The 104,825-nt window shown below is 40.4% G+C and overlaps 2 protein-coding genes and 1 long non-coding RNA gene across 7 annotated transcripts; 2 read left to right on the top strand and 1 right to left on the bottom strand.

Moving 5' to 3' along the window:
• Positions 1-8,103: 8,103 nt before the first annotated feature.
• Positions 8,104-10,432, top strand: LOC307211912 (prolyl-tRNA synthetase associated domain-containing protein 1-like). Its single transcript, XM_079969070.1, has 2 exons — positions 8,104-8,256; positions 9,929-10,432. The coding sequence occupies exons 1-2, from the start codon at positions 8,158-8,160 to the stop codon at positions 10,364-10,366; spliced, it is 537 nt and encodes a 178-aa protein (XP_079825196.1). The 5' UTR covers positions 8,104-8,157; the 3' UTR covers positions 10,367-10,432.
• A 1,052-nt stretch (positions 10,433-11,484) lies between these two features.
• Positions 11,485-91,068, bottom strand: CCDC88A (coiled-coil domain containing 88A). Of its 4 annotated transcripts, XM_079968380.1 has the most exons (33): positions 90,340-91,065; positions 90,121-90,221; positions 70,989-71,097; positions 68,011-68,080; positions 67,367-67,425; positions 66,796-66,879; positions 65,671-65,811; positions 64,336-64,505; positions 57,881-57,962; positions 56,762-56,920; positions 54,786-54,932; positions 53,655-53,799; positions 52,675-52,859; positions 50,844-50,981; positions 48,478-49,548; positions 46,346-46,473; positions 42,660-42,801; positions 41,192-41,368; positions 40,315-40,476; positions 38,422-38,699; positions 38,100-38,243; positions 37,596-37,782; positions 36,201-36,346; positions 35,076-35,168; positions 34,721-34,935; positions 28,843-28,926; positions 26,901-27,104; positions 26,561-26,632; positions 25,589-25,669; positions 23,850-24,118; positions 21,698-22,178; positions 16,516-16,617; positions 11,485-15,334 (listed from the first exon to the last, which is right to left on the bottom strand). In XM_079968380.1, the coding sequence occupies exons 1-32, from the start codon at positions 90,400-90,402 to the stop codon at positions 16,553-16,555; spliced, it is 5,652 nt and encodes a 1,883-aa protein (XP_079824506.1). In that variant the 5' UTR covers positions 90,403-91,065; the 3' UTR covers positions 11,485-15,334; positions 16,516-16,552. The 4 variants fall into 4 exon arrangements, with proteins under 4 accessions (XP_079824506.1, XP_079824504.1, XP_079824505.1 ...); XM_079968378.1 differs by lacking the exons at positions 11,485-15,334; positions 16,516-16,617 and having other exon boundaries at positions 20,879-22,178; positions 90,340-91,066; XM_079968379.1 differs by lacking the exons at positions 11,485-15,334; positions 16,516-16,617; positions 25,589-25,669 and having other exon boundaries at positions 20,879-22,178; positions 90,340-91,066.
• Positions 91,040-101,153, top strand: LOC307211999. Of its 2 annotated transcripts, XR_013836707.1 has the most exons (4): positions 92,528-93,104; positions 97,353-97,460; positions 98,392-98,489; positions 99,443-101,153. It is a non-coding gene; the product is annotated as an uncharacterized lncRNA (long non-coding RNA). The 2 variants fall into 2 exon arrangements; XR_013836706.1 differs by lacking the exons at positions 92,528-93,104; positions 97,353-97,460 and adding an exon at positions 91,040-91,131.
• The last annotated feature ends 3,672 nt before the right edge of the window (positions 101,154-104,825 follow it).

Here is a 104,825-nt window from a genome sequence, read left to right as displayed (position 1 = left end):
GAGCCGGCGTACAGCTTCCGGGTCGTGTGGCCAGCATGACTAAGCCGCTTCTGGCGAACCAGAGCAGCGCACGGAAACGCCATTTACCTTCCCTCCAGAGTGGTACCTATTTATCTACTTGCACTTTGACGTGCTTTCGAACTGCTAGGTGGGCAACGGGAGCTCACCACGTCTTGGGGATTCGAACCACCGACTTCTGATCGGCAAGTCCTAGGCTCTGTGGTTTAACCCACAGTGCCACCCGCGTCCCTTGATTATTCAATGATACTTGCATCCAAATAAGCAGGGAGAATATTTGCAGCCTTATTTGTGGTGGTGTATTGTACCTTTAATCTGCCCTAGCCTTGATAAATGGTGTTCGTTTTAAAGCAAAAGTAGAGTTTTGCCATTATTGGTTTATGCAGAATTGAGTTGGCATTCCTACATGTACTTACCTCAATGGGACAAACTACTGAGTAGACATGTATACTAGACTTATACTATTAAACTAGGCAGAAGTTCTGTCTTCCATATGCTGGCGAGCGATTGGAATTTTTAGCAGCTGCAAGGATGGGCAGATTGTTAACAGCTGCAAATTTAACAATAAAAAGCATGGATGTAATATAGAAATTTGCGGTGACAAAAGAACCCTACCCCAACCCCCCGATTATGGTTGTGTGTGCTGTTTCTTAAGCAAAACTGGAAGACTGAAACAATATTACTTAGTTCCTCTTTTGATTCTCCATTTTACAGCCCATGTTTAATTCATTTTTTTTTCTCCTTTGGGTAGTCTGACACATTCTTTTGGGGCATTCAAACGTTGTTTAACATGCATTATCAGATATAAAGTTTCTGAAGTATTCAAGCACAGTAATTTTGACATGACACCAGCTGCAATCCCCTTTGCACCTATTTGGGTTCAGTGGCACTTACTTTCGAGTAAATTTGCACAGGGTTGTACTGATAGTCTAAGCTCTAATTTTCTTTCCTGCCAAGGCACTATAATTTACAGCAATCCTCTGCTCCTTCCTCCCAGGCCCAATAAAAAAATCCGCCTTCCTCTCCTCAGGCTAAAGAGCACTTGCTTGCACTGTGTCATTTGGGATTATCCCTGGGGTTTCTCTGCATTGTTAATGTGAGGGGAGGGCAGAAGAAGATTAAGGGTTTTCAAAGGCTTTTAAAAGGACCACTGCTTCTGCCTAGAATTTCTTCTAATCTATGGGACTGATGTCATGTGTGTGCCAGGAAGAATTTCATTGAAAAGACCCAGCCATCTGTAATCTGACTGCAGTGGGGGGTTGGGGGGCGGTGAGAGGAAAACACAGGCAATCAGTGAGCACAGCAGACATATGTTGACTGCTGCCATGTCAGTGAAAGTGCTTTTGACAGGTGCTGTCCTTAAAAGACAAACAGCATTCTGTAGAGTTTTCTTTGGAAAGGACTTGAGAGACTCTGCAAATACATTTTACATATCCAAGTTCAGGTTTATGCTTCCCTGTGCCGGTTGCTAATCATTTGGCAAAAGAGTCTGCCATGCCTTTCACAATGCATTGTACATGGGATGGTTTGGGAGATGACACTGAAACGTCAATGGGTTCAAAATACAGTGGTCAGATTATTGACTGGGATTGGTCAGAACATACCTTGCCATATTTCCATTGTCTCCTTTTTACTAAACCCATAGTGAAAAATCACCTTGAAACTTATACTATTTTCTCCTCTGTTTTTATGTTGTTTTAATTCTGCTATAGTTTCATTACTTTTTAACTATTGTTATTAATAATTTTTTAGCCGCCTGTATTTTATCTGTTGTTTTACGTAATTAACATGAACTGTCTTGGTGTTCAACTATGAAAAAGGCGGGATGTTGTTGTTGTTTAGTCGTTTAGTCGTGTCCGACTCTTCGTGACCCCATGGACCAGAGCACGCCAGGTACTCTTGTCTTCCACTGCCTCCCGCACTTTGATCAAACTCATGTTGGTAGCTTCGAGAACACTGTCCAACCATCTCGTCCTCTGTTGTCCCCTTCTCCTTGTGCCCTCCATCTTGCACGGCATAGTTCATAGCTTCTCTGAGTTATTCAAGCCCCTTCGCCACAGCAAGGCAGTGATCCATGAAGGGGAGGCGGGAGGTAAATAAATACAATAATAACCTAGTGCTATGGGTTTTGTGATGGTAGTAAGTCCTTGGCTACAAAGGAGATTCCAGTTTAACACCAGGAAGAACTTTCTGACAGTAAGGGCTGTTTGGCAGTGGAACAGTCTCCCTTGGGAGGCTGTGGACTCTCCTTCTATGGAGGTTTCCAATCAGAGGTTGGATGGCCATCTGTCATGGATGCTTTAGCTGAGATACCTGGCATTGCAGAGGGTTGGACTACGAGGTGAGCCTTGGGGTCCCTTCTAACCCTACGATTCTGTGATTCTATACAATTAGGGAAAATGCCCCAGTGTAACAGAAGGGCAGGGTGGGATGAGCTCTACTTGCCACTGCTGGAACTGCTTTTTGAGCTTATTACAGTGGTACCTCAGGTTACATACGCTTCAGGTTACAGACTCCGCTAACCCAGAAATAGTACCTCAGGTTAAGAACTTTGCTTCAGGATGAGAACAGAAATCGTGCTCCGGTGGCGTGGCAGCAGCGGGAGGCCCCATTAGCTAAAGTGGTGCTTCAGGTTAAGACTGGACCTCTGGAACAAATTAAGTACTTAACCCAAGGTACTACTGTACTGGAATTTCCTTTTCTACACAACCATTAGAAAATCCCTATGATTCTTTTTTAATGAGAGATGGGAAAATCGTGGAGCGGAATCTTTTTTGACCCTAGGGGAAGCGTCTTAAGAATAAGTACAGATATATAAGTTTTGATGAGAGTTAAGATTGGATAAAGTAAAAGTGGATGGTTATTTGGTGAAAGAAAGAATGGAAAATTATAGTATAATAAGATAAGATATAAGGATAAAAATAAGATGAAGGATTTGCTGAAATATTTATATGAATTAGAATATAAAGAGGGGAATTATAGTATGCTAAGATAAATTATTGGGATTAAAACAAAGTTGGAAGGATTTGCTGGAATATCTAATTGAATTAGAATACAAAAATGGGAGGCGTGAGGAAGTCAAGGAAATAAGTGAATGTAAGTAACTGAGTTAAAGGTTTGACTTGTTTTTTATTTATGTCTTGTTTATGTCTTTTTTGTATATGTACTGTTTTTTCTTTTTTTTCTTCGATTGTTCTCTTTTTATTCTTTTTTTCTGTAACCTTTAAAATCTTAATAAAAATTTATTTAAAAAAAAGAAAAGAAAATCCCTATGATTCTAGCATCAGCAGGGGTTTAGGCCAGATGCCAAAGAATGCTCCAACTATCGCACAATTGCACTAATTTCTCACGCTAGCAAGGTTATGCTTAAAATTCTACAAGGAAGGCTCAAGCAGTATGTGGACCGAGAACTCCCAGAAGTGCAAGCTGGATTTAGAAGAGGCAGAGGAACCAGAGACCAAATTGCAAACATGCGCTGGATTATGGAGAAAGCTAGAGAGTTCCAGAAAGACATTTACTTCTGCTTCATTGACTATGCAAAAGCCTTTGACTGTGTCGACCATGGCAAACTATGGCAAGTTCTTAAAGAAATGGGAGTGCCTGATCACCTCATCTGTCTCCTGAGAAATCTCTATGTGGAACAAGAAGCTACAGTTAGAACTGGATATGGAACAACTGACTGGTTCAAAATTGGGAAAGGAGTACGACAAGGCTGCATTTTGTCTCCCTGCTTATTTAACTTATATGCAGAATTCATCATGCGAAAGGCTGGGCTGGATGAATCCCTAGCCGGAATTAAGATTGCCGGAAGAAATATCAACAACCTCAGATATGCAGATGACACAACCTTGATGGCAGAAAGTGAGGAGGAATTAAAGAACCTTTTATTGAGGGTGAAAGAGGAGAGTGCAAAATATGGTCTGAAGCTCAACATCAAAAAAACGAAGATCATGGCTACTGGTCCCATCACCTCCTGGCAAATAGAAGGGGAAGAAATGGAGGCAGTGAGAGATTTTACTTTCTTGGGCTCCTTGATCACTGCAGATGGTGACAGCAGCCACGAAATTAAAAGACGCCTGCTTCTTGGGAGAAGGGCAATGACAGGCCTAGACAGCATCTTGAGAAGTAGAGACATCACCTTGCCAACAAAGGTCCGTATAGTTAAAGCTATGGTTTTCCCAGTAGTGATGTATGGAAGTGAGAGCTGGACCATAAAGAAGGCTGATCGCCGAAGAATTGATGCTTTTGAATTATGGTGCTGGAGGAGACTCTTGAGAGTCCCATGGACTGCAAGAAGATCAAACCTCTCCATTCTTAAGGAAATCAGCCCTGAGTGCTCACTGGAAGGACAGATTGTGAAGCTGAGGCTCCAGTACTTTGGCCACCTCATGAGAAGAGAAGACTCCTTGGAGAAGACCCTGATGTTGGGAAAGATGGAGGGCACAAGGAGAAGGGGGCGACAGAGGACGAGATGGTTGGATAGTGTTTTCGAGGTTACCAGCATGAGTCTGACCAAGCTGCGGGGGGCAGTGGAGGACAGGAGTGCCTGGCGTTCTCTGGTCCATGGGGTCACGAAGAGTCGGACACGACTAAACGACTAAACAACAACAACACCACTGAGGTAGTTGATTAGACAAGTTCAAGGAAGTAAAGGTTACCTTTGGCTACTAGCCATGAGGACTATGTTCTGCCTCCACAGTCAGAGGCTGTATGCTTCTGAATATCAGCTGCTGGAAACCACAGGAAAGGAGAGTGCTCTTGAACTCGGGTCCTGCTTGCAGACTACCATAGGGATTTGGTTCGCCACTGTGAGAACACGATGCTGGACAAGATAGGCCACTGGCCTGATCCAGCAGGACTCTTCTTATGTTCCAACTCTACAATTCTATCAGATGATACTACGCCTGTTCTGTAGACACTGCCCAACAGTTGGCCAGTGAAACCTAAAGTTGGCAACCCCTGGAATAAGTGGACCATCATGAAACTCAAACACTTTTATTTTTAAAATCATGACATGGCACAGAAGACTTTGATCTAATCAATATCAGAAGTTGTTTCTCAGCTTTAAAAAATTACCTTGTGGGTCCCACCCCTTTCATATTTTGGTAACTAGGCAGAAGCATTTTAACAGGATTAATATTACATCTCGCTTCAGTTGCAAGCAGGATTGTTTAGATAATTGGTTTATTAAATAAAACACACCAAGAGCAGCTGTTTTCATTAAGCAGTTGAATTGCAATGCATTTCACACTCTGCAGTTCACCTATTGCCAAATACGTGTGAATGCACAATTAAAGCCATTCAATTTAATATCCATTTCCCCCAGAATTAATGCTAATTTATTCTCTTTCCAGTTAATGTCTTGCATTAGAACAGATTGTTGTTCTTAACAGCTTAGCAAATCCCTCCTGGCATAGACTAGGAAAGGCTAGCTCACAGCATTCCAAGAGAATCTCAAAATGCTTAAGGCCCAATCCACTGGGTACTTCTCTCTCATTAAACTACATTGAATCAATAGCGCTAAACTACATATTAATTTAAGCAGGAATCTAATGAATATTAAGAGATGGAGCATGGCTCAGTGGCGGCACATTTTCTTTGCAAGCAGAAGGCCCCAGATACAATCCCTGGCTTCTACAGATACAGCTGGCAGAGAAGCCTTCCCTGGAACCCTGGAGAAATGCTGCCGGTCAGTGTAGACAATACTAAGTTAGATGGACAAATGGTCTAACTTGGGAGAAGGCCACTTTCTATGGTTCCTATTGCTTATGCATATGAAATTACTCCTAGATTGTGCTCTTGTTTTAGGCAGGGAAATCACTTCGTAAGCAAAGGAGCATGCATTGCACCAGTTTAGATCCAAATAGTTGTATTTTATTATTATTATTATTATTAAAGATTTTCTTGTTGTGTAATGTCTCGTATTTTTTCCATGTAACATTTTTACAAATCAGTTTCATTTGTTGAGACATTGGGGGGGGGGGAAGGGGGAAGATGGGGGGGGTTGGGTGGTGATGTTTCTATTTTGCTTAATGTATGTAGGGTTTGGTGTCAGCGTTGCTCGTGCTGTTCATTTGTGTTTCTTTGGTGAGGAGAGAGGTTGGGGTTGGCCTAGGGTGTGGCTGTTCATTTGTGGTTGGCTGTGGTGGTCCTTGTTTTCGTGTGTGAGTGGGGTGGGTGGGTGTTTTGGATCAGGGTAGCCATATTGATTTGTATGCTGTTGGTGGATTATTGTCATTGTCTTGTTGGGCTGTGTATGTGATAAAGCGGAGCCATACCGGGGTAAAAGCGTCTTCTTCCGTTTGTCCCCGTGTCAGTTTCAGTTTATTGCTTAATTTTTCTAGTAGGGCTGTCTCCCATACTATTTGGTACCATTGGTCCATACTTACTCCTGACAGGTCTCTCCAGTGTCTGGTTACGGTGTTTCTGGCTGCTGAAAGTAGGTGGGTTATGAGTTCCCAAATAGCTGTAGTTGAGGAATAGATCATGTTAATCATGAATTTTGTTGGCATCCATCTGTCTACAGAGGCAATGGAGTGTGCCTCTGGGAGTGAAGTCAAACCGCTGCCTTAGCAGCACTGAAGTGACCTCCTGGGAGGACAAGCCTGGGCAGTGTCTGTGGAGGTCCAAGATCCCTCTCTTGGCCTCGCTGATGTGGTCCAAAGGAAAGCAGAACAATGCGGTTGGCACCAGCTTGGCTGCAGGAGTTGCTGGAAGCATGCAAGGCACTGTCCAACCGTTTTACGGACTCCACTTGTGTGCAGTTTGCTCCTTAGCCTTTTCTTCTCCAGAATACAGTGGTACCTCGGGTTAAGAACTTAATTCGTTCTAGAGGTCCGTTCTTAACCTGAAATTGTTCTTAACCTGAGGTACCACTTTAGTTAATGGGACCTCCTGCTGCTGCTGTGCTGACGCTTCACGATTTCTGTTCTCATCCTGAAGCAAAGTTCTTAACCCGAGGTGTTATTTCTGGGTTAGCGGAGTCTGTAACCTGAAGCGTCTATAACCTGAAGCATCTGTAACCCAAGGTACCACTGTATATCCTGCAAGACTGCAGAGGTTTAGGACCAGAGTTTTCCTTCTAGATGGGCTACCTTCCCAGGATGAGGAGCCTCATCTGCCCCACATACTATACATAAAGTAACTGCAATCCTATGCACGTTATATATAGGATTGTAGTTACTTTATGTATAGAAGTTGCCTGCTCCTTGGGAGACAGCAGTCACAAAATTAAAAGACGCCTGCTCTTTGGGAGAAAGACGATGACAAACCTAGACAGCATCTTAAAAAGCAGAGACACCACCTTGCCAACAAAGGTCCATATAGTTAAAGCCATGGTTTTTCCAGTAGTGATGTATGGAAGTGAGAGCTGGACCATAAAGAAGGCTGATCGCCAAAGAATTGATGCTTTTGAATTCTGGTGCTGGAGGAGACTCTTGAGAGTCCCATGGACTGCAAAAAGATCAAACCTATCCATTCTGAAGGAAATCAGTCCTGAGTGCTCACCGGAAGGACAGATCCTGAAGCTGAGGCTCCAAGACTTTGGCCACCTCATGAGAAGAGAAGACTCCCTAGAAAAGACCCTGATGTTGGGAAAGATTGAGGACACAAGGAGAAGGGGAGAGATGGTTGGACAGTGTTCTCGAAGCTACCAGCATGAGTTTGACCAAACTGGGGGAGGCAGTGGAAGACAGGAGTGCCTGGCGTGCTCTGGTCCATGGGGTCACGAAGAGTCGGACACGACTAAACAACAACAACTGCAATCCTATGCACGTTACTCAGAGGTCTCAATGAGGATTACTCTCTAGCAATCGGGCTTAAAAGCCTGCAGCCAACGAGTTGCGGATTGCAATTCCACGCACGTTTACCGGAGAGGAAGCGCCCCTGCAATCAGCGGGGATTCACTGCCGAGTGAACGCGAGTTGATGCGGAAATCGAACCGCGCACTTTCACCTGCAAAGCGGATGAAAACGAGCAGCAGAAGTGAAAGCGATCCCTCCTTTCGTTCTGGCTGGCGGAAGACGTTCCCCTCTCCTTGGCCCAAGCGGAAAGGCGGCGCCTCCTCTCCCGCAGCGCCTCGCTCGATCAGCTGACGGCCCCCATCTCCAAAAGGCCCGAAGCGAGGGCGAAGGATCAGCCATGGCCGGGCAGCCGCAAGCGGAGGGGACACTTCGGAAGGCGCTAGAGGATCACCTGCACGGCCTGGGCATCCAAGCGCTGGCCGTGGAGCACCCCGAGGTGAGGGGAGTGCGCGGATCGCGAGCGCACGTGGAGGAGAAAGAGGCAGGGAAGAGGAGTTGCCACGTGGCTGGCTCAGATTAGCCGGCCCCTGGTGCTTATGCGTCCTGGCCAAAGCGGGTGTTTGGAGGAGAGGCGTGGAGAAAATCGGTATAAAGTTTTTCTCCCTGTTTCATAGCGCTAGGACGAGTGGGCACCCAAGGAGCTGAATGTTGGACGATCCAGGGCAGATGAAAGAACAACTTCACGCAACGCATAGTTTTAACTATACAGAACTCACTCCCGCAGGGCCAGCAGGATTCTGGACCGGATGGGTCTTGGCCAGATCCAGTAGGTTATGACTACAGTCTGATGCGGATGCCCTGCTCGGAGCGTTTTTCTTACAATACTCTCCAATATCAAGTTTACAGCTCCAAAGCAATAAAACCAGTGTAGACACATTAGGATAGCAAGTCTTATAATGACAAACAATAAAAGAAACAGCTCTAAGCTCAGAGGGGCTTAATTTCTAATGTGACAGCTGCTATTATTATTATTCCTTTAACAAGAACAAGCTAGGAATTCAGTAGGGTAAAAGTGATTTTGTGTTTCGTTGGCAGGGGAGAAATATTGCAATTAATTATGTTACACTTACTGATGCAATCCTACACATGTTCTACCCCAAAGTAAACTGCACTGAGTTCAATAGGGTTTACTCCCAGGCAAGTGTTTAGTGTTTAATATTAGTTAAGATCGTAATAGCCTGCTGGATCAGGCCTATGGCCTATCTAACCTGGCAGTCCTGTTCTCACTAGGACCAACCAGGTTGAAGACAGGAGTGTGATATTAAGTATTTTACTTATGTGAAAATTGCATTATAACACCTTTGCCATCACACGAGGAAAAACCAGGCAACCCCATAGTCTGAGATACAGAGTTAATAAAACAGGGCGATTTCTGTGCATTATCAAACATGGGTCCAAGAAACGAGGAATCCTACTAGCCACTTGAGAACATTGATCACACTGCAACTACAACGTTAGTTAGAACTAGTTGCAGCTTCTAACATGAAACTGATATAAGGGGAAATTGGGTTGATTGCTCTGGAGCTCTTCACACACACCCTCCCCATCACTCTGATAAACCTGGGTGTGACTAATTGCTGGACAGTGACCCACATGGAACGCATCCTGATATAGTCCCTTCTCCTTGCTGAAAATGACCTCAAGCTCAGGCTCAGAAGGCATATTTCCATATTTAAACTACAGTGGTACCTCAGGTTAAGAACTTAATTTGTTCTGGAGGTCCGTTCTTAACCTGAAACTGTTCTTAACCTGAGGTACCACTTTAGCTAAGGGGGCCTCCCACTGCCGCACGATTTCTGTACTCATCCTGAAGCAAAGTTCTTAACCTGAGGTACTATTTCTGGGTTAGCGGAGTCTGTAACCTGAAGCGTCTGTAACCAGAGGTCAGTCTGTAGTCAGTCTTGTTCCTGTATAGGAAGCCTGTGGAAACATTCCGCTTGGGGGTTCTCCTGTATGCACTATGTTGAAACGAGCAAGATTTTTGCAGTCATTGCATTAGGGTTTTTGCACATGAGTCATTCTGTGAATTGTGGCTTATGTGTAATTTGAAAAACTCGGCCAGTGGATTGTGCAAGGAATAGCCAAACTATTTCAATGATCTCTTTTAGGTGTTCACAGTTGAAGAAATGATGCCTTATGTCCAGCATCTGAAAGGAGCACACAGCAAAAACCTTTTCCTTAAAGATAAGAAGAAAAAAGGGTTTTGGCTGGTGACGGTCCTGAACGACAGGCAAATCAATTTAAATGACTTGGCAAAGAAACTAGGCGTCGGGAGCGGGAATCTTCGTTTTGCTGACGAAGCGGCCATGCTTGAGAAGCTGAAAGTTGGCCAGGGGTGTGCAACGCCCCTAGCTCTTTTCTGTGACCAGGGAGATGTGAAGTTTGTGTTGGATTCTGACTTTCTGGAAGGAGGCCACGACATGTTGTATTTTCACCCAATGACAAATGCAGCAACTATGGGACTACATCCAGATGACTTTCTAAGATTCCTGAAGTCCACAGGACATGAGCCCACAATTGTACATTTTGATGAAAGTGACAAGTAGCTTTACACCACCATTTTATATGTAAAATCATGTCATGAAAATTTAAAGATGCTAGCTATCCGTTAATTTTATTTGTATGGTGTTTTTCAAAATTATAATAGTTTATCTTTAATTAGGAAGTTACTACCGGTTTCATGATGTATTTGATAACGATAATCCACACCACACTTTTAAAGCGCACTTATACAGTCATGGCTATCCCCCCACCAAAGAATATTGTGAACTGTAGTGTACCCCTCTCAAAGCTATAATTGTCAGCACCCTTTGTTGTTGTTGTTTAGTCATTTAGTCGTGTCCGACTCTTCGTGACCCCATGGACCAGAGCACGCCAGGCACTCCTGTCTTCCGCTGCCTCCCGCAGTTTGGTCAAACTCATGCTGGTAGCTTTGAGAACACTGTCCAACCATCTCGTCCTCTGTCGTCCCCTTCTCCTTGTGCCCTCCATTTTTCCCAACATCAGGGTCTTTTCCAGGGAGTCTTCTCTTCTCATGAGGTAGCCAAAGTATTGGAGCCTCAGCTTCAGGATCTGTCCTTCCAGTGAGCACTCAGGGCTGATTTCCTTCAGAATGGATCGGTTTGATCTTCTTGCAGTCCATGGGACTCTCAAGAGTCTCCTCCAGCACCATATTTCAAAAGCATCAATTCTTCGGCGATCAGCCTTCTTTATGGTCCAGCTCTCACTTCAAGCACCCTTAACAAGCCTTAAACACAGATCCCAGGATTCTTGGGAGGCAGAGTTTGGGCAGGTAAGCCATGGCTGTTAAAGTGGTAAAGGAGTGCTTCAAGTTTGTGGTGTGGATGTGACCATTGTTATTTCCAGCCACATCAGTCTCTGTGAGTCGGTGGTAAGGCCACATGTTTGAAATCTAGAATGTCTGATTCAGTACCTAAAATCTCCACCCTTTGTGGCAACCAGTACAATTTACGCAATTCCAAATACAACCACATTTGACTTAATCGTTTGCCGCTCAGGTAGGATGGGTGGTGGCTATAAGCAACAAACATGATTTTATTACCATTTTCCAGATACAGAGTCCTTTAGTTCCAACTCTGTGCTCAGGAAGGACCAAATAAAAGCATCTTTGAAAAAGGCAAATAAAGAGAGAGGGAAAGTTGAGTTATTTGGCTTGGAATTTTAATAACATAATTAAGTCGTGTACAATGGCAAACATTACAAAACTCCTTAATAGGTATAAGAAAGGAAAACTACAGTTTTAAATAACAGCTTCTGTAAAACAGTGTTTAAACAGTTTGTGTCGCACCCAGGTGCTCCCTCCTTTTAAGGCAGTTCCATTCTTAACAATGCTTGAGCTACACACACACACTCACACATACATACACACAACAGTTCACACCATTGCTGGAGCTGCTCAGTCTTTCAGAACACAAAACATTTTAAGAAACAATGCATTCTGGAAAAGGCGATTGTAGCCTTGGCAACTGCAGCAGCAGAGCGGAAATTAAAACATTTCATTGTATTACAACACGTTTCCAGCTTCCACTTTCCAGCTGCTGGATATTGTCTTGTGCAGTGAAAAAGCCCTTGCATTTCGTTTTAAAGGTGCTGGGATTTAAACAGATGGTGAAGTGACACATTAATTTCTGACACTGTCACAGACTTTATAAAGTTTTAAAAAAAGTTAATTATTTTTAGAAACGGGGTAGACGGCAATGAAAATTGAGATTAAGTGGGAGGACCATTTCAATTTTCTTTCCGATTCATAAGTGATGGAATCTAGAGAGATCAGGGAGCCAGGTTATACTCCTCAATGTGCTCTGGGAAGGGAAGCTAAAAATATACAGGGCTTTGGTTCTCCTGCATAAAATCCAGGCACTGTTTTCTGTTAAGCTGTTAGCAGAAAACCATCTGGCTTTATACAAAACAAATTACTAGGCTTGTTGAGAAAGAGCTAGAGAAGCAAAATGATTGCAGCTCGTGAGCCTCTTCCTCTGCAAAATATCAATGAATTAAGTTTTGTTAAGGGAAGATTGTATTTCGGTCTTAAAACTTTGAATTATGCTATTAAAAACAAAAACAACCACCAACAAAACCTTACACATAGTGCTAACTCCAGCCTATTGCCAAAACAGGTAAATCATAAAAGGCATGATCTTGCATTTACTTTGCCTGTGCAAGTGTTGTGAAAATAAAGCAACGCTCTTGCGCAACTCCCTTTGACTTCAAGGGAGGCCTGCATGCACAAGAGAAGTTCCAGGTAGATGAGAGTCAGTCTCTAGCTGATATAATTGCCTGTAGAAAGGTAGAGTGCATGTGAAACAAATCATTAAGCCAAAGCACACAGGAATATGAAACAAGTGCAAAGCTCAAAAAGGTGCAAATCTTAAGAAAATAGGTATGGTCAATCAGCGGGTTGGTAAATGCATGAAAAACATATGATTGTTCCCGAAAGCTTGAGAGTCTATAAACAAAGCAACAGAAGCTTAGGATCAGTTCATAAAAAACAAGCTGATCTACAAAGCTAGCTAATCACCATCTCCATGTACACCCACATTTAGAAACATCAATGTTCCCAGATATTAAAATCATCCTTTTAAAAGATCCCGTATCTTCAGAGGGGAAGAGACTGGTGACACAAGACAGGGTGGCACAACCCGCTACTGAACAAAATTGCTGATGTGTTTTATGTGATTTTCATATGCCTAGTATCCAACCTCTTCTGTTTTCCTCTTCAAGGGAAGTTTACTGTTCACTCATTTAATTTTAATTTTATTTTGACAAAATCATAGTCAAGGATGCATGGTAATATTTGAAAGGCTCAGAAATTACCAATTATGGCCACAATCCTACCATCCCATGCAGAGGGTAGGAAGTACATACAACTTTTAGGCTGAAGAGACTCTCCATACACACTAGCTGTATGCTGCCTGTAATTTATTACTATTTATTACAAGTATTTAAAATATGCATCCCCCTCCAGGGTTGAAAGATGCACAGCCTGAACCAAAATTAAACCGTAAGATTAAAACCGCACAGAACAAAATGAAAAGCCTGGACATCAGATGCCCTGCTTCTTGGTGTGTGTGTGTGTGTGTGTGTGTGTGTGTGTGTGTGTGTGTGTGTTCATCCAGTTACATGCTTATTGTTCAGGAACATGCCTGACACAGCCATGGGGGTGATTCTGAATGTTTGCTGCTTTCAGGACAGGACTGGAATGGTGAACTACTCTGCCTATCTGGCCCCTGCTGTGTTTCATTTGCACCTTGCTGTTTCATTTGCCAGTGGGGGAGACAGAACCTATTCTTACATTACAAATAGCATTAGTAATCATTTGCAAGAAGCCTGATGGCTGTAATAAACGTTTGCAAGGCTGTACAAAATGCTTTCTTTTTAAAAAATGTTTGATATTAACCTAGGGGGCGCTGGTCCCAGCCCAACAGGAGTTTACTAGGTCGTTCTTCACAAACATAGCACCCTCCAGATGTTTTGGATTACAACGCTCCATAGAAACATAGAATTGTAGAGCTGGAAGGGACCACGAGGGTCATCTAGTCCAACGCCCGGCGAAGCAAACTTTTGCCCAACATGGGGCTTGAACCCACAACCCTGAGATGAGGCAAACCCAGCCAGCAGCCATGTTGGCTGGGACTGATAGGAGTTGTAGACCAAAACATCTGGTGGGCCCCAGATTAGCAGGGGCTGGACTTTTAGATATAGTACAACTCCTTGCAAATAGTTTGGCTGAAATAAAAATGAAGCGTGGTGAGGTTTAAGGATGCCCATGTGCATAAATATTAGCAAGGTTGAATGAACCCAATGAGGTTAAATGGTTAAAATGCGATATATTGTCATGGAAATATTAATACATTTAGTGACTCGTAAGAAAATAAACCTTTGAAATTTAATATAAACCAGGATAATTTCATGTACATTTCCCAGGATTAACCAAATCTATTTTCCTGTGCTCTTTGCAAGGGTTTTAAGACAAATGCATACAACAAATATTTTTAAAGTACCAACAGCATTAATAAATCTTAATTCATATACAATTATAAGGAACAAAAAGGTGGAAATATTAGTAAGAGCCTTAATAAAAGGAATGGCTTCAAAATGGTTATCAGAACTTTGTTTACCTTCTCTTCCCCCATAAAGCTTCCTCCTAAACCATAATAAGCTAACAAAATCACAAATTAAAAAACACAAGTAAAAATACAAAATATTTAACTTAAAGACAGTTTTGTTCCAAAATTTGTATTTGTTGAAAACAGAGATTGTTTTATTGGACATAGAAAGTTCCAGGAATATTAATTCCATCGTTTCCCTGCCCCCACCCCACCCCAATTGTATTGTTTTGCAAAATAACTTGTTGCCTTGAAAACTCATGGAACAAAAAAATTCATGTAGAGTGTGGATTAAAGTGTTTCGCTAAGTTTTCAGGTACCTAAACAATTTTTTCTTGCTATTTGCACCAAAATAATCAGCAGTCTCGTTTTACAAAGAGCAACATCATGCAAATTATGCAAACCAATAAAATAAGCTTGAGGGGTTCATTTTTGTACCTGTATTTACAACAAATTCCACAATATACTACAGCCTTCTCCCCCTTCAGATTTACAGAACTAAATATTGCTAATTATTAGCAGAAGCAGTAAGCAGTTGATGACTGGGGTTCATAAAGGAATGAAGAAAAAAAAGCAATTGAGTTCCTGGAGCAATTCTTGAGGCCATACAACCCTTGGTCGTTAGAGAGGTTAAAGCTGTCCTTTATTCAGTAGATCTTAACAGTGCAATGTGCAATAAATTCCTTCTTTAAAAAAATTCAGCAGGAGACACCAGCACAGCTCCTTGATTCAAGGAAAGAAGATGCATATTTCTTGATTGTTCTATTCATGTCGGCCTGTAAAAACTTTCAACTATTTTTAAAAACACAACATGATTCCTATAGCCGGATGCCTTGTTACTTCAGTAATAAAGGCTTCACACTGAGATACTGAAGGACACTTTTCTCTCTGTGTTCAAGTGAAAAGTAGAAAGAGAAGTAAACGTAAGGAAAGCTTAAAAAGATATAGAAGAGATATAAAAAAGTAAAGTGACTACAAGAACTAGGAGGACACAATAGAAATGGTTTAAGCAATGATTAAGAAGAAGGGAGACAGAATGCCAAGAGTAAAATATTATATAATGGCATCTGGGCACCACTGTTGTAACTGCAAGCCTATGCATGATTACCCAGAAACAAGTCCCATTATTTTCAATAGGACTTACTCCCATGTAAATGTGTATAGGATTGCAGCCTTTCAATTTCTGTAGCTATGCTTTTACATGCATACTATACAGGGCTGTGCATATGCTGGAAGTCTCTGTGATTGACAGAGAAGAAAGCACAAGTGGTGCTACTTAGGGTAGAACTCAAGTTTGATAATAATTCATGGTTGCTTTTTAAAGATAGGGTTTCAAGTCCTTAGGACTGCAAAGATATGCTTGAAAACAAGTTTTTCAGGAGCTGGAGGGGTGGGGGCTGAACAGCATTCCCAATGTACACAAAAGGCCATGAATACTTCTGTGCCCTCAACATAACTGAAATAAATCAAGCAAAATAGTAAAAATGACAGTTAAATAAAATAAGAAGCATTGCGCTTAATTTATTTAATTCGCAGAATCCAAACTTAAACTGTTTCTGGGTGTAATTAAAAAAAAAAATCTGTTTCTATAGCGTCTGCATGGCTCTGATCATATATCACATTCTAAAATGGGTATTATTGTAGCCTCAAAATGGATATGCTTGAGAAAATGACCAGTATAAAAATGAGCAGTATAATACAGCTGGCTCTTCAGAGGCAGTTAACATAAAGGTTACACTGGCACAGGATTGCACAGGAGTCCCCAAATGAACAACGCAATGTCATTTTTTGGATAGTGACTTGCTACTATACACTGTGATTTATTATTGGAGACATATATGAGAAAAGCAAGGTGGATTTAGAAGGCTAGACACTCCATGCCTGGGTAGATAAATAAGTGTCACATGCTGGCTTAGCTTGAATACAGTAAGCAAGACAGTGAGCCATTTAATGCAAGCGGTACTGACAACTGTTAATGCAAATTGCGCTTGTTTTCATTTATAAATGTTAGTTTTTTACTCCTCTGTAAATGAAAGCAATCTCATTTACATGTTGGGCAGAAAACTCACCACTTGGCCCACATCTCATGTAGTGGGGGTAATAGAATTAGGAGCTTTGTTGCTCCCTAGACCTGCTTTTTGAATTTCTGTTTTCTGGTTTAGCTTCCACATCTGCAGAAGAAAAGCATTTTGTGTTACTTGTTCAGCAGGGGAGGAAATCACCTGATGTTGCAACATATACTGTTAGGTACTACTGACCAAAAGTTCACAAAAATGGAGAGGAACAAAAAGGGAAGGTAGGAACACAACTGGAGGCTCTACAACTGTATTCTGTCTAATAGACTGCAATAACAAGAACATTTATGGAACTGTGCAGCAAAACATGTGCATTTGATTTATGCATCCTGCCAATAAAGTCTGCAAAGCAGCAAATTATCCTTGCATGCAATAAAATGGAACATGCAAAATCATATTATCTGAAATTAGCTCTTTGCTTAGAAAAGTAAGTCTTCAAGCAAGCCTTTCCTTGCAAGCAAAACAACTGTCCCAATTCACAAAACAATTAATCAAGTGCCTCATGCTTTTCTTGGGATGCTGGACCTGTATTTAATTCTTTTACTTAGGGTCAATTCATGCAAATTTTTTTTAAAAGTGCACAGAAAGACCCGTGTACAGAATCAACTATATAATTCCTTTGTCACTCATTCAATTCCAAACACACCTACTAGGAAGTAAGTCCCATCAAACAAAGTAAAAAGGTAAAGGTACCCCTGCCCGTACGGGCCAGTCTTGACAGACTCTGGGGTTGTGCGCCCATCTCACTTAAGAGGCCAGGGGCCAGCGCTGTCCGGAGACACTTCCGGGTCACGTGGCCAGCGTGACATCGCTGCTCTGGCGAGCCAGAGCCGCACACGGAAACGCCGTTTACCTTCCCGCTGGTAAGCGGTCCCTATTTATCTACTTGCACCCGGAGGTGCTTTCGAACTGCTAGGTTGGCAGGCGCTGGGACCGAGCAGCGGGAGCGCACCCCGCCGCAGGGATTCGAACCGCCGACCTTTCGATCGGCAAGTCCTAGGCGCTGAGGCTTTAACCCACAGCGCCACCTGCGTCCCATCAAACAAAGTAGGTCCACTTATAAAAGGAGAATGATGTCACAGTTAAGTTAGGTGAGAAAGCACAATGCCAGTATCTGCTTCCTGGCCTGCAAGATCAGACTTGACCGTCAGTAACACTATGGACAGAACAGTGTCGTATTGTCTGTGTGGGTTTTGGGACTTAAGACATCAGGTTGTGTTGCCAAAATAGCCTGTCCTCACAATGTTACTCAGAGCTGGGACGAGTGATTTTGACACACCTGCCTGGTGGAGTACTACCAAGGGAACCTTGCCAAGGCAGAGGTTTTGCCCAACACTAAAGGGTTGAGGATGACCTACTGCTACCCCAAAAAATCAGAAAAGTTGCCCTCTGCACTATAAGCATCTGCTTGGAAGCAGTGAAAGCACCCATAGAGGCATATAAACAAAACCACATCAAATGCAAAATTGAAGACAGAAAGAACAGCACTGAAGAAAAGAGCTGAATATAGAATTAAAGAAAAAACAGAAGGCAGGTTTAGTTCATACTTTCCTCAGGGGGGAAAAGCAAAACAAATTCTCAGAGATACCAGTGCTGGAGCAGTCAGGAAGGTACTGAGCGGAAAGGGGCCAAGCCCCTTGAATTCTACACCGTCAGGGCAATGGGCTGGTTTCTGACCAAAACATTTATCGGCTAGCCCTAACTGGTAGTGAATTCACACTTACTGGCACAGACCCTATATGTGGGACTGCACAGAGACCACAAAAGAAGAAGCAAGAAGTTATCAGCCAGAATTTACAGGACATTTTGTCAGTTGTGACAAGATTTTTTAGAAAAGTTTTATATCTGTGAAGGACTTTTTTTTCTGACTTTTCCTCAAACATCACTGAATTCTTCATGTATCACAAATGTAAATAATTAAGACAAAATGGAATTAAATTAGCTTGCATAAAATACTTCAGTTTAAAGGTGTAATTTAGTTATTTGTTCCTCTTATCTTTTTAAGATGGGGACAAAAAAAAAGCAAGTCCTTTGGTCCCTGGAGGTGGCCAGATAGCTGAGAACTACTGTATTTTTCGCTCTATAAGACACACTTTTTCCCTCCTAAAAAGTAAGGGGAAATGTATGTGCATCTTATGGAGCGTATGCAGGCTGCGCAGCTATCGCTGAAACCAGAAGAGCAAGAGGGATGGGTGCGCACCGATCCCTCTTGCTCTCCTGGCTTCAGAGATAGCCCGGCAAAGCCTCCTGAGCGAAGAGGGAGTAGCGCTCCGTCTTCGCTCAAGAGGTTTGCGTTGCTTTCTTGTTTCTTGTTTTCCTCCTTAAAAACTAGGTGCGTCTTATGGTTGGGTGTGTCTTATAGAGCGAAAAACACGTTTAGTGAGTTTTTCCTGAAGCATTCTGATTTTGCTGCTCCTGAGAGTAAAGCAGCAATCTTCAGTCTCCAAATAGGCTGCCAATCAAAATTAGGAAAGGCCTTTTTCATTTTCCCAGAAATTTATTTTTCCTAATGCAATTTTTAAACACCTCACTTATTATAAGAAGAGTTTGGATTTGATATCCCGCCTTTCACTCCCTTTAAGGAGTCTCAAAGCGGCTAACATTCTCCTTTCCCTTCCTCCCCCACAACAAACACTCTGTGAGGTGAGGGGGCTGAGAGACTTCAAAGAAGTGTGACTGGCCCAAGGTCACCCAGCAGCTAATAATTTCAACTTTCCTAAAAAGAAACAGATGCATATTGAGGATCCAAAGAACTATAAAACTAAGTTTTGTGCATGCAAAGGGGCTTCGTGCTTATTTTCATGAACAACGGTCCACCACATCCCATGGCAAATCACTACTGAAGGTGAGGGAACTCTCAGAGATGGATTGTGTGATGTGGCATGGGGGGGTGTTCCTGCTGTTCAAAGAAGAAGAAATTCCAAATAGTTGTGCCCAAGCTTAAAGCATGCTGAAAGTAGCCCATGCTTTTACCTGAAGGACCTGTGGATTCTTATTCACTGAACGATTTTGGAATTTAACCCACAATAACTCTTGGCTTTCAAACAAGCTCATGTTCCATTAGGGTTTATTGCAACTATGAAAATTGGTTTAGATGCACCATGTTCTGGTCACAGGACTCTCAAGTAGTCCAAAATGTATTTAAGCTTGTATTTCTTGAATAGTTAATCAATATAGGAAGCTGTCTTGACCAAAGCCAGTCCAATGATCCATCTAGCTCATTGTTGCCTGTACCGATTAGCAACAGCTCTCCAGGATTTCACATGGGAGTTGTTTCCCACTCTACTTGGAGAGCCCAGAAGCTCCCTGAACCACAGGCTGTACTGCTTGCTATTTTAGAAAATGAAGCATCTTGGGGAAGAGCAAAAAAGAAGGAAAAATAAAATAAAATCAGAGTTCTTTAAACCCAACTTTTAATATGGCATGGAATTCTACTTTCTCAAAGAAGGCTGTCAACCCAAGACCTTGGAAAGCAGCATTTTGGACCATCAAGCCAATTAAAAAAAAACATTTTGTGCATCATTTTCTAATTCACTATCACATCCCTGAACAGAAAATAAGACTACCGTCATACCAGTTTATTTTTTATTTTAATACACTGTAAAAATCCATTAAAAGCTATATAATAAAGATTCAGATAAAGCTCTATCGACGAGACAACACCATGACCATGTAAATACATCAAGCATGGGACGGGAAAAGCACATAAAAGGGAAAGATGAAGAGGGTCAACTTTTCCAACGAAACTACATTTAGTTATGTATCATTAAACAGAAAAGGCCCACTGTTTAGGCTTCCAAACCTTGATGTTTTATCAGCATGAACAGTAGTACACTTTCAGTGTGCAAACTATAGTCACTATTTCGAGAATGGCTCATTTATTAAATAGAATTTGAATACGTCCAAAGTAAAAAGCTAGAGGTGCAGAGGGGCCTCCTGCATTTTTTCACCAGCAAAACAGGGAAAGGACACTGATACAAAAAGGCCCCAATCCAGCTAAAGCTTGTCAAAGCTAAGATGTAATTCCAAACACACCTACTAGGAAGTAAGTCAAAAGTGGAGCTTACTTCCAAGTAAACATGCATGTAACTGATCTGTAAGCCATTAGGCAATGAGACTTGAGTCAGTTACAACCGAGTCGGTTCCATTAATTTTACATCAGTCACAACCAGCTTTAGTCGAATTGAGTCCAAAATGTATAATCTACATGATAATGTGGACTCTGAAAGGAAGAAAAACTGAATGTACTGTTGCTGAAAGTTACCTGTTTTGTGCTGTTCCTGGCACAGCACCATGCAACTGGTTAGCATGCATCCAGTAATGTATAGAAAATAAAATATTTGTAACAAATAGAAAATAAAATACAGTTAGCTTTTATTATTAAGGCTTTTAAAAGGCATGCAGAAATTATACAGTGCAGTTAATGTTTCATGCAAGCTTTGGCATGGTTACAATTGTACATTCATTCACATGCTAAGGGGGTAAAGGTGAATTCTCCATCTCCATTTAGAGAAAAACTATGTACACCTAGTTACTATCATGGCTAGTAAAATTAAATATAGTCTAAATCTATTAACATTAACAAGAACATCCACAATGTGTAGCAGAGATTTACTTAATATTATATATGTTTATCATACACAACCATATTCATACCAAACAGTCTGAGTATCTTCAGAAACGGGTGATGGTATTTTACTATCACTAGCATTTGAATGGGTAAGTGGTGTAGATTCACCACTATTCTGACTCATCTCTACATTTCTGCCATCAGATGATTTCTGATTCTCAGAAGGTAGTACGTGATCATTCTGTGGAGATTTCACAGATGAATCAAATGTCTTATCAGTTGTCTTAGATACAGGCATTTGGGGCAGTCCACTAACATTGCTGACTAATTCGGTGTTGAGGGCCAAAAATGGCCTGGACAAACGGACTGCAGACAACTTACCTATAATGCTTGTTGATGTGCCCATTTTCTCATTGTACACATTACTACAAGAAAATGTTTTAGTAATAAAATTTGTCTTGCCTGTTCTTGAACTCCTAGCCTTTTCTGATTTACATGTAGAATTATCTAGCGTGGCTATCCTACCCAAGTCATTTTCTGACGAGGTAACTGAAGGAAAAGGGGTATAATGAAAAACAGAGGAGTGTTGTTGGGGATTGTACTCACTAGAAGCTGATGGGACGCTTCTGTCACCTGTAGGTGGAGTTGGATCAATTGATACTGGCTGCCTAGTGTCCTTAGACAAAAAATCATGGATGCTTGTCCTCCGAGTAGTTCCTTCTGCAGTCGAAATCACACTGCTTGCGCGAGGTAAAGTCGCATAAGGATTACAATCTTTTGATTGTCGTTGTGATTGTACACTTTCTTTAACAGACCTGGCCCTTCCTTTAGTGCCTGCTGTAAGCGTTTTTGAAGAGTTTGCAAAGTTGGCATCTTCCATTCTACGCGAGCTGGGCCTTGTAAGGTGTCCTTGTTTAGCTGACTTTCCATCAGAGAACTCCATTGTGTTTTTCACACTCTGTGATCTGGCAATACCACCGCTGCCTGATGACTGTTTTCTTAATTTATCTCTTCCGACTAATTCAGCATTTTCAGAAAAAAATTTCATCACTTCATCCAAAAGATTATCTTGGCTTGAGGACTTGAGCTGCAAAAGATATCCAAATAAGTTAATTCATTATCTGCTACTTTGTTTCTTAATGTTTCTGCAAGAGAGTGTTTCATACTTCGACAGCACAAACATGCATAACCATGATGCAGTTCAAAATAATGGAAATCGTTGATACATATGGTATCACCCAGGTTTAGTAGTTTTATCAATATGCTACTAGACTAAGTTTACTTAATAATGAAAAAGCCACAATTTCTTTTTTCAATTTTAAATGCATAAACGTACTGAAAATAAACATTCCTACCTTGACATTTTGATTTCTGTGAATATTTCCATTTATTTTAACATTTACGCAAATATCACTTCTCCTCCAAAATCAAAAGGCTCAACCAATGATGATCATTTCACTTTCAGATCTATCCCATAACTTTCTCACTGACTGATTACAAACAACTTCCTTAGCAATCTGAACATCATGTACAGGAGTGCCTAAGCCTGAAATCATTGTGTGGACTTCCGGATTTGGAACTCCCAGTTGGAGTCCTTGGAAAAGATCCAAGATATAAGAAAAGAACAAGACCGCCTTTCCTTTCTAAGGCTCATTTAAGAACCAATCACCTAAACACAAATGCAGCTTATTTCAGAGGGATCGTGGCATTTGAGCAGTCGCCAGGCCTAAAGTTTATACTGTTATTAATAAATAGCTGAGAAAATGAGTGGGTCTGTTTCAAAACAGTGGAAAAGATAATAAATTAGTTGTATACCCATATTATCTATCTTTGAAAAGGCTATTTTATGTGAGACCGGACAGACAAGAATTAAATTATTCCAATTTAAAAAATAAACACTGAAATTACATTATTATTTAAATTAAGTACATTATTTTATTCCAAGGTTATTTTAATGCTTTAGAACTTGGCATCAGCATACAGCCACTTGTTTCCTTGACACAGAAATAGAATGGGCTGGAAGACACAGTTCAATCATGATGGCAAATACACACTGGAGATTTTGGGGTGGGTAGGTGAAAATGCTATAGTCAGATAGCTCTTCACTTAGTCTTTATCTCTTCAGTGCAAAGCACGTGGTTAAGACACAGTCCAAAGCATTTCACAAGCAATGCAGAAAAGTCGAGATTAAAAGTGTAACTTTTGAGTTGCTTTGGCTATGGTACTGTCTGAAGATAAATGTAATCTGCCATGGGTGTTGGAAAAATTCTTGCAAATACCCACCCCATTGCTCTTTGGATCACAGACTGCAGCAGACCTGACAACAATTTTGTGTAGGCCTTTTGTGTAGTACTATTGACTCACTATTGGGGTCATGAAGAGGTGGACATGACTAAACAACTAAACAAAAACAACAACAACTCACACCTTATAGTTTTGTGTTCAGAGAATGAGCACCCACACTCTGCCTAAAAAAAATTAATTTATATTTATAAATTAGCTCATTCATTCATGAAAGACTGCTCTACAGGAGATTTGCTCTTCTCTCAGAAAAGGTTCGTTTTCTCTTTCCCTGTCTCATAATGTTACTTAAATTCCTGCCCTATGTGTCAAGTAATTTTCCTAACCAACTTAATTCTGAATTCTGGCCTTTACAAATGTAAAGTCACCACCAGATTTTCTTGTGCAACCTAAAAAGTGCACTAAGTTTTGCAGCTTTATGTTTTGCCAAGTGAAATTAAGTAGCTTTTCAACGTACCTCAGCCGAAGTACCTTTATTACTTTCTTCCAAGAACTGCTGCAGAGTAACCACTTCACTTCCAGGGGAGTCCGTTTTAATTCTGTGCGTTCCTTGTCTATCCATTGTTTCTGACATTTTAGGATGGAGCATGGGGCTAGACCTGGCATGGCTTTTCAAATACTGGATGGGACTGCTGCTGCTGCTGGACCATGCGTCATGCTCATGAAGCAGGCTAAATTCTCCACTGCTGTGGCTTTGTGGCCTGCTTTGGTTAGTAACTGTGCCTGCTTTAGGGATAAACAGTATTGTCATCTTTATTATGCACACTGTATTATATTTAAACATTAACAATGCATTATTGGATGCTTTTCCTTTGTCACATTGAAGAGACATTTGTCATAAGGTACTAAAAAACCTATGGGGAAGTCATATGAGAAATAAAGGTTAGTTCCCTTGCCTTACCTAAGGTTCTTCAATGTGACATGGCATGTTTCCAATTAAACACCACCACCTAATAACTTTGAATGTTTAATCTTTCGCAACAAAATGAGATCCCAGACATTAAATATGACCCATTTCAGCAACAAAGTTGACATCCGCTACTATTTATGACATATGGCAAAAGGTAAAAATATAAAAGATGGAATGCAAATAATTTATTTTCAGATTGATCAAGAAATATTCTTCAAGAAAGGTTTCTTAAAAATGCATTCCGTCAAATGCCTGTATCAGTTTGTCATGACTTGGAGCAGAAACATCCCATTTTGCACAGAGTAAAGGTTGAAGAAATGCCAGTTCACATTGTTTCCTTAAACAGATACAAATCAACCAACTGGAAGCGGCCCTTTGTGTTATTTTGAATTATTATTATTTTGAAGAAAAACAAGCAGCATACACTATCGATGCTACTGAACTACATCATGCATTACTGCAAGGAATTGTTTATACTGGAAAATCACAAACATTTTAGAAGACCTATCCATATTTTCCATTGAGCAGATACTATCTAGAAATACAGTGAAATGAATTAAATGAAGTTTAAATAATCCCTTATAAGGCAGTGACTGCTAGAAATCTTCCAGTTTTGCCTTGCATACAACTGTTTTACAACAGAAGAGGAAACACACCATCCTGTCAGGTGTGTCTCAAAGCAAAGGACCAGAAAAAGCTGGGTGCATCACTTGTTCCCTTGGTTCTACTCATTTGCAACACAACAGCATGAATTCCTCTCTAGAACTATCCATGTATTTACTCTTCATTTGTAGGCAGTGGCACTTTCATTTGAAGAAAACCAAAGAATAATGCTGATTCACATCAGCATTCAAGAGGTCTTATTCCAAGACATTTGCCTGGCAATGAGTTTACTACAACATGGTTAGTAAAAATGGCCTATGTGTCTTCTGCCCAAAATGTAATTTGCTGTTATATTAGAAATGTTGGTTTTCTGTCTTACTATGACATTTGTTTGCAGGCTAAAAAGGATTTGAAAGCATTATTCCTATTTTGTTTTATGTGAGCTGCAAGGCATTGTAATGTATCTCAATACACTACTACACTATATGGGTGGATGAATATCTGCAATGACCTGCATTAATTTACTTTTCCTACATCAGACATGTGACCCACCTTATTCCAGAGCTTCATCTAAAAAGGAATGAAATGATGAAAGGAAAGGAAAACATGCCCTGAATTCTCTCCCTCCCTGCCCTGGAAATGTGAGGAATGAAGCAGATGTGTCAATTTGCCTGGAAGCATACCTTTGACTTCATGGAGTGAGGCATTATTATTGCTATTGCTAGTGGATGTTCTGCCACTATCAAGGCTGGCTGGTCTGGAAGCTAAATGGAAAAAAACCAGTAGATCGCATGAAGCACATACCATAGCAGATGACACTGCGCCTACTACATTCTGATCACAGAATGCTCTGAGGCAGAAAATCATGCACTACTGATATCGCACAAGCTGAACGTGTCCACTGTCAAAGTGTGGATTTTCGCAGGTGGGAAAAGGTGGTGTCCCCAGGCAGCCCAAGACAGCACTTTAGGAAAGTACACTAGACAAGCGAGCGAGCAGGTTAGCAAAAGAAGGAACAGAGAAACAAAATACATGTTTTGAATTGTATCAGGTTTATTGATGGGAATAACCAAGGTTTTAAAGAGAAATGGCACCAACATGCAGAAATCAGGTTGCGGTTAAGGCACTTACAAAAGATTTTGACATGGAACTCTGCAAGTTACAGAAATGTCACCGACAGGAAGAGAAAGAACATCTGCTCAGGAATGTTCTTTACTCCTAACCAAAGCAGGCGCAGAAGCAGTGTTAAAGGGTTTTAGAAACTGCACTACTGTGATTCAAATTTAACAGAAGTATTTTACAACTATGCCAAAATTTGATAGAGGAAAAATACATTTATTAATAAGATGAATTTTGAAAAGAAGATTTCATAAGCTGAAAGTTCTCACAATTGAACTCTAGAATACTCAGGACTGATGGAGAGGAGAGAAATTTGGGTCCTGTTCAGGTGCACTTCATACTGAATAGGTTTGTTCTGTTTAAGAGTGAAATCAGAGTGAAAGAAATGGAAAAGTTCCCATACAATTAGATGAGATGAGATGTAAGGAAAGAATACAAACATGCACACTTGCAACGCAGGTCATTTTCTATTTCTGGATAAACTTTACTAGCATTTCCGTAATAGGTCTGCTACTCCTTTAAAGCACAAATCTTACCATGAATTCTTGATCCTGTACTAGAATCATCACTAATTCCTTGTGGACTTACATCTTCAAAAGATGTAGCATCTAAAGGGGAAACAAGCACAATTTTATTGCAAAAACAGACCTTTGAATTTATCATCTCTAAAACACAAGAAATTTTTATGGCTCATTGATCCCCACAAAAGTTTACAAATACAACTAGTTTCCCCATCCTAATATTCCACAAGTCTGCAAATCAAATATTCCAGTTATTTGCTGGAAAAGAATGTGAAATATGGAGCACAAACAGTTTCCAATAACGCTACGGTTACCAACACAACCACACCACAGCGTGAAAAGGTTCTACCTATACCTTTATTATTAAGCAACTGCTTGGATCTCAAGCCTGCAGCAGAGTTGACAGTTGCAAAGTTGATGGATGTAGTAGAGAAGGCCATAGATCCCAATTCTTTTCTCCTTTTACCCGTAGATATATCATCAGGACCCTCCAGATGCTCAGAACTACCTGTCCATTGTCCTCCTGCTAGGACCATGGACTGCACCAGGTCATTCATGGCTGGGATGCAAATGAAAGCAAATGAATCAGCATGGTTCAATGTTTTTTAAAAGTTTTATTTTGTACTGTAAAATGCTTCATTTACCTAAGCATCAAGGCATACTGAAAGCTACAGTCCACAAGTTTCTACATGTTAAAACATGCAATTGGCTGAATGAATGAAAAGTGTTAAAAAGCCAAAACCTCCTTGTACAGATGATTTTATTGCTTTTTATTAGCTACAACCGCCATGCTTGTGCTGGAGTGCTATACAATAAATAAATATATGTTAGAAGCTCTGATATGTTTCGCAATGAAAAATGGAATGAACAGGGAAAGATGAGCAGAAGTGCTAATACAAAGTCAGTGTTGGCAATGATAAGGGGTCCTTCAGTGCAGGTTTTTGCAGGAATAATATTTATTGCATGACAATAGAGGAAAGTATTTAAAATAAATGTGTCCTCTCCCAACTTTCCCAAGAGCATTTCACTGAAGAAATGACAAAGAATACCTGATTTCCCCACCCCACTCCTTCAACTTAGAATGGTAAAACATTTCTAAGGAATAACAGGTCACCGTTTTTTGTTTTTTTTTTAAAGCAAATGATTTTCTAGATTTGTACTGAGGTGTTTATAAAACTGATTACTAGGACTGGAATTCAAAATGTGCAAATGCATTGAGTGCACTATATCTTTATAAATACACACACATAACACATATATGTTCATATAATTCCCAGAACTTGAACCTATAAATGTGTGTTCATTGTGTGTGTAGATAGATGTATGCATATTCCCTGGTCCTGAATGGGATAACTGTGCCCCTTAAGGACCAGGTGCGCAGCCTGGGAGTCATTTTGGACTCACAGCTGTCCATGGAGGCACATGTTAAATCCGTGTCCAGGGCAGCTGTGTACCAGCTCCATCTGGTATGCAGGCTGAGACCCTATCTGCCTGCGGACTGCCTCGCCAGAGTGGTGCATGCTCTGGTTATCTCCCGCTTGGACTACTGCAATGCGGTCTACGTGGGGCTACCTTTGAAACTACAACTAATCCAGAACGCAGCAGCCAGACTGGTGACTGGGAGCGGCCGCCGAGACCATATAACACCGGTCTTGAAAAACCTACATTGGCTCCCAGTACGTTTCCGAGCACAATTCAAAGTGTTGGTGCTGACCTTTAAAGCCCTAAACAGCCTCGGTCCAGTATACCTGAAGGAGCGTCTCCACCCCCATCGTTCTACCCGGACACTGAGGTCCAGCACCAAGGGCCTTCTGGCGGTTCCCTCCCTGAGAGAAGCCAAGTTACAGGGAAGCAGGCAGAGGGCCTTCTCGGTAGTGGTGCCCTCCCTGTGGAACGCCCTCTCACCAGATGTCAAAGAGAACAACAACTACCAGACTTTTAGAAGACATCTGAAGGCAGCCCTGTTTAGGGAAGCTTGTAATGTTTGATGTATCACAGTATTTTAATATTCTTTTGGAAGCCGCCCAGAGTGGCTGGGGAAACCCAGCCAGATGGGCGGGGTATAAATAATAAATTATTATTATTATATGAATACATATACATTTTTATACACCCCAAGAGTTATGTATAGTGAGTGCCAAGGTGTTTAGAAACATTGCTTCAGCTCCTTGTATTATAGCAGGACTTGCACTTTGCAAAATAGGAAAAACAGCGCAGTCCACGGAAAGGTTAGTGAAAGTAGTAATAGAAGCCAGTGTAGCCATTTAAAAAGAAGCTGAACTGTCATAAAGTCTTACACATGGAGCGACGGTAGAAGGCCTTCATTTTGTCTTTTTCCTTCGGTCTGTTCCTCAAAAAGGGCAGTCTTTTCAGTGCAACCACTTTTATGTCATAGCATAAGGAAAAACGGAAACGGGAAGATGAAAGAAAAAGGGGAGAAGAACAGATGGAAGTTAAATGTTGAAACTAAGGACAGAAATGAATGCTTGAGTTTCCGCTAGGTGCACTTTATTTACTAAAAGCTATTAATCTCATGTTGCTGAATGGCAATGGATATGAAGCCTTCACTGTGGAACTATCCAAGGAAACACTGGAAACCATGCCTGAGGAATATAAGGAACTTTCACAGTTCACAGCTATTGGATGTCTTAAAAACCAAGCAAAAAAAGATATAAAAAGAATCCAAACCCAAACCCAGGCACAAAAATTATGGGCAAGGAGTCAAAAACCAGCAAGCAGGTTTCCTGAGATGGAAAGGTATACTGAAAAAAAAAAGTTCACTTGGTTTATCAAAGTATCTTTCAATAAGCACTACCTTCATTTCTTGCTACCAAGCAGTCATTGTATTTTTCACATTAATGACTTGTTTTAAATTGTATTAATGTGAACTCATCTTAGTTGATTTAACTTCCAAGAACAGCAGTATCTAACCTTTACCTCCTTTTACACACCATCTGAACATATGATCAAGAAATTATTGGAATGGAGTGCAGAATACTGTAATATTCTGACTGATTACCACTTTAAATAAGAATTATTGGTTAAATGACATACCATACTGCTACTGGGGTGTGAAGTGGGGGAAGGCACCAAACAGAAAAATGACAGAACAAAGAAACAAACAGAACAGGGACAGTGCGGGAACATTAAAAATCAAACATGTAATAACTGCAGTGAGAATTTTAAATTGCATGTTACAGAAAGCTTTCACATGTTTGCTTGTGGCAGGGTTGAAACCCTATACAAGAAGACCTTGTAATAAAGCAAACATTTGCATTTCAATGTGGCATTATTACTAATCCAGTGCAAAAGATGTAAGCCATGAGTGTACATACAAGCCCTTCATCTCAGTCAAGGAGTCATCCAGTATTATCTATGTATGTTCATTCATGAATAAGTTCCACTGTGATCAATGGTGTTTACTTGCACTAAAACAAGCTGAATGAGAAGACACTGATTTTCATTTACACATGACCTGTTTCCTCATCTGTGTGCTGTGCATATGGGAAGGAGCATTACCACAGCATGCTTAGTGCAGTGTCCTAGAAGGCATGCCACAGGCGTTCTTCTCTGCTAAACCAGTTGACACCTTGTGTAGCAACTAAGGGTGGAAATACATGTTCTCAACAAACATGTATTCCAAAACCCTTCTTTGCAGAGATAACATGAATGCATTGTATAATATGATAATCTATGTGCATACGGTGAAGCCTTCCAGTGCATGCCAATCCCACCCCCTGCAAATGCTTTTGGTTCCTCTTCAGCCAAACCTGCTCCCACTTTTGGTAACTGGCTGGGAGGGGTGATAATAGAAGCATTCAAAGATGTCCTACACCTAGAAGCAATAAACTGGCTGGCTGAAGAGGAGTTAAGTATCAGCCCAGCAGGGATCAGCAGTATAAAAGGGAAACAAACATGTGATGGATAGTCCATGCTTCCCCTGAAATGTGTAGTAAAGTATCATTTAAAAGAGTAAAATATCAAATCAAAAGTGTATTTAGTATCATACTGTGGAAGCTTAACGTTTGTCACATTCAAATCTTTCTCCACAATTTTGGATAAAAACCTCACCTTTTCATTTTGTCTAAAAAGTAATGAAATGGAAACAGAGACTTGTGGCACTATAAAGAATAAAATATTTATTGTGATATGAATCTGAGTCTTTAAAAGGTGCCACAAGACTCTGTTGGTTTTGCTGCAACATACTGAAATGGTGCGCCCTGTGGAGGTGGAATAGAAGAATTAAAAATTTGTATACATATTTTGATTAAAAAATGTTATCTGAGTTGTCTGAAAAAAGTTGCAAGAGAATTGTGGGAAGAGAAGGACTGCAAAACGCACATAGAAAAATATATATCGGGCAAGTCAAAATAAATTCATATCTATTGACCACTCCTTCAGTTTTGATATCCAGGTTGTTCTCTTCCCTGTCCCTTCATCATGGAAGTAACTCCCACACATAGATTAGTTACTGCTGACAGCCATCATGAGTAGACAGCTCTGATTCCCCTTGGCAGGAGTGCTTTCACAATATCTTAGAGAGAGAAAAGGGTCTAAGTCAAGGTAAAGGCATGATCTTGCAGCAAATATGTTGCTGTTGCTCTGGCATCCAAACCACTGGATGTAAATTTATTAGCTACATTTTCACAAAATATGCAAATGACATATTTCTTATTCATAACAAAATTCTACGGAAACTGATGCTAAAGAAATGGTCCACAAATACAAATGATGAGATAGGTTTCTCTGCGTGAGGAAATGTAAGTAAGTTATGTGCGAATCAGAAACAAGTAACATCATAAAGTAAAATACAAATAATTTGGACCTATTTTCTAGTTCAGTAGCTACCTAATAATTACCAGTGAAAATATACTGAACACACGCAAGTCAGTTATATAACAGCATCCAAATTCATGTGGGTACATGGTCTTAAATAGAAAAATCTACTTTGTCTCTGGAACATAAATGATCCAAGAGCGGCAAACCATATGATTTGCATACATGAAGTGAGAAATTATCAAAATAGATGGAAATGTCCTCAGATAAAAATGTTCTGTGTTTCAAACTTTAATTATCACTTTGGGATGGGAATCTTTACTTGCTTTATTCAGCTGGCATTATGAGCTTTCATCTGACACTATCAGTTTCACCACCCTGTAACTGGAGTTAAATGTCACCCCATAAGGAAGGAGTGGAGAACTTTTTGGGCCCAGGAGGGAGGTATTTATTTCCCCCATCACCACTGGTCCACTGTAACAGGAGGGCATCCAAAGTGCTTGACCGTTTGTCGAGTATTTCAGAAGCAGTGCAAAAAGTGCTTTGCAAGCTATGTGCTCAACCCTTCTCAAGAGCCAGTCATGGGGTTTGTAAAGCATTTTGTGCAGTGCTTCTGAAGCACCTGAAAATCACCTGATTGTTGGGTTACTTTGGAAGCACTTAGCAAAACCCCTTTTCACCAAGCTGTACCCTTACCTGTCCCATTCCTGACACCATAAGTGATACTGGGTGCAGTGCAGGTGAGCACGGCTTGCCCAAAATGTCTTCCCCAAAACTTGATTTGGCACAGAAAGCAAAGCCCCATTCTACCCATAAACTCTCTCTCTCTCTGGGTAGGATACAAATTTGGAGGAATAAATTGATTAACTGAAGATGATATGGGAAAAAGAAATGCAGCTCCCAGTGGATTTCCCAATGGGATTTATCTCATGACAGAAAAAAAGATTCCCTGCTGATCATAAACCTTTTGAAAGGAATAATCTAAGGAATACTTGTAAAGACTATTTAGCAATTCTTCAGACCTAACTAGCCTTCCTACCTGATAATGCTAATGGTGGGCGGGGGGGGGGGGGAATCGCTACTCTTTCTCCTCCAAATATACCTGACATTTGCTCCAATGTTTAAAAGTATCCCAGCAGAATGGAAATTATCTGTGCAGCAATTGAACAACACATGCTGATTATTCTAGATCACTAAGAGCAAACAATCTTCTAGATTGTGAAAGTAAAAATCTTTGCAGTTGGGAGGACAGCAATTGTGGACCAGATATCATGGCAGGCAACTACTCAACTAATATGGGACCTAAATTAAGATGTAAAACGCTAGGCTAGTACAAAGGCTGGTCAAAGTATTCTCTTCCACAGAATTAGTTTATCTTCTCTTTTAGGTCGCACAGCAAATGTAATCTTCAATCATTAGTAGATCAGTAATGAATCAAAACTGTAAAAAAAATTACCGTATTTTTCCTTCTATAACACGCAGATTTTTTCTCTTAAAAAGGAAGGGGAAATGTCTGTGCGTGTTATTGAGCGAATGTGTGGTCCCTGGAGCCAATTGGTGCGAGGGGAGGCAAAAAAAAGCAGGCAAAAATCAAATCGCGCGTCTCCTAGAAGGGAAACTTGAAAAGAGGAAGCGGCTGCTTTCCGGCATTCTGCCTCAGGGTCTTACTGCCCACCCACCTCTGTTTCCTTGCTGTGTTTGCTCAAACGGAACAAAGAGCAGGGAAAGCCCCTCCCCTCCAGGCAAGCAGAGGGGAAAGCTGAAAACATGCAGGAGGGAGAGAGAGAGAGAGAGAGAGAGAGAGAGCGCGCGCGCGAGCTGGCTGTCTTGGGTGGGTAGGTGAGGGAAAACTTTTGCCTTCCTTTCCTCCCTACCCCTCTCCTGCATTCTTAGCCAGCTGCTTCTCTGCACACCCCTCTCCTGCTCCTTGTCCCTTCTGTGTTTTTCCTTCCCTCCCCACTTAAAATGTGGTTTAAAAGCATGGATCCACATGGATCCTCAGGATCTTTGCATTGGGTCAGCCCAAATTCACCATCAGATCACATAGCATGTCCATGGCTACAGCCTGCCCCCCAAAAATCACGCACCCACTGTTGCCTGGGGCTGCAATGGTGCAAAAATGTGGTTAAAAAGCATGGATCCACAGGGATTCTCAGGATTTTTGCATTGGGTCACCCCAAATTCACCATCAGATCACATGTCTGTGGCCACAGCATGAAGCACAAAAATGATACATCCACTGTTTCATTCAGAATGTTTTTTCCCTTGTTTTCCTCCTCTAAAAACGATGTGCGTGTTATGGTCAGGTGCGTGTTATAGAGCGAAAAATACGGTACTCAACTAAAGATTTAAACATACTATGAAGCAGAACGTAATTTCTAATGTTTGTACAGAAATCTATATAATCAAAGCACACATCATTTGGGGTTTGATTTTTTTCCAGCCTGATCAAACGGAGGAATGTTTACACACATTTTGATACCATGTAAAAACAACAAAGACATTCATTTAAAAACAACAACACTGAGTTTGCCACTCGGTCTTATTGTTCTAACATATCTTATTTTCAATATCCCCCAGAACAGGTTTAGGGGGCATGCAGTGCTTCTAGTACAAGTGGACATAAATATCTCACTTAATGCTACGCTGAATTCCATGTTGAATTCCACCGTAAATATTTGCTTTGATATGGCGCTCAAAAACAATAATATGATTACTTAAGGTTCAAAATTCTATTCCAAAGCAATGTTGGTACAATGAAATGCTGTTAACGATACAGTGTCACACACCCTGTGTCAGCACAGCCTGGCATACCAGTGAATTGAAAGCAAAATGTGATGAAAAGGTACGGGTTAAAAGGAGTGGGAGAAGAGCTATTACAGTGCTGGACCTCTTGCTTCTAGAGTATATATAATGGATGCAGGTACTCTCAAGAACCTGCTGACCAGAGCTATGCAGATCGATACAGCACAGTCCCCCTTCCATGCAGTATGCCCATAAACATGCAGAAACACACAATCAATTCATCAGCAGTATGAAGATGCTGATAAGGAAGCATGTTACAGGGAACTCTTCACACGCCAAGAGTAGAAACGTAATAAGTGGATGAAAAGAAACAGTACAGAAAAGAGCAATGGTTATGGGTAAAGAAGGAGTGCCAATTTCACCTCTACGGTCAGCTCAGACCAAATTTTTCACAGTCAGTAAATATTGCACCCCTAAAAAACTTTAAAGAGCATTCCTCTGCTGTAGAGTTTGATTCTCCATCCTTGAGCCTACAGGAACATGAGCAAAATACTTTTAAGCAAACTTCCTCCAAGGGTATTTTGAACCTTTTCACCGCATCAGGAAGTACTGCATGACACACTACCCCTTACAAAAATTAAGCAATTTACTCACTGCTGCTTTTCTTAGCCCCCACGGTCTGACCATCTTCCAGGGAATTTGAGCCCACCGAGGAACTATCTTGACTGTCCTGATGTGGCAGCTGAAGAAATCCTTCACTAGATTCTGAGCGGGTTGGTGTCAGAGTTAGAGACTTGAGGCGTTCTCGGTTAATATCCTTCTTTGATTTTATCAGTTTCCTCATTTTCAGAGTAATCCAATTACCTCTCCTTTTGGAGAAATAAAGAATGCTATATTTAGAACAAATTCTTGCAAATATTTTAAAACAATTAGTTTCTTTCTTTAACTAACATACACTGGCACATTTCTGGCAAAGAAAGAGGGAGAGAAATATGTGGTCATGCATTACCTTCTTGGAGGAGATGGTTCATAAAATTTATACTGATCCATAATCTTTTCTTCCAATTTCTCTTTTTGTCTTCTCAATTCATTTAGCTTGTCACTGTGAAGAAAAGGTAATTGACATGTTAGAAGGCATGTATGTTTCTAAAATATGTTTTTCCTTTGTATCAATGTGCCTCAGGGACTTTTTAGGACATGTGTGCTGAAATGAATTTTGCATTGCATCAGGGCAGTTTTACATCAACATTTTTCCAGAACTCAAGTCACAATATTTTATTTTTAGGGAAATATGGGCACTATGTAGAATGCGAGAAGGTGTTAGAATAATGTGCTGGGCATATGACAAGATGTTTCTATACACATGTCACTCAAAGGATCACAGGAAGCTGCCTTATACAACATCAGACCGTTACATCCATGTAGCACAGGACTGGCAGCAGCTCTCCAGGATATCCAGAGGAGATTCTCCTAGCCCTACCTGGAAAAACTAGGAATTGAACCTGGTACCTGTATGCATTCTAACACTGAGCTACACCACTGTCTTCTCTCCATTACAGAAGGTCATTCTCCCCTTATTTTAGATGGGAACACTGAACGTTTGCTGTGAAGGTTCCTTCTGGTTTGGTTGAATAATAGGTTAGGAAAGCAGGAGGAAGGCAGGGATTAAGTCACCTAGATTTCAGTTGCAGGTCTGGTGCTCTGAGATGCTTTCCCAGTTGTCTTGCTTGCTATAAAGCAGGGGAAATGTGATCTCAGGCGCCTAGGAAAGAATTGCAAACCAAGGATGGAAACGCTCCACCCCACATTAGGCCTAGCACAATCTGGAAGATGGTACTGTAAGGGCCAGAGACTAGGAAAACTTTTCTCTATCCACTATCCCCATGCCATGCATGATTTTATAAACGTCTATCTTTCTCGCATTTTCTCAAAACAGCCCCAAATCGTACAATCCTTCATCACAGGGGCAACTTTATTTCACAAGGAACAATATTGATTAAAATACAACTATGAATGAATATTTTCATCTGTTGTTAATGGAATGCACTGATTAACATTTCCATGATTTATTTCTATTTGAACATCCAACTGCAGTTATGTTGGGTGCAACTAGTTCACCGTTTTTGATACCTACATATACTGCCTTTGTTCAACGTGGAACAGATCTTTGCTTTCCATATTCTGCTCTAATAATGTTCTGTTTTGCAGCATTAATGTCTGTATTTGATCCAACAGGTGTCTGTTTTCTTCTTCCAAATTTCCTTTTAGCTGGCTAAGCAACTGTTGAAATGTACAAAACACAGTATTTTAGTGTATGCAGTCTGCCCAACTTTCTGTTTATAAAGTACAAAAGAAAATGAAGTCAAATGATTGAGGCAGCTATAGTTCAGTCACCAGAGCACAAAACTCTTAAATCTTGGGGTCATGGATTCAAGCTCTGCTATAGGTAAAAGATTCTGGCTCCGGCCTGGTGGAATGCTCTGCCTCATGAGACCAGGGCCCTGCAGGATCTGATTTCTTTCCGCAGGGCCTGTAAGACAGAGTTGTTCCGCCTGGCCTTTGGCTTGGAGCCAATTTGATTCCCTCCCTCCCTCTCTCTCTTTTTCTTTTCTTTTCCTTCTCCTCCTGCGATGAGGCTACATTTTAGTATTTTAATGTTCCATTATTTTAATGTTGTATTTTATTTTTGTTTTTAAGTTTGTAATCATTCATCTTGTTTTTATTATTGCTTGTAAGCCGCTCTGAGCCCGGCCTTGGCTGGGGAGGGCGGGGTATAAATAAAATATTATTATTATTATTATTATTATTATTATTATTATTATTATTATTCCTGCATTACAGGAGGCTGGAGTAGATGACCCTCATGGTCCCTTCCAACTCTACAATTCTATGATTCTATTATCTGGTTTTTCTAAATAATTCTAAATTGCCTTTCTTCCAATTGAGGAGAGCGATCTGCAGCTTCTGTTAAGGTCCTAGCATCCTTTTAGCTTCTAACCAATGTATCCACTGTTCAAGCCAATAGGAAAGGGAGCAGAAGAAGTGTGGCTCTCTTCAGGATATCTTATATCTCTTCCTTGAATCTTAAGCTTTTGTTTAAATGCAAAAATTTTATTCTCTCTTTATGTACAAAACAGACTGAAAGAAAACCATGAATTCAATATTCGGAATGATGGAGTGAGAATCAAACTTTTAGCTTTCATATCAATGAGTGCAAAGACACTAGGTTGATTGATATAAGAGGATACATGCAGTCTTAAAGCAACTTTTCAGAACACCTCCACTAATTTCTCAATAAAATCACTAAAACAATTCCAGAATAAGCAGAACGACTGACCTAAGTTTCTTCCTAACATGATACAAAGACACCTTCAAAACTATTAAGATATATTACTAAATTCAACTATTACAACCTTTACAGAAAACTCATAAAGATAAACACATTACTGCAGAAATCTAAAAAAGCCTCTTTTGTCATGAATAAACAGGGCTATAATAAAACATTACTGAAGAAATGCAAACTCATTACCTCACACTGATTATTCAGTTTTGTATACGTAATATCCAGCTGTTGGTACTGCTCTTTGAGTTTGGAAAATTCAGCTTCCAGCCTTGTTTGTTCCAGTTTAGAACTGTTCAGTAATGTTTTCAAATTCTTATGATCCATTTGGAGAATTTCATTTTCTTTCAAAAGCTGCGTATATGTATGATTCAATCTGTAATTAAAAATGGACAGAAAACAAAATTAAAGTAAGTTTTCACAAAATTAACAATTAAACAAGTGTCTGCACAGTTATATCATATACTCACATTTAAGTAAAGAGAGATTTACATTATCATAATGTTTGTAGACATATCTTATAACCAATTTCTATGAGCATACTGTAGATTTATTGTTTTTTTCTTATTTTAATGTTTTAAGGGTTTCTGACTTTTATGCAGTGTTTAAGATCAGGGTAAATGCAAAATATAGTTGGCACATTTAATAATACACTTTAATTCAGATAATTATTCATTAGCTTTGTTTTCTTACCTGTCATTTTCCTCACAAAGCTTTTTGTATTCCGCTGCTACAGTTTCATGCTTTTTGTTTTGCTGCAGCATCTTCTCTTGTTCTGCTTTAAGAACTTTTTCCAGTTCTTCTAATTGCACTTTTTGTTTCAGCAACTGATTGTATCTGTCAAATGGATTATATAATATTACTAATACTATTCTCAAGTATTAATTACAAAAGGTTATTATGAATACAGCTTCCACTTTCAACATGGCTGCGACTATAAGGATTTAAGATCTAACATTTTAAATAATTTTCAGATTAAGCTGCAAACTGGTTATGACTGATATATTGAAATCACCTGTCTTCTAAGTCCTTATGTTCCACCTCAAGATTCTTGTGTGCTGACTTAAGGTTTCCATGTTTGGAAATTAGAGATTCATATTCAGTAGCTTGCCGTTCATGAAGCTGCTCCAGTTTTTCATGATCTTTGATGAGTGAATCATATAGCGATCTCAGATCCTCACGTTCCTTGATTATGGACTCATTTTCATTTTCCAAGGTGGACTGCTGAATCAGCAATTGTGCATTCTGATTCATGAGAGATGTACTTTGTGAATTAATAGCAGAATTTTCTACCTACAATTGCCAAAGTGACATTGGACAATCAATAACAAAGTACTTTGTGGTGTGCTCATTCAAAATTAGACTTGTACAGAATTAGCCAATTGAGGTCCTAGGTTGTTAACAGGTTTTAAACCCTGTATCTCAGAGCGATTTCCCCAATCTCTACGAAGAATTGCTGGAGATCAAACTGGGGCTTCATGCATTTAATGCACTCTCAGTGCATAGCTCCGCAGTTTGCATCTGTATGCATATCCACTTATAAGGATTAGGTAACAGGTGGTACAGAAAACCTCTGACATAGACGCTGGAGAGCTGCCACTGCCAGTCAAAGTGGACATTTTCTCCTGTCCTATGCTTCCTAAATCACCTCCAGAAATAACATGAGGATCAGCAGTGAAATACTTAAATTAGGCTTGTTTAGATAAATACAGGCATCTCCCCACTTACACACATTCTACTCAAGTGCAACTGCATATACATGTGGGAAACAATTAAATAGACTCATACCAGGAAATGGTGAGATAGAAGATACCGGGGGTGCAGCAGGGCTTTGTTTCTGCCGCTCAGTCTCCCCACCTAACAGCATGTGTTTGCCAGCCTCCTGCCAACCCTATAGCTTCAATTCTAGTTGTGGATACAGTATTTTTGGTATGGATTGAAGAGAAAGAAGAGGTGTTTACAGGGCGCTCCCCACTTCATGAGATTTCACATGTGTGCAGGGGTGTAACGCCCACCTAAGTGGGGGGGGGGGAGCCTGTACTGACCTGTTTTCTTTGTCAAACAGATTACAAATTCTACATCTAGCCTCATAAGAGATTCTTCTGACCCTTTCCTATAGATTCTCCTTCTAAAAAATTTCACAGCTGTTCTAGAATGCAAGAGGAACTAAATGGTTTTTGTTTTTGTCTCTAAGATACCTAAATGTAACAGAAGCAGGAAACTCAAACGTTTGACTCTTGTTACCAAGTTCTATTTAGGGTTGGGAAATAAGAGACATCTCTCTAGCATGAAGAGATGGAATCATAGGGTTGTAGAACAAGAACCCACCCACCCCCATTTTGCAGTACTTAGCCATACCACCACAAAAGGGATATATAGGGATTCAAAATGATATGGGCATGTGATCATCGAAGAAGTGAAAAAATAAAGTACAAAACAATCCAACAGTAATGGGAGCTATCCAAAGGAACTTCTTGGAGGCAGATCTAGCCCAGGGAGCCAGGGAGTTACTACAGATGGGGCACTGCCCATCAGTCAAACCACTTATGTTCAAAATACAGTGGTACCTCGGGTTACATACGCTTCAGGTTACAGACTCCGCTAACCCAGAAATAGTACCTCTGGTTAAGAACTTTGCTTCAGGATGAGAACAGAAATTGTGCAGCGGCGGCACGGCGGCAGCAGGAGGCCCCATTAGCTAAGGTGGTGCTTCAGGTTAAGAACAGTTTCAGGTTAAGTACGGACCTCTGGAACGAATTAAGGACTTAACCTGAGGTACCACTGTATAGGCTTCCCATGAGTGTCACAAGAATAGCTGCTGCTACTGCCATGTGAATAACAGCAAGGCTTTCACCTGTAAATTCTATATTGCGGTTGGGAGATAAATACAAATTTGTGAAAACAGAACCTGAAGCTTGGCATTCTGAGTTTGCAGCGTTGTGTTTTGCTCCTGTAAGGAAACAGTCTGTCTCTGAAGTGCCACAATCTGAGCTTGCACATTATTGTTCTGTGTCTCAAGCTGCTTTAGTTGTGTTTTCAGGGCTTGCTTCTCTGCCTGCAGAGTTGCGTTCTTTAAAAAGGAACAAAATGTATTACATACACGCACCATTTAAATGAACAAAATATTGATTAAATTCAGACTTCTATTTTACGACAAACTATCTGAAGTATGGAAACATTATTGCAGTCAGAAGAAATCAAAGCATGGGTTTGCTTTCTGATGAAAGTGGGTTTACTCAATGTGGTGTACAGTGGTGCCCCGCAAGACGAATGCCTCGCAAGACGAAAAACCCGCTAGACGAAAGGGTTTTCCATTTTTCAAGGCACTTTGCAAGACGAATTTCTCTATGGGCTTGCTTCACAAGACGAAAACGTCTTGCGATTTTTTTCGCTCCCCCCCCTTTTTCTAAGCCGCTAATAGCCGCTTTGCCGCTAAGCCGCTAATAGCGCTACTCCGCTAATAGGGTTGCTTCGCAAGACGAAAAAACCGCAAGACGAAGAGACTCGCGGAACGGATTCTTTTCGTCTTGCGAGGCACCACTGTACCTATGTATGCATGCAAGAGAGAAATAAGACAGGCAGAGAGGCATAATAAGTTATGCTGAAATCAACTACATTTATTTCCAAGAAACAGTATGTTCTTTGAAGCACAGTATTAGATCAGAGTACCCTAATTCCTAGCCTATTCTTTTGTTATATCCGTGGCAACAAAATGTGGCTTACTATATACTACACAGGTTGACAATCAAGGTAAAATTATTAAAATAATCCAAATTATTACTTACATTTCTCTCAACTTCAATTAATCTATCTTTAACCTTCAAAAGTTCTCTAGTGGTTTCTTGGCTCTCTCGTTCCCATTTATTGACAGACAAACTTTCTTCATCAGTTTTTGAAGAACAATTCTGTACCATTTTCTCTTCCTCTTGTCTTTGCTTGAGGGCCTCATAATTCTTTTTCACCTAAAGATCAATGAATTCTATTTCAAATGTAAAATACTAAATCCTACTAAATCCTAAGCATGCCAAGGCAACTTTGTTATTATTATTTAATTAGAAAAAATTGCCTTGTCACAGCTGTTTTTCTTTCACCAAAGGTTCCAACCTTTGATCCCCATAGGGAAAAAAGCAATAAGAGTTTCAGGGGGTAGGTATGGCTTGTGGAATGGTTCAGCACACCTTCTTTTCTGCTCTATGCAGCTTAGATCACACCCCACCCCAGACTTTACAGGGATTTGGTGGCAACCCAATTGTTACTCTCATGTCTGTGGCTTAGTCTGGCCTTTTGAGGTAGACTAATGACAAGGAGAGCATCTTTCAGAGGGACTTTGACTGTTACTTTCAAAGCTTTTTGCAAGAATGCCTACCATTCAGTGTCTCATGTGTAGTTTCATTCAGCTCAACTAATTGGCCCACTAGCCTCTACTCCACTTCACATTACACAAGGACCACTTGAGCCCTTATACTGCAGTTCACTCACACTGAGGTCATCTTGAGGAGTACTGGTTGTTGTCCCCCATGCTACAGAGGCCTGATGGGCCTCAACCAGAAGTTCCATAATGTGGAACACTCTTCCAGCAGAGATTCAGCAGGCATCCTCAATTTGGACTTTATGGCCTCTCTTTGGAGACTTCTGCACCAACAGGTCTATGCACTTGTTTTAAATTTTAATGATTCTAATCATTAGGGTTTATTATTTCAATCATTTCAATCATTGTTTTGTACTGCTTTTAATTTTTTATGTTTTTGAATTGCTGGTACACCACCCTGATATTTTAGAAGAGGGCATACACGCACGCGCACACTTTTATAGATAAGTAAATGCTAGCAAAAATCAGCAAAACCACATGCTGCAGTCTCAAGTGGCAGCTGTTCAGAAAGGGGCTAAACATGAAGCTGAACAGCACTTTAATTACTGCTATCGGCAACACCTAAAATTTGCCAAGTCAAAAAACAAAATGTTTTCTGCATGGAAAGCACTGAATTATTTTTAAACCAACATTTTTCACATATTTCTGTGAAGTTAAATTGGTAATATATATCCTGTTTTCACTAAGAAAGCAAGAGTATGATTCAGCATGTATTTTGCTTATCAAAAGCAGCACTGTGCATAAATCTTTCGAAAAAACTTTTTACAATATAAGAAATAGATTTTTTCTACCACCTTTATAACTGTTAGAAAAAAATTAAAGAAATTTTATGTCATTTATGCACCACCTGAAAACTAAGGTAATAGAAATATTCATTTTTTTACTGTTTTAAGTTCCTGGCGCAGTTGTTGATTTAAATTTGTTGATTCTTCTAATCGAGCTTCCAAAGCAGCAATTTTTTCTTCTTTTATTTCAAGTGACTTTTTCAATGTGGATTCTAATCTTGACTCCAGTAGTTTGTATTTGCTATTAATGAAAAAATTACAATAATGTTTTAATTATCAAGAAGAAGACAATCCCCTAAGAAAATATACAAGCTTCATCAAGGTGATAGCTTGACTGTTTTTCAATAAATCTGTGTGAGGACAGGACCACAGTTCACCCAACAGTCTGCTGTCTTCACTTCCTATTGTTCTATTTATTTCATAAAATTTAGAAACCACTCAAATGTAAAAAACAAACAAATCCAAAGAGAATAAAATAATCCGTTGAAACAATAAAAACAACTATTTAAAACATTCAAAATATAAAGTCTGCAATGATCTAAAAAGAGATTGAAACATACAAGATTTTGTACAAATTCTTACCTCTCATTAAACTGTTTAGACAGAAATAGTTTTACTCTGTGGGTACTGACACAGTCCTCTTTTTAATTAATGCATTAGCACTATAGCACTTGTTCATCTGACCAATTTAAAATCTAAATTTGGCTACTGTGGAGATTTAGGAAGCTTCCTACCACCATCTCCTGACCTCAAAGGCCATGACCTAATCCCTTTGCCACCACTTTTATCAAATGTATTTAATGGAGAATATTCAATAAAATAATGCAAACTGTAAAGAAACAATTCCAGCAAGTGTATACATATAGAAAAGCAACTTGTACTGTGACAGTAAAGGACAAAACTGAGATGTGTCACCCATGCTGGTCTGGGTACACCCTAAGAGAACGGAAGATGTACATTGAATCATACAGAGAGTTCTAGCACATTAACAATGCAGAATGCAAAGAGATTGAATTGCTGGTGAGCAGTCTTCATTCTGGCTACAGTCCAACAAAATCAAAGATAAAAAAAATGAGCTTGATTACAACCCTCCACTACAAAGGACTGAACCACACAACCCTGGTTCTTCAAAACATAATGGGAGCAAAGAGAAGGAATAAACATACAGGTGCAGGATGATTTCCTATATATACTCACAATGTGTGAACCTAACACTACAGTTGCTATTTCTAAACTAGTACTTCCATTGCTCAATATAGCCAAATTGACTGATGCTGTCCACATCTGATTTTACCCTTTGCTTTCTGTATTTTATTGCAAAGCTAAGTCTACGGCAACTCTTGTTTTCACATCAGTTACATCCGTAGCCAAGTTCCCAACGTTTCATACATGTCCTCTGAATACGGGACTGTGGGAAATTTTTCTCCTGGCTTAAAGTGATGTAATGCTAAGAAAGCATGAAATAACATTGGCTCTCCTATGGTCAAGGTCACATCCAGGTCAAGGTTATGTCCAACCAGGTGTGAGGACACTGATATACTGAGACAACTCCATGGCTGTCATTGAGACCATGAAGTCCTGAACTGGTCCATATGGGACAGTTTCACTATGGATAATAAAGTTTCTCCCACACCACCATGAAAATATTTTCCAACATCAAATCTAAGATAACCTCTGCCAGCTCAGCTAGGGAGACAATGCGGCAGGGTGGATGGTACAGTAAAAACATCCCTGTTCTGGCCCTCTGGCCCAACAACGCAAACAATCCCTCAAATCCAGACACAGTAGGGATTGGTCTCCTGGTGAGGGAGATGGGGTTTCTATGCACAACTGCAACTTCCCTGCCCCATCCCTCTGACCTCAAATGGTGCTGCACTGAGTGTCCAGGTGAACATAGCTGGGTGAACTTAGGGCCACCAACTTCATCCATCCAGGTGTCAGTCATACATGCCAAGTTGGCTCCCTCACCCAGGATCAAATTGTGAATGGTCAATATTGTATTCTGAACAGACCTGGCATTTAGCAACACAGCACCAAGGCAGGGAGCTGGCTCACTAGCACCTCCAGATTCTGAAATACAGCAGGTGAAGCAGAGGGAGCCTGGGCTTTGATGTAACTAGACCTCTTTTTTTTTGTTTCCCCTCCCATTATGTTTTATTTTAATTTTATTGGTGTTAGCTGCCCTGAGCCCGGCTCTGGCCGGGGAGGGCAGGATATAAAGAAAAATTTATTATTATTATTATTTCTCCTCCCTGTATACCTTCATTCACCTCTGTATCGCCTCCTAAACATATTACCACCCGGCGCTACCTCTACAAAATGACAGGAATATAGCAGAGGTTAATGTCAGGGGAACTCAAACTATGAGATACTTTTAAAATAAAAATATAAAATGTGACACACCTCAGCTCTCATCTGGGATAAAAACTCACCACTCCCCCAGTTTCCCACCCGAGAAAGGCAGTTTCATGCAGGATTGGACCCACACTCCATAGGCATGAAATCAATATTCTCTAACACACATTAGTCTAGACCACCTTCAGCCTCTTACCCTGAAAACACAACACTGCCCCAAAGGATAGAAATGAACAAACAATGCCACACATAAAACCCTGGCCAATAAAACTGATAAAAGGGGGTAAATCTTTGGTCCACACAGCTTCCCAAAAGAAGTGTTCCCCTTTGGGGGTAGCCCCTGCCAGCAGCATAACATGCTTCCTGCACCAGGCTTGGGCATACAGCACTTTATCATGACTAGAACACACAAGCAGCCAGTCTGAGTGAAGGTAATTGAAACCACCAACTGCAGCATATCTTGTAGACACCCACCATTCCAAAATCTGAAGATAAACCGAGTTAACACCTAAAATCTACTCCTTCCATTGAAGCCTCTCACCACAATAAAAAAATGCCTTGTTTAACCTCTCTATTCAATCCTCTCTTTCTCTCTCACAAACATCTCCCTAAGCCAACATCACTGCCACTGAATTTGGTCTTCCCACATCAAATCCATCACTCTGTAATAGAAATGAACCCCTTCCATGGGCACCAAACTAGCTTTCTTAAGTAGTTGTCAGGAGCTAATGACTGAAAACTAAGTAGAAATGAAACCTTCTAGGGTGGAAAAAAGCAATTAAAATTATTTTAAAGGGGAAAGTATTGATAATTTACTGTAAAAAGCTTACATTGTCTCAACAGTATCCTGAAAGTAAGACTGGATACATACAATTATAATGCTGGCTTCCTCTCAAGATAGAAGGTTCTGAATTTGCCACCATCATTATGTCAATCACTGCTAATAACAGACTACAGCGCCAGTCATTATTCTCAACTGAGTGGCATGCTGACAGGAGGGCTGGTCAGAAGCTGGAGTATTCTGCTTTTGTTAACACATATTTTCTCCAATTCCACAAGGAACAGGATGGAACACATGACCAAGTAAAGGAAACAGATGTTTGTATGCTATTAGCTTTATATTGGCAGATGGAGTAAGCAGAAGAGAGCCAAAAGCTCTTTCAGAGATACTGATTTTTTTTCTGCTGATAGACTCAGGAATCTATTATAAAGGATATAGTAACTGTTGGAGATAAGTGCTCAAAATGTCTATACCAACTCTGCAAAGAGAGGTTTACTCCTTTGATGACATACAGAATTTCGTACAACAAAATTGAAAGTGGAACCTGAAAGAAGTGCACACTGTAGTAGCTGTTCAGATACATTCAGGAGCATATCCTGCCATAAGGAACTGCTCTCAACCTATTCCAAAGAGGCCTTAATATACTCACCTATCATCTGAACTCTGCTCATCATGCAAGAGGCGCTCCTTATTTAAACCTATCTTTTCAAGTTCATGTGTAAGCTTTTCTAAATCATTATTCATCTGCTGTGTCTTCAGTTTTTCATTCACCAAATCCTTTAAATAGATTTTTGAAAATGTGTTGAACGTATAATATTGCAATAATGCCATTTCTAGAGACTACAGCAGGAGACGCAGGCAATAGATTTTAAGGAAGTTGAAAGTGGCTTTAAGAGAGGTTTCCTTCAATGCTGAACACAAATATTTTTTATCTCTGTTGTCTCCCATTAATTTTTTTTAGGTTTTTGAAAATTCTACAAAAATATGCCAAATCAGTTTGCCAGATTTGAAATTAAAATGTAGATACATGCAATAAAGCTGTGATCCTTATTTCAAACCACCTTCAGCTCTCTGAAAAAACTATATTTTGTCTCCATCCTATTGACACTTACTGCATAAACTTCTAGTTAATCAGCAATCATATTCCAAAAACAAATATGAATTCATTTCAAACGTTTGCCTCCTTTATTTTTGCTGGGTATTTTGTAGTTAATATATCCAATGCTGGCCTTGCCTTAGCAGAAAGAACTTTTGTTTAAATTGGAAAACTCACTCTTCCCCAATTCCCCAACCATATCCTATTCTGTCCCAGTGGATTCCACATCCCTCAGAAACAGCTTTGGAGAAGTGTTAGGTAGGTAGGAAAAATGAAGTGACCCAGTTTGCTTGGGCAGAAGCGTGTTCCCCTCACATTAAGCCACCATTGGATACAACCCACTAATTTTATATTAAGTTACTAAATCCAACAAGATACCCTATTTTTCGCTCTATAAGACGCACCAGACCATAAGACACACCTAGTTTTTGGAGGAGGAAAACAAGAAAAAAAAAATATTCTGAATTCCCAGAAGCCAGAACAGCAAGAGGGATCGCTGCGCAGCGAAAGCAGTGATCCCTCTTGCTGGTCTGGCTTCTGGGACAGCTGCGCAGCCTGCATTCGCTCCATAAGATGCACACACATTTCCCCTTACTTTTTAGGAGGGAAAAAGTGAGTCTTATAGACCAAAAAATATGGTAGTTCAAATGTTCAGTACATATGATCCTGAATAATAGAGCCATCAAGTGTTATAACAATTGCTTTCATGCTAGCTCCTTTCTTTAAAATTGTCTTTCTTTATTCATTTGCTTTTTATGGAGTATCCAGATTGTCAAATGGTTGTATTCTGGTATTGTTGCTGTTGTACTCCTGCTCTTTTTTGCAATGAAACACAATCACAGCACCAGCCTGTTCAGCGTGGACAGCCAAAGTGCCATCACAGCTTTTAAGAACTAGTGTGCCTTCAATGAAAAGCTTCCTTCTTGCAGTTTCTTCCTCATTATTTCTTCATTTCAGTTTGTATGCAGCTGGAGGACTAGTTATCAATTAGCCCTTAATTAGTCAGCTTCTGATGCCTGTGTACATTACTGATTTCCTTTCACTGTTTCATAGCAAAATGGCTATCATTTCAGTATAAAAAGTAAAGTGGGGGAGAATTAAAGGAAACCAGGCTTGTCACCATGGAGAAGAGAAGCTGATTAATTAAGGGCACACTCATTACTGCAAGGAGGAAGCTAATAACTAATGTTGCAGGGGACCTGCTTATGAATAAATATTATAAAAGGAGCAATGAGGAGGGCAAGGGCTAGATATTATACAGTCCACCTGTGCTACACAGAAACCATCGTTTTAATTCTGCTTCCAAGGCAATAATTATTCCACAATGCCTCAAAAGTGCCAACAGGTCCCAATGTGGAAGCAAACGAAGTGCGGGCAACTGCTGCCTGCATTGCAGTGTGCGAGTCCATGATATTCACACGGCTCAAATGCAAACATTTCTGCTTTGCTCATAACACAGGGTCACAAAAAGAAGTATGAACATCTTCTGTCACCATTTCTTCTTAATGTATGAGCAACTCAGAATCCACCAAGCTCATGAATAGTGTTTGAATAATATACAAATAAAACAAAAATACACTAAATTTGCATGAATTATTGCATGAAATTGACAGTTAGATTTTTTTGAATGTTACAGCTGCATTACCCTTTATAATTATAGTATATCATTCAGCAGGAAATATTACCTCCCGTAATGTGACAAGTGTTTTCTTGTCAATGGTGGCTCTTTTTACAAGCTCTTTATTTTCCTTTTCAATCTCTTTTAAACGAATAGAAGCTTCTTTACATATACCAATTTCCTTAACGAGTGACTTGTTCTCTTTTTCCAGATCACCAATTTTTACATTATTTTCTTCTAATGTGTTGTCCTTAATATCTGCTTGTTGTCGAAGCCTCTTGTTCTCTTTTTCCAGCTGTTTCTTATCTTTTTCTAGCTGAGAGGTCTCTTGCTCCAAAAGCTTGTTCTCTTTTTCTAATTTTTCTAAGCGTTTACTAGAGATTTTGAGTTCTTCCAGATTTTTTTGTAAGGTTTGATTTTCCGTCTCTAGATCCTGTAGTTCACTTTCTAGATGCTGAATCTTTTTGTTGGTATTTTCTAGGGCTTTCTGCAGTCTTTGGTTTTCTGTATCCAAACCCTGATAACTTACTTCTAAGCGTTCAGTCTTCTTAAAAGAAGTTTTCATAAGATCCAGGCTCTTTTGAAGCTGTCCTTTCTCACTTTCCAGTTCTTTATTTTCTAGCTCTAACTGAGCCATCTTGATATTTGTACTTTTCAAAGTTTCAACTGTTCTTCTGAGCTCTAAATTCTCTTCATCAAGTTGTGTGTTCTCTTTCTCTAATGACTCTAATTGAAAGCTGAGATTTTTAAGACTATCTAGAGTCTTTTTCAGCTTTCTGTTTTCAGTGTCTAGACTTGAGTTCTCTTGTTCTAAGGAATCTATTTTTTCACATGTAATCTTTAAGTTGGTAATCTTTTTCTGTAATAGTTCGTTTTCTTTTTCAAGATGTTGAACTTCTTTCTCCAGTTCATCTGCTCTTTCTCCCTTCTCTTTATAATGTTCTAACTCTTTCTTCAGTTGCTTCTTTTCAAATTCTATCTTATTTAATTTACTGCTTGTCTCTTTAATAGATTCATGGAGAATTTTATTTTCCTTTTCAATATCTTTCACTCTTGCTTCAGCACTGATTTGTGAACGTTGTCTGAGGGAAGCCACTGTTCGATTCAAATGTTCATTCTCTTGTTCCAGGATTTTAATCTAAGTAATTGAAATGAAAGTTTATTCTATTTTTTTACAATAAAGTTTATTGAGTTTCATACAAATATAACACATACTATAAAACAACTGAAACACAAATAAAAAAACAAATAAAGCGAATAAAGCGAATAAAAACAGAAGATATAACAACAAACACAAACAATATAAATTGATTATAATTAATTAAACTTCCAACCTCATAAACATATTGCTTGACTTCCTCTAGTCCCTCCCATCTGAATTTCCTTGTAACTGAATGTAGCAGTTTTCCAATATCATTATTCAAAAACAATATTCTAAAATTAGTTACAAAAAATATTTCAAGCGTTAAAGAACACAAAAGTATTAAGTCAGTTTGAATTTTTGGTATGCTGTGAAGCAATCACAGAACTGCCTCACCTACAAACCTATTAAACCTAGATCTCATCCTATTTCAGGGACGTAGGAGAGCAAGATGCTCTATAATCTCATGGGGTTCTTTTTTAAGAATTCTGTCCATTACACCAACACATAGGGTTTCATTTAACAGTACTGACTGAGGAGGGAAGGCTAACATTTTGGTACCTGGACTTCTTTCAGCTCAAGATTATGAATGGTTGTATGACCCAAAGAACTAAAGTAGAAGTGGAAAGGTTTTGCCAATGAGGAAGGGCTTAGTTAAGCACTTAAACTGCAATTCCAACTCTACTTAACTCACTAAGTCACAATGAATTCAACTAGACTTACCGTATTTTTCCGTGTATAAGATGCCCCCATATATAAGATGCCCCCTATTTGGGGGGACTTCAAGTTAAGGAAACACCCCTCAGCACTACCCGTGTATAAGACGAGCCCAATTTTAAACCTAATTTTTTGGTTTTTAAAAAAACCTAGTCTTCTATACGGAAAAATATGGAACTTTGGGGTAAACAGGGTTGTAGCCAACTAAGTTTTGCTCAGAATAGAGCCACTGAAATTAAGGACCCTAATTTAAAATAGCTTATTAATGTCACTGTAGCTACTCCAAGTACGATTAGCATTGGAGACAATCCACTGTTAGGATTGCAATGTTAGAAAACACTAGGATTGAAAGAAAAGCAGTATAGAGGATTAGTAAAGCATGAAGCTTCTCTGCCTGCTTAGATACTACTGAAAAACATGGAGGAATAGAAAAAGCCAAGTAACATTTTTGAAAAAACATGAAAATGGTAGCAATGATTATCATATCCTAAAACATATACGATTTATTTTAAAATGTCAGTCTTGGCCATCTAAAGAAAGTTAAGGTTGACAAGTGAAAATCTTTGTCATTTTACCTGTCTCTCTGAGTTTTCTCTTAGAGTCTCAATAGTCTTTTCAAGTTGGGATTTCTCTTTCATTAGATCTTTGCTAAGATTCTGACTATTCTGAAGACCTTGTTTCTCTTCAGAAAGTTCCTTCTCAAGTCCTTCCAGCTAGAGAGAGAAAAACAAAATAAAATTGATAAAATCTTACATTACAGTGTATAAGACATGCCAAAAGTTTTTAGTTAAGTCCGTATCCCCCAAAATGAAATTTTCCAATAAGAGAAATTACAGACCAAGGACAACATACAGAAGTGTCCAGAATATCTAGTTTTTCAACACCTTGATTTCTGAAAATTTATGTAGCTTCTATTATGTAGCTTATTGTTCTGAACAAGAATTTATACTGCATTTTGTAAAAGAGTGTTAAAATACATTGAACATCTTGTGGATTAAAACAGTTATTTGTATTAGAGTCAAAAACACTTTAAATATAATAATAAAATTATTAAAACAGTTATTTGTATTAGAGTCAAAAACACTTTAAATATAATAATAAATCATTATTTTGACAGAGATAAACTGCAGCAAGCCTTGGGCTTCCACATTCTCCTCCACCAGTGTGGCTGTGAAGTGCAGATCAGCAGCTTTCACATCTGTTTTTTGATTAGCCAGAGTTTAGCGTTACATCCCAGCTCTACTGTAGGTTAATCTTAACTACAATTTGTTGAAACAAGACAGATTCATAACTCAAGGACTGAAGATGGCTTGTTTCAACTAAACCATTGTTAGGATTAATCATTCTTTGTTGGGTATAGATAAAACAAACAACTGCAGTTAATAAAAAATGGAAGCCTCCTGATCTGCTGATTGGCACTGATAACCAGCCCCTTTTATGCTATTTGCAGGTGTGCTTTGAATCCAAACTGTGCCTTCAAAAGTGGTTGCTGTTTAGAAGCCTGGTTTGCCAAGGGAAACTTAAGAGTGTGTATGTAACCCACCAAAATATTAATATACAGTTACAGCAAAATACCGTTATACTTGGATGAAATATTTCTAGGTAGCATAACACCACAAAATTTAAAAAGATGGGCTTAGAACAAAGCAGAATTTTTGTTTTCTTTATTATGTATTAAACGGCATTTGTCAACTGTGTTTCTTCATATTTTTTTCTGCCCTGTTCCAATTTTGAGAAAAGTTACCTGAAACAGGGCAGAAAATGTCTAACTAATAAATAGGCCACATATTCAATATATATAATTTTGAAAAAGTATACCAAAAAAAGGTAAACCAGTAAGAGCTACTTTATTTCAGAAAATGCTTGTCAAACTAAGTAAATCCTCTGGCTAAACATACACAGATAATATTAAACAAAACATTTATTTGAAACGAGACTTAAGACAGGGAACCTACAATGAAGTTCATGACAGAAAGCTTACAGAAACTTTAACAGTCTAAGATGTTTTTAGAATCTCCATTTTTTAATTATTTGCTAGGATTTAGGTAAAGGTAAAGGTACCCCTGCCCGTACGGGCCGGTCTTGACAGACTCTGGGGTTGTGCGCCCATCTCACTTAAGAGGCCAGGGGCCAGCGCTGTCCGGAGACACTTCCGGGTCACGTGGCCAGCGTGACATCGCTGCTCTGGCGAGCCAGAGCCGCACACGGAAACGCCGTTTACCTTCCCGCTGGTAAGCGGTCCCTATTTATCTACTTGCACCCGGAGGTGCTTTCGAACTGCTAGGTTGGCAGGCGCTGGGACCGAGCAGCGGGAGCACACCCCGCCGCAGGGATTCGAACTTTCTAGGATTCGAACCTGCTAGGATTTACCTTCTTCCTATTTTAAAAATACAATAAAAATGGTACCTTTTTACTTAGTCTTTGGTTTTCCTTTTCCATTTTCAGCATTTTTGAACTGCTGCCTTCTGCAGATCCCACTGCATTTTGCAACTCTTCCACCGTCTTTAGCAAACTTTGGTTTTCCATTTCTAGTTTCAGTAACCTACTTGAAGTCAGTTCATTCACTTCATGACCAAGTGACTTTCGTGGCGCTGTGGGTTTGTTTTTAAAAAAATGGAAATGACTTACGTTTCCCATCCATTATCTGTAGGTATTTCTTATATACAATTGACACTGCACCCTTGGAACCATGCTGAAGCGAACCACACCACTCCCTACTTGATCAATATGCTGCCACACACCGCTGAAGACATAATAGTTCTCCCATATGACTAAGCCATAATTTAATGATCATTTGTCTACTGTCAACAAAACATGATGTGACATGATGGTGTGTTGCTGGCTTACAAACCTTTGTGTGTTTTAACTCTGGCTTGGAGTTACATGTGAATCCAACCAGCAACCTCCCTTAAACTACAGTGGTACCTCGGGTTAAGTACTTAATTCATTCCGGAGGTCCGTTCTTAACCTGAAACTGTTCTTAACCTGAAGCACCACTTTAGCTAATGGGGCCTCCTGCTGTTGCCGCGCCGCCAGAGCATGATTTCTGTTCTCACCCTGAAGCAAAGGTCTTAACCTGAAGCACTATTTCTGGGTTACCGGAGTCTGAAACCTGAAGCGTATGTAACCTGAAGTGTATGTAACCTGAGGTACCACTGTATTATATATTTAGCTATCCCAGCCCAAACACTCACCAAACTACACCTATGGTTCACCTATTGTTGCGCCATATTACTTTGTTCACATGGCTACATCTTTGGGCCCATCCAAGGAGAACTTTTACAGAATATCTGTTTACAGCATGTGGAGTATTTGCAATGTTCAGTTGCCTATTTCCCATATAAACAGAAGAAAATAAGAAAACGCAGAATTAAATCTTCATCTACCTTCAGAAAGTTCGGATGATCTGTTTATTTGTTCAAGTTCCCAGCCCAAATGCAGTGATTCATCCATACTTTGCTTCTGAGCCATTTCAAGTGTCATATTTTCCTCCATAAGTTCCTCAATTTTCTTCCGGTCCATATCACGTTCCTTAAACATTGTTTACATGGGGAAAAAACTTTTTAAAAGTTCTTCTCAAAGTGCACAAACCTATTTCAGTAACAAAAATTTTGCAAAATGCTACTGACTTAATCTTTTTATGTTAAAGGATCTTGATCTCGTGTTAGCAGTGAAAAAAAACACCTATTTAAACTTATGCCGGCAGAGCGTGCATAAGCACTCCCTGCCCCCCACCCACCCAAACTTTCTGCCCTCTTCCAGATACAAAAGGACCTGTGCATTGGCAATCATGTGTCAATTGGACGCATCTAAAATGGTCGCCCCCTGTATATACAATCGTATTATCAGATGTTAAAGATTATGATGCTATGCTATCCTAGAAAACATAATTTTTAAAAATCAACCATTATTTTTCTTAATGAATGTTATATCAATACAGTGTGTTACCAAAATCATGCTATATCATACACCCTTGTTTCTTAAGAAAAAAGCAAGCAAGCAAATAATAAAAGTAAATGAAACCGGTTGATTTTTTTTATAAAAAAATTTCAAGCACAACATAGTATCATAAATAACTTTTTTAATTGTTTTAGTAAAGATGAGGTTAGTTGAAGGGCGATATTTAAGTGGAAGAGCACATACTTTGCATTCAAAAGGCCCTAGTTTCAAACACCCTGAAATCTCCAGGCTTGAAATCCTCTTGTCCAAAACTCTGGAGAGTATTAAAGCTAGACAAACCAACTGCCTGATTCAATATAAAGCCAACATTCTTTGTTTGTTAACAGACCATGGCTTAGCAGATTCATAGTGTGACATTCAATGTCATGTGAGCAGGCTTTTGCTCATGCAGCAGGAGTCCAGAGTTAGGGGACTCTCCAGAGCAGATCTGGAACACACAGGTAGGAAGTCCCACTAAGCAAATAGGCAAGTATCACTTGATGTCACCTATAATAATTAATCCTGCATAATTCTGTTTTTAAAACCTACACATCTAATGTCTCATGTTGTATGCTCACCGTTTCCATATCATGAAGTTTTGCCTTTAACTGTAAGTTTTCCTTTTCCAGTTCGTGCAGTTTATCAGAACGGGCTCGGGTTCCCTCCAACTGATCTTCCAACATTGTCTTTGTTTCTAGCAGTACTTGATTATCTTCTTTTAGCTCCTACAATAATCAGAAAGAAAACTGAAGCTGAGGATCACTGTGTCAAAGAACATAAAAATGGCATGAACGGAACAAAAGTGATAATTTGCTGAATTAAGCTTTTAACACACAAAAGTTTGATGAAGTTACTGTTAGGATTCATTCCCAGTGTTGCAGTCATGGGATTGTTTTTATCACATGACGGTGTATGTTTTCATTCCACATTTTGGGAAGTGACGGACACAGGATGTTTTTATTATTGTGTTTCCGTGATGTAGGATTTTTGTCCTTTGTCCTCTCTCTTTGCTGTCTGATGCTGAAGAGGAAAGAGCTGAGTTACGATGCTCCGAGTGTGTATATGTAAATAAATGTAGTTTAGCCAAAAAGCTGCACAACTGAGTCAGAACGCTGACTGCCTATACTCTGCTGATCCTGAAGTGTGCTGATGCCTCTTGGTATCAGTCACTGTGATGTTCGGGTTGGAAAAAGCTTTTGAATCTCCCGAATGAACGACCAGGAGGGAGAGAACATGCCAGTCGGGGATGTGTCTCTGCTGGACTCCTACTCGTGTGTAGGACCTCCTGACAGTTACAGCTACATCATTCTGACCCCTGAGCTAAAATTGTATTAATATTCAGAATCCACTTTGGAAGTCACAGAAGCAGATTCTAAATTCAAACACCAAGTCCTTTGCTTGAGGCATTATTAGGGTCCAGAGATTGTACACTCATAGGGGTGGTAGATGGTTGATGGAGAGACCCTGGGTATGTTGGTCTCCCAGGGTGAGAGGATGGGAGGAGATAGAAAGATCCTAGGTGAGAGCCAGGAGGAGATACTACATTCTCTGGATAGTAAAGTTTAACAACTATCTTTAAGAGAAGACTCCAATTCTATATGTACTTTTTGTAGCTGTATGTCATGGACTAGCTGGACGCAGAGGAATGGTGGGAGGCACCGACTGGGGAACCCCTGAGGGAAGGAGGCTTAGAGTCCAAGGATTGGTGGTGGGAATACAATGAGAAATCAAAAGGAGAAAACTGGGAGGTGGTGGTGTTGGGAGTTCAAGAGGTAACAGGCTTTAGTGAGAAGGGAGAGTCTGTGGCAGAGAAGTCCAGAATCAGAAGCAGAAGCAGGAAAGGAGGAGGGCCAAGAGGCAGAGATGAGTCAGCCAGTGAAAAAGCAATGGTTTCTCCCCGCCTTGCTGCAACAGACTGCCCTCCCTCCTGGTCTTCCAGGTCCAGGAGAGGTATGAAGCAGGAGGAGCAAAGATAGGCACGTTGGTGTAGTCTCAGATGCTTGGGAAGGATCTAGGGAGAGGAGGAGGCTTAGGCAGGGACCTCCAGTCTCCATAATTGCCTCATAGGGGCAAGACCTACCAAAGAGTTGTTGTGCACATTAGGCCTGGCACTCCTGAGCAGATCCTGTTTTCTCTAGTAAAGAGTTAACTTCACTTACATCATATGGCTTATGGCTGATTTGCTACTGACCCTGTTTTTGATTTTTATCTACATTAGTTTTCTATATTTTATTGTATTATGAAAAATGTTAATAAAAATCTTAAAAATAAATAAATCCAAACACCAAAATCCCTAACAATAAAAACAAACAAACAAACCTCCAGTACAGAAGGGTAGGATTAAGTGACTGACGTGGACAAGTTTTGTGTGCTTGCATACAACCCCTCATATGAAACCGCTTTGCTCCCAAATCACACAAGCAGGGAAAGAAACTAGGAAGTTGCAGTTAGTCATAGCTTTCCATTATGTGAAAACTAGGACTTCAAAACAACCAGATTCAGAAGCTATTAACAAATAAAACCTTTAATTTTTAATGTTTGAATTTCAAGTCACCTCTACTCTAGCCTTGTAGAATTCAATATCGTGTAGCCTCTCCTTATACCGACTGACTTCACTTTCAAGCTTGTCAACCCTGATTGCCTTCTCTCTGAGAGCATCAAGTTCATCACGATACACCCTGGCAGAACGGGCATCTGAAAGCAAATTCATATTCTAGCAAACAAAACAAACATATTTAATTATTAATTATTTTGTAGATGAAAACATTGACATTACAGATCTGCAGTGAGCAACACTGAGTTTTCATGCAAGATGACAAAATTAAAGCTTGGAGAATGACACTAAGCTATTCAAAATACTAAAGGCAATGAGAAGCAAAACACAAAATGCATTCAGATCCATGTACGAAATCTGCATGCGTTGCATGCAATTCAATCCTATGCAAGTTTACATGGAAATAAGCATAACTTCAATGAAAGTTATGGGGAAAACTGAAGCCCCAATAATATAATCTCATTATTTAGCTGGAAATTCGCCTTCTCACTGAAATTTTGAAACAATTACTGTAACACGATTGCTAGTTTTACAGAAAAGGTGGTAATCAAATAATTATCTTAATCCCAGGATAACTGTGTTATTTCTTATATGTATATAAAAGTGTTGAGGCAATTTCAATGCTGTAATGTTCCTCTTCAAAGGAATTATTCCCTTGAGGAGACTGAGTTGTCCAATGACCAGTTTCACAAACATGCTCTGCTTGCTTTAAACTCAATTAAACTGTAGGAATCAAGTTATGTTTGATGACTTGTCATTAAAGTCTGATGAAATCAATAACAACCCATTATAAAAGTAATGCCAATTGTTTTTTCAACATGTCAGTTTTATTCTTCCATGTTTTTGGAAACACTTTTCAACACAGGGTTCATACAATTTATAATATCATATTGGCCAAACATTTGAATGAACCTCAAGTAGAGCAGGAAAATACTGCATCCAAAAACACCAAAATATGGACTTGAGGCAGAACCCAGAGCTCCTTAGCACAAAAACCTATTTAATCCAGGGTCCTAGCTTAGAGCATGACAACACATGTAATTAATTAAACTGATAAACACAAATAAATATACTTAATCTAAGCACAATGGCCTGAGAAGTTATCTTTAATTTCCAAACCTCTTGTTGCAGTCTTTTCAATTCAACTTCAATTTGTTCCAGTTCTTGTTTACAATCCAGTAACTGTTCTGTCTTCTCCTCACTAAAAATAAAATTATTTAATTAAAAACAGGAGCTAAAGAAGAAAGGGACAGAACAAAATGAATAGACTTCCCCTTCATAGTTCACACCAGAATTTATACTTCAGATGCCTATAACCCCTGAAGGGTGCTTTTTGTCTTTCAAAAAAACCCAACTTCTGCATTCATCAACCATGAACAAGGAAGAGCTGGGAGTGTGCTTAACTCTGCACTCTAAGTCACTTCCTCCCAACCCCACCAACACATCACATGCATTTTTTAACTTGATGGGGGAGAGTGGTGTGGGGTGTTCTGAAGCAAAAACTGCAGGCAAAAAGATCCCCTCCCTGCTTCTATGACTTTTCTTGACAATACACTTTTCTTTAGTTTCAGTACTCCCTGTAGGTTTGCAGCTTAAGTGAGTACACTTTATCTAACATCTTTCTCATGAACCAAGGCTTGCTCTTTACCTGGGGATCACAGATTTCTTCAAAAGTTAACAGCATATCAAGAAAGACAGTGGTTCCCAATTAACTAGGATCCCCTGCTTTTGAAAATGTTGATATCTCTGTGGTAGTTTTTGTTATGTGAATGGTACCACCATACCCTCCAACATGTCCCAGCGCAAAACTATGGTGCACATCTTCCGGACTGCAGTCCTGCGAGAGAGCACAGCGCCCAAAAATGTGTGTTTTGGAGCCCTGCGATCTCATGTGGTTTTGGGCACTGTGAAACGGGATGTCTTGGACAGTGTGTGTGTGTGTGTGTGTGTGTGTGTGTAAATTTTAAAAAATCTATTGAATGTATATACCTTCCTATACCTGGAGGTCTCAAGGTGGTTCACAGAATAAAATCAAGATATAAAACCACAAAATACATAATCAAAATAAAAACAGCAACCCAACAGCCCCCCTCCCCAGTTGACTGGTATGGGCCATGGTCTATGATTCTGTGAACCCCCCCCCCCCCGGGTGGGTTACACTGGACCCCCTGAGGTCTGTGGATCACCAATTGGGGACCACTGCAATAAGGGATATTAGCTCTGCTTTTTAAAACCAAATAAAGAATTGCATAAAGCCTACTAGCATATATGGAATATCAAATGGATCAGATTGCCTGCTTTTCAAATAGGAAAGTTTCGCCTGCCAATTCCTTAAGCTTGAACTACTGCTAAAAAGCAGGACTACAAAAGTTCACTAAAAAGCAAGCAAACCCTAGTCAACAGTCACATCATATATGCTTTATTTTCAATGTCTAATGCTAAAAATGTCAATTATTATCCTCTGATCTACTTCTGCAAGGATGTGTAAATAAATGTTCTCTTCCTATCCTTATACATACTACAAAGAATCCAAGTTTATTATGAATTTTTACATGCCCAATGGAAATTTAATTCAAGCTTCATCAAAATGAAGGTAAGATATCCAAATTATTGAAGATTAGAAAATCACAGCCTAAATCTGACATTATATAAAAGATTCCGTGTACATAGGGTTAACTTTGAGAAAAATAACTTGCAAGGATACACACAAACATGTTTTTATAGTAATTGCTCCTTAAATCTCCATACATGTGGGGGGTTTTTTATGAAACATTTATCGCTGAATCACTGTAAGACCCTTCAGTCATCAACTAGACAACAATAAAAGGCACTGGAATTGTAATCAGGGAACCCTCAGCTTGCCCAAGGTGTCTCTGCCCAATTTTTGGCAATCCTCACCAAATACTACAGTTCACAATCCCTCAGAAAAGACTTTTCAATTAATGCAATAGGGAGAAGGTTCCATCATTGTATGTTATGTTGTTTGTTATAAAAGCACTGCTCCCTTTTATTAAATAGGCTGTGCTGACCAGAATGGTCAAATAGTCAGTACAGGAACTTGAGGAAACTGAGTGTTACACATTTTAGGGGGGAACAGGTATTGGAGACGAAAAACTTATTCAGGACTCTACTCGCATTCTGACTGGCTTTGATGGGGAGTTGAAATAATATATATAAGAGTTTAAAAGAGCTGTGACTGAGATATGAAAAATGCAAGAGAGACAAAGATGTGAAAATACCAGCAAACACTATTGCAGTTAGTAGAGAAAGCTGTAAATGGAACCAGAACATGAACTCTGAGAGGAAGGGACATAGATCAGAAGGTTATATCTATGTTCAATCCCAGGCATCTCCAGGTAGGCTGGAAATGTTTCCTGCCTGAAACCTTAGAGACACTGCTAGTCAGACTATGCTGACTTGATGGGTCAACATTCTGACTTGATATAAGGCAGTTTCCTAAGATGAGTACAGTGGTACCTCGGGTTACAAACACCTTGGGTTACAAACACTTCGGGTTCTGGAGGTCCATTCTTAACCTGAAACCGTTCTTAACCTGAGGTACCAATTTAGCTAATGGGGCCTCCCGCCACTACTGCACAATTTCTGTTCTCATCCTGAAGCAAATTTCTTAACCCGAGGTACTGTTTCTGGGTTAGCGGAATCTGTAACCTGAAGCGTCTGTAACCCGAGGTACCACTGTATATCAGTTTCTTGTTGTATATGCAATTTTAAGTGCAATGTAATTTACAGGGTACAGTAGTACTAACTACTAAAGGTAAAGGTAAAGGTACCCCTGCCCGTACGGGCCAGTCTTGACAGACTCTGGGGTTGGTGCGCCCATCTCACTCAAGAGGCCAGGGGCCAGCGCTGTCCGGAGACACTTCCGGGTCACGTGGCCAGCGTGACATCGCTGCTCTGGCGAGCCAGAGCCGTACACGGAAACGCCGTTTACCTTCCCGCCAGTAAGCGGTCCCTATTTATCTACTTGCACCCGGAGGTGCTTTCGAACTGCTAGGTTGGCAGGCGCTGGGACCGAGCAGCGGGAGCGCACCCCGCCGTGGGGATTCGAACCGCCGACCTTCCGATCGGCAAGCCCTAGGCGCTGAGGCTTTTACCCACAGCGCCACCCGCGTCCCCCGTACTAACTACTAAAAACAACTTAATCAATAAATTTAGCATTTTATTTGTAACTTTATTTGTAAATAAATCCAACACACTGCAAACGTGGTAACATGTTCTCAGTGATGTCTATACTTCCAATTGTGTGCTTCAACTACAGTATAAAATGATTTGTTTTTAATTATACAGAATGCAGCAGTGTGCACTGTTTAGTCTATTAACTGCCAGTCAAATTAATAACAGCAATTTGCATTAATTTTCCTAGTGCAGCTGTTTACAGAATATCTTGAGTAAGCTCACTTCAACAGACATGTAATAATCCACACATCAGAAAATGAGATCTGTTTCTCTTATATTCCAGTGCTCATGATGACTAAAATATATTACTTTGTGTATGCTTGTGGGGCGGAGAGAGAGTTGAAGTGAGATAACAATTAACTCTGTCAGTTTTAGAAGATATAGTCAAAACTCTTTTGTAAGAATTACATCATTCTTAGTATACTTAGCAGGTATAGGCTATCCTGTAAATGTCCCAATATTATGTTTGTCCTCTATTGTATTATTTGATGAAAACCACTGGAACTCACCCAGACTATCACTGCTGCAGTCCAGTGCAAAATCAGTGATGAAACACACAACCATCAACCAAAGTGAAGTCACTAAAGTTATTAATATAATTGGATGGAATCTGAGCAACATCATGTGTTCACAACTGTTTCAGATAGGTACTTGATATACAATCAACTTTTGACGGGCAGTTGGGAAAGAAGTTCTACCCTGGATTACCCTGTTTTCTTAGTCATTCAGTCTCTAAATGGTTCCCCAGTATGCATTGAGCTTTTGCTAGTATCTTTGCAACTCTGTTCCATAACAAAACTCTAAGATGGTTGAATTAGTCTTGGTAACAGGTAATAATAAACCTTGCAATTTATAGTGTGTTTGAATCACTTCTCGCACACAATTATGGGGATGAATAACTGAGATTTCATATGGGTCTATTAAGGCCATTCACAGAGTTCATGGCTGGGCTACGATTCAAAACACTGGTCTGCAGTTCCTACAATGGCAATTCAACACTAACTCTCAGATTTGAGTGTTATTGTCTTGGAAAACTCAATATACATGCTATAGCCTGTTCAATGAATGGCAGGATAGAACTCTTATCATTTGGGAGCAGCATCATAGTTGTCAAGCAGCCCAGTGTATGAGACAAAGCAAGTGAACACACATGCATGTGGCTGGATTCCAGAAAGCTCAGAAGGCATACCACTCAAAGGGGACACACTGTTAATAGCCCAACTGAGTGGGGTGTCATCGAGCTGACCTCAGGCACTGGCATAAAGGCACACCCTCCCATTATTCAAATGGCAAAGTTCCCAGCACCATATGGCACACATCAGAAAGTTAAATAGAAGGCCAGACAATTATAGAACAGCTGTTGGGCAACTTAGGTTAAAGCTGATAGAATAAGCAGAAATTTCTTCTAACACAACACCCTGATTTGAGGGATGTGATGATAACACTTGTTTTTACGGATTTTTAAAAACCAAAAATAAGGTTATTTTTGTGGCATGGTAATGGCAAACAAATTTATAGCCATCCAGTACAACTGTTGCTGAGTGCAAAACAACTTCATTAACCTAAGCTGACCCCACCAGGGGCTGTCACCTTCTGCCAGCTATCGTGCATTTGCCACATATTTTGCAAATAAATCCTTTACTTAGGAAAACTGACACAAAACCGATTTGTTTGCAGATTCAGAATTGAGTGTATAATATCCAAAGATTAATCTTACTTAGAAGGCTTACTTCATTGTCAGTCACCGATAAGTATTCAATGTCTGGAAGAAAGGAGGTGACTAGTTCCAAGTTAGACCCTTGAAAATTCTAGCTGATAAAGGTTGGCGGAAATACCCTAGAATTTGGTATAATAGACTTAGATAGTGGCTTCTGGCAGTAGATTTCAAAGTCAGTGGGATGGGGTAAATTTTAAAGTGTAGGCACTCTTCATAACAGCCTTCATTAGCCATAAACCAAAAAGTCCACACACACCTCCAAGGAAAATCTAGAAGTGCAGGCAGCTTTGTCGCTTCATTACAAATCCCCAAAAGCAGCAGAGACAGTAGAATAACTAATTTATTAGGATCAGCTGTCAACCATGGCAAGGATGGTGCTGTCATCCTGCTGTAACAAAAGTACCAGAGCTGTGCTGCCCTAAATTCTTGTTTTTCTATACCACTGTTCCTGGACATTTTCTGCCTCCAACTACCACCCCTTTAGGTAATTTTTTAAAAAGTGAGCTCCAGTTCAGAGCAGTCTTGTATTCTTTTATTCAAGAAATGTTTTAAGGCCACACAGATGGTCAGGATTGTCAAATTCTTCCCCTATGGAAGAGGAAGGGGAATGACAGACCAAATGCCAACTTAAAAACACCACCACCACCAACAACAACTTCTTACAAATTTGTCAGCTAACATTTACTCTTAACCTTTTGGGATAAGGCTGTTAAATTGGTAGCCATTTAGCATAACTCCAAAGGTCCAGTGTTCTCTAGTCCAGTCCAGTCCAAAATCTCTCAAAAGAGCCTTTACAGGGGGTTGGAATAGATGACCCTCTGGGTCTCTTCCATCTCTGTGATTCTACAATTCTATGACCTTTGAGTGGTAAGCCTGTCCTTGCTTAGAGATACTCCCTTAATTTAAAAGTTATTTACCCACAACAAAAGACAGCACAACAGGGATATATAAACATAGGGACCACATCCTGCAACAAACTCAGGTTCCAATGCTTTCCCCAAATCTACGCAGAAAAGCCTGTACTTCACACCACTTCACAAGCCATCACCAAAAGACTAAGGAACTTTTGATTCTGACCTTCAGAAAAGAAAAATGATTGCAAGCCTGAATATGTGTGCAAAGTGCTTGCGTATCTTTTTATAAAAATACTGAACTCATCCAGAAATTCATTCCTGCAAAACCACCAATACACCATTGGAAAAAAGAGGAGCCAAATTGCAAAAATGCTTATATTTCTCTGCGTAAGCACAACAGAATTATGCTGCAGTTCTACATTCATATAACTGGAAGTCATATTGAAGTCACCAAGTGACTTATCATTCAAAATCTACACTTGTTTACTTGAAAGTTCAACTCAAACACCCTGACCCTAGGAGTATTGTAACTGAGATAAGACAGAATGTGAATTTGGAAGTGCTTATAAGAATGTAAGATACTTTAAGCATTATTTTCCATCTTACCAACTATATGAACTGAAAATAGGCATGAACTGTTAACTAACCACATATAACCATACAAGTCTGATACACAACTACAGCAGCATATATAATACAGATATTAATAATATAAAACTTCAAGCTAAAAAAGGCTATTTCTACATTACTTCCCCAAGGGCCCACAGTTTCTCATTACCGCCTAGCACTCTTCACAGTGTACTTACAGCTCTTGTCTAAGCCTTCTGATCTTTGCTTTGGCATCTGCTAGTTCCACTGATAAGTGCTGCCTACTTTCAGTGCGCTTCATGCCTGGAGATCCACAAGGTGATTGTGCTGCTGATGCATGAGGTAGAAAATGAAGAGAGTCTCGTTCTTCAGAGAGTTCTATGATAGTCTAAGATACAACATGAAATATTTGATTACCACATAAGCATGTCAGGGCAGGAGCTAGGTATAGGTCAGCAATGGGGGGGGGGGGTGTCACCCGAGGCCAGGGCAGTCAAATTTTTATTTAAGGAAACAAACTACAGCTCACGCCTACTGGTCTCAGTAACTCTTTCTAAGTCTTGCCCCAATGAAGCAGTTGCAAGGACTGAAGGTCCCCGCCTTCCCAGTGTCCACTAGGACTCCTCCTCCCCAGTGTCTTTCCCATGCAAGCTCAGGCTGTGCCTGCACACACCCACTCTCTGTTCTGCCTGTTTCATTTCTCTGTGACTTCAAGGAGAGCAGTTGGATGCAGCAGGAGGGGGAGACTCCCTGGATTCTTCAGCAGCCTGTCTCCACTCTGCCTCTTGGCCACCCTCTGCTCTCTGCCAGATTCCTCCTGTTCACTAAACCCTGTCACCTCTCCTGCTGCTAAGACCTCCTTCTTCTTCTCCCAGTCTGCTCCTTCTCCCCTCTGACCATTCATCACCGTCCCACCACCAATCCCCTGGACCCGAGCCTTCTTCCCTGGGGGTTCCTTAAGGAGTTCCCCAGCTGGTGCTCCCACTACTCCTCTGCATCGAGCCAGTCCATGACACTAGATAACTGATTTTCAGTATTCTTGCGTCTGAGTCCATAAGTAGGTGTGTGTGAATTTAACCCTTATTTTTCAAGGCCAAGATGCTCATCTGCCAATACCACTCAGTTTAGAGAACTGAGAAGACAATTAAAAATCGTATTTCTGTAGTCTAATGGCAGCAGTAAGAGCATGGGAAGAGTGCTACATGAACTTCTCAGGAGTGCATCAGCACTCTGTTCATTCACTTAAAGCCATAGTTTGTTTTAAGCTATGGTTTAATGTGATGTGCAAACAGGTCAATTGTTGCTTTTAGCTACCAGCTATTTTCAGCACTAAGGCAAAAGCTGGCTGTTGTTTTTAAAGAAGTGTAATATTAAAAACATAACCACTGAAAGCGGCCACGTGTACCTACACATCAACAAAATATACAAATCTATCAAATTTCAGTATTTGCAAATAGTTGAGCAGTTATACTCCCAGGCTTTTTTCTAATTAACACACTTCTTTAAGAACTAAAAATCCATTAGCAGAAGGGGAAAACTAGTACGACACATACCTCAGAATGCTCATCTCGCTCATCTATAAGCCTTTTTAAATGCAATGCCATATTTTTTAGGAGAGACTCAATACAGTCATGTGACAGAGCACTGTCATCCATCCACTGGAGATCAAACACATTTTCCTGATTATGAGTTACCTGCATATGATAAATAACAATAAAGTGAAAACTGTGCTGTTTCAATGATAAGACTATGAAAAGATGTGCTAACAGAATGTAACCTAATGTGGAGCAAAAGATTTGAAGTCCATGTCAGCTTTAAGAAACAAAGATTCATAACCTTAAGTACATTTTAAGGAACATTCTGAAATCCGTACCACTTAGTCCAAGAAAAATCCAGTGATTTGGGAATAGTTTCACTTGGCTCATCCTTCAAGAATGAAGATATTGATTACAGCCTTAGCAGCGTATCTTATTTTTAAATAATTTTATTTAGCACATTAAAACCATCTCTGTTTAGAAGTAAAATTACTGTAAACCACTTAGAGATTTTTTTAATATTAAGCCATCTATAAATCAAATGAAACAAATCTACTCCATTTTATTTTTAAAATGAAAAATTCCTCAACTGCTATTAAGGACTAGTGGTAGTTAAAATACAGGTACCAACAACAATAACATCTCTTTAAACCATATCTGAATACTCTTAGCAGTCATGTACCTTTCTAGCATACCACCTTTATGGCTTTTTAAAGTTGAAACTAAAATTGACTCATGAACTTCTTCTCCCAAGACTTTTTGGCTCTTATCTTGTGCACACCCTTGTTCACACTCTTTTTTAAAATCACAATACAGATAAACTCTCAAATTCATCAGTTGGTTTGAATCTCCCTTCCCTAAAATTACTGAAATGTCATGTCTTGCATTCATTCATTGTGATTAAAGTTGTTACCTGGGTAGGTACTTAGTATTAAAAGATGAGAAAGACTTGTTTCAGAAACATTTTAAATGTATTTTTTCTAATTTTACAGAGATTTACAGTGTGTTCTGTATAGCATATTGGCTTCATAATCTGTAGTAACTATAATTTATATTCTTCTGAATAAAAAATAATCAAGATGGAAGGCTGCCTCCAAAATCCATATATAGATAAGATTTTAATAGTAGAAAACCAGATAATACCTCTTGTATATGGGCAGCAACAGCAGCTCTTATATCAAAGTCTAAACTTTGGATTCTTTCAATGAATTCTTCTTTCTTCTGACACTAAAACACAGATATTAACCAAAATTAAGATTACAATTGGCTAAACATAATAGCTCAAGAAGACCTAAAATGTTATCTGTTAGGCATACTGAAATATCTAAAGGTCTCATTAACAATAACTGAGTACCTAGACACAACAGTTACATTCAGATATCATACTAAACTATGTGAACAAGTCTAGCCTCCTCCTAGATTCACACACTTCCCTCTTTTCCTTCCTCCATGTGGTTGGAGGAATTCAAAAGCTTTTGCTTCCATTCTTGGTTAAACTACAGGACCTGGGCACAACAGCATTTCCCCCTCTTTCTGCATGCAGAAAGTCTTAGTTTCAATTGCTGTCACATATCCAGAAGGAATGGAGAAGATTTCTGTCTGAACACTCTAGAGAACCTCTGCCTGTTTGGTTGAACCAGTACTCTGACTCGGTATAAAGCAGCTTGCTACCTTTAAGTGAATATCACGAGCGGTTGTATAATTGAGAGCTCACCTGAACTGCACATCCAAGGAGGAGTAGAAGCAGCTTTTTTACTTCTTCAGTGCCTTGTTCTGAAAATATCAGAAAAACAGCACACTGTGTACATCTTTAGATAATCATTATTTGTACGCTACCAACACTATTTTTTACTTTTTGGCTAGGACTAGCACTCCTAGGTGCTATACTCTTCCTGAAAAGAATAAGTACCCTTTTCACTAGGAACCCATGATCACTTAGGGTGGCTAGTTTGATTTTATGTGTTGAAGGGCTCTTTGTACAGGTCATCCAGGTAAAGATACATGTGGATGGATCTCTTCCATGCAGAAGTGTGCTACCACTGCCACTATGAGTTTGATGAAGACCCTTAGGGCATGGGGTGGTAATGCAATCCCTTGTAAGCAAAGTCAAGAATCAGGAAATTCTCAGTTCTAAACTTGCCTGTTATGAACTCACTAGACAGTCTTAGGCAAGCTACTGCCTTTCATCCTTAGTCTCCCCCTATGTTAATACTGATTTACCTTACAGGGTTATCATAAATATGATAATGAATGGGAACCCCTTTGAACACCTGAAAATTTGATGCAAATGTTGAGTTCTAAATATTTAATAATAAACTTAACACTGAATGTCTGTTTTAAACTGAATATACTACTTACCTGAAAAGGGATTTTTGCCAATTATCAAGATGTTTGGCAAAGGCATCATAATCAATTGTTGCAATGTCTCCTATAGAAATGAATGTAAAGATTTACAAGAGCTGTGCGAAGGATGACCACACCATTCATATGTTAATTAAAAACACAAATATCTTTAAAATAATGAAGCACCCATTCAAACTCACTTCTGATTTAAGATATACCTAAGCTACATTTCTTTATCTATACTTACCTAGGAGTAAGACCCAATGACCTTAGTACGTAGGACTGCACTGTTTGAGGTGGATTTAGGGCAGTGTGACCATTTCTGCCTCACTGGGTACCGAGCCCTGGTGACAAAGCAGGGCAGTACAACTATGACCTAGTGAACTGAGCAGAACAGAAGGCGGGGGCCATTTTTGGCCTTGCACAAGGCGCTGCTTAAATTTGAAAGACCAAAGTCCGTACCTGGTCTAAACCATATATAGGAGGCTGCACATATGTTTCTGATTCCACTTCAAAGTGCTACTTTCAACCTGCAAAACTCTATTCAGCCCAGGATCCCATTATCTAAGGGAATGTGTCATTAGACTTGGATGTATCCAGTCCCTACTATCATCATCTGATGCCCTTCGCTCTATGAAATGCACTCTCCAACACTTACATCCTTTCGGTGCCAGATTAAAACCTGCCTCTTAACCCAAGCATTTGAGAGAATACTATCATCATGCTTTCTGTGGGTTTTTTTGGGGGGTGGGGTACTGTTATTGTATACTTGGTGGTTGTTTTTAATTATGTATGTAAGCTGCCTAGAGACATTTTGTATTAGACAACAAATAAATTAAATTAATAATATTATCACTGATATAGGAGGCTGTCTGATACATGCACTAAGCATTCCTCCAGGAACAATTTGTAACCTTATAATAATAAAAAACCTCAGACCCACCTGACTAGTCTGCATTAGGTCCACCAGACACTCACAATAAACATGAAAAATGAACATTTGTTAACTTTAATGTGTATATAAGACTGAGACAAAAAAATTTAAACCCAGTGATTGCTAATTAAGTATGAAGTTAACAAATTAAAAACAGTATCATATTCAAGATATAATTGATAATAAAAGTAATTTCCTCTATTGATCAAGGTCTAGGAAAATTTAAAAATGCAGACTACAGACAGACAAGAATGAACTGTATCACAATAGTCAGGTCAACAAGGACTACAGATATAGTGCAAATTTGCTTCAAGTGGAATGTGCAGTGTTGTCCAGGAATGAAAAAAAATATTTAAAAAGAAAACAAGTACAATTTATGTGTTCCATGAACAATCTCATGGAAGTTGATCTGTTCTAACTATATAGCCACCAGTGTGCAGCAGTGGTAATGAGCGAAAATCCTCAGTCTAGACAGTACCTAATTCTTTAACGTTGGTGTGTATTCCCTCTAACATCTGGAAACCTATCACAGCAGCTGCTAACACATACACAGATTTGGCAGCACAAGACTGTTTTTCTATATTACAGGGATTTTGCCATATGTTCAATAAAAATGTCCAAATTTATGTTCTGCATGATTAAGAGGGCTGTCCTCTTTTCTTTCAGCTGTTGTACAACATATTTTGACACAGTTATGAAGAAACTGATAATCTACTTCTCAAAGCAAGATAGGATTTTAAGTAGATAACAAAATGATGTAACAACAGAACTGAATCTAAAGGATCCAAGTTGCTGAAATGAATTTCATATAATGAATTTAAGTTTACATTTTCTATACACATAAAGCTGAGTCATTACTGGGAAGCAAATCTAAGTTCCATAGTATAAAATACTGATCAGAAAAAGATGAGCTGATGGAAGTATTAGCTACATCCAAGCAATTAAGGATCAGACAGCATTTAAAATACATTCAGCTGGTTCCAATAAGTCATACTCAAGGGTAGACCCTTGGCAACAATAGACTCATTAGTCACACCAATTCATTTCAATTGTTTTAGTCTGAGTATGACATAATAAAATATAACCCATTATACTGAAATTTTATAGTTCTACCAGAAAATACCAGAAGATGAAGATACCAGAAAGGTACAAGTGTTCCTTCTGGATGAATCAACATTCTGACACTCCAATCACAACACTCCTGTCATGGAAATCAATTATTTTAATCTGCTCTGCCCTCTAAATTTTAGTATTGTATTTAGGATGGTTTTCAACTCAAAAGAATGTTGTTTAGGTGCTTTGACAGAAATAAGAAATAATGGCCATCTATGACAGGTATACAAAAAGATGTGGACATGCACCCATCAATGGGGAGAGGGAAGACACCTAAATTAGTTACCACTCTTTCACAAAGAGATGCTCTTTGCACCTCTCAGCTGTTTAAATGGAAGTGAGGGTTGATATCCAATCCCGGCCAACAGGAGAAAAGCAGTCTCTAATGCACTGTGGATTTTTGAGCGGATATTTGCAGGGACCTTTCACGTCCACCAGTGTCTCCCATGGCACCCTCAGGCACTGTGTTAGTGATCCCTGGTTAAATGTGAATCAGCAGAATGCTAATGCACACAGCTTGCTTTGCTCCTCAATTTCTAGCTTCTCATGACATCCAAACCTGGGCTCAGGGTTTGTTTGGATAGTATCCAGATTTGGATCTCTTGGCTTGTTTGCCGGCTGCAAGGCAGCAGAAGGAGCATGGGTAGAGCAAAGCAAGCACTATATTAGCTGCATGAACCAGCACAGTGAGCTCTTTGGGTAAACCACAGTTTACTTTCAATCATGTTTTAAAGTTACCTGCTAACTAGCTCACTGTCAACTTCAAATAGAGACATTCTGATTCATTATGGGTTTCTTAGAGGAAAGGAGAGGAACAGCAGCACAGCAAACCAAATTCACAATTTAGACAATTGTGTCTATATTAGCTTAGCATTGTCCACAAAAGAGTTTGGATTTGATAACACATCTTTACAAATGCTTTTTAAAAGAAAGAAAAATCACTTACCTGATAGTATGATTTTATTTGCTTCACCAAAATAGATAAATTTTGAATTCGAAGTGATGCATCATTGTTGATTTTCTTATTTACTCTTTGACTAGATGCCTTAGGGTTGCTGAAATAAAACATGAAAGTAAATTAAAGAAAGTTCATTTAGTTGAAATTCACAAAGGGAAATTTATGTGTCAGCTAAGGAGAAAGACCAGTTACTAGTTACTCAAATATAATCCAGTTTCACAAACTTTTGTTGGGGGTGCGGCGGCAAAAATAATAGAAGCACTTTGATATATTACTGTGCTCTCATATCTATAGAACCTTCAATAATGGGAGCACTTTGTTTATACAAACAAACAAAGCTAAGAACAAAGAAGGAAGGCCAGATAGACAATACTTGTGTTCTCAGATCCCTTATATGTGTCAGGGGTCCAGATAAAAATACTAGCTGAAAGCCTCAATTCCACTGCTGTAACTAGGGCTGCAAGGACAATGCTACACAAGCATATGGATGGGGAATACTTCAAAATATGATTCACAGCTCTCTTGTCTGCCATTCTAGGTAAGACCTCTTAGTAAAACACAGTCTTCCTAGCCTCCATTCATTCAGGGAGGCCAAGACCTATAACTCTTGCCACATTTGTGTATACAATCTGAGCTATCCCATGATTATGTCAAGACGGCCAGGGATAGCCCAAGCAAACTCCTTTTTAAATAAAACTATGCCAGCCTCCAAATATATATGGATATGAGAAACTCAATCCATTGATTGTGCTGAGAAGCCTGTCACTCAATCCCCACCTACCAGTTCCAATACCATAAATAAGGAATATGGTGCTCCTATTCCTTTGTCCCAATCTCTGACCATCTGAGCAACCCCACATCCAAGTGCACTGGGATTCACTCCAATAATCTTTCATAGATTTTCAATGTTTGCTTTTTTTCTTAAGCGTAAAATTAACCCTTCCCTTAGCCTTTTAGATCTACTTTTCATAAAGTGTGCAGTCCCAGCACCTTCCCCCCCCCAAATGTTAAATGTGTGACACTTAAAGTAACAGATTCATAATGAGTACCGGCATCTTTTTTTTTTCTAAAACAAAAAGCACTGAGTGCGTGCATTATGCATATGGGGAAAGAACCCTCACCCCAGATTACTTTAGGTCCACTTCATGTGCAAAATCTGAATTGGTGCAAGATGAAGCAGCAGATGAGGAAGTAACAGAAGCATTTGATCTGATATGCTGCCCCTTGCGTCAATTCACTTCTATGATTTTGGAAGCTCCTGGGCAAGAGGCTTGATAAGCAGGTACTCCAACTATCTCTTGCCCCAAGAGCTTCCAAAATCATAGCGCCAGCCTTGCCAAAAGTACTCAGCACAGAGGAGGCTGCCCACTGCATCTGCATGATTAATGGCTCTAGCCTACTGGAGAACAATTCTGACATGTCTCTGCTTTGTGTGTAATTAGATCAATTGCTCCTGATAGAGATGCAGCAAAATTGGTTGCCCTCAGGGAAATGGGAACAAGCTACTCTATTGGCTTTTCTTTCTTTCAAACAGGAAGCACATTCAGAATAATTAACTCATGCAGAAACACAAGGGACACCTCTACCAGTGGGTAGCTTTTGTTCTCACACATTCTTAAGAAGACTCTTTTCTGTTGTGAAACTGTGTGTGTCCAAAATTAACTCTGGAAAAAAACCTGTCAACTATAAGAAACATTAGCACAAAGGGAGGAAAGGGTTCAAATGTAATAACTAAAAACATCAAAGCTCTAGAATTTAGGAAGCAGAAAAGAAGAGCCTCACATACTTTTTAAAGTGTATCTCCCTAGCTTTCACCCTCTTCCTCATAGCACTGTATTAAAATTAATCACAACATGGAAACAGCCATGAGATTCAGATTAATATTTCTTCTACTAAAGTTTTCTTCTGATAGAGAACACTGCAAGATTGTTATTACCCATTTTTTCAAACCCTGACTTTATAAAACAGAAGAACCAATACAAGATGCTATGTAGAACCAAAAAAAGCTGTTCATATAATTAATACTTGATGGAAATGCACTCCAAGAGATATTTATTAAACTTATTAATTTCCCCCCAAAAAATGTAACTCAAAAGCCACTTACAACATCAGCAAACAAATAATGCATACATTCAAACCAGCATAAAACTTAAACATGGTATTATACTAAGAACCCAGCACCGAGGTCTCTAGAATACATAGCTTCTATCTGTGTGTCACATACATAAACTAAAAATAATTGCATAAAATTTAATGGAATTCACTAACATAAAATATGGAGATCACCACTAATTTAGATGAGATTAGCAGACTTCACAGAGAAAAAGCCTAACATCACCAGCTACTAGACATCATGCCTGTATGCTACTTTCATGATCAGATGAGTAGCTAGTAGGTAAGAAGAACAGGAGGCTAGTAACAGGTAGGTAGCCGTGTTGGTCTGCCGTAGTCGGGGGGGTGGGGTGTGTGTGTGGATTCCTTCCAGTAGCACCTTAGAGACCAACTAAGTTTGTTAGTACCTTCTGTGCATGCACACAAAAGCTCATACCAACAAAAAACTTAAAGGTAAAGGTAAAGGTACCCCTGCCCGTACGGGCCAGTCTTGACAGACTCTGGGGTTGTGCGCCCATCTCACTTAAGAGGCCAGGGGCCAGCGCTGTCCGCAGACACTTCCGGGTCACGTGGCCAGCGTGACATCGCTGCTCTGGCCAGAGCCAGAGCCAGAGCCGCACACGGAAACGCCGTTTACCTTCCCGCTGGTAAGCAGTCCCTATTTATCTACTTGCACCCAGGGGTGCTTTCGAACTGCTAGGTTGGCAGGCGCTGGGACCGAGCAGCGGGAGCGCACCCCGCCGCAGGGATTCGAACCGCCGACCTTTCGATCGGCAAGCCCTAGGCGCTGAGGCTTTAAGGCTTTAAGGTGGTCTCTAAGGTGCTACTGGACGGAGGCTAGTAGTTAGTAGTACCAACATGTTCTGTTTGTGGTTTGCTGCTGTGGGACATAGGGTACTGGATTAAAGAGGCCTTTGTCTGATTCAGCAGTGGCAGACAACAAAACCAAATACCAGTAAATATTTGGATACAAGTTGTAAATCGTATCGGCTTTTGGCAAAGATTTTCAACCTAGAAATGCCTGTTTTAGATAGGATGAGATGGAGAGTCGTGATTCTGTAGTAATCAAAGTGTAAATGTAAAGGCAGCTCAGCTGTTACTGATCAATTACAGCAGAAGGCCCAAGTCTTTGTACCAGTAGCTACCGCTAGACAGAGGAAATAGCTTTTCTTGGCAGCGGTCAAGGAAGGATCTCACAGAAATTCTAGAAGCCAAGACATGCAGCTGAAGAAAGCTCTTCCCATGAGTCTGGCAGACGTGAATAGGAAGCAGCAATTATTTCTGATCCCAGTGGAAGGCCAACATAACTGAAATCTTAAAACCTGCAGAACTGCAAATAAATAATCAACACACTACCCAATAAGGCAGGAGGAAAAAAGAATTCAAAGTGCAGTACTAAACTTTATTTATTCCCTGCACCCTCTCCTTTCGACAGTGGCCTCAGGCTTTTGAATCAGTTCCCAGCAGAGCTGTAGCAATTCACCCCTTTATTAACCTTCAGGAAAAATATAGGGCTCGCTTATTTAAGCAAACATTTGGGATCTAAGCTGCAGTTATATAATCTGACTTACTTCAAAATTGACTATTTTTTCTCTTTAAAAATTGTTAGCTGCCTCAAAGGATGTCTTGCAAATGTTTTTAAGAAAGAAAGGTTTAGGCTGCAATTCTTCACACACATGGAACAAGCAGGGGGGTGGGGCGCAGTGCGGAGTGCACACACATGTAACCAAAAGTATTTTGAATATTTTTACCACCGACACCCAGCTGAGAAGGCAAGCAGGTTGTAAGTGGAAAAGCAGGCTGTTCATGCCACCATATACACTGCTTCCCATCCCCAGTCACACACGTGTTGAGAATTGCTGCTTTTTAAATAATAAATTTATATACCACCCTTCATCAAAGGATCACAGGGCACTTTACAGTATAAAAACACAAAAATATATAATATAATAACAAAGAAAACACAGACAGTTTAAAAGGTCGTAGCTTGTTTCATCAGCCAAAGGCCTAGGAGCAGAGGAATGTTTTCACCTAGCATCTAAGGTATGTAATGAAGGTGCCAGGTGAGTGTTCCTGGTGAGACCATTCCACAAACAGTGAGCCACTGCAGAAAAGGCCCCGTTCTCAGGACTAGATAATTCTCTGGACACCACCTGAGATCTGTAGATTTAAGCTGTAATCCTATACACAGATAGGAGTAAGTCCCATTGAACTCAACAGGTCATGCCTCTGAGTAGACATGCATATAATTGCTCTTGGTTCTCTGCAAACATGTATTAGAATCAAGTTACAAAACCTACAGAGGTTCAAAGGGTTTGCTCCTGATTAAGTGTTCTTAGGGCAGTTCAGATCACCTTAAGAATGAGAAATAGCGGCAGGGGACTTCTTCCTCCTCAGCAGAAGAAACCCATTCATCTAGTTCTCGGTTTTGTTTCCTCTTCCATTTGTTGGAGAAGCACTGATTTAATTTTCAAGTAAATTATGTGATTTCTATATTGGCATTTCTCTTCCCCAGTGATGGGCACTGCATGTTGCATTTTCCCCCCAATATTCAAGTTGTATATATGGAATACACTTTCTGCTGAATTATGAGAGGCCCTATCAGTATTGGAATTCTACTGATTTTTGAAGACTCACCTGTTTGCACAGACACTCTCTTGACTCTTCAACTTAAATCTGTTTTTAATTACAATACTGTTTTAAAAAATCACTGCTTTTGATATAGTAGCAATGTCCAGGTAACACTATGTATATTCCTCTGAACTGCCATCTTAGAATTAGTAATTTTAGGATTAGAAAATGTGCATTATTCACACTATTAATGTTTAATCAAGAGTGAAAATCTGAAAGTGGGACCCATGTTTCAGGTTATGAGTCATGTGTGCATCTGGACCAATTGAAAATCACAGTGGCTCTAGATGGCTATTCTACTAAGCTATCACTAATGGAGGAAGACCTAGAGGAATAGGAAGACCTCGGCCTCCATGCATCTTGGACTGCTTCCTGAGGTATGCTCTAGAGCAGGATGGAGAAAACATATCTCAAAACAAACATAGTAACTTATTTGTGGTTTCCATTGAATTTAACAGTGTAATATGTGGTGCTACTTTTTTGTTTTTAACTTTTCAGTTCATAGTCTCAATATTAAAAAGCAGGATCATTGCTTCTGAAATATTTCCAGTACAAAAATAGACCTACACTTTATGGGATTACAGAAAAATATCTGCATGAGACAAACAGAAGTTGCCAGTGGCAATCTCGAAAGTCACACTATATATATTCTAAGGCAATGAATCCTACATATCTGAATAGCTCCTTTTGTAAGGTGGAAAATGAGAATGCTTCACTGGCAAATAGCCTAACAAAATAGGGCAAATTTGTCTGGAAGTCAATAGGCAGCCCAGCAGTAAAAGATAGCCTTAAGCAATTTTACATTTAAAAGCAACCTACATATGACAAGTTACATTAATTTCAACTGGAGGAAAAACAGACAAGAGCACCCACAATGATAATACATTAGTTCAAAAACCATAGTAAATAGAGGGGAGTCTGTTATTCTCAAATGCTATCACCACTATAAACTACAGATTCAGACATCACATAATCAGGGATTAGGTATCTTTTTCATGCAACAAAATCTATCACAAATAAATATGAAGCCATTAAGCTATCAGATTTCTAAATCTAACCAGACAGCAAATCAGTTGTGTCTTCTCCTGCCATCTGTTCAATGACGGTACTTAATGATTAAACCAGACTCAATTATACTAAATTATTAATTTTAAAATATATATTTATACTATAGTACAAATACAACTTATATTAACCACACAATACATGATTTGCTTGAGCATCTATAGCTCTGCGAGACTGACATACAAACTACATCTATCATTCGAGAAACACTCTTGTGAAAATCTATCTCTAAGGCTGCAGGCCTAACCACACCACAGAGTAACTCATTGGAATCAATGGGGCAAAATTCTGAGTATACATCATTAGAATTGCAGCTTAAATGTCTCAGAAGGTCACTAATTTCTACATATCAAAACCCTGAAAACTTTAATGGTTTCAACAATGCTTCATAATGTCTGCAAAGATACATTTTCAAATTATTTTATACATGGTGAATACTAAAATCCAATACAGTAAACTGATCATACTGAATATGTAACATCTTTCCCTCTTCAGACTCTTCAGACATATTCATACTGAATATGTAACATCTTTCCCTCTTCAGACTCTAACTATGACTTTCAAGTACTGGTACAAAAGGGCAGGGCTTTTTCTATTTGGAACTCAGGGAAGTGTTCATGGTGAGTTCAAGTACCTATTTTTCTAGAAAAATAGCACTGCTAAAGGGTACACTGAAACTTTACGTTTGTTGTAAGGAGGAATACATAACTGCAAAGTATTTATTTGGCAGTGAAACTCTTGACCTAAAAGACTTTTGCCTAAAAGAGATAGTCTTTCAGTATCTCTGAAGCACTGCCTCTTGAAAGTATTAGTGAAATGAATGTGAAACTTGGCCAATTTTTGTCACTATGTTTTTATAATGTCCCATATTTTCCGGCATGCCCCCGTTTGCCAAACTAATGGTATGTCAATATCTACTCAAAAGGAAGAGTTTGTCTAACTTCCTGTTTTATATTTTGTGAACATGACACATACTTTGTCAATTTTTGAAAGCCTAAAATGGACTACATGCACAAAATCCATTTCAGCACTTGTCTGTACTGGAAAAGGATTCCACACTGGGTCTATACTGGTATGTTATAACTTATCTATTAAACTGTTCTGGTTTGCAAACTGTAATCAGTGGCAGGTGGAATAAATGAAGGCTGTACTTGATAATTTGAAAACTATCAGTAAAACATTCCAATCAGCAATTTCAACCAGCTCTATAAATGAGTATTATAAGATTCAAACATAGTGGTATAGTTATCAGATTTAACTTTTTTAAAAGAGAGGAAGCTAATATGGCTCTGTGACATTTCGTCTATTGGAATGTTATACAGCTATTTCACCCAGGAATAAAGGAAAAATGACAGCCTTCTGTAGATAGTTCTATGAGGTTGTGGATTTAGAACCTTAAAAGTAAAATATTTCTGTATGGAATGAAATGTTTTTTTTAGAAAACCAACAAAAATGACTTCAAATCTGAGTAGTTTTGTACTAGAAAGTCACAAATATTCTGAATATCTAAAGTAAGCACTCTTATGAGATAGCTGGCTATGGCTACTGTTTAACAGAGCTAGTGACAAGATAATGCTTGTGACAATTGATCACATATATATTAGTTCACAATTCATTCTAATAGTATATTTGCCCATGCAGGAAAGTATGGGTGATCCTGTGATTAAGATGCCAAAGTTGAAAGCAAACATAATGTCACGCATCGCTAACTGTTAATACTGAGGAAATCTGTGAGCTGAAACAGAGCCGTCTCATGTTCACACTGATGTGTTAAGGATATGTGCCAAGTTTCTCATTCACAGTTATGCTTGGATGGGTGACACCATCCTCTTCCCTTAAGCAACTGTTCATGATACAAGCTACCTCATCACAAGCTCAGTTTTAAGAAATATTATTCCACTAGACATATACAAGAAAGCCATTCCTTTATAAACAGTACTTCAAACAAAAATGTTAAATTATTATTATTATTATACTGCGCTTAGGTTTCCTAAGAGGAAAAAGTAATTAAAAAAAAGGCATTCATTTTCCATAAACAAAAACAAAGAAAAAAATAAAGGCAGCAAGAAAAATGGTTCTATAAAAGGATTTGACTATCAACATTTCCTTTCACTAAATAAAGTTTAGAGTGCTGCTAGAGTGCATCTGCTCAGGTGTTTCCTGCTTGATGTCTCAGCATTAAGTCATAAATACAGGAAGAGAATGAAAAAGAAAGCATGATTTGGCAGGGGAAAGTCTCCACTCAAAACGTTTGCTGTGTGCAATTCCCCATCAGGGTGCTGATATGGAGCAGGGGAGAAAGATTAGTGCTTTGGGATCATGTGGTCCATGTGGGGGCTGCATGCTGAAATACAAAATCAGACTTCCAAGACAAGCTTCAGATATATGTGCCTCTTTTATATCAGGGTAAAAAAATTCATTATCTTCTGAAGTAGAACTCACATCAGTAGTACTACCTGGGGCTGCTGGGAGTTGTGGTCTAGATCAGTTGAAGATACCAGATTGGTGAAAACTGATAAATGGACCGACTTCTGGCTGGGATGAGAAAATCGAAGTTTGTGTGTTATAAAGATGATTGTGTTAGACAGAAAACTGAATATCTGATTACCAAATAGAATTTTATGTTGCTTTGATGCATTCAGACTTAGAGCAGGGCTTTAGTATGGCTGCATCTGTTTTGTGGCACTCATCCATTGTCTCCCGATACAAATGGATGCCAACCAACCTGATTCCTTGCAAAATACAACACTATCTGCGTTTTGTGGAAACAACTGAATACATTTTTTGTTCTAACAGGCCTTCCCAGCTGAATGAATCGGTCTCTGTCATGGGTCTCTCTCTCTCTCTGTGTGTGTGTGTGTGTGTGTGTGTGTGTGTACACACACTATATATCTGTATCTATATCAATATATATTTGGTGTGTGCTGTTTTCAACTTTGTTTTTGCTGTTTTTATTGTACATTGTCCTGCAATGCATTGTGGGGGCAATAATAATTCACCCTCCCACAGAAACCTTAAGGATAAAAAGCTTCTGAAGGACAAAATTTACTACTTTTTCCTATACCCTTATTTTCTGCACCAGGCTACACCAAATATATTATTAACTGTGGATACAGTTACTGTCACAGACTATCCAGTATTACGGATCAAAAGAATAAAAAGGGGAAAAGACCAAAGAAAATTTATCTTATACATCAACCCACAAAGCAAATCGGGATTTTTAAATAAAAAGATGAAAATCAGAGGATAAAGAAGGACATAAAACTAGGAAAGACAGAATGATCTGAGGATCATTTGTAGACAAAAGAAATTGCAATGATCTTAGAATTACTGATAACAAAAAATGGCTAAGAAAGAAGATTGTGCGATCTTGAAGACAAATCAGAAATTTAACTCCAGGAAGTATTTTTTTACATTAATTTAAACAGCTGTGTCCTCAAAGCAGCACAAACTGTGAAAACAGTTGCACTATTGTTACATTTTAGTTTAACTACTACATGTGCTCCTTTATATACTGAAACAAACTTGTTTTATTTACTACGTTCAAGCAAAAACAAACATGTATTTTGTCAGGCATCCCAGGAGCAAATCATTGCCAAGTGGACACAATAAACCCACTTACAACATTTTCAAATGACATAAATAGCCACAAGCTTTTTTTTTAAGTGCATATATTTTCGCTTTCAAGGCATAATTATGAACAGTTAAGAGGATGCATTAAAATATAGTCACTTAAATTCAATGTGTGTACAGCAGCCTTTAAAATTAAAAATACTGCTTCCTTAATCCCAGTTGACAAATTCTGAAATGTGAATTGAAGAAACAAACTGATACAAATAATTCATCTTTTGCTCAGAAACCATAAGTGCAAACTTCACTGCTATCCATTTATTTTGTTTAAAATATTTTCCTCCGTAACATTAGAGCCAAAATAGATGCCATGGCAGCAATGCCATTTGTTTAAATATAGAATTTTTCTGATCAAGTAAAAGAAAGGAAGGAAGGAAGGAAGGTAGGTGTTGGGAAAGTGTAAGGCCACAATCCTTCCCTCATGTCTATGGCTGAAAGAGAGGATTATGATAGCACATAAATTTCTCTCTATTGGCAGAAAGGAGTGCTGTTATGTTGGAGGCGGCTCTCCCATGTCAGAGGCCTCAAGGTACAGTACACCCAAACAAGCAGTAAGCTCCTGCCAGCTGTTCAGCATGAAAAAACCCTAAAATGCCATTGTAGGGCAGTGTGCCAGCAGCTTTACATCCACTGAGTAAAGTTTTGTGAGTCTGATCCTCTGGTTCCTCAGCTATACCAGCTTGAAGCTGGCATAGCAAGAAAAAAAGGGGGGGAGGCATGCCCCCCGCTCCCTCAACACTTTCTTGCCCTTGACAGTAGACGCCTGCAAGGCTTCAGCTGACCTTCCCAGACCCTAGCCCAAGATTAGGATTGCTCTGTTATTTTAAATAGGAAAAAGGACACATAGATAAGGAGTCTAGACCTACCCCCTCCTGTAGCTTCCCTCATCAGCTCAGGGCTTTCAGGGCACACTTTCTACACATTTTATGAACCTGCCCAAATCTCCAATCGATCACAGCATATCATTTAATATCAAACACCTTATAGAGAATCTGGTAATAGCAGCTAGAAGACATATACTCCAACACTGGAAATTAACAGAACCTTCCACTACAACAGAATTGTTATTTAAAAATAATAGAAATTGCAATATATATAAAACGTGTTTCCCCCTCAGGGTTCAGCAAAAGGTGCAAGAAAATAAATTTAAAGGAATGGTTTTTACTTCTCTTGAAAGGTTTTGTTTCCATAAGTGATAATGTCCAACCTTGTGTCTTTTTACAATGCTATAACTTAAAATAATATGGCCATGACTATATTCTGCTTATACTTATATTTCTATCTGTATTGTAGCTTATGTCTGCATCATTTATTGCTTAAATTGTTTGAAGTAATCACCCGACTGGTGTGGGGGGTAGGAATCCTACTTAGCAAAAAAATGCAGTCAGTGCCTCACTTAATATGAGCCTTCAACACAAGTGACCTAGTTATGGGCCCTGGAATGAATATATAAAGTTGCCCTAACAGTGACCTACAATGGGAAATGTAGACAACTGAAGGGAACATGGCATAACAGAAATAAAATCTGTTCTGCTGGAACAGGAAAGCCTTACTGAACAACTGAATGGGGAAAATGATATTTTAAACAGATGCTTTGGACTGTTTGTTAACAGCCATTATATTCAAATCAATAAACACTTAAGGAAGACGTTTGTGAAAGATCCGATGTCTTCAGTCCCTCCACACAACAAATAAGCTATCACATCATTATTCTAGCCATTTCTTTCAAGTTATGGCTAGTATGATTAAAGTGATTAAAAATACCTTCATTTCAGTAATACAGTGGTACCTCTAGTTATGAACTCAAATCTCTCTGGAGGTCCGTTCTTAACCTGAAACTGTTCTTAACTAGATGCATGCTTTCGCTAATGGGGCCTCTTGCTGCCGCTGCGCCGCCGGCACACAATTTCTGTTCTCATCCTGGGGCAAAGTTCTCAACTCGAGGTGACTTTTCCAGGTTAGCGGAGTTTGTAACCTGAGGCGTTTGCAACTCGAGGTACAACTCGAGGGCAATAAGCTTCATGAAAAAAAGGCCCATTTCTGTGGTGGCCCCCGATTTTGGAACTCCCTTCCTACTGAAGTGCAAATGGTTTCACCTCTGGCAGGACTGGGACATTCACAGGGAAGCCAAAATGCAACAGGGAATAGGAGGGCTCTACACATCTTCTTTTGCTGCTGTGCTGATTAATTTCATTTTGAAACAAATGTGGAATCCACAATTATTCTGATCCATTGATTTCAATGGGACTATGCAGAGTATGACTTAGTTGGATATTACCCCAGCTGCTTTCATGTGCAAAGGGCAGTGATTAGCTAATAAAAATCTCCATCAAAAGATGCTACCTTTTCATATCTTGCATACCAAAATATATTCACCAGCAACCCTATTGCCCCTGAGTACTTCAAGGACCAAGCATCCTCCAGCAGCTCTCATCTATTTTCCTACATCCCATGCCTTGCCTTACGAAATAGCTGTTCCCAACATCCTGCTGGAATAAGCCTCTCCACATCCAAACTTCCTGCTTCACAGGTCAGAAATCATCACCGTCTATTTAGTCCCTTCACCACTGGCTGCAAATTCTGGTAAACAGCACTTTTTCTTTTATATCAGCGTACACCAATGCCAAAATCCAGCTTTCTCCCGATTGAAATGTAGAGAGTTTGAGGACTGGGACATTCACAGGGAAGCCAAAATGCTTGTTTACAAAGCTATTGTACTACCAACCTTATTGTATGCTTGTGAAACATGGACCACCTATAAACACCATCTCCAACTCCTTGAAAGATTCCATCAATCGTGTCTCCAAAATTTTTTACACATCACTTGGGAAGACAGGTGAACTAATGCCAGTGTACTGGAAGAAGCAAAGATCACCAGTGTTGAAGCAATTATTCTTCAACATGAACTTGGTTGGGTTGGTCATGTTGTTTGGATGCCTGATAATTGTCTTCCAAAGCAACTACGGGACGCAGGTGGCGCTGTGGGTTAAAGCCTCAGCGCCTAGGGCTTGCCGATCGAAAGGTCGGCGGTTCGAATCCCTGCGGCGGGGTGCGCTCCCGCTGCTCGATCCCAGCGCCTGCCAACCTAGCAGTTCGAAAGCACCTCCGGGTGCAAGTAGATAAATAGGGACCGCTTACCAGCGGGAAGGTAAACGGCGTTTCCGTGTGCGGCTCTGGCTCTGGCCAGAGCAGCGATGTCACGCTGGCCACGTGACCCGGAAGTATCTCCGGACAGCGCTGGCCCCTGGCCTCTTAAGTGAGATGGGCGCACAACCCCAGAGTCTGTCAAGACTGGCCCGTACGGGCAGGGGTACCTTTACCTTTTAAAGCAACTACTCTGTTCAGAACTTAAAAATGGAAAGCGTAATGCTGGTGATCAACAAAAGAGGTTTAAAGACTCTCTCAAGGCAAATCTTTTTTAAAATGTAGTATAAACACCGACAATTGGGAAACACTGGCCTGTGAGCACTCCAATTGGAGAACACCTTTACCACAGGTGTCATGGACTTTGAAGATGCTCGAACTCAGAACAAAAGGGAGAAACGTGCTAAGAGGAAGGCATGTTTGGCAAACCCTCACCATCATCAACTCCCACCCGGAAACCTATGTCCCCACTGTGGAAGGATGTATGGATCCAGAATTGGCCTCCACAGTCACTTACGGACTCACCGTTAAGACCATGTTCATGGAAGACAATCTTACTCGGCTACGAGTGATCGCCAAAGAAGTAGTAGTAGTAGTAGTAGTAGTAGTAGTAGTAGTAGTAATATTTTTATTGTTTCTAAAAGCTTCCAGGTTTCTTCTTGTTTTTAAGCAGAGTCAGCCCCTCTGATCCCGAGGTGGCTGAATACAATAAAGGAGGGGATGTAGCTGCAGCTGATGCCTTATTTGTTAAACTGAATTGATTGTGAGTATTGTTCATCACAGCACAGCACAGAGAGTCCTCTCTCATGAAAAATGCTCAAGTCCTGATTTGCAAAAGCTGATAAAGCTACTTGAAAGAAGAGACCCATTTTATTGGACTGGCTTTCACAAGGAATTTGGAAGAGTTTTGAATTTCAGAGAAAGGTTACATTTAGTTACCAAAGTCTATTCATGGCATGGTAGTGAAGTGAGAATCTGTGTAGGACTGAAAAGTACACTGACAAGCTTCTTTTGATACTGGAGCCTATGAAAGTAGCTCCTATACATGATCTGACCTAAATATAGAAAAGCTTTTGATTAGGAGCACCTATCCCAATATCATTAATATCTTCTGCAGAGGCCCTTTTCAATGTCATCTACCACCAGATATAAAAATCATCAATTCTCAACAGTGGTACCCCAGTTCTGGAATTATCATTAGGTTTCCCCTTCAAAGAACTGTCAGCATAAGCAGCATGATCCTTATCAGTTCAGGACCCTAGACAATGGAGTATGCCTCCAGGGATGAAGTCAAACTGTTGTTTTTGCTGCATTAGGAACACTGAAGTGACTTCTCTGGGGTGCAAGCCTGGGCAGAATATGTGGAGGTTCCGAGCTGCCCAGATGACAAAACACTGCACCCACCCCCTGGCCTGATGTGGTCCTAAGGAAATCAGAGAATACAATTGGTACCAGCTAGGCTGCAAAAGTTGCCAGAATGAGGCATACAAGGGCCATCCAAGCAACTTAGGGACTCCACTCTAGTTTTGTGTAAGGCTTATTCCTTAGCCTTTTCTTTGGTCCCTCAAAGCAGCGGAGGTTTGGGGTCAGAGTTTTCCTTTTTCCTAGATGGGCTACCTCCCCAGTTTGAAGATACCCATCTGTCCCTTATTTCCCTCTACAACATGTGCAGAAACTGGCTTATTGACCTTTGGACCCACTATTGGTCTCATTCACTCAATCCGCTACAGCCTGTCTTTGCATGCAGGAGAATGCATGGGGCATAGTGGTGCTTTAAGCCTTTACCTTGCTAGGGTCCTGAACCAAAGCAGCCACTCACTCCCCATGCCTGGGGAAAAAAATTCCTAAGAAAATTGTAGGCATGGGGAGTCCTCTATTATTTCAGGGAGACAAAGATTCATGTCCACTACACTGGAGTCCCAGGTCTATATCCACACCACCACCTTTTTGTTTTTGGGGGTGAGAAGTTTGTACTCAAGGTCAAACTATAAGTAAACCTCATGTGCAGTCTTGTCCTAAATCTTAAAATGATTTGTTAACTGTGGTTGGCATCCATCTGTCTTGGGAGACAGTGGAGAAGTGTGCCTTTGGGGGTGAAGTCAAACTGTTGAAGAATTACAGCGTCTGTTGTGGCTATCCTCCCATGTTATCTCTGCTCTCTCAGCCTTTTTTGTGGTCCAAAGGAAAGCAGAGCAATATGTTTTGCACTAGCTTGGCTACAAGAGTTGCTGGAAGATAACTAAGGGTTTCCTAAATTGTTATGCCGTTCAGATTCACTGGAAAACTTGGACCACAGCCTAGGTAAGAAACAGTCAACTGTTGTAGTGGAATATGCAATTTATGATGCCTCCCAGCTAATTATTAACAACAACAACAACAACAACAACAACAACAACAACAACATTTGTACCCCGTCCATCTGACTGGGTTGCCCCAATCATACAGCAACTATGAAGCAGCACTTCACCCTCTGCCTGTCTTAGAAGTGTCCCACTTAACATTGAGTGAGTGAACCCTCTCCTGGTATAGAACCAACATAGAGAGAATGCGGAATCAAACATCTTGAGGTTCTTCATTTTAGTTTGCCAATTGGTTTGTCAAAAGGCCCTGTGGTTAAAGGGTGTGGTGGTTGATGCTCCAAGTAGCAGACCAATAAGTCTCTGCCCCATGCTCATAGTGGTCTATAGGAAACTCATTTGTATCCAGTGACAGAATCAGTGTGGCCATGAGCTAGCCCCTTCCAGAATTTATTGATATGTCATAGTCTGAAAGGGAATTGTAAAGCTTTTGTAGACTCCTGATTAAAATATTTGATACCCTCCCAATACCAATTCAGAGTTTGTGATAATTTAATTGACCTTGGGATAAAATGTACCCAATCTAGATCATCTATATAGCAGTGTTATTTCATAGTTGCTGTATGATTGTTAATTAGCTGGGGTCACATTGTGAAGGAGAAGAAAATGGTGCCAAAAGAGCAGCAGAGAGAAGCATTTTGCATCTCTCCTTAAATCAGGGCTTTTTGTCAGAAAATGTCTGCACATGAGCACTTGGTACAGCTGTACTCTAAATGTGATATCCAAGTCAAGTTGTATGTGACTGACTTTTTTGCAAATCAGCTAGCAAACTGAATTATAATTACCCCAAGCAACTCTGCTTAAATGGTATCAAAAATAAGCTGCCTTTATTCAGACACAATGGTAGCAGAAGAGAGCATTTTCTATCACTGACACTGTTATAGTACAGGTGTGGCATGATGAGTCAGATGCAGACTACTTCTCTGCCACTCTTTGTTGTCTCCCTTGATACTCCAGTGTCAAAAACCTCCACTGTAAATAAGAGAAGACCACAAGTGTTTTTCTGGGCACTATTTTCTCAACAGCCTCAGTCAACCTTCCACTTCATCTTGGAGAAGAGTGACTAGTGGGGTGCCACAGGGTTCTGTCTTGGGCCCGGTCTTATTCAACATCTTTATCAACGACTTGGATGATGGACTCAAGGGCATCCTGATCAAATTTGCAGATGACACCAAACTGGGAGGGGTGGCTAACACCCCAGAGGACAGGATCACACTTCAAAACGACCTTGACAGATTAGAGAACTGGGCCAAAACAAACAAAATGAATTTTAACAGGGAGAAATGTAAAGTATTGCGCTTGGGAAAAAAAAAAAAAATGAGAGGCACAAATACAAGATGGGTGACACCTGGCTTGAGAGCAGTACATGTGAAAAGGATCTAGGAGTCTTGGTTGACCACAAACTTGACATGAGCCAACAGTGTGACACGGCAGCTAAAAAAGCCAATGCAATTCTGGGCTGCATCAATAGGAGTATAGCATCTAGATCAAGGGAAGTAATAGTGCCACTGTATTCTGCTCTGGTCAAGGGACGCAGGTGGCACTGTGGGTTAAAGCCTCAGCGCCTAGGACTTGCCGATCGAAAGGTCGGCGGTTCGAATCCCTGCGGCGGGGTGCGCTCCCGCTGCTCGGTCCCAGCGCCTGCCAACCTAGCAGTTCGAAAGCACCTCCGGGTGCAAGTAGATAAATAGGGACCGCTTACCAGCGGGAAGGTAAACGGCGTTTCCGTGTGCGGCTCTGGCTCGCCAGAGCAGCGATGTCACGCTGGCCACGTGACCCGGAAGTGTCTCCGGACAGCGCTGGCCCCTGGCCTCTTAAGTGAGATGGGCGCACAACCCCAGAGTCTGTCAAGACTGGCCCGTACGGGCAGGGGTACCTTTACCTTTACCTATTCTGCTCTGGTCAGACCTCACCTGGAGTACTGTGTCCAGTTCTGGGCACCACAGTTCAAGAAGGACACTGACAAACTGGAACGTGTCCAGAGGAGGGCAACCAAAATGGTCAAAGGCCTGGAAACGATGCCTTATGAGGAACGGCTAAGGGAGCTGGGCATGTTTAGCCTGGAGAAGAGGAGGGTAAGGGGTGATATGATAGCCATGTTCAAATATATAAAAGGATGTCACATAGAGGAGGGAGAAAGGTTGTTTTCTGCTGCTCCAGAGAAGCGGACACGGAGCAATGGCTCCAAACTACAAGAAAGAAGATTCCACCTAAACATTAGGAAGAACTTCCTGACAGCAAGAGCTGTTCGACAGTGGAATTTGCTGCCAAGGAGTGTGGTGGAGTCTCCTTTTAAGCAGAGGCTTGACAACCATATGTCAGGAGTGCTCTGATGGTGTTTCCTGCTTGGCAGGGGGTTGGACTCGATGGCCCTTGTGGTCTCTTCCAACTCTATGATTCTATGAACCTCCAATCCACATCAGGTCATCAATCAGCATCAACTTTACCTTTGCCTGTCCCATCCCAAACGCATCACTATGCCTAAGCATTCTGGAAGCTAGCTAGGTCCGTAACTCTCAGGAATGAAATCCTAGTGGCCCACCACCCTGAGTACCAAGAGTAATCTAAATCTTCATAAAATCATGGTAAAACTACAAAGCAGTTTAAACAAGGTTCTGTTGTGCCCAAGCTACTATAAGTCACGGTAGAGAGATTTCAACAAAAGTACACACTATTCCATATAAGAATTTCCATCTCTACCAAAGGATCATCTCCAATTCTCCACTGCACCAACAGCAAAGAAATGAGTACATTACAAGGCTCTTAGTCTTTAGAATGACATCCTAAATTCTATTATGTTTCTGACTATACTGAAAGTAATCATCCAGCTATACAGCTTTATTAAAGAACAAAAAAATATAATCTCTGGCTTCAAGTAATCATATTCATTGAACTTTCATGTCAGTGAAGTCTGACTTCATACTAGACTTTTTTATACATAGCCATTATTAACTGCATGCATCCTTAATTTGTGAACCCTTTGAATGTTACTTAAATCAGAAGGTTTTAACAACAGTACTTGTTGCTGCTCATATCTTTCACAGATGTTGATTCATGCATGATGATTTCCACATGTTGAATCACTAGCTTATGAGCAACAGCTCTTGGGCAAACAAAGTACAATAGACTACACAGGACTAAAACATTTTTGCTCCCAATTCAGGATGTGGAAATGTTACTTTTAGGTTTAGTCCTGTGTAGTCTAAAAATGTTTTAGCAGCAAGTTGTAAGCCATTTCATTAGTGGCATTCATCTCTCATCAAAAACTGGGGAAACCTCTTGTGGCAATGTTCATCTCAAAGGAAACATGCTGCTTCTGGGAGTGCCCTATTTCTTATTAAACTACATTTAATTTCCCACAACTTTATTCGTTAAGATATCTCACCACTGAAAAATAGAATGAATATATGGCTCTTCCATCCATATTTGTGATACAAAAATTAACATCACTTAGCCATAAATTAAGGTTTAAAATATGAATCCATTTCTGCTGGGTTTTCCAATATTAATTCAAACTGGGGACAGACTAGCCTTTGTAATGATCACTACAAAATGAAGCCATTGAACCAAAATACTATCCTCAACAGATTTCCCTCAAACTTTTGTTCTGAGCTGTGTTTCTGAAGTATATTACAGCACAGAATAATTAAGTGCAGCTTTCATTTAAACAAACTGCTGAAATCAATGGGGTTTCCTTCCCAAGTAAAATTAAGATCAGTTTGCAAGCACTATTGCATTTTGTCTTAAACACTGATCAAAATCAGGGATCTGAAGCTCCACACAGATAACATATGAGGGACAAAACCTGGAAGGTTTCTACAAAACATTAAAATGTATACTGAGCTTATACAGCAAATATAAAAAGCTTAGAGTTGAAGATTTCATCTGAGTACAATTATTCTCAGACCAGATGCAGTACTTAACCCTTTACTGGACCGAATCCTGTGTTACTTCTGCCTAGCAATTTTGCATCTCCCCACTTCTGCTGAATTCTTGTGGATATACAACTGCCAGGAAACAGCTGCACACAGAAGCAGTACAAACAATTGGGAATATGTTAAGGCGCTGAACTATGTTCCCAAGTAAGCAGAAAAAGTGACCACAAGAAATAAATGCATTCTTAGACCAACTGCTAAAAGTGGCATACAGAAGACACCAAATCATACAATAAAACAACTTACATTTGAAGCATGACTTCATTCAAGAAAACTCCATCCACAAGTGCAACATATTCGTCCAAGTTTGTTGGATTTCCTCCAGCTAACGATCCAAATGTCTTAACCTATAACAGAATTATCACAATGACATACTTCGTCTTGGTCTCTACCGTAAGAAATTATATACATACATACACACACACATTTGAAATCTCTGCCACTGAATAGTGAATTAATGCTTACCCACGTAACAAGAGGGCTGGATATGAAGACCTCCAAAAGAGGTGTGAAAATCTCGTTTTCCATCTTAGGAGCTTTTTAAAAAAATAAATAAATCAGGATTTTCCAAGAAAGAAAGAAAAGCAAAACAAAACCAGAAGCCAATATGAGGTTCCCTCCGTTGCAGTAATTCCGTAAAATGCTCCACGAGTTCAGGAAGAATACGTCCAAGCTAATTCCCCCGATAAAATTCAAAAAGTAGCCAGGGCAGCGGCGACAACAGGGTTTTCATTATGCCCCTCGTCCAGAAAAGGAGCGGTCGCGAGGCCATCGACGTTCATTTTCAGGGATTCCCCCCCCCCCAAAAAAAAACACACCCTCCCCCGACGCTTCCTACGGATGTATGTCTTCGACTTCACTCTCTTTCTTCCTCTTCTGTCCGTGCTTTAAGAGGAAGGAGAAAGAAAGGAAGCGACCCTACGAAAGAGCCCTACATCAGCCAGCCGCACAACAGCAACACCCCCCCCCCAGCCCCTTTTCTCCCCCCGGGGCTGCCGCCGCACCAGCAAGCGAGACTGCAAAGACATGCAAATCCCAAGGAAAACTACCTCGACCCAGTTTCGCTCCCGTGCATGTGTGTGTGACAAGGGGGGGGGGGCGCCCAGAAATCTCTCCTTCCCAGCCGCCACCCCACTTTCCAAGTCCCCCCCCCCTTTTTCTCAAGCGAGCCCGCACAGGAAATCCCTCCCCGCTCCGCAAGCCAGGCTCGCTTCCCTCCCCATGCAGACAAGGAGGGCGCCGGCTCCTTCAGCCAAGGTTGGTTTGGGGTGTTTGGGGGGGGGGTGCGAAGGAAGGAAGGAAGGTTGTTTTTCCACCCCCCGTGGGGAGGCAGCTTTCCTCAGGGGGCGACACCTCTCTATCCAAAAGAGGTAGAGATGGATAATGTAGGGGGGGGGGACGGATAATGTAGGGGGGGGACCCCACCCCACTCCGGTGCCTGGCTCCTCAGCGCTCGCCTTTCACATCTCCAACCTACCTACCCCCCCCCTCAAAAAAGCCTGCTCTGGTCTGCAGCCTCTCCCTTTCACGGGCTCCCCCCCCCCCAGTGACTCACCCACCACCTCAGCCCCTTACTCACTCCCTTCCCTGCCCCCCCCCCAGCCAGCTGCCTCCTCAGCTTCCTCTCTCCCTCCCCATTTCCCACCCTCTTTTTTTCTCTCTCTCTCTTCCCTTGCTGGTCCCGGTTCCAGCAGCCTCCCACCCCCCCCCTCAAAAAAAAAAAAAATCCACACACACTTCTAGGGACTAATTCCCCCCTTCTCCCCCGCCCGCCCGCTCGCCTGCCTTTCGCCCCTCAGTAACGGCTAAACGACCCTTCAGCCCAGCAGCCGCATCACTCGCGGCTCGCGCGCGCTCTCTCTCTCTCCACACCCACCTAGCCCCCCCCCCCCCGCCTTTTGCCGGCACACGCCTGCCTCCTCTCCTTCCCCTCTCTAACGGAGAAGAAACCAGAGGGAAAGAGAGAGATCCTTCCGCAGCGCAGCAGAGGCAAAGGAGACGCCGCGCACTTTTTTTTTTTTTTTTTTGGTATGGTTGTGTATGGTTGTATATGCATGTATGTAATCTCTCTCTGCCTCACCGTTCTGGATTTATCCCTCCGCCTCACTGAGACTGGTAGAGAGGAGTGTGTGTGTGTGTGTGTGTGTGTGTGTGTAGGGGGGGGAATTAAGGAAAGGGGAGGAGAGGGAGAAAACCGCTGCATGGCGCGCGCGCACGCGCCGGCAGCCGCTGCAGTAACGGGCGGCGAGAGCGCGCCCCAGAGCGCCTTGTGGAAAGGGAGGGAGGGCGCGCTGTCTTTCTGAGGTGGGGGGGGGATTATTTTTTTTCCCATGCATATCTATATCTATATAATATATCTATATCTATATCTATCCTATATTTTTCTGAGGGGGTATTTTATATATATATATATATATATATGTGTGTGTGTGTGTGTGTGTGTGTGTGTGTATACACACCCTCAGAAGAAATAGTATACTGCATAGATATAGATATTATAATATTCTATATCTATATCAGTATTCTATTTTTTCTGGGGTGTGTGTATGTATGTGTATATATGTGTATATATGTATATATATGCGTGTGTGTGTTTTATATATATATGAATATATATGAATATATATGAATATATATGAATATATATCTTGTATGACATGCCATCTGGTCAAGAATTGGGTGTGCATGTAAAGAGACTGAGGTTGAATTGCCTGTTAATGCTTGTGAATGGGGGAGGTGTTTAAATATTATACTCCCCCCCCCCATTTCATGCCTTCACTTGCAGGCCAAAGATCCGTGTGAATCATTACCTCTGGCATGAGAGAACCCCCATGTGGTGGGGGAGGGAAGTGGCAGGATCTTGAGAATTTCCCGCTTGTGGCAAGAATTGGGAGAAGATTGTCTTTTTCTCTAGCTAATTCCCACACCTCCCCGGCAATAATTTTTGTGGACAGGATTAGTTCCATTTGTGAACACTTCCTACCCCCACACCTCCCCACCCCAAGAAGGAACATGAATTTGTTTCAAGATAACGCTGAAAAATAATCAAGGTCAGAGACCCTCCCCAAATGCATAAACTTTAACCTTCCATGTGAACAACATGCTATAGCGTTCTTGGAAGACCCGGAAATATGGACCTGTTGACTGGGGCGTGGTTTATACACTTCAATTATAGGTGCTCATCAGGTTTTAAGTACAGACCCAGAAGATTGATATATCTCGCATTCCAGGTAAAATATATATTGTGTGCATTTCACATCAAGAAAAAGCAGGCAGGCGGGTGGATGTAGCTCTCATTCAAGGTTGTGTGTGTGTGTGTATATATATATATATATATATATATATATATATGGTGTGTAGAAACAGCAGCTATGCAGATGAAGGGGTGGGGCAATGCAGATGAGCTCTGGCTCTCTTCTCATTGTTTCCATTGAATTCTATGGAGCAGAGTGAAATGGGCTGCATGTATAAGACATGGCTGAAAGAGAATGCAAAGATTGAGGTCACAGCCATGGGTGTAGCCAGGATTTATTTTTGGGGGGGAAGCAGGCTTTATGGAGGGGGGGGCAGAACTGAGTTATCTGCAGTGCAATTGGTCAGTCAGTTAAGTATTTTTGGATATTTACTTGATTGGGCAGGGACAGCTGCTTTTCATCTGGAGATAATAACACCTTAGGAAAAGAAGAAAAGGGTTAGACCTCCCCTCTTCATGTGTTGTGGTATCCCCAGAATTAAGGGTCCTGCACATGCTACTTAAAAACCCCCAGATGTGTTGACTAATTATGTTTAGTTTAGCCTTGAGCTTCTGGGCATTCAGAAATTTCATCTGGACCTGCTACATTTACATCTGAATGGCAGCCCTCACCAAAGTTCAGATTTTCATTACAGCTTAGACATTTCTGCATCTGTATTCCTGTCACAACTTAACTTTTGCATAAAAAGTACAGAGGAGAAACAAGGTTGCTGCAGAAAAGTAAAGGAAATCAAGTGAATTGATTGCCTGCGTGTTTGGCATTATTAAACTCCCAAGCACTGCATTAACCCAGGGGATTTAATGTACTTAATAGTCATGAGTGCTTATATGCTGTATTGATAAAGAAGTTTAAAAAATCTCACATGAGAATAAAGTCCCAGTTCTTTCACAAATGAGAGGAGTGAAATTCTAACTTAGTAGTGTCCTCCCATTTTACTTTTATGTAGTGTTCTTCAAATTCAAGTAGCTTTAGAATTATGCAGTAGAAACTAATGGTTGGTTCAGAAGGAAACATTTGGGAGAGGGAAAATTCCAAGTAGGGTCAAATAGCTAAACAGATTATGCTTTTAACCCAAATATCTGGATGATGTATATGTCCTAATTCTTCGAGATTAGGTAGGAAAATCCCTTTCACCAACCTCTTCTGTTATCCACAAAACAAGAGAAAATCATTTTTGTGAAAGAGAAAAGAATAAATTACAGGTTGTAGGAAAACTAGCCTTTCAAATCAAATTTCGGAGAAATTAGAATTAGTGGTATCTAGATCATCTTAAATATGATGGATTTGTCAGCAAAAATAAGATGTTATCTTTCCAGTTTTAATCAAATGTGGATCTTGCCCAAGACAGATCATCTTTCCCTCCTTCCCAGCAAATCAGATCTTTGTGGAAGGGTTTAATTACTGGTCTCCAGATGAAATTATGGCTGGGTGGGGGGAGAAGAGGAGCCTGGGTAATCTTGTACTAGAGCAAAGGTCTCATGACACATGAGTAAAACCACTGCCAATAAACTTCTAGCTCTTGAAGGCAACTACAAAAGCATTTTTTGTAAAAGCCTGAATATTTATCTGCTAAGCTTCTGTGTAGAATATAACCCTGTGAACAAATATTATCAAGCTTCTGTGGTTCATCAGCATAGTCTTTCATCAAGTAGCAATGACTGCAGCATTGATCATTTCCTGGTTTTTAAAGATTTACCAGGGGTGGTTGTTGTTGTTTAGTCATTTAGTCGTGTTCGGCTCTTCATGACACCATAGACCAGAGCACGCCAGGCACTCCTGTCTTCCATTATCTCCCGCAGTTTGGTCAAACTCATATTGGTAGCTTCGAAAACACTGTCCAGCCATCTCGTTCTCTGTCGTCCCCTTCTCCTTGTGCCCTCCATCTTTCCCAACATCAGGGTCTTTTCCAAGGAGTCTTCTCTTCTCATGAGGTGGCCAAAGTACTGGAGTCTCAGCTTCAGGACCTGTCCTTCCATTGAGCACTCAGGGCTGATTTCCTTAAGAATGGATCGGTTTGATCTTCTTGCAGTCCATGGGACTCTCAAGAGTCTCCTCCAGCACCGTAATTCAAAAGCATCTATTCTTCGGTGATCAGCCTTCTTTACGGTCCAGCTCTCACTTCCATACATCACTACTGGGAAAACCATAGCTTTTACTATACAGACAGTTTTCTTGGCAGGGATACTGGAGTGGCTTGCCTGTTCCTCCTCCAGGTGGATCACGTTTGGTCAAAACTCTCCACTATGACCTGTCTATCTTGGGTGCCCTGATTTGTTGTTGTTTAGTTGTGTCTTCGTGACCCCATGGACCAGAGCACGCCAGGCACTCCTTTCTTCCACTGCCTCCCACAGTTTGGTCAAACTCATGCTGGTAGCTTTGAGAACACTGTCCAGCCATCTCGTTCTCTGTCGTCCCCTTCTCCTTGTGCCCTCAATCTTTCCCAACATCAGGGTCTTTTCCAGGGAGTCTTCTCTTCTCATGAGGTGGGGGTAAATCTTGCTAATAGGAACATCAGCTCACAGCCTATCAAAAAAGGAACTAGCACCTCAGAAATAGATCCTGCCAAAATCTGTTGAGATAATATTAGAAAGAGGCAGTTATAAGAAAATGTCCATATACAGGGCTTGTTTTCAGCTCTCAAAACCTCAAGATTATTGTGCAACTTTTCCCATTCTGTGATGTTTGTGAATACTGTATCTCTAATACATTTTCAGTGTGTGCTGATTGTAGCAATTGATGCTAATTGATAATTTAAGTCTAAGATTGCTAGAAGAAGTTATTTAAACTATTGTTTTGTATTTGGTTGCCATAACTTGAGTCCAAAAGAAGGTGGAACTGTCCCATCCTTAAACTGAACCAGGCAAAATAGCCTGGCTGGGACACAGCTGAGAATGGGTTAAACATGCTCTTTCCTCCCCAAACTTGCAGTCACGCCCCTGAATATCTCTTTTCCTTTCTCCCATATATTAATTCACTCTACATATCACTCTGGGACTGGCTAGCATGGCTATCTATTACTGGCAGCAATACTGCAGGGGCGGAATGTGTCTGTTGTGTGGAAGGAGTCCTTTCAACATCCATAGCAGGCATTTTTCTCACTGTTTAATAAAATCTCTTTGGAGACAAATAAAAGTGCAAGCCAAATCATTTGCTTTTGGTGATTTGCATTTCATGGCAAGATGCAATTGCAAGAGAACGCAGCTTGTGCAGGACTTAGGATGGATTCTACCTAATTCGAATAAGAGAGTTGAATACCACAGGTCAATCAACGCAGTCTCCTAATATAAAGCAGGATTAAACAGTGCTGACTTTAATCTTTTTATTTGTTATCTTTTAATTGGGTGTTTTGTCGTGCTGACTTTGAATTGTTCTAGACATAGGGTGGGTCGGAAATCAAAGTTGAGAACCATGGAACTAGCTCCATGAGTCTAAGAGGGTTTTAGACTTGTTTTCTTCTTAAAGGAATTCCACACCCACTTGCCATATGGCAAGCTGCTTTTGAAACTGGAAGGAGATTGTGATGTGGAATCTGGATTAGCTGTTCAAAGAGAAATAAGTAAAAAAAAAAAAAAAGTTACTTGGCTAATGCAAGCCCTCAATGCAGGTCTTTGGCTACCAGCCAAAACTAATTAAAAAGCTTAAAACCTTCCCAAAAGATCCTTATCTGTTTTTTTTCTCCCCAAAGAAAAGTGATAGGACTGTTTTCCTAAACTTTTCAGATACAATGTAGCAGCTTTTTGCAACTTTTATTTACCTGTACAGAGCCTCTCATCTGCTCTCTGATAAACACGGGAAGAGTTTCAATTAGGGAGGCATGTTTGCACACAAATATCTTTATAAGCTTGTAGATTTGGGATTGCACTTCATTCATCAAATAAAGAGTACTGTGGACCAGAATATTATTTATTATGAAATAATAAATTTCTGTGTTTGTAGGGTGCCGCAATAGCTACAATCATATACATCTGAGAGTAAGCCTCATGAAGAACAATCAAACTCTATTCTGAGTAGACAGGCTTAGAACGGAGCAGTTCGTTGTTTTTACATCACCGTTTTACTGGGTGTGGAGGAAGTCCCATATTGTGCACACTGTAGGCTGTGTACTGTACTGGATTTTGAGCTCTAAAATCCAGTATAGATAACGAAACCTTACGTTTAAACCGTTACCAATAGATAAGACATCAGCTGCCAAAATAAATAACAATTTTTATTATACGGTTGCAGACCATATTTTTTAGAGGGCTTAATCTCTACCTTCAAGATTGAGGAGGGAACTGTAGCTCCAGATTGCATCAGCAGAAGTGAGGCAGTGAGGACTGTGCTTTGGATTGGGTAGGACCAAGCCATTTGGCTCCTTCCTAGAAATGTCTCCTTCAGCGGCCATTCCACTTAGTTGCAATGTAAGGGAGAAAGAAGACAAGAATTGTCTGGGACTACCATTTGGATCCTGTGCTCCCAGGCAGGCTTCATTAGCAGTGAGCCCATTGGCTTGGATGTCACCAAGTAGCTTGCACTTGGCATAGTTTAGAACTGAAGCCATGGTTTCAGTTTTCAAACGTACAGGCTAACTCTAGTCTCTAAATGTAATAACCTTCAGAGACATAAAGGCAGGTTGTCAATTCAAGACATCACACTAAACCATAGTTTGCAAAAACACTTTAAATTCCAACAATGGTTTCTTTTCTTTCCCCCCTATATATTTATTTGCGTAGAGACATCACCTTGCCAACAAAGGTCCGTATAGTAAAAGCTATGGTTTTCCCAGTAGTGATGTATGGAAGTGAAAGCTGGACCATAAAAAAGGCTGATCGCCGAAGAATTGATGCTTTTGAATTATGGTGCTGGAGGAGACTCTTGAGAGTCCCATGGACTGCAAGAAGATCAAACCTATCCATTCTTAAGGAAATCAGCCCTGAGTGCTCACTGGAAGGACAGACCCTGAAGCTGAGGCTCCAATATTTTGGCCACCTCATGAGAAGAGAAGACTCCCTGGAAAAGTCCCTGATGTTGGGAAAGATGGAGGACACGACTAAACAACAACAACAAAGTTTTTGTCTGTATAATTCTAAACACCATATCATGGGTTCCCTGGTGGTCTCCATCTGGGCACCTCAGCAGACCCACCAAGTGTTGCTATTTTCAAGAGACAGCCCCAGATTTACAAAAGCCATTGTGACACCTCCCTCTGCTGGCTCACTGGTCACCAGAGTGCTAAAAGGTCTGGTGAGCTCCTATGGTTGGATCATTTTGCGTTTGTTACAAGAAGAAGATAAGACATGTAAGGAGGATTTCTCTCAGCATCTGCATTCTGTGATAATAGTGAATTCATCTTGAGCATAGAGGTGTTAGAGAGTACTAACTGTGAGTTCCATTTCTCTTTCTTTTTTAGACTTTCAAGGCTCAGAAAAGTCTTCTCCCGTCTGGGAAGAAAAAATAAAATTTCTCTTCTCCCAGAGTCCTCCCCTTGCCCACCGCCTCCGCCTTTGGACCCCTCTTTCAGAGGACTGCTGTTGTAAACAAAATCTGCCCCTTTCCCCTTATGAGATATCCAAGAGCCCGTATAGAGTCCTTACGTGGGTTCCCTATTGGTAGGAGAAAATAACAAGAGGCCAACCGGAGAATATCAAGAAGTAAAGCAGCTAGTAAGCCTGATCTTTATTAAAGCTGTTGCAACAGGATGCTCCCCTCACATGCAGGAGGATGGAGGAGGACCCAGAACAAAGGTGTGCCTGTCCTTATATAGACATTTTAAATTCCCTGCCCTGGAGCTCAAGACCACCCCTCCATACATCATACATACATCAAAGAAGGAGAATAACCCAAGACCACCCCTCACAAACATCATAACTACATCATAGAAAAGGTGGTCTACAGCAGAAATTTGAATGTTGTTGTTTGTCCTGTCTGCCAGGTTATCTGATAATGCCTTATCTGATTGCCTTTACTGGTAGTCTGCCCATTCCTTTGAATTGGTGATTACTCAATTCCTGCCCTCCCTCCTTGCAAAGAAAACATTTGGTCAGTTTGGGAGTCAAAATGGTTTCAGGACAGTGTTCCTGTGCTGCTCCAGACATGTGGTCCACGTATCTATGTTTGTGCTTGGTTGGTACATTTATGAACATTTATTATATATATAATACCTTATTTTTTTTTTATTACACTGCAAAGGTAAAACCCTTCAGTGTATAGATGTTGCTTCCAGATTAATATTAGTCCCTAAGGGTTCTTAAGAAAGGTCTCTCTGTAACTGTTTGAGGCCTGTTTGGAGGTTCAGAAAATAAACATATCCCATGTGGCTCTTTGTTTCCCTATAGGCTCTGCAGACCTCCTATCCTGATCTGCAGGAAGATGACAGGAGGAAGAAATGCCAAGGAAAACATGAAGGTAATGTCTATTTCCAAGGATATGTTCAGGGTATATAAGAAAGTTCCTAAACAGTTATAATTGCTAGCCTTCTCTTCTTCTCCATTTAAATGACATAATATTTGAAGACCTGGAGGGAGAGCAGGGGCAGGACAGCTTTTATACTGACACCATGAACCACAGAACCTGAGCATGGAGTTTGCCCTTGCTCTCTACCAGCACTGGGCAGAGCTCAACCATGGAACGAACCTCACCATTTCCCCAGTGAGTGTTTCTGTCTTTGGGGCTCAAGGGAGCACATTGGCCCAACTCTGGGATACAGCACTCATGGTAAGGCAACCTTCTGAGAAACAGCTTTTCAGTGAGCACTGCATGCTGTCGTGAAAGTCACCTTACAGCTTGGACTGTCCTTCCTCCGAGACAGCCGCACTCTTGGGACACCAGGGCTGCCCAGGTCACAGCGGGCTGCAGAGAGCGGGGACAAGGGAAGAAGCGTCAGCACCGCCATGGGTGACCAATGGGCGGAGAGAGCCGAGCCCGAGTCTCCAACAATGGTTTCTGATTTGCCAGCTGGTTACAAACCATGGCTTGTTTATTCAGTCAGTGTGTCAACCTATTGTTAAACTTCATTAACCATTGTTTGGTGTAGTATCTGAATGGAGTGATTAGCCAATGCTTCTTACCAGAAAAGAAAATCTGCATGTGAGAACAGCCTTTTGCACAAGGTGTAGTTCTACTAAGAGCAGAGATAGGAGGGAACAGCTAACAGCAACTGGTGCTTGTCCTTCTCCCCCTCACCATCCTATAGTTTCTGCTAACTTCTGCATAGTAAATGATTGTTACCTTGAAAAGATAGACATAATATAAAGATGAAATCAATTATCTTGCCTGTACGTAATTAACTTTGATATTTTCATTCATGAAATTTTGTAGGGTAGAGCATGAGAAGCAGTGCAGCCTAGGCACTGTTACCGTATTTTTCCGTGTATAAGACGAGCTTTTTTGACCCAAAAATGAGTTTCAAAATTTAGGGTCGTCTTATACATGGGTAGTGCTGAGGGGGGATGGGCGAATGGTTTTTTGGTGCGAGCCCGAGATTGTAAGCGGCGATTGGCTGCTTGATTGTGTGTGTGTGTGGGGGGGGGTATGCCAAAAATCACTCACCAGCCAGAATGCAGCACACAACCGCTCGCGTCGCAGCTGCCCGATCGCTGACATTAGCCCTTCCGATTCTGCTGCCGCAGCCAATAAACAGCTGCCCTAGTCGCAGCAAGTGGGAGCGTGATTGGCGGCCGCTGGCAGTTATCAAGCAGCTGATAGGTGGTTTCTACGATGCGAGCTGGAGATTTTAAGCGGCGATTTGCCACTTGATTGTTGGGGGGGATGCTGAAAATCGCTCACCCGCTGGAATGAAGCGCGAGCCCGAGATTGGAAGCAGCAATTGTGACACGAGTGGTTGTGTGCTGTGTTCTGGCGGGTGAGCAGTTTTTGGCATTCCCTCCAAATAATCCTTCCCCAAAGCTCAATCCCCCTATTTTCTAAATTTTGAGGCCCCCAGAATAGTCTTATACATGGGGGCGTCCTGTAGACGGAAAAGTACAGTATGTTTCATGAAACATAACACCTGAGCAAAACAAATTCAAGTTAGCTCAGGATTCCCTTTTTTTTATATATATAAAAAAGACCAATTATGTGATAAAAAGTTTAATTCTAAACCAGCCACTGTTTATCAAAAGTAATAATTTTCCTTTAGAAATTATGCAGGTAGTTTTTTTCTGTTGAGTTTGCCTGCCATCATCAATACTTTAAAGTTAGCCTTGGCAGGCATACAGCCTGCGATGTCACAGTGGAAAAAGTCTGTTGATCTCACCAGAAACATACAGAAAGAGGCTGTGTTTCTCCCTCCCAATGTTTCTACAGTAAATTGCCTCTGACATATGTTCCAGGGGAATAAGAAATTTGTCTGCAGTGGAGGGACATTCATAGTTCTGCTAGCAGGGGACTGTTATCAAGAATAAAGAAAATTTCATTTTATTCCCCTCACCTCTCTGTACAGTTGAAGGACCAGAAAGTTTTTAAAAAACTAGCAGTCCATGAACAGGGCCCTTTCTGGCAATATCAGAACTTTGGACACAGTTCTTATCTATTTTCTCTCTCTTTCGCATATCCAAAACAAAGGAGGTTTAAAAAACTGCAATTTTCCTTTCTGTAATCAAATAACCATGTACACACAGCAGGCGGGCAAGGCTGGAACTGCAGCTATTCCTAGGACAAAAAACTAGAAGACGCAGAGTCCTTCATTGGGTTGAGGAAGAGAGGGTGTTCTCCTCTCCAGACATTATTTTTATTGAGCTTTCATGATGATATCACAGAGGTTATACACAACCCCACTTGATTATCCAGAATCTGTGCTACTTTATGATTCCATTTCAAGCCATCCCTCCACACACAAACACTGTTTTTCAGCAGGATGCATCATATTTATTGGTGGATATCAATTCACTTCATTTGTGCTCCACTTTTCATCCAAGTTGGACTCCCAAAGTAAACTTACAGTTAAAATCCACAAAAAGGTATGCATTATTAGGAAAAAATGGAGGTCCTTATGGTCTCTATAACTGATGAAACAGACTGAGTTCCAGGCTCTTCCTTCTAGAGTAGCCTTCACGAACCTGGTGCTTTCCAGATGTTTTGGGCTACAATTCCCATCAGCCTGCCTCAACCAGCACAGGTTGGCAAAGGCTACTTTAGGAGCCAAAAGAAGGAACTACAAACAGATGTAAGTGGACTGAAAGTACAGATGCCAACCCACTGAAGCAGGATATGAGGTAGGGATGGAAATAATTGTATAGTGCTATTTTAGAGAGATTTTTTTTTAAATGCAATTTTGGGAGAAGAAAGTGCATACGTATAGAAAATGGGGAACAAGAAATTAAATAGCCAAATAATTTGAGAGAGCTGTTCTGATTGGATGCTGTGCTTGTCTGAAATGGCAAACCCCATATACATTGTGCCTGGGGGAGATTTATGCAGCCAAATGTAACTGTGCTTTATTGTGAGTAAGAAAAGGGTTAAGGACCACAGAATTATTAATAGCAAGAGAAGACTCAGGTTGGTCATAATAACCCCTAACCTTTAGGGAGGAAGAAGAAGAAGAAGAGTTTGGATTTCATATCCCGCTTTATCACTACCCGAAGGAGTCTCAAAGCGGCTAACATTCTCCTTTCCCTTCCTCCCCCACAACAAACACTCTGTGTTGTCTCTGCTGTTGCATAGAACGATGCACGAGTGAGACCTCTGACTATTGTAAGTAAAGCATTTAAACTTACTTAAGGTTGTTATCTATTCATCCCAAGAAGGGTAGAGGCAGGAGAGCACAAGTGTTGAGTGCTTAATATGGGGACATTTAAAGGTATAACACCCTGTATTTCCTACACTTTGCAAAAGTTGCAGGCATTTCTGTTTTAAAATCTGCTAGGAGTTATTTTGACTAGAGAATGAGTCAAGCCCCACACTTTTTTGTATTCAGGCAGTCAGCAGTTTCTTTTTCTTTTGTAGTCCCCCCCCCCACATGTGGGCATTCGCCAGTTATTTCCTAACAGTGCTACCCAGATGTTGTTGTACTCTCAATTCCCATCAGCTTCACCTAGCATAGACCATTGTCTCAGAGATTATGGGAGTTATAGTCCAACAAGGTGCCCCTCACTTATCCTCCTCTAGCCAGGCTTCTTCCAGATGTTTTGAACCTCCACTCCCACCAGACCCAGCACAACACAGTTTATGGCAGGGCAGCACTTCCAAAAATGCAGTACAATATAAGATGTTGGGCGTAAGACCTGAAAAATATGAGTGGACTCAAAGGCTAGATAGATATATCACACAGTTTCCTTGGTGAAGCAGATGCCCTTATAGTAAGTATGGCCCAGATCTTTCATAAAGGATCACCTGTGCTTGCACATTGTGAAATTTGCATTGTGACATCTTTGAGAAGAAAAGGAATGGGCCATTGCCTTCTGCTGCCTTAGTAACTGATTTGCGGCACAGGGCTAACAAGGCAAGATGGTGACTCTAGATTTATTTGAATCTGCAGTTACTCTGAGGAATTCTGTCTCTGTTTAAACCGTCATCCTAAAAACACAAAAGCCTCAATTGCTGCTGAATGCTGCTCCTTTCTTGGCAGGGGCAGGCAGAAGAGATCTCATTACTCCGTTGCTATCACACTACTCTGAGGCTTTTGACAAAGTCCCCCATGCTATGGTTGCAGAGAAACTGGTAAAATGTGGGCTGGGTGAGGTAACTGCTAGGTGGGTTTGTAGCTGATTGACAGACCCAACCCAAAGGATGCTTGCTAATGGTTCTTCATCAAAGTGGGAAAAAGAAAGACTAGTGGGGTGCTAGAGGGTTCTGTCCTAGGCCCGTTGCTGTTCAATGAATATCTTTTTAAACAGCTTGGATGAAGGAATAGAGGGGATGCTAAAGTTCTGGTATGCAAAATCTTCACAGTCTGCGGGTGGCCATAGGCTACCCAGATATGCAGAATGTGGACAAGTCTTTTCAGTTTATTGCTGATTTTAATCTTTTTGATTTTTTTATACCAATGTTATTGTTTTACTCCTATTGTAAAACTTTAGAGTTTTTTGTTTGTTTCCAATCGAGCAATGTATAAATAAACCAGAGATAAATTAAATATTCTGTACTTTCCTACCAATAGGACTATTAACGTTTCAATAAGGCGGCAGTCTGTAGTCTATAAGTGCAACTCCTTCCAGGCTGGTTGCTTTCCTGCTCCAAATTGCACCCCACCCCCAGCTCCCAGCTGCTTTTCCTGACACAAGGTTCTACTCTGGAGGCGAGAAATGTTAATTGAGTGTTTCACAACTGAAATAATACACAGGTCCCCACTCCCTTCACTGTCTAAAGGTCTCCACTTTCCCTACTGTAAGACCATTAAGTCCAGGGTCTAAAATTACATAGTAGGGCAAAGAGAAGCTTTGAAAAAGGTAATTAAATTAGGATATGGCACAGGGTGGTGGTGGAGAGAATTAAATCCAACCTTCCATAGCACTGCAGTTCCCCTCCCCCAGCTACTTTTAACTGGAACAGCAATGACCACAAGCAGCCCTGATGATGGACCTTCCGCATCTATGTCTAGATTAACAGAACACATTTTCATTAGTCAGACCAGAGAATTACTGGCAGGCCTACTAGCAAGGATTTTTCATGCTCTGAAAATGCAGAAGGAAAAGAGGGCAAGACGAAAATGCCAGTAAAATCACTGCAGAACTCCGCTTTCCTCCCTGAGCTCAGAGTTTCAGAAAAACACTATGGGCGCTC

Source organism: Podarcis cretensis (assembly GCF_951804945.1).
Source record: "Podarcis cretensis genome assembly, chromosome: 3".
NCBI lineage: Eukaryota > Metazoa > Chordata > Lepidosauria > Squamata > Lacertidae > Podarcis > Podarcis cretensis.
This window is presented reverse-complemented; position numbering and strand designations above follow the sequence as displayed.

What these genes read in the sequence shown, in the direction of transcription:
- LOC307211912 (XM_079969070.1), top strand. Translation starts at nt 8,158, where the DNA reads ATGGCCGGGCAGCCGCAAGCGGAGGGGACACTTCGGAAGGCGCTAGAG. An exon ending in TGGCCGTGGAGCACCCCGAG is followed by an intron (nt 8,257 to 9,928) that starts GTGAGGGGAGTG and finishes GATCTCTTTTAG; the next exon opens with GTGTTCACAGTTGAAGAAAT.
- CCDC88A (XM_079968378.1), bottom strand. Translation starts at nt 90,402, where the DNA reads ATGGAAAACGAGATTTTCACACCTCTTTTGGAGGTCTTCATATCCAGC. An exon ending in TCTACAAGGCTAGAGTAGAG is followed by an intron (nt 54,933 to 56,761) that starts GTGACTTGAAAT and finishes TGATTATTGTAG; the next exon opens with GAGCTAAAAGAAGATAATCA. An exon ending in CTTCTACCGTCGCTCCATGT is followed by an intron (nt 27,105 to 28,842) that starts GTAAGACTTTAT and finishes TTTGCATCCCAG; the next exon opens with CCATGAATGACCTGGTGCAG.